Source organism: Rhea pennata, chromosome 9 (genome assembly GCF_028389875.1).
Source record: "Rhea pennata isolate bPtePen1 chromosome 9, bPtePen1.pri, whole genome shotgun sequence".
Taxonomy (NCBI): Eukaryota; Metazoa; Chordata; class Aves; order Rheiformes; family Rheidae; genus Rhea; species Rhea pennata.
This window is the reverse complement of record NC_084671.1, coordinates 14,737,336-14,877,543: the sequence shown is the minus strand read 5'-3', so window position 1 is coordinate 14,877,543 and position 140,208 is coordinate 14,737,336. Positions and strand designations below refer to the sequence as shown.

Here is a 140,208-nt window from a genome sequence, read left to right as displayed (position 1 = left end):
GATATAACCGAGTTCTTTTCTAGGAAAGGTGCAGCCTCTTTTGTTAGGGAAAGATTACTCTAGGGACCTATTCATCTATAAAACAGCATTTTAATAGATTCAAAGACAAAAGTGAGGAGAGTAAAATGGTGAACAAAGTGATACTCTTCAGTCACTATTTGTACTGCTTGCAACTTTTCTTTCAAGACTAAGTAAATAATAAATAATATTGAACTAGAATGTAATCTTGGGGCTATTGCTGAATAGCTACAGAAACAGCCCTTGCAGATCTGTTGGCAAATTCTACCTCTTGTTTAAATGAGTTAGAATCCTTTCAAAGGGGGATGCTCAACAGAACATGCGTATCTTGCACATGATTTTTCTCTCCCAGCAAGGGGTGGGTGGTGTTTCTTAAAGAACCTAAAGTAACTGAGAAACTCCTTTTGCCTTGTGGAACAAACAGTGCTGCTGCCTTGAGTTACACGTTATTAATAAATGCTACTTTCAGGTTTTACTGATTTCATTTGTTAGAGCCATTGCTATTCAGTTATGGAATATCCCCTATCTCTTTCCAGACATACCTAGTCTGTATATCTGCCTCACAGTTCTTGGATTAAAATGTTTTTACAGATTGATTTTTCTTTCTTTCTTTTTATTTTTAAGCAAGACTGAAAGTGTTGTTTTTCTTTTCTTTTTTCCAGAGGAAAAGTAAAGTCAAAATATTGTTATAAAGAGGTCTTTTTAAGTGTGAACTATTTGCAGAGAAAAAAATGTAAAGGGTGTGTCTGAAAACAAGACAACTTGGAAAAATTTTGATGACGTATTTTGACCTGAAAGAAAATACTGTTTCAAGCATTTAGTTTTTCTTTCTTTTCTGTTACTAGGAACACTTGACATTTTTCAAAAAATTTTGATGAGCTCTATTGCTGCTGTTTAGAGTGTTGCTCTGTGCATGCACCTGCTTACAGTTGTGCTTCTGGAGAAAGACACTTCACCATTAAGCTAATAACTGAAGCTAGTGTTGTCTTCAAATTTCACCTGTGAAATATTGTTCACACAGGGACTAGACACTGAAGATGTAGCAGAGGACTCAGGTGATTCTGAGGATGAAAGCTCCAGTCAAGAAGATGACACAACACAGGATAGTGCAGAAAGCACATGCACAGACAATGCTTTCCAAACTGATAATGGAGTTCTGGTCAGTGATGATGACAGTAGTGATGAATATGAAGACTGTGAAGATGATGAAGAGGATGCATGGCAAACCTGTTCTGAAGATGAAGGTGGGGGCAAAGTAAATACTACTGCCCCCAAAAATACGGAAAACGGTACTGATGGTGCTGCAGTGCAGTGCATAGTGCAGGAACAGAACAGGAACATCAGGAACTTCAGTCATCTAGTACAAAGAAATGAACTGCTGGAGATACTCAAAACCATGCACAAGGGACCAAGGGTGAAGGCTGGGGAAGTAAATGTTGGGCTGGTGAGTTGGAGCTTGTGTTTAAAATGGGACTTGCTTTATATGAGTTTTAATTCCATATGTCTTCCATTGGAAGCATTCATCCTGTGGCCTGTTTTCTTTTTCTTCTTTTTTGTAAGGATAAGAAGCTTTCAAGTACAAATCACTGAGGATTTTGTGCATTAGATTAATTCTGCAGGTTGTGGGAACTCAGTATTGCAGCACTGCTTGACTTGGTTGTTAGTAATAAAATATTTGTGTCAGAGCTCTGCCAGCCTTCTGGCATAACCTTGTCTAATATCACTGTTACTGTTCTACTTTGTTAGGTGGGTTACCCCAATGTTGGCAAAAGTTCGACTATCAACACAATCCTTGGAAATAAGAAGGTGTCAGTGTCTGCTACACCAGGCCGTACGAAGCACTTCCAGGTATTGATAACAGAGGGTTTTTTGTTTTTTTTTTTTCTTCTCTGTTTCCTGGTAGAAGAGAACTTGATTGAGATAGTTACTACCACGTGGACTTGCTGAGAACTCTGGCAACCTAAACTCTGCCTGGCAGAGTTGGTTAGGAGAGGGGTGGACTTGATGTATATCATTTGAAGCTTGAATTCTTGCTTTCAAACTGTTTTAGTTTGAAAATGACTCATGAGAGGATGCTTTGCAGTGGGAAATACTCAGTTAAGTATCCTGGGCCTCCTTTTCAACACCACTCTTGAGGAGAGGACCTCTGAAAACTGAGTGCTCCTCTGAAAAGCTAAAGGTTGAGCTTCCAAACTGTCTTTTTCCTTGTCCACTGTTGATACTCTGAACAAGTTCAGGGTTATTGCTGCTGTTGTCACACTGATCAAACTGTTAATTTGAGGTGGCGAATCCAGTACCATTACAAGCATTGGGCATTTTTACTTGTGCAGTCTCCCGTGATTTTCAAAAGGTCCAATGCAATTAAAGGTTTCTGGAGTGTTTATACCTCTGATAGGCAGTGGCCCATCAGACTAAACAGCGGAAGCTCTTGCTGCCCCCATCTGGACACCTTATTTATGAACCTAGAAGTTCTACTGTCTTCCATGTAAGACTTCCTTAATTCACTGGCTTGGGCAAGCAGAGTGGATATCTGTCTTGGTAAAGTTTCTGCTTATTCTCATCTGCACCTTTATTTCGTCTAGACATTTGATCCTTTGTTCCTCTTTCCTCCATGGACACTGACATGCTGTGATGAACTCACCTGTTATGTATTGTGTAGACCCTGTATGTGGAGCCTGGCCTGTGCCTCTGTGATTGCCCTGGTCTGGTGATGCCATCCTTCATCTCTACCAAGGCAGAGATGATTTGTTCTGGAATTCTACCTATAGACCAGATGAGGGACCATGTCCCACCCATTTCTCTAATATCCTTTGCATGAGATTTCTGAGGGGGTCTGAAAGTGTTGGGTATGGAGTATGGAATGCAGCAAGTTCCAGCTCCACAGACGTGTACTAATGCGCTGAAGGCAGTAGGGATGCACACTGCTTAGAACAGGCCTGCTGCGTTGGTCTTACTCTACTTCTTTTCCAAGTTTACCCCATTGTCGGATTTGCATTTTTTTTCCCCTGCTTGGTGACAAGATTCAAAATTTGCTCTTAACATGTACTCTTCAAGTTACTAGGACAAGATTACTTGTGTAGCAGAAAATCACCAGTTGGTTTCCTTCACTAGCTTACGTTTGCCAGCATATCCCACGGAACATTTTGGAAGCAACCTATGGAATAAATATCATAAGACCTAGGGAAGATGAGGATCCAGATAGAAAGCCAACAGCTGAAGAACTGCTGATAGCATATGGATGTGAGTGTTGATCCCTTTAAAACCTCCTATTCCTTACAATATGAATTACTCCAGAACATAGACTTTTTTTTATGTCCAGCCTGACTCAGGTTTGTCATGTATTGAACTTCCTCATTAGGACTTAGAGGCCAGTTCCTGAGGTAGAGGTATTAGCAGCTGATCTCATGTATGTTGTGGTGGTGCTTTTCCAGTTTCATCTAACAGATGTAGTGATTGTGATCAGAATGTTAGTGAAGAGCCCTGCCTGTCTATGTGGTGTGATGCCATGGTCCTGAAGCTACCAGTGGTTCTGTGTTGCTGATATCCTTTTAGATACCTCCTTAGATACCGTGCCTTAAACTGGACTTGGAAGAATGCAGGGAAGGTTTATGTCTCTTGTCTCATGCTCCTTTGGTCTTTTGAATTTTTATTCTGTGATGTAATTAATCTTCCCTGGTCTTAAAAGCTAAAATAAAAAAAAGCTAACAGGTCTGTGAAGGTATTTTGTGGAGATACTAGATCTCATGCCTTCTGGGCTAGGATGTTTCTACAGTCTGCATGGAATTAGCAGTGTTTCCTTTTCTTCTATTCTCCCCCCACTACAAGCACCTCCTGAAGGAGGTTTTGTGAGAAGGTATACACATGTGTATTTAGCCAGTAGAAAAAATGTGTTGATTCTCTTGCTCTAGTGACACACAAACTGTTGGATTTGTCTTCCAGGTATGAGAGGCTTTATGACAGCTCATGGACAGCCAGACCAGCCAAGATCAGCTCGATACGTGTTAAAAGATTATGTCAATGTAAGTTTTTTTTCCTACGTTTGGATTTCCTTTCTTGACATGAGGTGAACTGAAGATTTCTCTAGAGCTTAAAGGAGCAAAATAAAGTGAATTTCATTTCTTTTTATAAGATTGCAGTATATTAAAATATTCTTTAAATTGGGCTATTTTTAAAGTTTAAAAAAATGAGATGTCTGCTGCCCTTTACTCTTAAAGTTAATATGAATTGTACTAAAAAATGTACCAGCTAAATAAATTATTTTATCTCTAAAATAGGCAGGAGATGTCTCCAAAAAATAACCGATTTTGACTAGCTGGGTCAGTATTTGATTGAGGACTGCGGTTCCATCCTGAGTGCTCTAACTCTGCATGCTTCTACAGCACCTTTCAGCAACTTGTTGTTATTCTCCAGCACTCCTGAGAATTTTGTAATGTACTTGTTTTGCAGCTGGATGAAGTGAAACAGTGCTTTCAAGCAGAATAGAATGGTGCTTTAATTTAGAAGTGCAGTCAGTGATCTGACAGTTGATCTGCCAGTGTGAGCCTCTGGACTTTGGGCCCTTTTTACCTTTGAAATTGATCTTTCCTCTCTAGATTTTTCTCAGAGCTTTTTGTGGTGGTAATAACTATCTCATTGCTTTCATAGGGGAAGCTGTTATATTGCCATCCACCTCCTGGTGTTGATCCAAGTGGCTTTCAGCACCAGCATGAAAGATGCCCAGAGGGCATAACTCTGCGGGCCAGCGAAAAGGCGAAGCCTGAGAGGAATACCAAAGCGAAACAAATTGAAAATGTGGTGGATAAAACATTTTTCCACCAGGTAAATTATGGAGGAATTTCTTCAGGAGTTGTTACAGCAGCACTGGCTTATCACTGGAGAGAAATAACTTCTTGCTAGGTTGAGTTAATGTTGGGTACTGTGGGATCTGCACATAATTTCTGCACATAATCCAAGAGCTCTTTTCTTTTTATTATCCCCTAAATCACTGGGAAAGTCCTCACTGACTGAAAAATGTCTAAGGAGGTGCACATACTTGATTTTAGAAGGTCGTCAGGATGATCTGTGTCATTACGGGCCTAACATCAATTGTGGATAAAACAAAAGAATGGCTGGGAAGACAGAAAAGCAAGGAGGGTGATGTGATAGAGCAACCAACAAGGAATGTGGTTTTGGAGTAGCAGGTCCTTCAAACTAACTTCCCTTTTTTGAGAAGCTGTCATAATAAGTTTCTCTAAGACGATTTATTATGACATAATTCTTTTGATTCAGAAATGGAAATCAGATGGAAAGAATAGAACATAAATTGATCTGAAACCCTATTAAAAATTTTGAAAATGCAGTGCAAATTGGGAATTTCTCTCGTAAGGTCCCACAAGACTCCCTTTTTGCCCATACGTTACTAAAAAATTGTTATTAATGTCTTGGAACAAAATGTCAAATCCATAATCCATGGGTCACTGCTAGTATGATCTGTTTTGCTGGATTGCTGGACACGAACAATATTTGCTTCAGCACAGCTAAGGATAGTCACGCATTTAGGAACCAAAAACTCGAGCCCTTTTCCCAAGCAGTGAGCTGTTTCAGAAAACTATGACCTGAAAAGAATTTTTGGTATTACCAGACTCTTCCTCTGGCTGCACAGAGCACCAGCATTGTTGGCTGTGAGCCCCTAGAGTGCCACCCACCATCCAGCCTTGAGCAAGTTATTTTGGTCCCTGGCTTTCACGGATGCCAGATTTGTTTGCAAAGACAATTTGTTGTGTGCAAAGCAGAGATTGAGACTCAGTCCCAGAGCTGTAGCTAATGTCTGTTGAACAGTGTCTCAGTGTCTTGTAAACGCTCTGCCTCTGTTTGTAGTAGTGGACACTGAGGACCTGGTGTAGTGGGGCATGGCTGCAGACAGAGCTGGAAAATACTGGCAGACTGCGACTCAACTGTGCAGCTGCAGCTCTGGAGCTGGGGTCTGAACAGATCTTGTAGGGTTTGAGCTTGCCTGTGTCTGGTTTTACTAGCATACCTGTTCCCTTGGGTTAAATGTCTTTTAATTATTGATGACTGTGTACTCTTCCAGGAGAACGTTCGTGCTCTGATGAAAGGTGTCCGGGCTACAATGGGATACCGGCCTGGCAGTGGCCTTGTGTCTGTGACTGCACCCAAATCTGGCAATGTTGTAGGAAAACCCTGGAAAAAACATGGAAACAGGAACAAGAAGGAAAAGGTTCGCAGGATCACTAAGCACCTGGAGGCCTAGCTGTGGTGCTGTACCTGGTCTTCCCAGGTCAGGGACTGCACTGTCTTGCGTGCATGAATTAAGGAGGAAGAAGTGCACATCACCAGTTCACCTGAAATCTGTGCCATGGACTGGCCCAGGCAGGGGATGAGAGCTCTGATACTTGCAGCTCATCCCATTTGAGACGAAAAGAGACCTGGCCATTTGTGTCTTTGGGAGGTCAGCCAGCCCAGACAGTTGACTGTTGCTGAAAAGCCCTTTCAATGGGAGAAGATAGATAGCGTGTCAGAATGTTTTCCTTTCTGTAAAGGGTGTATTTTATAGCTGCTGGGATCAAACAAAGCCTTGTAAAACTGACTAAAATGTTTAAATAGTTGAATCTTAATGAGTGACATCTGTTATATTTTTGAGACACTATCACTAGTCTCTTTTTTTAAACCTTATTGATTTGAAAGAACACTTCAGTATGTTGAAAAATGAAGTAAAAGGCTCTTTATTCCCCTCTTTCCTCTCTACTAATCCTACTCTGAAATCCTGTTCTGAAACCACACTCTGTCTCTCAGCACAGCACTTAACCGTGATGTGACTATGCCAGTGCAAGGGAAATGCTGCTTTTACGTCCTTCACACCGAGCTGGTATCAGTTGTTTTTCTGTGTGATTTCCTTTTGGTCTTTTAAAACATTAGCCTTCTGTGACTGACAGAAAGCCTGGTGCCAATTTGTCCTAAAACATTTGAGCTCCTATGTGCAGTTGTGCTCTATCTCACTGAACACTTAGGCATGATCTGATTGCAAAAGTGTCATAATACCACATTTTTACGTGTGCATCACTATTTGACACTAAAAAGACTGTAATGACTTGGGGGATGCACAGTCTTCAGAGGTGTAAGTGAGGTTTAAAGCTTGGTTGCCATGTGGAGGAAGATATTTGTGTATTTGATCAGTATTACTTCCTATGCTGGGCTAGGGATGAGTGACAGTACTGGAAAAACTTGTGGAGTTGACTTTTTGCTTTACTTCTAGGTGCTGAAGCAAAGTAACAGATGCAGGCATTCATCTCTGATACAAGGCAGTATTCTCTCTCTCTCTCTCTCTCTCTCTCTCTCTCTCTCTCTCTCTCTCTCTCTCTCTCTCTCTCTCTCTCTCTCTCTTTTTTTTTTTTTTTTTTTTTTTTTTTTTTTTTTTTTTTTTTTAGTACTTCCCAGGCTTTAAGCATGGATGACCAAGATGGTACCAAGGCAGCTACCAAACAGAGCTACAGCAGGCTTGGGGTTCGCAGCAGCAGACAGGCTCGTTTTTGGCTTTGTGACCTTTGTCTGCTTGTCCTGTACAGCTAGTTTAACTGCACTGTGTATGTGAAGGGTCTCCTGACAGCAGAGCTCTCACCTTGGATCCAGTTTCTTGTTGAATCCCTCCTTTGAGATTCTTAATTACAACGTTACAGGGAAGGTATTTCCCTGCCAGCTGTAAAACTAAAGCATTTCATATTAAGGTCCCCTAAAGGAACCTGGATTCTCAAAAGAGCTCAGGTCTTTTGGAAAAGATGATTTTTGCCTTTGTTTCCTGAAAATACTGTGACTTGAACAAATCAATCTTTTTTCAGACTTCCCCCCAATCCTCTTCGTAGTGATGTTTTGTGCTTTTATTCCTGATACTGCTTTAGGGACCTGTTTAGTTAGAAATGTCCTTTTTTGTTTAGTCTTGCCCTGGTTGGGATCCTTCCTGTCAAATTTAAGTTTATTGGGGTATCCTTTATTGAAGTTATTCTAATATTTCTTTTCCATTTCCCTCTTTCAAAGCATTTTGAATTCTTAATTCATGTTGCACGTGAATTTTCTTCTTTTGCATTCTCAACCTTTTCCTCCCAGATGGATAAAGTTAGGTCTCTGTGAGCTTGCTGGTCAGTCTGTGTCCTGGTGTAGTCCCTTCTCAAGTCTTGTGAATAACCAAGATCCCTGGGGCCTGCTGCTTTGGGTGATTCTGCTTGTTGCTCATAGAAACCTTTGGCCACCAGACCTGCCAAACCACTCATCGTGTCTGTGTGCGTGAACGGAGGATAATGTAAATATCACTGAGCAAACAGTATTTGCTCAGCTCTGTTACATGTGAATTACTACTTGGGCTAGAAGACTCCTGCCTCGCTAGGAGGAGGATCATAAGAGTTCTGGACCCAAAGGCTTGTTAATATTTTATGCTGCTATTGAGCAGTGGGCAAACTAGGTAAGTAGGCGAGGGAGGTGGTTAATTTAATGCTTTCCTGTGGTATTTTGGTCTGTTGCTGAACCGCATCTGCTCCGCATTGCCCTGCCCTTGCTGGGGAATGCTGGGCCAGCCGTGTTGACAGCTCAGTGTAACTTCTCCAAGCAGCTGCCAAGCGTGAGGCGATGCAGAGACTCCTCCGTAGTCACGAGGCTGCACAAAGGAGCCGTTGTGCTCTGCTGCAGCCACCTGCTGACTGAGCCTCCTTCTGCTTCTGATACTGCCTTCTGCACAAGTCAAATTTCCATTTTTGAGTGCTGTTCTCTTAAAGTGCCTCGTGCATGCAGAGGGAACGTGCTGGCTGTAACCAGCGCCAGTCTGTTCTCTGGGATGCGCAGCCCTTTCGTCCCTCCCTAGGGGGCTGTCTCTGGGGGCTTTGCCTTTAATGCCAGCAACTTATTTTCCTGGCTGACGTCGTTACGTGTCGCGCTGATACCTGCAGCAGAATCTGGGAGCCAGTTTTGGGAGCTCGGGACAGAGATGGAGAACCTAGGAAAAATGCTAACATTTCAATGGCTGTTTGATCTCTAAAGTAGAATTTTGGTATGGGGAGGGGGCTCTAATGCTGCTTTCCCATCCACACAGAAGCACCCTCTGGTCTTTGAAGGTTTGCTTTCAGCATCCTTAAACTGAACTCTGCTCTTATGAGACGTTGTATTGGCCTGAAAAGCATCATTAACTGCTCTCTCCTCACTGCAGGGCAGGAGCCCGAGCTGTCATTTTTCTTAGGGCCCATCCTTGCTGAGGCTTCCTCTTGTGCCTGGCTTAGGCAGGGGGTCTGCAGCGAGGACAGGAGCCCTCCAGGGAGCCTCAGGAAAACAAGGTCTGACCTCCTCCAAAGCAGAATTTGAATCCAGTCTGCCTATTTTGCCGTGGTTGCCTTTTTAAGCTTTTATCAATTGCAGCTGGCTGGGCACAGAGATGGCTCAGACAGGACATGTAACAGCGGGGCTGAGTAAGAAACAAATGCGATCCCCTCCCGGGAGTGTGCTGGTGTCCGGCTGGGGCAGTGCCGGTGCCTCTGTGCGGTGGCAGCAGGTGAGTTGCTAGGTGGGACTCGCGTGAACAGGGAACCCGGCAGGGATCTGATAACCAGCAGCACTTTGCTCGAAGCACAGTGCTCCACTAGCAAAGGGAAGTGTCTGCTGTGGCGGCTGTCCTCGCTTCATTCTGCCATGTGCCACACAGCTCGGTGCTTTACTGTTGCCCCCAGAAGTAAGTGTCACAGCTCCCTTATCCTACTCCTGCCATTAAAGAACCTCAAAGCACTCTGATTCTGCTGCCTTGCAGTCCAAGACCTGCTACAGGGAAGCCGAAGGACTTTGTGTGAGCTGCCTGGTGCTAAGTTGTTCCAAGTCAGCTTCTCTCAGCTTTCTGGTATTTTGTGTCCCTGGGGCAGATCCCAGAGGCTGGTTCTGATTCTCCAGGTCTCCTCCTGATCATATTCTCAGCCCAGCTCCCTGTGCCCCTGGGAGGTGAGGGCTGGGGAAAGCAGGGTCCTGCACACCGTGTCACTTCTGTTCTTTCAACAGATCATTCAAGTTGCAACAGGGAAGCTCAGCCTGAGGAGGTGACATCCTGAGGTTTGTCACAGCCTGGAGCTGGAGGCTCCCTGGGAGCCCAGGACTCATGGGAGGTGTTGGGGTTGGGATCGCTGTCCGGTCCCAGGGCACTGGCACCTGGGAGCCGTGCTGGCGGTGTGTGGTGGACTCTCCAGCCCCTTCTCTGGAGAGGCTTTGAGAGGCATTCCCAGCTTTGGGACGCTCCAGTTTTTCTTCTTTCCTTTGGGACAACAAGAAGGTGCTGGGCTTTGTCCTGGGGCTGCTCTCTGCCCTCATTGCCTTCTCGGGCAGGATCCCCTCGCCACACAGAGCGGTAAGTGTTTGCCTGGGCATGGCTGCCTTTAGGCCCTGCGCAGCCCTCCGTGTCCCCCCCAGGCCCCCCTGCCTCCCAGCGCTGGGCGCCCCGGCAGGCTGCACGGGGACCCCCCAGCCTTGCCTGGTGACACTGCCCTTGGGTCAGGGCAGGGCTCGCCAGCCCCCGTCCCCAGGGCTTGGTACGGAGTTTGCTGTCGGGCGCAAACCCGCAGCGTGCTCGGGTGGAGGTCAGACCCGGCCGGGTTCGCTCAGGCTCTGGCAGGTTTGTCTGGACCCTCACGTTTGCCAAAGATCCCCAGGTCCTGGCGGCAGGGGTGTTTCTGGGGGCTGCTCCGGTGGAGGCTGTGATGGTGATGCCTGTATCCCATTGCAAAAGCCTTGGCAGGATTTCCCCGGTGACAGGAAGAGGCACAGTGCCCGGCTTGCGTGCGGAGGTGCCGTTGGCCCCCATCACAAGCCCCCGTGGTTGTGCAGTCCCTGGGGGTCACTGCTTGTCCCTGGGGCAGCTGCAGGGGACAGCACAGCCACCTCTCTTCCCAGCGGTGCGGGAGGTCCCTGTGCCAGCCGCTGAGCCGCGCCTGGCGGGGTCCCCGGCCGTGCGGTGGGCCCGGCACCGAGCCGGGCTCTGGGTGACCCAGTGCAGGGCGAAGCCAGGTCTGCAGAGGCAGCTGTGGGCCGCCCTCCGCTCGGCCGTGGCTGGCATCCTGCACGCAGCAGAGACAGGGACCCACGACCAGCAGCCTGCGCGTGTCCTGGGGGCCGTGCCCTGGCTCCTGATCGCCCTGGGCTCAGCTACGTCGAACGTGGCCGCATCCTTCCCCAGGACCTCTCCCTGGACTTCTCAGCTCAGACGCCAAGGGGGCACAGGCACCAGCTCCTCTCTCGGCCGCAGGGCCCGTGGGTCGGCGTGTGCCTGTCTGGCTTTCCCCGTCACGGTGCATCGCTCTGAGCTGTGGGACTGGTGTGGGGAGAGGAGCTGTGCTGTGACCGCAGAAATGCCATCACCTCCTTAACCAGGGGCTCAGGTCCCGTTCATCACCTCTACGGTGAGAAGCTAGAAGGGTTGGCAGCTTGTGTCAGAGATTTCTGATGCCTGGCCGCTCTTGGCTGGAGAGGAAGAGGAAGATGATGAAAGAGCAGAGGAAGAAGAGGTTTTTCTCTATCTCTGTCATTAAAGGGCAGAGTGGAGTGCTGCTCTGCCTGGCAGTGTTACTGCTTTGCCCCTCCAAGGAAGGGTGTTATTGCATTGCACATCCCAAAATGTGGTCAGTTAGACTTAAGCCTGGGGCTTCTGTGATCTTTTCCTAATCTTTCAACAGAAGGATCCGTGAGATGACAGATTTTGCACTAGGGAACCCTGCAGCAAGGTGACTTCTACTGCTTTGCAGTCCTGCTACTGTGGAGCCATGGATTTACAGAAAAGAAGGATGCATCAGTAGGCTGCAGACTCTCAATTCCTCTGCTTATCTGTACTAATGACTTTGTAGATCTGTCTGGCTGGAAAAGACTTTCCTCAGGGGCTGCCATTCAAAGGCTACCCACATATGTGAGCTGGCATCAGGCTGACATCACTGCATAGTCACTGTCACTGCCTGTTCCAAGAATACTTGATTTTTTTTCTCTGAAGGAGGCTGAAATCCTACTTTTCTGCCATTAGGGGACAGCCTTTCCAAGCCTGAGAATAGTTCAGCCCACACAGACAAATAGTCCCCACGACAGTAGTTTCCAATCCTTTTCAAGTTATGGATACCTGCAAAGCTTCTGGCAGAGGTCCAGGTCTCCAGGGACTTTACATGTATCGCTGGAGAGCAGTAGATGAGCTAGTTGTTTCTAGCAAGCTTCTTAGAAACCTCCTCAGACAGTCTTGGAGGAATAGCCCACAAATGGGTGTTGAAAACAACCGTGGTGGGCAGAGCAGCTTTTGCACTGGCCAAGTTAGGAGCTGGGTCCTGGGCCTTGCAGGATGCTTCTTCCAAAGTTTGTGTTTCTTTCCTGATTGTACTGAAACACCATGGCAGAACAGAGCATGTTTCTCTCTCTGCACACCCAGACTTCTGAAGGCCCACATTGTTCTTGTTCTTTCTGTATGCTGTCTTTTTTTTTTTTTTTTTTTTTTTTTTTTAAGAAAGAAGCCCCCTTTTCTTAAGTGTCAGTGAGTAGTAGTGTCCTGCTCTGTGACCCTGCTCTCTGGCATGGCAGCTCTAGTCCAGCTCTCTTCCTGAGATCTCTTTTTCTTCTGCAGCAAAAATATCGGGAAGCCTTAAACTCGAAACAGGTATGGAGAACCACAGATTTGCTTTATGCTGGACTGCTGGAAATGAGGTAGGGATCAGATCTCCAGGGTACATTAGGGTTTAATCTCTCAGTGCTACATGTTTGAGGTGCCCAAGAGAGGCAATAAGAGAGGTTACAGTGAGGACAAGAGGAAAAGAAACTGTTCCTGAGTCAGAGGAACTCTTTGCCACAGTGCTGTTCTTGCTGCAGTTATGGGAAGAGGGCCTGCCTCTTGGGTGGTATCAGTGTGGAAGGGCTCTGCTTGCTGAGTGGAGCAGACTTGGGTTTATATTGCTGGAAAGGGAGCTGGAAATGCCCCCTTGTGATCCCCAACCCTTTGTCGCTTTGGAGTCATAACAGTCAAGACAAAGAGACAGAAACATTTTCACATCCCTAACGGGAAGTTACTATATTCTACTGACTTGTTTGCTGCCTGTAGAGGAGAACAAAGAAGCTGAAAGGCTCTGCAGAGCTGCTTTCTGTTGGCTTGGGTCGGGGTTGGTGAACAAGTGATTTGGAGCTTCGCAGGTCGGTCTCTCTCCCTTTTTAAGCAACAGCGGCTTCTTCCATGAATTGGATGCACTTTTATTGAGCGTGGAGATACGCTTGCCCTGAAAGAAGAAAGTCTTCTAGCTGCTTGCTAGCCAAGGAACTCCCTTGCAGGGCAAGAATCTGCTGTGTAGGGGTGCCCTACAGGGTTGGCTGCTTAGCTCTGTTCCTCCAGTCAGTAGCCAAACCCAAGCAGGGAACGGCTGCTTCTGACCCTCTTGCTACATTTGTTCTTTTGGGCTCACAGGGAGAGTGGCCCTGTCTGCAGCGCAGGGGTGTAAGTGCTGCCAAGATCAGGCCAGATGGGAAGAGCCCTACAATGAGCCACTGCTGATGTGCGATCAGTGTCCCTGGCAGGGAAGGGGGCAGAAGGAAAGGCCATCTCTGCTTGGTGGCTCTCAGAACTGACTGTGCTAGTGGTGGTGCAGGCAGATGCTCAGGAAACTTGGCTGTATGGATCCCCATGTTTCATTCAGCCACCTACTTTCTGTGCTCCTGAGACCTTTCTTCATCTTGGCTGGTGGGGAATATGAGAGAGCATGATAAAAATGGAAACTGAAAGTTGATCTATTTTGAGCTTTGCATGCATTGTGGAGGAGAAAGGGAGAAATGAGTGATTGCTAGTTTCAAATGTGGCCAACGTCTCCTTTCTGGGAAGAGGTGGAGAAGGTCCTGTAATGCCTACGTGCCCACGTGCACCCAAGGAGAGCAGTGATTTCCTTTGGGCTCCCTCATGTGTGGGTGCGTAACTAGGTGATCCTTTCTCTTTGCAGTGGGTCTGCACCACAGGAGCCATACTTACTGGCCAGCATGCATGTAGCCTGCTGCTGGCTGCTGTGATGGCCCAGCTCCTGGCTCAGGTTGCTACCAGTTTAGCTGGAGCTTAACTCTTTGCAGGGAGCTTTATAAGAGCTGTCCCTGAGATGGGTAGTGGCAGGTCCTATGAGGAATACAGCACAGAAAGTCTTTCCTGTAGCCTTGGACTGATGGTGTCTCCCATGGGCTTTTCTGAGGTGCTGGACACTGAGCTGTCCTTCTTTCCCAAAGCCTGCCCTAGCCTTCAGGCTCTGCTCATGCTAAAGAAACTGGAAGAAGCAAAGAAGGGGGGTACAGCCAGAGACTGTAGCATTTCATTGCCATGATTTAATCTCAGCAGCATGTCCTGCCTGGTGCTGCCTTTCCTCCAGGTGAATGGCTGAGCCAGGCTGAGCCCACCACCTTGGGCGGTGGAAAATGCACCCCTTGTTAAAAGGGGGAGCTAGGGTGGCGAGACCCTGCTTGGTTTGCCTGCAACAGCAAAAGGAGACTTTGCAGAGCTTGTGTTGCTGAGAAGCCTCTGCATTCATGTTTCTAATGGCCTGAGCCGCATTGCTGAGTGCTGAGGCTCAGAAATCCAGACGCTAGACAATGGAAAGGCTGGAAATATAAAGGAAAGGAAATTCTTCTGCTGTATTGCCTTTCCTATGGCGATAAGATAACACAAAGTGAAACAAAAGTCTCTGCAGCAGACTGGGGTGGGCACCTCAGCTATTTTCTAAAGCAACAGGAGCATGGCTACACAAGCTGAGATCTCCAAAGCTGTCTGGGGTACGCAGTGTGTGTGGCATTCAGAAAGGTGTGCAATGGTCAACTGAATTTGCAGTGCTTTGCAATTCTCACCACCTCCCTGAATCTCAAAGCAACAAGTAACTTGGAGTCCTCCTGCTCCATCACACAGGCAAGTTGGAGACGAGAATCAATTCTGACCACCTTCCCATCTCTTGTCTGTAGGTTTATATGCTGTCCTGCAAAGCCCTCGAGCAGCCATAGGGACTCTAGGCAGCACTGGCTGGGCTATGTCCTGCTTTCTCTCTGCCAGTTTTAAAGGGAGACAAATTGTTGAGGGCAAATAAAGGATTTGGAGTTATGTAGTTGCTTTGAGCTGCCTTTAGCTTTCTGTGTAGCTATGTCACTGACTTCTTGCCAGCTCCCTCTAAAGCCATCCATGCCCATGACTTACGTACTGACAAGATAAACCAAATCATCATTCACTGAAGAAACTAAGCTGTTGCGGTGTAAGTAGGAAGGAAGGTTGTCTTGCTAATTAATAACTTGTTAAGAGGTAGGAATAAATGCTTAATTCCACAATGGAGTAGAGAGCAGACCTGCTTGATCATCACACCTCAAAGGTTGAAAAGAGCTGAGAAAAGTGAGGTCATAAAATTTGCTATTGATACATGATTATTTGGTGTATTAAATCCCGAAGTTGACAGCACAATGGAAGGATTTTGCATTGCTGAGTGGTTGGGGGATGAAAAGGCACCTTATATTACATGCCAGTACTTGCAAAATAACATGGGTGGGGACGACCTATGTGTCTTTGCAGGCAGAACATGGGAGTGGGGTTGGCTGCTGCCACAGAGGAGGATGGTTATGGGAGCACGGTGAAGGCTGAGGTTGGTGCTGCTCTACGGTTGAAGAGGCTAGATTGTGTCAGGAGCTGCTAGAGAAGGGACTGCAAACGGAACAGGGATCAAGGCTTTGTTGCTTTGCTAACTTGTTTGGTGCTATGGGTTTACAGTTTTGGGCATCCTCCCCAAAGCACACAGAAAGTATGAAGGCCACGAAGAGTGGAGCTAGGATAACAAGGGATGTGAACAGCAAGGAGTAAGAAAAGTGGAGTGAGCCTTCAAATAGTTGTCCTTTTCACAAGAGGGAGATGTGATGGAGTCGATATCATCAGGAGAGTGGGAGAAAGGAAAGGGCGAGTGACTTTGCGGTGTCTCATAGCACAAGAACAGGGAGGTCTCAAACGAAACTGGCCAGAGACAAGTTCAAACCCCAGACTGCATGCTCAGAAAAGGCTCATGTTAACTGCGAAAATCATTGTGTGATATTTTCGGCAGTGAAACTCGAATGAATGATGAGACGAGTTTAAGGAGAAAGGCCAGAGCTGCAACCTTTGTCTCAGGAAGTCACCAGGCTGTGACCGCTGGAAGCAGGAGGGCGTAATGCAGAAGGGTCACTGCGCGTGTGCCCTGTTCTTAAGCTTTGTCCCTAAGGATCCCATTCCAGCCCCTGCCTGGCCCAGGATACTGAACAAGGTGAACCTTTGATCTGACCCAGTGGCTGCTTTTGTGTCCTGTCATAATAAATTAGACTTCAGACAACAGCAAGAAGGCCGCTGTGCCCAGCGGGGCAGGGCCTGTTCCCTTCTCACGGATAGTCCCGGGCCGGGAGCCATGGGACACTGCTGCCTGGTCAGTGCTGGAGGTTCGCAGGAGGGGCTGCAGCGTTGCTGTGCTTGGTCGTACTGTGCCCCACAGCATAAAGGAGGGCAGTGTGCAGAGCTCAGGCAAAAGCAGCGCTGTTTGCTTTCCACTCACTCTACCAGTGTCTCTAAGCATCTTCTCACTGACCTGGGTGCTGGGCAGGCAGGGCGGGAAAGTCCTGTTCCAAGAGCTTGCAATGGAGGTGTCAGGTGGGAGGCACTGGGGAGCATGGTGAGTTGGTGTGTTGGGCAGTGAGTGTAACACATCAGTAATGTGGCCATCACCAGGTTTTCTGTAAGCGATGTGACAAGAGCTGTGAGCGGGAATTCAAAGAGCCCAGTGAGATGTTTGCGTGTGTTTGCTGGGCTCCTTTCCCACAGTGGTCCTTACTGGAAAATGTTACTTGTGGGTGAGGAAGGTGACCATGGGGGCTGGTAGAGAGATTGCTCCCAGCCCTGGGGCTGAGGGAGATGTGGGAGTGCCTCACAGAAATAGGGGGGTACCCTTGGTATGATGGAGAAGGATGAGAGGAAGAGGTGTGGCAGGCCAGTAGAGTGTCTGTGAATGTTGTGAAGAGGCAGGATGGAATTTTGTTAAAGCCCATGGAAAGGATGTTGCAGCCTATAAGAACCTGGATGAAAGGTGGAGCTGTGCAGATGAGCATTAGGGCTCGAGTGCATCATGGGTTCCTGGGGTTGTTTTCTGCTCTCTGCCCTGGGGTGCAGTGGGGGAAAGCAGCAGTCCTCAGCTATTTCAAGTTGGTGGCCCCTGACTCGCATTCGATCCCCTTGGATATTTTCCCTTTGGTTTGTACTAAGGTCCAGCTCTGGCAAGCACTGAGGTGTAGGTGCAGGGAGGCTCATACGAAGAAGGGTGGGAAGAAGGATAGCAACAGCTTTGGCTTGGAGGGTGGTGACATTTGCAGGCTGTGTCCCTTTCAGGACCCAGCAGCAGAGCAAAAATGGGCACAAAGCACCAAAACAGAAGGCAGCTACTGCACATCAGTGCACTGTAATTGATTTGCTGTTGCCTGTGATCCCTTTTGCCCATTCCCTAAGACCCTCAGTGGATTCTTTTCTCCCCAGACCTGCTCTTGCTGGTGTATATGGTGAACTCACAGTGGAGCCAGACCTTCTGATGGGGATCAGACCACCAGAAACTACAGTCATTCCCTGGAGAGGAGAGAAGCTCTCCCTGCTGAACCTGTGCCAGCTCCAGCCAGTTCCCAACACTGCTGCCAGGCCAGATCCGCCTGCAGCCACGTGCTATACAAGTGGTATACAATGAGGTTGTTGGCATGCACCTGGGGCAGCTCTCCTGTTAACCCTCCTGGCCACCCTGGATGATCCTCCACCAGGATGCCACCCTGGGGCGGGTGACCCGAGCGGGCCAGGCAGATGTCCCCATGGGACATTGCTGCAGGTTTGTGCTGGCTGTCCTGTGTGAACTCCAGCATCAAGCACAGATGTCACAGCTGCCTCTTGGGTCTTCTCCTGCCCTGTGAGTTTCAGGCAGAGGTGACCTGAGCACCCACTGCTCCCTGCTCTGCTGGGGATGTGGTTTGTGGGGTATCTAGATCTACTCAAGAGGCTCTTTTAGTTGTAACAGCTCTGCTAAGGATGGGTCCTTGGGTGGCCCTTGCAGCAGCAGTGCTGAGAGTGGAGAGGTGACATGCTGCCTCTCGTTCCACCGTGCTATGGTGGTCTCTGAGGGGAGCCAGGGCAGGATGGGCCCACAGGCTGCTCTTGGGCTTCCCAATGAGAGGACATAAATGCTATAGGAGAGGATCTGGTACAGGGGATAGCATGCATCTTGTTGCAGCTGATATTGCTGGGAGAGGGTGAAGAGGACCCTGCCTGCTCCCAGAGAGCTGGCCCTGGGGTCAGGCCGAGCATCCTGTGACAGCAGCACACGGGCTTGGCGTGGGCAGGGTGGCCTCTAGCCCCTGTTCGGTCCCGCGGGCTGTGGTGGAGGAGAAGGCAGGTGCCTTGCCGTGCCCCAGGGCTGCAGAGGTGGGCACCATGCTGTGCTGCCCCTCTGGGGTCTCCGCGCCGCGCCGTTGCGGGACAGGATCCGTGCAGCCATCCTGCCTGGCTGAACAGCCCCTCCCGGCCGTATCGGAGGCTCCGGCGGCGGCTCTGCTTCCAGCCGCCGTGCAGCCCGTGCCAGAGCCCCCGATAACCATCTCCCATTGCGAAGGAGTTCAAGTCCCTGCTCCCCGGCCGATGAAGTCATCTGACCAGCACGGGAAGGCTGGCGATAGAGGGACCGGTCTGACTCCGGCCGCATCCCTGACGCAGCTCAGCTCGCAGGAGGCAGCGAGCGGCGGCCGGGCTCCGCCTGCTCCCCCGGCCCGGGGAGGGTCGCGGCTCTCCGGGCCCGTGCGGCCGGCGGCACGGCCGGGCCGGGAGCAGCAGCGGCCGCAGCCAGGGGGGCGACTCCCGAAAATCACGTGCTCGCCCGCGCCGTGGCACGGACGATTTGTCAAAGTCCCGGTCTCGTTTCCCTGATAAGATAGGGCTCGCGGAGTACAATAATGCTTTCCCGAGATACGATTGTGGCTCTTCTACCCGGCACATAGAGTCTAATTTTGGCCTCGCTGGGCTGACCGGGAGGGAGATGAGGCCGCGCGTTTGTGCTGCGATCCAGGGCAGCAGCAGAGCTTCCCAGGGACCGGGAGGTCCAGGGCAGCCCGGGTCCCTGAGGGTGAGCCGGGAGCTCACACGGTCCCCACCTCCCAGCCGCGGGGGGGTGGGGAAGGCTTTTGGCAAGTTGTGCCCCTGTGGCTTTGGAAAAGCTTCTCCCTGTCTCTGCGTCTCGTTTTCCTCATCTGCAGAGGTTTAACCGTGTCGACCATCCTGAGCGCTTTGGGCTCCTCTGCGTGTGAAGGGACGCGGATGCCCCCAGCCTCTCCGCCAGCGACATGCCCGCTCCTGAAGGGTGCAATGACTGCACGAGGAGCCGCTGTGACCGGCACAGCTTCGTATGGTGGAGCAGCCAGGATACCCCATGGAGACTAGAGTCTGGGAGACTGCTGGTAGACTGTCCGCGGGATGGATTCAGATCAGCCAGGCTTATCAGCACTCACCCTTATTACCTGAAAAAAAATCCATTTTCCGTACCCAACATCTGTAGCTTTACCCTCATGCCACCTTCCCTCTCGGTGCTTTGGAAGAAGGTGAACATTACCCCACCTTAAGGATGCATGGTGCTGGGTGGCCAGAGGTTCTTGCCCTGGCTAAGGACAGCTTCCCAGCTCCTGCTGTCTGCAGTTTTACTGTCCTGTCAAGCACAGGCCACGACCAGGGCAGGTGTGCAGGAAGGCGTCCAAGCTGCCCCTCTGCCAAGTGCTGGCCGCAGCCCCCTCCACAGGCAGCTCCACTTCCCTGGTGCAATCACAGAGGAGGAAAAAGGTGCTGTTAACAAAATCTGAACCCCCCCCTGATATCACCACACTTCTCCAAGAACAGGACCTTTTCAGTGATGATATAGAGGGATTGTTGTAGGCATTGGACCTTGCATCTCAGGAGGGTAATGTGCAGGCTTGCTGCTGAGACACATTTCCATTTTGGCATGTTGCTTGGGATATGCTTTCTGCACAATTTGAAATGTGAGCATAATACTATCTTCGTGAACCATATCCACTAGACTGATAATGTGACCCGACAAAAGGTCAATGGAAAAGTTAATATAATTTATTGGCTGATTTAAAAAAAATCTAATCATCTGTTTTTCCTTTTTCCTGAGCCCCCCACCCGCACCCAGCGCCCTGCTGACATTTTCCAGCTATTCCCAAAACAATGGCTGGGGTGGGAATGGTCTGAGCAGGCAAAGCCTTAAATAAGGCTTTTTCTGAGAGGCTGCACCTGCATCTTCTTGCTCTCCCCCCCCCTCCAAGACACATGCAAGGGATGCTCTGGGTGAGCGAGGAGCAGATTGAGTCACTGGCCTGGCCAGTGAACAGGGCTGGTACAAGTCTCCCAGACCGAGGCGGGTTTGGGCAGATCAAGCAACAACTGCACATTTGCAGGGTGTCCTCTGCTCCACGAGATGACCTGAATTCAGCTCACCTGCTTTGGGCTTGAAGAGGGAAACCTCAGGCTACACAATCAGAATTTGCATCTGCTAATTGCTTTCAGTCTAATTGCCTTCTGCTAAATTGCTTTTGTTTCTGTTCCTAACGAGAGCCGTGGGTGAGTTGTAGGGGCTGGGTGCTGCGTACCGCTGGTGTGGGCAGGTTTCCTCCCTCCGGGGGCTCTTTCCGGGCAGACCTTCCCATGGGAGGGAGCAGCAGGCTGGCGTAGGACCAGGGCACAGGGAGGCACCGCTGGTGCAGCTGGGGGCTCCTGGCCATCGTGGCAGCACCCTGGTCCAGTGCAACAAGGCACTGGGGAGGTGGTGTGCGCGGTGTCTGCTCGGCCACTGCCGACCTCCCAGCCTGGCCCTGGTTCTCCTTCCCCCACAGCTCTGGTGATCTGGCTGCTGGCAGAGGACTGCTCTGCTTACACCAGCGAGGCCAAGGTGCTGGTCTGCCTGGGCTGCTCAGGTGCCACCTGAACTCGTGTCCCATCGACAAGGTACAGCACCAACAGCTGGTTTCACAGCTAAGGATGGGAGAGAAGGAGAAAGGCTCTAGTCCTGTTGAACAGCAGAGAAGATAGTGTGCTTCGCGGTGTCTGATTTAACTGACCCGGTTTAAGGCTCTCTAGAATATGTATGGGCAGCACCTGCAACAGCTCACCCTGCTCAGAGACCAACCTTGGCTACAACAAGGACTGGAAAGGGTACATAGCCTGAAAGCAGGGCCTGGGGCTGCACCACCTCGCACTTGAGGAGCACAGGTACTCCTGTTTTGGTCTTGGTAAGGACACATCTCCCCTCCTTCCTGGGGCAGGAGCCCTCCCCTTTGGCAAGGCTGCTGATCACAAACCACCAAAAATCAAGCCGGGCCCATGCAAGTGAACAGCTTTGCTTTCACTCGTACAGACCCTTTGGGATGGAAACTCTTGATCTGCGAGTCTTGCTGACCGTTTTTATGAGACATCCACATAAATATTAGAGTATAAAAAGATAGACTTGGTTCAGTAGTGCCTAGTATTGCCTGGGCTCACTTCTGACCAAGGTGCTGTGGGCTGACGGGGTGGGAAGGGCTGTGGGCCAATGTGCCAGGCAAGGTTCAGTGGGTCCCTGAGTCCCATGGAGCAGCTGCTAGAGCAGTGCAACCTGGCCTCAGTAGTGGCCAGATGTTTTTAGATGGAGCCCTCAAGGGCCTAGAGAACATCATCTCTGTGGACATGGCCTTTGAGGTGAGGTCTCCGTCAGCACATTGCTCTGCCTCTTGGGAACACTGTGAGAAGACCCTGTTTAGGTGTGTGAACGTGTGCATGCCTTTGCATGTGTGTGTGTGTGCAGACATGAAACAGTGTTATGCAAGCACAGCTGTTCTTTGCACATTCCTCCCTTTGAGTTTCGCAGCCACCAAAAGCATGCTTCCACTCGCTCAGCCCAATATATGGGGTTGGAAGCAATAGGGAACAGCTGCCTCACCTCATAACTATTTAACAACCATTCGTCCCCTCGTGCCCTGGGGTCTGTATAGTCTGTAGAGTCATAAGAAGTGTCTGGAGCAATCAAGCGGCCAGCTGGTTGTCAGGGCACGACCTGTCCCAAGGATGTAGATGAGCTTGCTTCATGAGGGTATAGCTGCAGAAGTAGTTAGTCATTTCTCACACTGATGCTTTAGAGATGCAAAAGAAAGGACCCCAGAGGGAAAGGGATGGTGGAAAGGATCCAAGAACTTCTTGTTCAGCCTTAGCTATTCCTTAGAAGTGGCAGCTTTGAATTTGCCACCCCACTGAGCAGTGGGAGGGAGGTGACACCAGGGAAGCTGTCTTTTGGCATAGGCTTGAGGAAAGACGAAGTCCAGAGCTGCTTGTTTCTGTACAGCAGGCTGTAGCATGGCTGAGCTCTGTCATAGTGCTGCTATGTGTAGGCTTCTAGAGAAGAACCCTGGCTCCTGTCAGCAAGTGATTGGCATCACTGGTTTCTTAATAGTGGTGTGTCTAGGCCTTGCTGTTGTTGAGAAAAGCCTGAAGCGACTGACTGAACCCGGCCAGCATGGCTCAGAAATCAGGAGGCAAAGAAAAAGCAGGTAACTTTTTAAAAGTTTTTGTATGGATTCAGAAAAGCAAAACAAGCTGCAAATATGATTTCTCTTTGTTTTTTTTTTTTTTTTTTTTTTTTTTTTTTTTTTTTTTTGTCTCTGGTTCATGCATGTCGATGTGTGGGGCTGACCTTAGCTCAGGGATTCCCTGCTACGCATGCTCTTCTTCCCAGCCTGTTTCCACCTTGCACTTTGCTTTGCTGGGGTGCAGCTGCTGCGCAAGCAAGCCCTGCCTCAGAAACATGGGGCAGCCTTGCCTCGGAGGGGGGAACACTCTCTGGCCTGGCTTGGGGATCTCGGGAAGGACAGGAGTTCCTTCCCAGGCTGACTAAGAGGGGTTTCAAGTTCCACTTTTCTCTCCCTATTTTATAGACAGGTAAAATTAAGACACAAGAGGAGAGTTGGAGAAAGAACCCCAGAGCCTGGTTTTTGTGGCCCCTGCTGTACAAGTGGTGATGGATTTCTCCAAGCCTTCCACCAGCAAGAGCCTTTGGATGCTACTGTACCCAACAATGTGGAGATCAGCCTCTCTCTTCAGTTGCTTGTCAGGTGCCTGTGGTCACAGTACCCAAATATACCTGGCCAAGACCAACAGCAGGGACCCTTCTTATGGAGCTGCTTGCATCTTGTTGCTCTGAAGTTACCAGTGTGTGCTGCTTGTATTTCCAAGGCTTTTCACCTGTCCTAGAAACTGACTTTCAGTGTCTTGTGGCTGAACTGATCTTCTTTGGCCCTTGCAGAAGGTGTTCTTTGCCCATCAGCACGTTTAGCTGAAAAACATACAGCTCACCATTCCAGTTGGTGTCAGGCCACAGCTGGGCTGGGCACACTGTTCCCGACAGTAGCTACACTGTATGTGTGCAGGGGGAAAGGAAAGCTGTGGGAGATGATAGAGGGCATTGCGGCAGCTGTGTCTGCTTGCTGGTAGTCAGCAAGTCTCTAAAGGGAGTTCATTTGCTATCAAAGCTGACAGACCAACCTGGAGGTATCTGTGTCCTGGTTAGTCTATACAAAAAATTTGAGATAAAGAAGCTAAGCCAATTGAATTTGAGAGTAGCAGAAATAATGAATCTTGGCCTGTTTGAGTGGTTTGTTCCCTTGTCTTCCTCTCCCACTCCCCACCTTACCCTGTGGCCATACACTAGTGTCCCCCATGTCACCAAACTGTCCCTGTTTTTTATCCTACCACACCACTAGGGACCTGACTCTGGGACGTCACCAGCCCCTGGATGTAGCCAATGGCACTCTGTAGTCACCACCTCCCAGACCTTCTACTGGCCTTTCATGCCCTGCTGCCTGAGCAAAAGATGTTGAATACTTGGAGTTGTCCAAATTTTCCTAGGTGGATTGGCATGCCAGTGCAGGTGTGTTGTTTGCCCATAGTCAACCCAAATACGTGATCTTCTCTGTCTTTCTCTCATCTGGAGGCAGGGACTACCAGCTTGGCTATCTCTAATTCCCTGGAGATGTTAATTATCCTGTAAGTCCTCAGATTTTAATAAATCCGTGAACTTCACCCTGTTAGTCGAAATGAAAAAGAAATTAAGATTAAAAAGTTATTAATGAAGATGACTGACAGTGAGCTAAGTGAACAGAGAGCATGACTATCCAGCCTCCTTTTCCAAAGAAGCACGCCAAGGAGAGTAGGTGTTAGAGCCTTTCATGCAGAGACCTCCTCATGCAGCTAGTTGCAGTAGCACTGAAAGTTGCTGTTGCCCAGCCTTCCTCCTGAACGCAAGGTTTCCCAGCCTTGTGCTTTGTTTTAACAGCAATGACTGTCAGTCTCTAAAGCAGTTTCCCATGAGATGCTGTGAGGACAAGGTTGCATAAGTCATTTCAAATTAGAATGGCCAACGGAGTAGAGAAAGTGCTGGGAAGGCAGACAGGCATGGGCAGGAGCCGGGAAAGGCAGGCTAGCCATGGTGATTCCACAGTCTTCGCACTGCATTAGCTTCGCAACCCTTTCTCCACCCTCTCTTTAATGCAAGTTAATTTAAGGTTGGATAGAGAATTTAGTCTGGATAAAGCCACAAAAATGTTAGCTGCTGGGATCCGTTTGTGTCCTTTTGTGATTTCAGTTTAATTACTGCCAGCGAAAGAACATTGCCTTCTTGCCAAAGGCTTGCTTTCATCCTTACTTAGACACCATGTATTTATTGTCTGGTAAAACTATGGAAACTCCACAAGCACCCCATGGCAGAGAATATCTTGTGCTGCAATTGAAAGGCTGCTGGCTTGATGTGTATTTATATGGTTCAAATCTTTCTCCCGGTTTATGCTTTCAGAAGTGTTTCAGAAGATTTTGGATAATGTCAGGATAGAGAAAAAGAAACCAGTCTGTCTGGCGTGGTTGTCAGGCTTTACAGAAGCTCTTTGCCTTAGAGATGGGGCATTGTCTCATGCTTGTTGAACTCTAGTGCATTCTTTCCAACAAAAGGGTGCAGGATTGCAACTTGTCAAGTTAAAACTGTAATGAAGCCTAGAAAGTGAATAAGGACACCTCCAGGAGTGGGCACTGAATAGTGTATTGTACAGCTGCAGGCAACACCTGAAAAATGAAGCATTTACCTCCCATTTTGTGTGTGTACTTGTGTGTTTGTATACTCACACAGATGAGGACACCCACTTTCTGAGGTAAGCAGGGGAACTTGCATCCAAAGGGGAGTGAGCAGCATTAGCAGCAGAAACTGTATGATTATTAGTAGCTGTGATTATGGAGATCATTTGGAACAATTTCTGGATGCCAACATCCTGTCTGTGTCCACTGTAGCAAACAGCGTGAACCCACAAGAGCAGATACATACACCAGAGGAGCTGTTGCAGTTGCTGTATTTCAGAGCATTTTTATTTTGGTCTAACTCTAGTCGTTTCTGGAGCCTGAATAGCCATTAGCAGTTGGACCACATCAGGTAGGATCTTGGAGAGCAACTTCTGGTTTAATTTCATCCAAAGGGAATCTCATTCTTTTACCTCTTTGACGTAAAGCAAAGCACGGTGATGATAGGGACAGCCAAGAAACTTGCTTCAAAAGCCCACTCCTGGTCCAAACTAACAAACTAATATAGACTAATCTGTTAGGCCACTGTGCTCTGTCAGAAAGATCTCCTGGCTGGTGTCAAAGCTAGGTCACTTGTAGAGCTGGTAGACTCTAAGTCTCTGCCTAAGAGAGGCACAGTTGTTGTGGGTATTGCAGGAACAGCTTCTCCTGCTGTGGCCTGGCCCATGCTGTTGAAATCATGTCCTATGCCTAGCCACAGCAGTGGTTGAGAGTTGTCTTTTAATCTGCAAAAACAGGGATATTTTTGTTTCAGATCTGTGTTAGAATTTTGGAATCCGCAAGTTATGCACTTAAAAGTCGTTGTGCCTTGAGCACCTCAGTGGATTTTCCCCTGTTCTCCCCACCACTTACAGACCCTATTACTGTAGTAGTAAAAGGGAGATTTGTGTTTGGTTCCCTGGTGGAAAGGTAGGCTAATCGTCTCCTCATCATGAGTTTCACTTCACTCAGAGCCTCACTATATGCTTGCCCAAGTCCTGCAGGCATCGCTGCTGGCTGCTATTAGAGACAGGATCGGCACTGAACAGACCTTTGGTCTGAGCCACGATGGTTGCAAGAGTTGCAGATACAACTGATAGAGAAAGTCACAAGGTGTCATGTACGCTGTGTGATGCTTTCCTGAAAAAAATCACTAATTCAATTTTTTTTGATTCAATAGGGAAACTTTTCTGTGATAAATATTGTCATTAACTGCAAACCCAAGCAGCAGTAGTTCAAAGACATTTTTTTCCGCTGCTGTGTATCTAAAGCTGCTCATCACAAAATACCCCTTGTCCTGCTAACGGTAACAAGGATTGCATTCTTGCTTCGTGGTAAGGGTATGAAAGCAAGGCACTAATTTGCAGATCTTGAAGAATGTGTCAGTGGTATTTCAGTAGGTCTAATGCTCTGCAGCCTGTGAAGGCTGCACGGTAACTGAGAGGAAATATCTTTGTCCTTATTCACTTGGCTTTATTCCTAATTCACTCTTTGATGCCATCAGCCTGGGATAATGCATTGTCAGAGATACGCTTGAAATTAAGGAAATGAGTCTGATTAAGTCCTCTAAACATACTTTGGGGGGAGAAAATGTACAACAATAGAGGCATTAAAGGCCCTATTTTCAAGCAGTTTTTGTACAAAAACAAAACATCGTGCTGTCAGACGGTGAGCTCCACGAGTGCTGCGTGTGCCCTCCTCAGCTGGAAGGGGTTTCTCCTCTTCCAGTTCCGAGAGTTGCCAGGCAGCTCGACTCTTTCCCCCACGCCAAATGGCACGGGGGAGGCGAACTGGTCGTCTCACGCTTTCCTTGCAGCCAGGTAACAAATGTCGGAGCACTTCGCTCCTGCCGACCGCCCTGCTAGGCGAAGGGATGGTTCTGCAGGAGGGCTCCGCGCTCTAGGTTCGTCTGCAGCTTTTTGCTAAGTTTATGTTGGCTTGGGCTTCCTAGTTGCTCTGTTTTTCTTAGCTGGCATGGGGTACTTTCCCTGTAGGTAGGTTACCTCGTAAGGCATTTTTGCTGTCTGTGAATGGAGCTGTTTTTTTTAACCCTCTCTTTTATTAGAATACCTCTTTAGTGAAATCCACAGCTATAGATGCACCTGCTGGGTCTCCCTGGCAATGTTTCCACCGCTCTGGGGTTACTGCCGTCGAACTCAACCTTCCTTGCGTAGGAGGAAGCGCTGGCCCGTGTCTGCAGGCTGTGCTTTGTGGCCGCTGCCGCTCATGCTGCTGTGGTGCCGGGGGACATTGGCCACGGCCAGCGGCTGGATGGGACAGGCCCTGTGCAAACCATCAGGAAAAGTGTCCTCGGGGAGAGACTCGACCAACGAGCTTTCCAGCAGTGTATGCTGCAGGTCAGCATAAGAAATAACACGGTGGGGTTGTGCAAGCAGGCAAGGGCACTCAGATCCCACTTTTCTTTAGGCACAGCATGGGTCAGGCAGGGTCTGGCAGTCCCATTAGCTGAAAGACTTCTGATTATAAAAAAAAAAAAAAAAAAAAGAGAGAGAGAAATATCAGCAAAGTCCATGGCATATCAACTAGCTACATGGTAACTCAGCTAAGGCAGCAGGCGTCTTAAGAAGATAGTAACTTCTGGGGAAGGAATATGCTTTGAAGGGCATGAGAAACAGTGTGGAAATGAGACATGACCTCGTTTACTGCTTTTCATAGCAATCATAGGGCTAGCAAAAGCAATGGGAAAGCACAATATTATTTATTCTATCTATAAAAAGTGACTATTCAAGATCTTGTTCTAGTAAATGGAGCAGTGAATTCCCCTTTCACTGTGATTGCTCATGAAGACATGTGACTTATTAGATATGCTGCTGTTGTAATGGAAATAAGTAGCAAGACTATTTTAAACCACGAAGAACCAAATGTCCGTAGAAAGAAGCGGGGGGAAGGATTGGGCAACATGGAAGAAAAGAAAGGCTTCATCTATGGCAATCTTGGGCACTTTGTACAATTTACTTCTAAGCTGTTTCACAAGCTGTTCTGGCAAGGAAGTAATAATAAATTGTTTAACTACTCAGGCTTGCCAATGTACTTTAAGGAGCATTAAAAGGAGATTTTTAAGGACTCGTGTCTTTCACAGCATATGACTCATCTTCTTGAGCAGTAAAACTGTAATTGCACATTACTAACCACCATTTCATGGGACATTCAGCACACCTATCTGTGCACTCACGTGCTCCACCATTTGGTTGAAAAGTCAGGTTTTTCCGCGCAGACTTTGTGTGCGCTCGGACATCTCGGACAACGTCTGACAACCCAGCATGCTTCCCCCACAGCGCGGCGCTGAGTACCGCTGCTGCTGCCGACCTGCTGAAGCTGAAAACCTCAGCTGGCGGAGCGTGCCACGGCCGGCCTTGCGCCGAGCAGCCGGGGCCGGGGCGAGCGGGCAGCGGTAGGAGTGGATGATCCCTCCTCGTCTCCGAGCGGACCGGCTGGCCCCCGGTCTCCTCCGTGGTAAGGCGTGTGTTTGCAGAGTCCCCATCCGGGCTAACCGGGAGCCTGTTCGGTTTGGAGGTGGGTCTGTAGCCTACGCTGAGTTAAGGCACTTGTTTATACAGTTGTACTAGAAAAGACAAGGTGAAACATGCAACACACATTAAAAAGACTGAATAAATAAAGAGTAGGTTTTGATCTGTTCTCCTCTACTGCTTGGATGCCTTAGTTCTGGCAAATGGCAGATTTTGTATCAAACGCGGTCTTCAGCTAGGCTCTTGTGTTTGCTGGTTTAGAAATCCTGCACAGAGCAGGAAAGCCCTGCAAACCTTCTTAAAGCACAACGATTTTGACGCCTTGTAGCGGAGCACGCGGCCCCGTCAGCCAGGTGAGGTGCAACAGGTGACAAAGAGGCGTCTCCTGCCCCGCGGAGTTTACAGCCTCGGAGGGGAGAGAACAGCGCGTGCAGCGGGGGCGAGCCCTGCTTTTACCAGCGGGACCCCGCGCCCGCTGGGTCCGGGTTGCTCGGAGGGCGGGCTCGGGTGGAAAGCAGGCGGCCGCGCAATCCCCGCGGTCGCGGGGAGCCGAGAGGGGAAAGGCGGCCGCGGCCTCGTCCGTCCCCGCACTCCGAGCCGCCGCCTGCTCCCGCGTTACTCGAGGAGCTGCGGCGGCTGTGGACAGCCGGGACCTTTCCAAAAGAAGCGGCAGCATCAGGCGGGGTGGCCTGGCCCGTCTCCTGGCGGTGACGAGTCTGACGGAGGAGAACCGACCTGAGGAGAGCTGGGGCTCTTCCCCCGTAACGGCACCTCGCTTGGTTCTCCCAGGCGCGTTAACAGAACCGAACGCAGCGATTTACGGGTAAGCCACAGCTCCCCGGGCCTTGTGACCTGCCCCTTTCCTCGAAAAGGCCCAGCTAGCAGTGCTGCAACACAGCCAGACTTGCCGGTCTTCTCCAGTGTTACAAAAAGAAAAAAAAAAGATATAATAATAATGCCGCAAGAACTGGAAAGCAGCTGAGAAACAGCTTAAGGAGATGGGTGGAGGGAACATGCCAACCACAAAATTAATCTTTGAGTTAATTAAAGCCTGCATGCTCTGAGGTTTGTGAAGCAATAAACGAGTTCAAATTTGCCAGAGACTGAAAAAGAAAAGCAATTAGGTGTAAGGGAAACTTTCTAGCATGGATAAAGATAATACATTAGAATACGCAACGGGTTGAAAAATACGATGAGAATTTAACCTTTAGCTGAAAATGACTGAGGGAATTCTGATGAAGAACATACAAGCACATATGGATCAAAGCAGTTTTTCTTATTCTTTTTACGAACAGGGAGTAACAGAGAAAGAGCTTCTGTTTAGCAGCAGCAATAACCCCTTAATGTTTTCCCTTTAAGCCAAATGGTAGACTTTTTCCACCAGTCAGTACTTAGCCCCCCCACCCCCCCCACCCCAAACCTCTTTCTTGGCTTTTCCTCATCAAAGCCATGTTTCTGGGGCTGTATGGATTTCTGCTCCTTCCATTTACTCGCTTTTGTTCTGTTTTATCTCTTTCTATCCGTATCTAGGCAGAAAAGTACCCAACTAAATCTCCCTACCTCCGTATGACTTTGTTCTGGGCACTGGCATATACCTGCATCTCATACGGAGGATGCAATGGCTTGCATAAGGAAATATTCATTATACAGACTGGGAACAGAGGACGGCAATTACTCCTCAGCTGCTGTCCGGCTTTACCAAGCCAACGGGAAAAAACCTTTCGGACTTTGTGCTGAGATGCAAGGGGGAGCTGCAAAGTTTTAGGCTAAGTTATAAAGACAATGCAAGCAACTATAAATGTACAGATAAAAAACAGCTTAGGGTAATGCTGTACTAGACTTATCCAGATAGGTGAAGAATTTATCCACGGAAGTAACCACAGTCTGGTCTACTTGCATTGTACAGAGGGAACAGACTTCCATCAGGCAAAATGTGTTTAGGTATTTAGTGCTACAAAAGCACCAGATTTGCAAGGCTGAAAATACTCATGAGCAAAAGAGAGCCTCAGGAAATACTATGACACAATCCAAATGGAAATTGGGGCAGTTCTTTACAAAGCTGTTATTAGATGACTCAAATCCTCACAATTGCAGTGTCACAAAAGGAGACTTTTTTTTTTTTTTTTTTTTTTTTTTTTAAGAAATACCCTCTGCTTAAAAAGCAGCAATAAAGAATTATGTACCGATGAAAATTTGGCAAGCTGATAGCAATGGACAAATCAACAGTTTGAAAACAGAGACAACGAGTTAGTGAAATTCAATGAAAAAAATCTATGGCCAGTATCATTTATCACCACACAGTAGTGTTTCCTTCTGGCACAAAGAAAATCCTAATGATGATTTAGGTGGGATATTAAATGAATATAGTGAAAAAAAAATCAGTGAAAAAGCTGAAATTATTCAGTAAGTATTTCTGTTCAGCATTTGGAAAATGGACCATACTTAATAGAGGTATGTTTCTCTTCCACCTGTGACCAAGGTGAATGATAAACTAATAACCACTGTTAAAACTAAGGCTGGGAAACTTGCACACGGAAGTATTTTAATAATTGTCTGAGATCATCATCAAACCTTTATACTGATTTCTCAGCAAATACTGTATCACTGCAGAATTTCCAGATAATCAGGGAAAACTACTGTTGAGTCAGTATGTAAAAACATTAACTGATTTGTCCCAGGTAAGCAGTAACCGCAGCTTGGCTAATTTGATGCCAGGTTTTTGCAAAAGCACTAAGTAGCTTGATAAAGAATGCAGTTAGTACAGAATTAAACTGCAATGTTACTACAGATGGCACCTTAGCAGAAAACAGATGTTGTCGAAGAAACTTTTTTACATTTTTTCGGTGACCTGAGGAGGGTGACCGCTCAGACTTGACTCAGATCAGCTTCATGTTATGCCTAATCGACGGGCTGCTGCCAGAAGAGGCAGTTTTGTTTCTCTTTTCCTTTTCCTCTCATTCCCTTAAATAGTGGTCGCATGCCTGTCTGGTGAATCAGTTCAACTGCCTGCGCCAACAGAAAACTATTCCTTTTCTATTTTTTATTGGCATAGTTTCCTGTTGGATCACCTTGCTGAACTGACTCATCCTGTGGCAGGGCAATCAGCAGAGCAGCTGCAAAGGACGGGGTGAGAGCGCACCGCTGGGGAATGAGTCGCTCTGTGCGATGGGCTTATCCCAGCCCCTTTCAGAAGCAGCTGTCTTTGCGTGAGATAAGATGCAACGCTGAACATCTGCCTTAATCTGGAATGACTCTTTGAAAAAAAATAATACTAAATGAAAATAAACATAGACCCTGTGAAATGGATTACACTGCTCTTCAAAGGCTGATAAAATCTTAAAAATTAACCCGCCATCCACCTAAGGGCATGTTTACTGAAGTCACACAAGAGTCCCTTTTTTGCCCTACAATGTTTATTACCCTTATATATGACCTAGAAAAATATCAAAATAATTTCTGGTATAGTGTGTGTGTGGAAAATACGTATATTGGTAGGATAGTAAGCAAGAGCGGGACAAGTCAGTCGCATCAACCCAGCTTGTTTACTTGGCTGAGTTCATTTGAGCAATACAAATTTTACTAAACTAAACACCTGGTTCTAGGAACCGAGCCATGGCACACACAGGTTTCAGTAGAGCACGTCATAGAAAGCAGCGACATGACTGCCAAGGAGGAAAAATAATAAGCAATGAGTGCTAAGCATATTGTTTCCTTAGGCACCATTAAATTTCCAGGTAAGTGTATCATTAGGTGACTGCAAATGCTGTTGACATAAACACAGTTAGAGACTGGGTTATTAAAAGCGAGCATGTATTTTACAGTGGGGTGTGGAGCAGGAGAAATTGGCCTTCTGAATTCTTGTTGGGTTGCAACAAATAGGAGCCCGAGCAGTCTGTAAACAACAATATTCTTCTTTTAAACCACTGGGATTTGGTTCTCTCCCAACAGCCGTTTTTTAAATGGTGCCTCTGCTGGAGTTTTCAAATATTCTCAGAAAGGACTGTCATCATCGCTTAACGGGAGATTTTCCACGAGCCACCTCCCCTCTCTCTCACCATTATATAACATCCTTGCGGCAACAGATGCCTTCAAGGAAAAGTATCTGGAAAGTGTTTAGTGCAGTTTTAGATGCTATCAGCTGAATGTAACAGCTGGAAGCAAAAAAAGTGCCAGACTTACAGGACTGGGCAGCTTTCTGCAACCTGCCAGCTGAAGCCTGAAGGAACAGAGTTTGGAGATTACTTTGATTGTGTTTCCTCATTCACCTTATGCAGTGAGTCCTATGAATCAGGTAGTGAGAAGAACAACAGCGTACTCGCCTACTCTTCTGTGCGTCAAACCCACCGCGGTGTGAAGACATGGCCTGGATATGTAGTAAATTCCTCCAAGAGAGGCTTAAAATGCCTCAGTCTAGCACACTGTCAACGTCTGCACTATTTGCCATCTTATAACAAGTGGGGACCCTGGCAGCTAACGCCTGCTCCCAGTACCGCCCTGCCCTATCCCCAAAGCGTTTCTCCAGCCTCAGAGCATCCCAGCGGCCCTAGAGGATTTCAGCCCCATTCCCTGAATGCAATAACCCCAGAAGTCTTATGTTATCTTGTTGGTTCTCCTCTGTCCCGCAGCAACTTCAGTCTAAGCTCCCACACTGCACAGATCTCACCCCAGATCACTAAATTCCTCCAAGTACCGTGCACTGTTCCTCCTCCTCCTCCTCTCCCCCCACAGGTCTCCGCCACAGCTCCCTCCCAGCTGCAGAGACCTCCGACGTTATGTCCCAGGACCATCGGCTCCGCCACCCCTGCCCTCACCCTGCTGCCCCCGTGCCACGGTTACACCCCGAGCCCCCGCGTGGCCCTCCTGTGCGGAGGCCCCCGCGGCAGCCACCCGCTCCCCTTACCGCCGCCCCCCGAGAGGTTCTTGGCACTGTTGCACCCCTCCATCGCGCCCCGGGCACTGGGTCCCCATCCCTGCTGCAACCGTGGCCCCAGAACCACTCCGCTCTGGGCTGGGTCCCATGCCTTCCCCCACTCCTGGTGCCCCTGAGCCCCCCGTAACTAGCCCCCCCCCATAGCTATCCATCACGATGAGACCTCCACAGAGATCCTCACCCACGGCCACCTACCCTCCTGCCCCACAGATCCTCCAACCCCATGGCTACCTCCTGCCCCTGAAACCTCCTCTGTCTCCTGCCCCATACCTTTCTCCTTGCCCCAAGATTCTGCATCCCCATCCTCCCCACAGCTATCTGCCTGCCCCACAGATACCCCACCCTGACCCCACACCTCTCCCTCTGCCCTGAGACCTACCAGCCCCATCCCCATGGCTGTCCCACTGCCCCAAGGATCCCCCCAGCCCCATGGCTCTCCCCTGCCCCCCAGCCCCATCCCCATGGCTGTCCCACTGCCCCAAGGATCCCCCCAGCCCCATGGCTCTCCCCTGCCCCCCAGCCCCATCCCCATGGCTGTCCCCCTGCCCCAAGGATCCCCCCAGCCCCATGGCTCTCCCCTGCCCCCCAGCCCCCCCATCCCCATCCCCATCCCCATCCCCATCCCCATCCCCATCCCCATCCCCATGGCTGTCCCCCAGCCCCAGGCCCCGCCCCTTCCCGGCCGAGGCCCCGCCCCTCGTCGAGCCCCGCCCCGCGGCCCGGGCTGGGGCCGCGCCGCCGCCCGCTCTTCCGGCGCGTGAAGGGGCGTGTCGCGGCGGCGTCACTTCCGCGCCCCCTCCCTGCCCCGCCCAGCGCGGCCGGCGCGTGGAGCCGGTTGGCGGCGGTTCCGGTGGCGCCTCGCGAGGCAGCCGCGGCGCGGGGCGGGCGGGGCGGCCGGGGGAGAGCCGGTCCCGCGCCCGGTCCCGCGCCCACCCCGGCGACATGGGGCTCAGCTGAGGGCGCCGGTGAGTGGGGCCGCGACGCTGCGCGGCCGGGCAGGTGAGAGCGCCGCGGGCTGCGCCGGGCCGGGCCGCGCCGCCGCCCCGCTCCGCCCGCAGCGGCCTCCTCGGCGGCGCCGTGGTACCTGGGCCGGGGCCGCTCCGCGGGGGCCGGCGCGCCGGGGCCGCCCCCGCGGCCTGTGCGGCCGCTGCCGGCGCCCGCCCTCGCCGCCGGCGGCCCCGGGCGCGAAGGCGGCGGCGGCGGCGGGGCGGCCCCGCGGGGCCCCCAGCGCCGCCGCGGCCCCGCCCTGCGCCGGGCGCCGCGCGCGGAGGCGGCGGGTTTCGCGGGGGGCGCCTCGCGGCGGGGCGAGCGGCTGGGCGCGCTTGGCCCGCGCGCGGAGGCGCCGCGTGCTGCACGCGCAGCCTGGCATCGCCCTGCGCCTAGCGCAGCGGCCGGAGCGCTTTGCTGCTGCGGCCCGCCCCGCGCGGGCTCCGTCCGGTGGAGCTGTTCGTGTTTGTGCGGCAGAGAGAAGTCCGAGAAGCGGGCTCGGTGCTTCCCAAATGCTTTGGGGCAGAGGAGTCTGTGCTACGCTGCTGTCGACAAAGGTTATAGAGGGTTTTTCTGTCAGTTGAGCTGTGGAGATGGTGACCTCAGGCTGCAAAAGCCTGCCATCCCTGCTTCATTTAAAAGATAATGCCTCTCCATGCCTGTTAACCGTGAAACACTTGATAGGTGAATTAAACACCGAGAGCTGAAACGGAATTGGTTAGGTGGTTTTTTTAAAAACAACTGCCTTATTCAGACACATCTTCTGTATTTCAGAAAATACTAGGGACATGCCTCGCTGGAGTAAAGGCAGTCAGTAGCTTTACATTCACCTGCCTGTTAAGTGCTTAGCATGGCCTACCGGCCTGTTGTCCCGTTTCTTATTTTTAATAATCGATCAGTGATACTATTGTCCTCTTTAGGCTGCTTTTCTACAGTCATGTTAACAGCTGAAATGCAGTTTTTACCTTTGAAATTCAGACCAATTAAGATTTGGTCTTAATTCTTTAAAGCATGTGCACTTCTGTTTAAATACAGCAGCATTTCATTGCAGTATGTGAGATGGAAAGAAAGAACTTGACTATCTGCAGTGTTGGCCATACAAGCTGATTACTGCCAGTATCGTGCTTGCTTGCTGGCCATTGAGCTGTATCTACCTGCAGCTCTTGTGGCTGGATGACTGCTTTCAATCCTGCTGGAGCAGTTCAGGAAGCTATTGTCTCACTCAACTGATACTGTCTAGCCTGCAGCTATAGAAGATGGTTAATGTCTAAGCTGTTCTAACGTGATCACAGGTAGTTGTTGGGCTGTGCTGCCTCTGTTTTCTCTTAATCTAATTGTTGAGAATTTTGATCTAGTGTTAGAGTTCTTTAAAAAATTTTCTTTGCTGTGTTGATTTGAATTAATTTTTAATTCATACTAGAACTATGTTGTATGTTCTTAGCTAGTGCAATTAAAGTTTTAAGTTTCACTTAGCGTATTCATTGTTCTGACTGTATATTTTTTTTTTTATTGTAGGTGACTCAGCCATTGTATGCATGAGATTTGTCCACACACTGGCTCTTCAGACAGGTTAGGTATATTTTTCTGTGATCAGTTTGATTATATCTGAAAGCTCTGAAACTGAATTTTAAAAGATAACATTATCTACTGCAGAATATTGAATTGCTTGTACCTTTGGAGAAAGATCTGGACATGCTTACTTTCTTCTGGCATTGTTTAAGAATGATATAATATAAATCATTTGTGTCACAACAATAAGGGCTACATACTGCTATTATTTTAAACCGCCTTTCCTTGTTAGCTAGTTAAAAACTTAACTTTACAAAGTCTAATGGAGATGTACCATTTAAACTCTTAACTATATAGTTCAATTTTAAGTTTATTGATGCTGATTTAAATTCCTGGTCCTGACTCTTGGGGAACGTACTGTTAAGATGGCTGGGTGAAGTTAAAAATACGTTGTATATTTTCAGTGTAGTCACCTGTGAGGAAGGACACTAGCTTTTAGCAGCATGGAAGCTTCCGAAGTGAGAGTGTAAGTCAGCTGGTGAAAAACTATGATTAAATCTTTTAAAGTGCTTCAGCAGATGGGTAAGCATTCCAGTTACAGATGGGATGCTGAGGTGAGATGCAGAATGTAAGTGGTTTAGAAGGCTCTCTGTAAAGCATAGAGTAGAATGAAGGGCTTTTCCCAAGCGATTGTTCAAGATGGTCCTGCTGCCGAAAACGGGTCTCTTGCCCTGGCTGCATTTTCTGCCTCCATGCTATGGCACCTTAAGTGTTCTGTGACTGTGCAGTCTAAACACAAGACAGAAGGACTTAGGCTGTCACGGATAACTTGGAGTCTTAAGTTATGTCACCAACATTGATCTTTGTAGAAGCTGTACTTCTAAGATTTTCAGACCAAATAACTGATTTAATGTATGACTGTTTGTCCTGTAGTGAGAGGTGGGTCTGATTTGGTTTGGCTGTGAAATACACGGATTGTGCATTGCACGTAGCCATCATGAATGTTGAGGGGCAATAAATTGTGTGTTTTTTCTGGTCAGTGGCTGAAGTTCCAGCTCCTGCTGTTTGATGCCTCCAGTGAAAATCGGTTTCTAGCTTTCCAGTTACAGTTTTTGTTTTACTTCCATATCTCTAATCTTGATCTCATATTTTCAGTTCTCAGTTAAGCACTTCTGTTTAGTGTGTTACTTCTTATTAAATGTTTTTCCTTTTCAGTACATCTCTCCATTTTGTCTAGTGTACTCTCTGATGAAGTATAATCAGTTTGTAGGCTAGACTGTTCAAACAGAAATGTGTTATTGTAGTTCTGTGCCTTGAATTTTTTGCTAGTTATACCTTCTGACTTCATGTTGCTTGGATTCCTGAAGTCTCTGTTACCATGGTGACTGACTGTCTCAGTCCTTTAGAACAACTCTTCCTAACTTTTGTGTTTATATAGAGTATTTAATTTGAATTGAGCTTGGTGAGCTGTGCTGTTCCCTTTCTAGTCCTGTTTTTTCTCAGCTGTCATCTTCAGAGTTTCTTGCTGGGGTTCTGACTGCACATTTTCCATCATCTCTTTGTTTGTACCCTCCCTATCCAAGGACCCACCAGGCAGTGGGATCTTGTTAACTTCTTTCTGGTTTTGACCAAAGCTGATTGTTCATGCTGGCAGAAGAAAGAAGCTTAATGAAGGGGATTCAAGAACCTTGAGGTTCTCCAGCAGAGCCACTGAACACCATCCATTGACTTCCTGAATACCTTCCAGAAGTAGTAATGCTGATCTAGATGGTCTACTTAATGTCTTCCAGTGCCCTCTAGACTGGACCCAATCATACTCTCATTTTTTTTTAAATGCCATGTCCTAGAATTAGTTTCTGTTTTTCTTTTCCTATATTTCTTTTTTCATTCATTCCTTTTTTTCCTATGGGAAAGGCTCAGTGACTCAGTCAGGCACTAATTCATCTCAAACCTAAAAGGAGAGGGACTAAAGGTCCTAGCTGCCTAGTCAGGCAGCATGCAATGTCTGGCTAGAGGAGGGAAGTGGGGAGGGAAGTTGCGTCATGGTAGCTGAGTATGACTGAGAAACTTAGAGATTCAGCCCTCTCTCTTTAGCATGCCGTCTGAGACGCGTTGTGCGTCCCACAAATTGTTTTACTGCCGGCCTAAGGAATTATTAAAAAAAAAAAAAAGACCTGAGGTCCTCAGAATAATTTTTCTTATTTGCCTCAAGGAAGTGGTGTCTATACTATCTTCTGTGTGGAGGATAAAACGGACAATCAGTGAGACCTGAACTTTCAATGATACAGAGCCAAATTCTGCTTGTTCTGTGGGAATGAATGGCATTTATTGTTGAAGCCAGGTCCAAGTGAGGCATTCAGGTCACAGAGTAAATATGTGTTAGAACTGGGGGGGTTGACACAGAGAAAGGCAGGTTTTCATCAAACATTTTGACCAACGGCCCCTTTTTTGGGAAACTTTCAGGTAATTTTACTAAAATTCTAAGTTTCAGGAACTTAAAAAAGACCTCATTAGCTGTCATTTATTTTGACCATTCCTCAGTGCATACTCCCATTATCCAAGATGAGTGGGTGGAGGTCTTAAAAATGTGTGCTTTTGGGAGCAGGGTTTACCTGTGTCCACAGCACGGTGTCTAGTATGGCCAAGCCTGCTTTGGGCTTATAGGCATATTGTTGTGCAAGTTGGTAGGTTTGTGTTCTTTTAGTGAAAAAAAAAAAAACTATTTTGACTAGAGCATGAATCTGCTTATGTCTAGAATGATAGCATTCACACAAAAACAGTTGAAAAAATCCTAATTTCCTAGTAGTACATTTTTAAAAATATTTTAAAAACCAGTAACACTAAAGTGTTTCCCTCTCACTGTTACACAGAGTGATAAAAATAGTTTTCATTCATAAAAAGCTATTTCCTTTGTTAAGTCATCTACTTAGCAGAGAACAAAAGTTCAGTTTATGGTAAACTGTAGTTGTATTATAGCCTCAACTCTTGACACCTTTGTTCCTGGTTGAAATTAGACTGTAGTCTTTAATCTTTTGTAGCTGAAAGGCAATTTTAAGTAACAGAGGATAGGTGATTCGGTAGTTACTGCTCAGAAGTTATGAACATGACCTAGTACAAAAATCCTATGTACTGTGTGCTGCTGCTCCTTTTTTTTTAAATATGGAACTTAACTTCAGGGTTCACAAGTCTAGCTCCCTGTTCTTAAAAGTGGTGTGGTATCATCCAGTTTGTAATTTTATCAGTTTTGACAGAGCTGTCTGTATTTTGAATGAGTTGTTCTTGCATAGCTCCTGTATTTCTCCTTTAAAAAAGGAATTTAGCCCCTGTTCTGGTTTATTAGAATTGTGGCATTACATTGTTCATCTTAAAGCATCTCTTTTCCAAAGAGGAGCGGGTACTGGCATTTGTACAGGCACAAGCCCGTTGCATTTTTTTACCTAATTGGATTGAAATTTCTGATCTTTTAAGAGCAAAAGACAATCCTTCAAAACCAAAATTCCTAATTCTATTTCCTTTTAGACCTTTATCAAGGTCTAGTAATGTATTGCTGACTTTTTCAGTTAGAAGGTACATACAGCAACAGAAATGGACATTCCTTGAGATTTTATTCTAGCTATTAGGGAGAATCAATGTGGAGGATATCAAAATGAAAGGTGACAAATGATAACGGCTATGAAGTCAGTTTGTGATTCTTATACAGTGTAGGAGACAGAATAGCAAAATAAGAAGGGTTTCAAGAAATGAAGTAATACAACTGTTTTATAAGCTTTTACTGACTGCAGATGCAAAAAAGAACTTACAGAAAGTAGAGAAAAGTCGGATTATAAAAAATGTGCATAAAGAATATGTATAAAAGGACAGTGAGAATCAGTAGGGGCAGAAATTGGAAAGACTGAAGTGCAAACTGAGGTGCAGCTAGCAAGAGACAGCTATGAAGATTCCTAGAGAAGTACATTAATAGAAGGAGGAAGACTAGAAAATGTGGCCTTTTTAGTGGAGTAGGTATGTATCTGCAGAAGATGCTGCACGTTTAAAGTGTTCAATGCCTTTTTTTGTTTGCCTTCTCTCAAAGATAATGTCACACAGGTGATTAATTTTGTTTATACTTCTGATGAGGTAATATTTTGCACTAGAAAGTACTTTGGTTGAACATTTATGCACAGATGGCCTTGATAAGCTTCATTATAAAATTCTTAAAGCAGCTCAAAGTGCCTAGAGGCTATCACTGGACTCAGTGAGACTAGAAGGCTAGTGAAGGGAAATTCAGTGTTACATGAAAGTGATGAGGAAGAGGAGTTGCAGGTTTAACAGCTCTTAAGCTGAACTGCTGGGAGAAGGTGAGATAAATAAGCAAGTATTCTATTTTCCAAGTACTTGGAAGATAACTGAGAGAAAAACGGCAACATGAATTGATTTGTGAAAAGCTAATTGCATTGGATAAGCCTAATGCCTTTCTATTGCAGAGCAGCAGGCGCTGTGGATAGGGCAGAAATGGTAAAATTCTTGCCCCTGTATTTTTAATGAAGCTTTCTGAGGGCTGAGTATAGTTGTCTGTAATGAAAGCATGTCAGTTGGCTGATTTAGTAAGCTTAGTAAATTCTCAGGGAGTCTGTGTTGGAGGACATGATGAGAGTTCAAAATGCCCTGAAAAATGGAATGAAATTCAGTAGGGACAAATGCAGAGTACTGTACCTTGGCAAGAATTATCAGCTGTTCAAATGCAGGATGAGGAATAACTGCTTAGGTACTAGAAAAAAGGACCTGGGGATGTACTGGATCACAAGTTGGACATGAGTCAGTGTCATGCTGTTAGCAGAAAAGGCAAATATCCACTGGGATGTTTAAACAGGAGTATTGTCTGTGAGATGTGATGATTAAATCCTTTGGCTGTATTTACTGTTGGTATACTCTCAAAGTACGAAAAGTATCTGTTTTGGGTGCCAGAATTCAAGAACAAGAACGATTTGGACCACTTGGAAAGAGTTCAGAGAAGAGAAATGGGAATGATCAGCGTTTGAGGAAACATAACTCTGCAGAGATGGAGGAAAATTAGTGTTTGGCAAGAGATGAGAAGGTTGAGGGGAATGTAAGAGACTTCAAGTATTTAAAAGATTTGCAAGAGGGAATGCTGTTTTCCATGACTGTGATGGACAGTTTGAAATAGGGTTAAGTTTCATCAAAGAAAACATAGATTATACCTTAAACACAGACACTTTCTCACAGTAGAAAGTAGTACTTTAAGAAGCCTTTTTATTGGTGGCCATCAAAAATAAGGCAATGCATTTGAGAAAGACAAGTTGATTTAGGTTAGAACAGACTAAGCTCTCTGTTAATACTAATTTTAGTTTGTGTTGGGCCAAGTGGTTAAAAAAAAAAAAGCATAGGATTCTTTTTGTCTATTGCTTGATTGTATCATGTGAGTTTAGACCTTCCATGGTTACCATAGATTAGATTATGCTATGTGTATTAGTTTGGAAAGATACTGTGCTCTGGATATTAATTATCTCTCTCTCATATATATGGGATTTTGCTTCTCATGAATGAAGCATGTTCTCTAGTGCTGTAGGAAGATCCTAAAAAACCTCAAAAAAGGTAGAAATTCTGTAGTATGGGGTAAGTGTGTGTAACTTTAATATAGTAGAGCATTGCTAAATTCCTGGTTAGTTTAGAAGTCTTGGTAGCTTCAGATTTCCACTTTAGACTTGAGCGGTAATCCTGATGCTGCTTATCCATGCTTAGGAAGGTCTACCTTGGGCTTTGAAGATAAGTTTTGAAGGACACATGCGTCAGTGTGTTAACTAGTACAACGAGCCTGGGTGAGGACATCCAGATTTTAAACTGGAAAGTCCAAATGTCAGCATAGCACTGTTATTTCATATATTTTCAGCATTCTTAAAGTTGGTCTTGTGTGATTGTAGTAGATGCATGACAAAAGATTTGCATGGCAAAACAGAGAAGCAAACTATTCTTTCCATTTTGGTGATCGATTTGTAAGAAAATAACTGTAGTAAATGAAAAAATTACTCTAATCCTATTTGTTTTTCTATTATGCTGTGCCTCCAGATCAATGAAGAGGAGTACAGTTGCCCTTGGAACTCTGTCCTTTAGATCTGCCACAATGATTAGTGACAACAACAGCAAGAGCTTATCTTCTGGAGGATACATTTAACGTGGTAGTAGATAGGAGCTGAAAGTTCAGTGATGTTGGTAAGGCTTGGCTCCTAATGCAGAGATTACATGGTATGTTGCAGTTACATTGCATCACCTGCCTGACTTTACCTTCACCCTGTAATAGTATGTATTAAAATATGTATCTTTTGGATACAGATAAATTTCTGGGAGTCCTGTTGTTATTGAATTGTTAGAGAATTTCTTCTTGTGAGCAGAGAAAGTTTTTTTACATCTGTTTCTCGAACAGAAGAAGTGTTTTTAGAAGAGTGGAGGAACCCTAACATACCTACCATTGTTAAAGAAGGCTAGTGAAGTCAAAGGGGTTCTGTTGGCTTCAGCAGGTTTTGTTTGAGGGTGCTACTGTGTGAAACTGGTGCTTCTGTGACCATTCCGATCTGATGAGCTAGCAAAATGTTCTTTTCAGGCCAACTGAATAATACAAACAGCTATATAAAAGGGCTATCAAATAGACAGTCTTGGCAAGTGTGTTCTTTAGATTAACCCTCCCTTCTGGTGGGTTGTTTGCTGAAAACCACAAAAAAGTACTGTTTCTAGAGAGGGTCTTGACATGGCTTTTCTGCATCATAGGCAAATCTAATTCCTAGGGCCTTAATACTGGCAATATTGAAGACTTCTGGTGTGAAAAAGAGTAGTGATTTTTTGGCACCTATTTGAGCAGCCAAGCTTTAAATGCCGATGATGTATGGATGAAATGCAGCTTCTGCCTGTCTGTTGTTCTGTACAATTGTACTACTACAACAATTACCTAGCTGTGTGGGTGAGATCAGCCCATGGATGAAGGATGTGTGGCTGGAGCCGAGACAAATGTATACCTCTGAGCAAATGGAAGTATTCTGAAATTGTTTAGTCTCCTTTGGCTGAAGGCATATTCAGGTCTCTGACTCTGTAAATTTCATTAGTTCATCTGCAAATTTTACTTTAAATTTCCGTTACAAATTATATTTTCTTATGACTGTCTTCTACGGTTCAAGTACTTTTTTAAGGAATGGCCAAAAATGTGCAAATTCATATAATGCTTTACTACACAAATTGTACGCTCTTTGCGAGGAAGATGCGATGAAAAACAACTTATAGTTTTGTCAGCTCTATGGAGTCAGTCTATAGCATGATATTGTAGGTGTCTGCTTAGAGTTCTTCCCTTTCTCATCTCTTACCTAGCTACATAGTGCTTTGGTCAATAGTGAGGCATTTAGCACAGTTGCATTCTGAGGATTAATTATAAAGAATTTTTGGGCCCCAAGCTGGTATGCTAGTAGCATTTGTGGTGCTGATTCTTATATTATAGTCATTTCTCTGGTCATTACCACTACAGCATACACTTTGAAGTGCTGCTGCTTTGTTGGAGGCTACTGGTCCTCATAATTGCATTGGTAGAATGGATCATATGACTACTTTTCTCATGTTTCAGTGCAAAGTAATTTGGATTTGCCTAGTCCCCAGCTTGAATGTGGAACAAATGTGGAGTGCCTCAGTTTATGCTTCTTGCTGTTATTCTGCTATTACTTAAATGGCGAGGAAGCAACAGTATCTTACATGCTGTAATTGTATGTCCAACTGAAGTCACCAGTAACACAGTTGTAAAGTGCTTATTACCAACTGTTGATAGGTATGGTAGGAATGGTAGGAGAAGACCAGTCAAACAGTGATTGTGTTCCTACCAGATTGACTAGCTCCTAACAGGAAAGGCTGTATATATCATGCGGAGAATATGTTGATGTGTACCCTGTGAAAATTCATTCTATTGACTTTTTTAATTGTAGTTCAGCTTTTGTAAATTTCACTTTCCTTGGGGTCTGTCATTCCCGATATTGTGGGCAGTCAGATATACCAAAACAGTTGTTTAAGTTCATGTGGCAGTATTTTGCAGTCTGCTTAGTGTTTGACTCTATCCTCCCGTGTTACCTTTGCTAGATACTTGAAATGTATTTTATATCTGTGCTCTCCTCCATCAGGGAACCTCCTCCTTCCTTGGATGCTAGTTAGTTTTTTTAGCTAGGTTAATGTTTTCTCGTTTTGAAAGTCTGGTATTGTATTCATTAAATATAGGTGTGAAAATAAGCTTGTAGACATCCATAATATTAGCCTGAAGGATAGGAAAAATACACTAACTTGTGTCTGATTCCCCTCTCAATGTTCCATTAAGGTAAGATAATAATGGCTCAGTTTGGGTTTTTACTTTTTGGTTGTTTTACTTTCATTTGGATGAGGTAGTTGATGTGGAGTTGCTCTTCTGAGTGCTTCAGCTAAGGAGAGGCCAGATCACATATTCATACCGTGTGTTACAACGTAATCTAAATTAGGTCTTTGCTGAGTTCTTTAGTTCCACTGTATAAAGTAAGGTATTCTAAAGACTCCTCAAGGAATTTCTAGATTAGGGAGTTTGCAGGCAATGTGTAAATGAAGTTAACATCTGTCAGAAAGCTGTACGTGTGGATTTCTAACTGCATTAATCACAAAGGTTTGCTAGATGCTGTGGATAAAGTTTACTGTACCTGGAATCAGGTTGCTCTTCTATAGTTTCTGTAAGAAGTGTACAAATCTGAGGAACTTGCAGAGCCTCTACAAGGGGTTCAGTTTGTGCTTAAGTGTGATCTGGTTGAAGCTTCAAGGTGAAATGACAGCTTTGAAATAGCTGCCGTGCGGTCACTATTGCATAGACTCAGAGTGTCCTCTCCTGCTCCTTTGTTTGGAAAGCTAGGCTAAGAAGCTGTTGCTTGTTTTGTAGTTCTTTTAAGATGTTCTCAGGTATATAGCATGCTCAGTCCTTGATCCCTTTACTGTGAGGTACTAAGCATCAGACTTAGAATTGTAGCTTCATACTGTAAACCTGAAATCCAAGACCAGATTTATGCTCATCAGAAATGGCAGTGAGGGCAGTCCTGACGTTAATGTCTTTATGTTCAGAGGATATTTGAGAAATCTGGCATTTGACAATGAGGAATTTACTACCTATGAAATTGCCAATTTAATTCCTTGATGATTTATAAAAAGTCATTACATTTTTTTAAGTGATTAGTCTTGCAAGTCATCATTGAGCATTCTTTTACAAAAATCTATTGGATATGTTAAATGGAGCATTTTTTGTAATTTATGTAATGGTATTTAACTCTTACCCTATGCTTTTTTTTTCTTTCTTTAACATCAGCACATAAAGCCAGCAGGTGCTTCTAGGAATGTACAACTTTTCTTCAGTTTGCCTGTAACAGCCGAGTGTGTATGAGAGAAAACAGGCACTTTTGTTTTTTCCAGTGTTGTTTTTAACCAATCTTGATTAGTTATTGGCGTAGTATATTTACTTTGTAATTTATTTATAACATTCATGTGTTATTGGCCATATGCAAATTTTGAGGTATTTTACATCCTTCATGTCATAAAAAACATAGTAAAACTGTAAAAGGTGCCGAAAAGGAGACAAAGATGATCAAAACTGTGGAATGGCCTCTGTAAGACAAGCTATTACACTCATTTCTTTATGATGAAGAGAACAGTTTATAGAAAATCACAGATTGCAAGGAGAGGGTAAATAGCAAATACCTTCTGCCCTTTCAAATATGAAAATTAGGAGGCTTTTGTTGAAACTAGCAGGTGGAGCAAAATAAGCAAAAATTATTCCTATTGAGCTATGGAATTCCTTGCTGCAGGATGCTGGCATATTTAAAATGTCCAGAAAGTAATGAGAAAATTTAAGAAAAATCCATTCAGGAGCATTAAATGAGAAGATGTAGCATCTGGCTCAAGAAGCCCTTGAACTGCAAGTTCACTAATCAGGGAGAGCCTACGGGGAAGTATCATTATACTAGTCTTCCTGTGGGGTTTAATTGACTGCTGCTCCTCTAGATGCTGGAATAAATAGACATTTGATCTGATCTTTCAAGGCTGTTTTTGTGGTGTTCTGTTTGCCCTCAACTGAAGTTTTAATTCTTGGGTTACTTCTATTCAAAGGGTAGAGAATAAAAGCTACTTAGGCATTTCATGTTTGGAGAGAGTCTTGGTAGTTGTTATAGTGCTTTAAAAAGCTGGCCTCTGGCTTGACATGCTGCTTCTGAAAAAGCAAAGCAGATGAGGGAAATCCAAGTCTAGCATCAGGGCTAGAAGTATCTGAAAAGCATTCTGAATATTTGGGTAGATGGTAGTGGTGTTCTAGTTAGTGAGGTCCACACTAGAGGAAAGCGTAGTGCTGCTTGATACATTTAACATGCTAGATTAAAACATTTCAGTCTTGTTTTTAAGAAAACTAACTTTACTCATTGTAGTGGAGGCAGATACCATTCTATCTCACAGTCCTATTATGAGGAAAGTTTCTATGCAGAAGAAGAAAATAACTATAAATAACAAACAGCGTTATTACTCCAAACATGATTATGTTAAAGAGAATTTCTACTTTTGGTAAGTATGCTGGATAAGATTAAATATAAATGGAGTGATAATAGAAAGCTACTGCTTATTGAAAGCAGTAGTTCTGCAGGTGATCTAAGACCTTTACTGACTGTCAGAATCAAGTACTGAGCAGATTGCAGCGGTTAAGGGGAGATCAAGTGTCAGATTGTTGCAGAATCTATTTCCATTTTACAGATCTCTTGCACTGTTGGTGCTATAGAAATAATTCCCAAGAGATATGCAAGCACTGCGAAGTATCATTTAGTCTGCAGTATTTAAAGGTGTTGATGGAATGTATTCTAGTAGGCTGCTGTGAGTTAGTTTCACTGATTGTAGAAGCCCTTCTGTAAGAGATAATAATTAAATAGCTAGAATACGTCTGGATTTGTAGGGCTATTCTGAATGACCTGCATAGAGTAGCTAAATGGACATGGACTGTAGTGTGAATTTACAAATACGAAGGAATTGGGATTAAACACTAGTACCATACTCTATTATTTTCTTGTCTCTGTCCAACCTTTGTTCATGGACATAGAGTGTAATTCCCCCCTCCATTTTTCTCATGGTAGTTTTGAGTATATTAATCATTTTAAGGAGCTAAGCTGTCAGGTCTTATGAATTTTTGTGAATAAGACGTTGGTCAGCTACAGTGGTCTAATCTCCTAAAGAAACTTGTTTTACAGGCTTTTTACGTTATTTAATGACACTTATTTCAGTTATCATTATAATTTAAACAGAACAAACAAGTGGGACTGCTTGACAAACATTTTAAATTTTGTTAAAATCTTTGATACAACCTTTTAACCTTCTTTAAATACTGTATGACAAAGATAAAGGTTTTAATAGTTCCTCCCATTCATGCGTTGCATTTATATTGATCGGGGGGCTGATGTATGAACAAGAGCTCTTTCCATCAAGCATTTCTGATTGAGCTAAAGTGAATGTGGTACATTTTTCAGAGTATGTATTAATTTATGATGCCATATTTTAAAAATTGTAACTTAAATCAGCTATTAAAAAAACAAGTTTAAATGCTGGAATTTAAGTGTATCTGGAAGAAGCAATGTATGCGTGTTTAGTGCTCATACAGCTAAACTTTTAAAGGAATCTTCAAGTTTTATATCACTGCTTTGGATAAACACTGTTTTTATCCTGGTTCAAAAATGCTTAGTTGAAAGCAGAATAAAATAGAATCATAGAACTGGTGAGGTTGGAAGGGACCTCTGGAGATCATCTAGTCCAACCTCTCTGCTCAAGCAGGGTCACCTAGAGCATGTTAGACAGGGTTGCCTCCAGGTGGGCCTTGAATATCTCCAGAGGAGGAGACTCCAGAACCTCCCTGGGCAACCTGTGCCAGTGCTCTGTCACTCACAGTGAAGAAATTTCTTCTCGTATTCAGACAGAACTGCCTGTGGTTCAGTTTTTGCCCTTTGCCTCTTGTCTTGTCACACGGGACAACTGAAAAGAGTTTGGCCCTGTCCCCTTGACACCCTCCCTTCAGGTACTCGTACACATTGATCAGATCCCCCCTCAGTCTTCTCTTCCCCAGGCTGAAGAGGCCCAGCTCTCGCAGCCGTTCCTCACAGGGCAGATGCTCCAGCCCTCTGATCATCCCCATAGCCCTACGCTGGACTCTCTTCAGTAGCTCAGTGTCTCTCTTGTGTAGTTATACTTGTAATGTGAAAGAAATTAAGCAAGCAGTTTTGCACCTTTACAATGAATTTGGTTGGCTGTCTAGAATATGCTGTACTCATATGCAAACTGAATATACTGTTGAAGAGCCAAGGCAGAACTATCTTTTAGAGGAAAGTTTATCTCTTGTGATTAACCTATTTTTGCTTGGTAAACTACTTGTAGACAAACGGAAATTTGATTCAAGTGTTCTTATGTTAACCTTAAAAATATTTTCCAAGAATTTTAGAGGAAGAGAGGAAAAAAAATCCTTGCCTCCCTTTACTGAGCATCCATGCCACAAAAGCAAATATATCCCAGGAAGTAGATACTCTACATCACACAATAAGGCGGCAGCCACACAGGAAAGGTTGGGCTCTTGGCACAGCCCCTGAGGGGAAATGCTTCCTTGAAAGGACACATTGTTGCTGGATCTGGGTCTTCAGACTCCCAATTCTCTGCTGTGGTACTTGCAGTTCTCTTGGTGCTGGGAAGAGGCACCTCTGCCATCTCCATTATCTGCCCATAATAGTCTTGGTTGTTTAATCAGTGTCGAAGGACTGAGTGAAGCTCATGCTCCATGGAAAACAAGGAGCTTCCTCCTCTTTTTGGATACAGTTTCAGTACTCAGCTATTAAAGACTAAAGCTGAGTTTAATGGCGCCATGCCTTACCAGAGATACTTAAAAAAACACTTTAACTTTCTCTTCCAAGATTGAATAAAACGTTTCATTGTCCCTCTTGTCAAAGTCTGAAATCTAACCCAAATGTTTAGTCCAAAATGTCTTCCAAAATAGGAGAGAAGCAATAAGCATGTAAAATAAATGTATGCTTTATTGAGTTCCCAGGCTGTGGAACAGAGACCTCCTCTCCCTTATGACAAACAAGCCTAAAAAAGAAACAAGGAAGCCCAGCATTTCTGCATGCCTGTGAGTGACAGAAAGTATTCACAATTTTCACTTTTGGTGCTTGATTTAGCCATCAAAACTTTTATTAATGTGAATATCTGCTACTTGAAGTAAGATAAATGAGATTCCAAGAAGATTAGGTGCTAAAGTACTTGAATAGTTGTTCTTGAAATGACTGACATATTTTCTAAATTCTCTTCTAGCATATCTTCAACTTGAGCTTACTTGCATTAGTAACAAATTTTAGTGATTTGAAAGTGAAGATCTGAAGACCAGTTAGAAAATGAGTTAGGAAAACATATTGGCTGTTGAACTTAGTTATCATGACAAATTACAATACTGAGTTAGTTGGATGTAGAATTATCTTTCGTTCCTGTAGCATGTATTTTGCTATAAACATTGCAATTGCTATTGCAGCCTGCAAAAAGTATACTTTACAAAGAATACACTTTACAAATGTAAATACAATTTTGGTTTGGTGATTGTTGGATACAATGGTCTTCCTTAAGCCTAAACACAGAAACAAAAGCTTGCATTATAAGAGAAAGCCTAAGATGGGAAGTGATAAAATAGGTATTGAGTGGAGGGCTTTGTTAAATTTTAGCTCGTGTACTTGTAAAATTTCCATGTATTCATTAAACTATTATGTCATTCTTATTGTTAGAGCTTGGTTAGTTGACTGAAGTGTTAAGCTTTGTTTGTAGTACAAATTATAAACTTAACTCTCTTTATAGCAGGAAGATTTTTAGCTCTTCAGTAGTTCTTTCAGCTTGTATGTCCTATTCTAACATTTATTGTACATTATGTGGCTAACTTTGTACTTAAAGGTGCAGCCGCTAGCTACTGGCAAACTCTAAATGGCAAAATACTTTCATTCCTGTAAGGTGCATTTCTCCAATTAAAGGCATCTTTCATGGAGAATCCCTTTGGTGTGTTAACCTGATTTAGGATAATGCATGCATATAAAAATATAAACTGATACACAAAGCTTTGCAGATAATTTAAAATTAATTCATATAAGCTCATGTAGGGTATGTTGAAATAAAATATAATAATCTTTTTATGTTTGAGAGTCCCATTTTCAAATGTGGTGTTTGCAGAATTTCCATTAAGATGTGTGATAGGCACAGTTTGTGATTTCTGTTTTGATTCTGATGAGGTCTTTGAGTGACATGCTTTTGTATTGTATTTCAGGGCAGGCAAAGAGGGGGTCTTGTGCGTGGTACCAGGCATGTCAGATGGTGTGCAGAGTCTGTAGCGCTCTGCCACAGCTCACGGACATTGTCCAGAATGTAATATAATCCCACCTGCTGCAAGCCATGGCTGCTAGTGGTTGCAGAAAATAAGTGGAAGTTGTCACTGTTGGTGGGACATAAGTGGTGCACATGAGTGGTGTGAAAATGCATGGTTTAGGTGCACCTGTGGCAAGTAGAAGTTTTCTGAAGACTCTGAGAAGCTATTAGAAACCTTTGCAAGCTGTTCCCTTTGGGGAGATACCCTGACTAATGAGTGTGAAGGATAGATAAATCCTGATAAAAGACTGTTGAGAGAAAAAATGTGAGAATGTAGATGTCAGCAGGGCACTCATACATCCCTTAAACTCAAGTGCTAGTGTTTGTAATTGCAAGTGAGTTTAAAAATGGCCTCCCCCCCCCCCCCATCAGATGGCTGCAGGTACTGCCAATCTTTGGAAGCAGCCAATGGAAAAAAATTAAGAAATAGTATGTTATTTTTGAGTATAGTGCTGTTGCATCTTTTATGTAAAGAAAAAGGACTGGAAAGTAAATTTGAAAAAGTTCTTCAAGCCTCTATGGGCTCTGAATGTTTGGTCTTAGTTCTTTGAAGTTTGAAACCTTCTACTTAAGGTTGCCTTTTTGGGGTGGTTTATTTTAAAGGTGCAATATATTACGTAATAACAGTTGCAGAAGAGTGTTCTCCTAAACATTTTGTCTGTGTATTGCCCCCATATGTTCCTTACCTTCTTAGCCTTTGTATCCTTCTCTGTATATTTATTGGTATAGTGCATTTAAACTCGGAGCTGCAGATTCTATTCTTTAGGTATATGTGGAACTCATTAGGCTTTTTGCATGGGCAGGAGCTATGAGCTGATAAGACTTTTCTCTTTATTTTTAATGCCCTATTTGTAAGTGTGGTTTTTTTCTAGAGCATGGTCTTTAAAACTATATCTAATATAGTTCTTTCACCTGCTGCTAGAAATTCTGACATTATTAGGTCAAATATTATGTGTATGTTGAAAACAACATAGTGAGATGGCTTAGTCTGCATTAATGTTTAGCAGCATCGGCCACGCAAGGCTGTGCTCACTATCAGGAGAGTGATGGAAGTCTTGCATCAAGAACAAATATATTTCTTTTCTGCTAAGAATTATTTTTGTGGTCAGTCTGGAAAGAGTACTATGTTTTATATGCATAGGACATGTTCAGATTTTGAAATACACTTCAATATTCAGAGGTTTTTTGTGAAGTATTGTCACTTTAAGTTTCCTCAAGTCAAGGACTGTAATTGGTTGATTTTGAAGCATCCTTTGGGGCTGGACCCCCAGGAATTATGCAGAACCTTCTGCCAAAGCACCATCTCCTGGAGCTGCAAGTGCTCTTGTGCAGCACCTGATGCTTCAGCCCTATAGGGTAGTGTCAGAAAGTTGACTTCTCTAAAAGATTGAAAGAATACACTTTTCCTCTGATAATCTCTTGGTAAAATTTTGTATTCTGCTAATATGCACATATAGCCCATGCTGTGTTTTGTTTTTTTCTTCAAAATGTGAATGTATTCTTTCAGAATTTCTCAGATTACATCTTTCTGGCTTGTTACTGCTGTCTCAGTTTAAGTATCTCTTCCTTCTTGAATTTCATAGTTGCTAGTATGGCAGAGATTAAGCATTGATTAGTATTTTGTATATATAAACCAATTACTTGCCTTCTGCAGGTCCATTGCTTGGGACACTGAAAACCCTTACTGTAATGCAGGAAAAAGTGTTCTAAATGGCTGCTGGAACACAGGCTACTGGAAATAAATACTGCCTTTACAGGATCTGTTAGCTTGGTAGGTTGGTTGCTTCTCATGACCAAGGTTTGGAAGTATGGCTCTAAAGTGCAGAAACTTTTAATTTCTCAGAGACTGAAATAACTCTTGGCTTTCTATTCTCAGAACAGAACAGGGGTTTTCTGTTTTTGACAGCTAGTCAAGGTACAGTTAAATAAAATGACTGCTATGCAATAGGCACTAGGCACTACTGACAGTTAAGAATGACTGTTCAAGATATTTTTTAATTTAGAAATCTGAAAGACTTGTGATGGCACCAGGTTACATAGAAACTTAATATTCAGTTCCAAAGCTGTGAATGGTCTCTTAATGGAGAATATTTGTTGCTAATAGTTTGTTGCTAATACAATGAATTTATAGTCTTTGACCTTTTAAAATACACTAGATAACTATCATCTGTTACTGTTCTTCTTTCCCTATCATTTTCCATGTGTTTTGGATTCCAGAGAATATACATTTCAATAACCCTTAAAAATGCTAGTGCCATGATGGATCCCTTTAGACCCAAGAAAGGCAGACTAATCAATTACTGAGACATCAGGTTTCAGGAAAATGGTTCGTGTTTGTGCTATGTCATGGTCTCCTTTTAGACAAATCAGTGTGTTTTTTTCTATAATCTTCTCGCTTTAAAAAGTCAAGGTTCTCTGTATTTAATAGAAGTCATTATGTAGGGAGCTGTGGAAAATTCCTCTGCTTAAGTGTCTAAAACTATATGGTCTTTAAATTTGTACCTTTTCCTGCATATCTCAATATATAGCTTTCTCTTTCATTTGGCCCTTTATATTCTGTCAAAGCAGTGCCAGTTCATTCTTGTATAGTATAGAAAAGTAAGTTCTGTGTATTTTTGTAACATTGAAGTAGTGACCCATGTTTTGCTTTCTAGAACTAGATCTCTGAAAGTCTTCTAATTTGCTGTGTGTGGTCACCTCATTATAGTCTGCGGTGAATTATAAAATGTTTAGTGTGAGAAATGGGTGCATTAGCTGCTACCTTTAATGTTGACTTGAACCTTAAAATGAATTTTGTTGTCTTGTCTCATAAAATTACTGAGTATGATGCTGCTGTAAATAAAAGGAAGAATTTGGTTAGAAGCATATATGCTTTTAGCTGTTTGGGTAATATCAGGACTTGTACATAGACCTGAAATTATGTCTGTAGGATTCTTGTGAGACATTAGTGGTTTGAATAGAATGAGCTGTACCAGCAGTCTGATGCTTGGAAGCATATTCTCTATACTAGTCCAATTACAGTATTGCAATTGTTCATACATGCTTAAAAAAAAAAACAAGCAGTGCCAAATTTTCTTTGATATGTTAATCTTTTGATAACAGTTTGAAAAGCCCTTGGAGACTTTTTTTAGATTTCAGACAAAATAGTTCATTTGTCAGGACTTCCCTTGTAGATAGGGTCTCAGTTATTAAGAACTGCCTCACTACCTCATGATAACAAAAGCAAGTGCAGAGGACGGCTGCTGGACTGCTTGTTGGTAAGAGAAACTTTCAGTTACCTCGGTGTTTTTAGATATCTGAAAACAGTAAAATAGGGGATTTTAAAAGTACAGGTTTGTAAACATAATTATTCCTGTGTTTTAAAAATAATGATGAGAAGCATAAATGGATATATGTAACACCTTGGTAGCTTTTACTTTAAACGTGCATGGATTTTATTAAAGCCTTGAGATGTCAAAATTAAAACACTTTAATCCAAGAAACTTGATATTTAAATTACCCAGTTATTGCAGGACATTTTGGAAGTTTTTTTTCTTTTGTAGCTGTAGTCTTTTCCAAGCCTTAATGTTTTTCTATTATGATTATGAAATTCCAGTTAAACTGAAGAACTGGAAGAATAAACTGGCAACTCTGTATGCTGCAACTGAATTAGTTTTTTAAGAATTACAGACTTGGGACAAATTTTACAGAGAACAGGATGATGTTTTTACTTCCCCACAAATAATACTTGGAATGAAAAATCAAACTGAAATATTTTAATGTCAAATGTTAGAAAACTGATTTCAGATGAGCTGGTAGTACTTTATGATTTGCAGAACTCTTTAGGCATAGTGATTATTTGAGACTCTAGTTCTTCAACAACATTTTCCTAAATAACTATGCCATGAATTTACTTGCATGTCTTTGTTCTACTGATAAATGTTTATTGCCAGTAAATATTTTGGTGAAACTACTGGGCATCTTGGTTGTTTAGTCAGGGTAGATCAAGAAATAAATGTTAATGTAGTAAATCAGAATAAAATGCAACTCTTTCTTCATTACCAGCAGTGCATGCAACTTTATAAGTCTGTGCAATGGCATATTTTTTCCTGTGATCTAATTTGTGATTTACATTAGCTCTAAAGCATGACTGACTGAAACTGCAGGTGCTGTCTCAGCCTCAACTTTTTCATAAGGACTGACGCAAACAGCAAATGCAATTTAAATTGATTTTGACATACTTCTTTAAAGTTGCAGAATTATTCCTTAAGCTTATGATTCAAACTTGTTCTTTTGGAAATATATTAAAATTAGAGACTATTCAGCTGATCTCTATACTGTTTGTTATTTTATACTTTTGCTGTTCTAAAAATGTGAGTGAATTCATTCTTGAACTGCAGTTCACCACTTGGACTTTTTGCACTGACTTTTTGGATACTTCCTACTTTTCTGACACTGGAGTATGCTTAGATAATGCAATAGTAGCTCAGGGAACAAAAATTATGCAAGTGTAAAAGCCGTGGAGGGCACTAACTTTCACTGTATTGGGTTTGGCCCCTTTCTTTAAAAGGGGAAAAATACTGCTGCTATTGCTGTGGTTTGCTAAATGGAGAGTGGAAGAAGGAACTGTGGAGACAGACAAAGACTTGAAGTGAATTTTGAAATCTTTCTTTACCTCTGGAGCTGTGGAAAAAATTGTTGCTCAGCTGCCACTCTGGACCAATGTGGAGTGTGGAGACTGAAACTTGGCTCTCTGCAGGGGTCTGTTTGCCTTAGGTGGTTTCAGGGAGCTGCTCTCTGTAGAAGGCTGATTTCTCCCACACAACTTAGCAGTAACTAGAGCCCTCATCCACAATATGGGGAAACTGGGTTGTTCACTCTGCTTGCCAAATAAATTAAAAAAAAAAAAACCTATTTCTGAAGAGAACACTTACATGGCTATAGATGTGTGGTCTCACACCCTTCTGACTCAAGTAGATTGTAGCTCAGAATATTAAAATTTGTTTTATGAGCCAAGAGATAGAAAAAGGAAAGTAAGATGTAAGGTATTTGCTCTAGGGAATTTATCCCGGAGAGAGGTTATTTGGCAGCCTCTGCATCAGAGGCACTTTCTATTCCAACATGGCTAAGTCCAAATTGCTTTTTGTGTGTCTCAACCCCCCCTCAAGTAACAGTAAGTGGTATTTTGAAAAGTGCCAGGTTTGTATTTAAATACTTACTTAAATATTTATTTAAATCATTAACATCTTTTATTTCTCATCATATTATGGAAAGAAGGAAGTAAAGAATAAACAGATTGCTAGTCTTTCCTGAGCTGCTGAAACTCTGCCACTTCTTCAGTCTGACCCAGCAATCTGAAGTTGCCTGCAATGAAGGCGGCTCTATGGCACCCATGGTATTATTGTTCAACCATAAAACTTTCAACAGAGCGGTGAGAAATAAATCCAAGGCAGTTAGGCGTTTGAATTCTTGATGATGAAGTAGATTGACAATGTGCTGAAAGAGGGAGTTTGAGGAAAAAGTACTGTTCTTTCCTGAATTGCAATTTTCATGGTCCATCAACTAAGGAAAATATCTCTAATGATCTGAGGTTAGAATTTTGGTTTTGAGAGTTTGAGCTTAATATGGAAAACTAAAGCAGAATGTGAAACAGAGGATTGTGTATAGTGGTTGAATGTTATGTAGTAAGTGAATCTATATGAAATAATGCAGATAGAGCTAATAACATGAGTCAGAAATAGTCTCTCCAGTGTTCCTCATGTGCTCCCTGGGTGATTCTGCCCAGCCGTTCAAAGAGCCTGTTAAGTCCTGAGAGTTGTTACTGGTGGTCCAAGCACCGAGGTTCCCCGTTGTGTTGCCTCAGACTGGCAACTGATGCTCCTTCCCAGCTGTGAAACTGCTCCAGATTAAAGCAGCTATGTTTCTTTCCTGTTGCCCTGATGCTCCTTGAGGTGCCTGTTTCAACATGCTGGCTACACCATTGCTAGATGTAACGTTTGTATCAAGTATGGTTGTAGCTAGGGGTACTCCTCAGGAGCTGAGTTCTCTGTGCCCCAACAGATTTTGATGTTGCGGTGCACAACACAAATGGATGTTTGTTGAAGAGCATACTAGTTCACGTATGAAAAATAGAGTAATTCTGATGGAGCTGTGACCTCTGTTAGAACTGTAATTCACTGAGTACCTAAAGCTTTTCCAGTTACAACTTCTAAAAAATGTGACTTGTGCCGTGTGCATAAAAGTTTTTGACTTCCTTAGTTCAAAGATTAGCCTCATGAGCTTTCTTAGCAACCTTGCATAGATTTAGTACACACATTTTAAAGTGGCTTCCATATATATTTTTCCCCTCAGAAAAAAAGCTCTCTAGTAAAGATAAGTGGCAATTTAAACAAAAATTTAAGAACTTACATGATATGTATAATAGTTAAGGTTGTGTCATTGGTGCACATCTTCCAATTCCCAAATTAATCAAAAATGTGGAAGGTATTCATAGTTCAGTATTGGGTAGTAATTAAAAGAAAATCAGTTTAATAATACAATGAGTGAGCTGGTATTTCTATCAAAGGGGACAGTTTTAACAAATTAGCTTTTTGATTCAGAACAAAATAGAAATTGTATTAAGCACTCAATTTATGAAATGCTATTTCACCTGTAACTGAGACCTTTGTGTTTTCATTCAGTTCTTAATTTTGTGAGCATGCATTTTTCCCATTGGAACCTTATTTACTGCTGGGAGTAGATTTCTAAGAAGATTCAGATTTATGTAGCAAAGGAAACCTTTTCTGTTGGATTTCTGCTTCATTTCTCGGCGTATTTAGAAGGAAGGTTATAACTTGCAGAAACCATGCAAAGGGGCAATGATTGTTTAACTGTGGGAGCTGAGAGGAAAGACCTGCTGAATGAATGTAAGTGTACAGAATCAGGGCCTTATTTTCAGAGTGCCTGGCTTGAGATGTGGTGATTTGATTTGTGAATGTGCTGAGGACTTAATGACAGCAAAGTCCTTGGTGACAGTTGTACTTTAATTATAATACTACATAATGCTAAGTATTTTGAATAGTTGCGTTCTAGTCTTCTGGGTAACTTAAGAAGTCATTACATTGATGGCTTTCACTTTAACTTTTTTTGTGACAGCTTCATGCCAGATAAATTACCGTTACTATAGCCTTTTTACTAGTTGTGCTATGAATGTGAATCCTTAATATTTGAGGAACACTTAAATACTATGTTAGTAAGCTCTATCTTCAGAGGTATTTGTGAATGTGCAGTAATAAAAGCAAGGGTTACTCATGTCAATGCAGCAAATGATATTGAATCCTGCTTTGGCAGGTAGCACTAGTTATTCTGTATTTTGACTATGGTAGATGGCCCTCTGGAAATGGGATACAAGTTCATTAATTAAACTATATCTAATTTGTGAAAAGCAACCAAATGAATATCCACATGAAGGTTAGATGAAGCTTTAATTTTAATTTATATTTTAATTCATGTTTTTTTTTTTTCTGAGAGGTGAACTTTGAACAGCAGGACTTTTTTTTTTTTTTTTTTTTTGACTCTTTAGGACACTTGCTGAGGTTACACTAAGGCTAATAAGTTGTCCCTGCATTTTGTTTGTGCACTCACTAAAAAAACACTGTAAGACTTGAATATAAGATCAGTAATACTGCTTCAATTTTTAATTGTTTGTTGTTAAAGGTCTTCCATATCTCAAATTAAGAAGTTCCATATCACACTAAACATGGAGAAAGAAGAAAAGAAGTTTGTCAATAAAGCAGAGGAGGAGGAGATGGTAATTAATTCTATTGTCTGATTTCTTACAGTAAAAAAACATTTTTATTTGTTTTCTTCCTAGAGGTGGCATACTAGCTCAGGTGATGGACTGTCTCGATTTAAAATACCTTAGCAGTTTTATAAAAGTGTGGGGTTTTTTTTTGTTTTTTTTTTTTTTTTTGGTATTATGAAACCTAGTACTGGGAAAGGGAACTTCTTTGCTGGAAGCCTTTGCGTTGGCTGCATTTTTTGAGGTCATCAGTCCCAAAGATATCAGCTGTTGATACCTGATAGCATTATTTAAAGGAAAATAGCAGTGAAACACAGTTTTTCTGCAAATCCTAGACCCTTTTTCTTGTGGTTGAAACCAGGCAAACTCTCTGTAATCTAATTGTATTTGTGCATGCTCTTGGTGAGTTTGTGCAGATAAGATTCCCCATTCCATAATTAAAACTTTACTTCCTGCCACGGCATGCCATCTTTTACTGTTCGGCCTGGAAGTCATAGGAGTTAACTTTGAGAGGAAACCAATGGCATTTGATCTTTAAATTTCTAGTCCATTTTTAGATACAGCAAGGGATATATGGAATGTGTTGGTATTTTTATTTTGAGCAATGGCAAACTCCTGCGAATTGAATTCCTGAATTGCTCTTCTTGCACACGCCTAGGAAAAATTGCTCTTTATTAGACTAGCTATAAGATGGAGACTAGCCTAAGCCTTGCAACAAAAAACAAAACTGAGCTGGTTAGAGTCCCGTCACTAAAATAAATGCTTTTTAAGGAAACTAATTTTGTGTTGCCTGAGAAGAAGCATTAACCTCTCCTACTTTTTAAGAACGAATAAATGCTTTCTCCAGTGCTTTGGGGGTAAAAATGAGAGAATGGGTTTTGTCACCATTTCTGTAGCTTTCTCAGCTGATAAAAACAAGCTTAAAACCTTTTACTAAAGTTATTTAAATGAATTTCTGGTAGCGTTTAATGAAAATTACAAAAGATATTGCAAAAGTCAGTGTTAATATGGTCAATACAGGTGGGACTTAATGGGAAATTGCTGCTGTTTTGGAGCAGGAACTATAATTTAATGATATATTGTGAAATTCAAGAATGTAACAGAGCATCTGGTAAAGCATTGAATTATTTTCTGTTCCTGGCTGTTACCAGTTTAAGTTGATGCTTGCCTTTGACCAAAGTGCACTTGATACTTAAAGGATTTCTTTAATGAGGGAAGAGGATTTTTCCATTTGGGAAGATATATAACCTTTGAGAGTGCTGCCTGGAGTGCCTTTATGTTTCACATTATCATTACTTGTTAAACAGCAGGCAAAATAATCTAGTTCTACTAAAACATTTAAACACACTTATTTAGAAGGTATTATGGCAATCTGTTAGTACTAGTAATTCAAAACTATATATGCTAGCCAATAAATGCTAGTAAGTTAAAATCAACATTTGCAAAGCCAAATATCCTTTTGCTTTTAAATCCTGAGACAGGTTTTGCTGTCTACTGCTCACAGTCATGGAGAAAAAATACTGCTCACCTGCCCTGAGAGTTAGGGCAGGTTACATTACAATCTAAGTCTTTAAGGAGCAGTCCAGAGAAGAAGCAGGTCCTGTAATGAACTATTTTAAATAGGTGTGCATGCTTTGCCTTTGTGAAGGTTTCATTAATCTTTACTTCTGACTAAAAACAGCTGTCTTTCTTTCTTGCACCACCCTTCCCCCACCATCGAGTGATTTTTTTTTTTTTTTACTTTCCTCTTTCTCCCCCCCCCCGCCCCACCAAAAAAAGGAGGATAAAATGACTTTGAAACTTGAATTCTTTTGTCTACCACCGTCTATAAAAAGATAATGTTGACTTCCGAGCCAGAGCAATCAAGAGGATCATTGATACATGTTTCTCTTTCCTTACAGGAGATCTATGGTTATGATCTGTGCCGTTGGAAGCTGGTGCTAGTTACTGTAGGAGTTATCTGTTCTGGAGGCTTTCTTCTCCTCCTCCTCTACTGGATGCCTAAGTGGCGTGTGGAAGCAACATGCAAAAGGACTATGCTCAAAGACTGTGGAGTGGTTCTGCTGAGAACAACTGTAAGTCTATATGTAGGAGAAGGCGCTTTTGCAAGTCCAGAGTAACTTCGTATCCCTCTTGCTGCTTGCTGAAATACACAATTTCTTACCTGCTAGGGAGATTGATTTTACCTTTTATCATTGCCGAATTGTACTCCTCTGTATTGTATGTAGCTTTGCTGCTTATATGGGAAAGCTGACAGCTGTATGCAGAGGACATGATGAAAAGAAAAGGTCTTTGCTTTCAGCTGTTAAGGGTAAAATAAAAGACTTGCGTCATCATGGGTTACAAAATGTATACCTTGTTTGCATTACTTGACGCTTGGTGGTTCTCTGGTTTTTCCCCAGATCCTTCTTGGTCAGCAAACAGAAGCTTAAACTTGCTGAGTTAATGTGAAACTGAATGCAAGTGTGGCTTGATCTCAGATGATATTCTTCCTATGCAGTTGCTGCGTGCAATCACTGGTTGTGATCTTATGTTCAGTCCACAATTATTTGAGGTGGCAGGATAGGTGCAGCTAGCTGAAGGTACTGTAGTACCATAGTTCCTACGAAAGGACTAAGGTTTTCCAAGTTATGTATCAAGGTTCATTGCTTTAAAATCTTCTAGTGCAGAAGGGAAACTTTTGTAATTGTGGAAAGAAATGTATTTTTATGGTAACTAATACTAATTTGGACCTATCATCTATATCTAATATATGAGACTGATAGTCTGTCATTTATTGCTGACACATTACTACAGCAACTGTAGAAAAACACTGTTTAAATGTTGTTTTAACTCCTTTTTTTTTCCTTTTTTAAAGGATGAATTCAAGATATGGTTCTGTGCAAAGGTTCGCGTTATGCCTTCTTTGGGAGCTGTTTCTTTACAGAGTCCTAAACCTATTATACACAAGGTTTCAAATGGCCATGCTGTTCACTTCTGTGAAACTTCTGCAGAAGAGATTAAAAATGATTTGAAAAAATATTTGCCTGTAAGTAGACCTGCAGTATTGCACTCGCTAAGTTTCAAAGCCTTTGCAAGCAGTATCTAGTGTGAGCACACACAGTGCAGTACATGTGATTTAGTTTGACCAAAAAGCTAACTGGTTCTTTGAGTGAAGCACAAATCTCTTGCTTGATAGCTTGTCTTTCAGGAGATTGTGAAATGCTTGAAAGATCATTCTGAAAGTAAGCTATCTAGTTTTCTTGTCATAGTATTTTTTTTTTTCTAAATTGACTTTCTGTCACTGTTCAAAATCTGTTAAGTCAGAAGAAAGATTTTAAGCAGTGCCAGTTTAATATCTGTGTCTGTTTTCCTTGCAGATTCGTTATTTCACACATCATAGTGTGAAATATTTCTGGAGTGATTCAGTTCAAAGTTTTGATGTTGTACGGTAAGGATATTTTTCTTCTTGCATTACACTGCATTTTTGGAAATATAACATGCCTAAAACAATTGTGAAGATGTTAATCTTATTCTGACTAGTCATTTTTGCTCTTTGAATCTTTCTCTAAGTCATTGTGAGAGCAGAAAGATTTAACTTTGTGTAACTTTTAGAAAGATTTTTGGTTAATCTACCTTTACTGAGTGTGACTTTTGTAGAGTGACAGGCTTCATGCCACTATAGGCTTATGTCTGTTGGTATGTTAAATAACATAATCACAGTATTTGATAGCTGGCAGTTGTACTCTTATAAACGGTCAAAAATGTTCTTTTTGATGGAATTATTTATGCCTTTTGCATTGCTGCTGAGCAAGACCCCAAAGGAGTATCCCAGAAGAGGGGAATTCACCAAATAAGTAGTTGCACAAATTTGTATACGTGTGTGCTGCTACATCTAATCCAGCTGAGTAGAAATTGGTGCCTCTTTAGTAACAAAACAGGTAACACAGGAAAAGATGTCTCACCTTGATGGAAAATAGCTTTTAGTGGGCAGTAGTAGTTGTACTCATTGAATGCCAAGAGTTGTATTACTTTTATCCAGCAGTAATGAGGTACCAAGATTGAAGTTCTGTTTTCTGATGTTACTGATAAGTTCTTTCTATAGTACTAAATAAATGCAAAACCAAGCATCTCCATTTTTGACATCTGCTTACTAAAACAGGAAGTTTAGATCAAAGATACAACTTCTCTAAACTTAAATCAGTGTTCGCTGCATTGAACCACCAAATGGAAATGTAAGTCCAAGCATTAATACGGAGCAAAATCAAATGACTAGTGACAGAAGAAAAAATAACCAAAATTCCATTAAAAAGAGTGTAGTCTGCAAATGTTTTTTGCCCTTCAAAAAAAGGACATGCAAACAGTATGAAAAATTCTCAGTAATTTAAAGAAACTAACTGTTCATAATGCAAGCAGTTATAAAACAAAAGCCTTCCTGTGGGAGGGTGGAAAGGCCTTGGATCATCTGTAAATAATTAAAAGCCTTGTATGCATTTTTAATGTTAAGCCTCCCATGAATTAGAGGAGTTCAGGTAGTGATGGTTATCATTTTTCATTACAGGGTCTTGTTGTCTTGCTTATACTGTTGCTAACTCTGTAAACTGTTCAAATGAAGTATTTTCAGCAGAGGAGTTTAAAAAATGTAGAGGAAAAACTACTACTTTTTGTTAAGAAATGGTATAGAGAAAACTCATATGAATTCATATGTTTAATGCTAAAGAACAGCTTTTTTTTCCCCTAAAAACAGTGACTTGAAATTTGGCATTTGTTGGTGTTTGACCGCCTTTTGATGCTTCTGTGATAACTCAGCCGAGTTATAAGCCCTTGAAACATCTCAGATATGCCTGTGAAGTTATGTGAGCATGTAGTCAATTGCATTCCTGCTAAAATGCCAAATTTTCATTTGTTTGTGTTAGCAACCTTTGAGCCTGACCACTTGTTTAGTCAGGTACCGTAGTAGAGCTGAAAGGCAGTATTTAGCAGACAGATAATAAAGAGGAGAAATGGCTATATCTGAGACATTCCTGAGACTGGGACAGTATTAAGTCATTCTTGCACAAAGCTAGAGAAAAGTTTAAAGCTTTTTTATTGTAGGTTTTTTTGTTTATTAATACAGATGGGGTAGACTTTGTAGTAAAATCCACAAGGAAAGAGATACAGCTTTAAACCTACAATATGATTTGCATAACCATACCTCTAATACTACAACCATGTCCAATTCACTTCAAAAGAAAGGGAAAGCTTTAGAGATACAGCTTTAGTTGTGGCATAAGCACAACACTGCATAATAAAGATAATTTCAAAGTTTATTTTGTGCAGTGAATTATGCAAGTATTCAAACAGCAAAATAGTTTGACAGCATAATTGAAGACTTATCACAATACAAGTGGGAAGTAAATTACGTTTTTCTGGGCAACTGATTTGGTTATGATAGCTTGAATTTCATGATCATTGTACTTTTTATAATATTTTAGCATTAAGATCAGTTTCAAACACAGGAAATGTAAGTGTAATTGTTCTTAAATTAAATCTGACTTGCTTATATAGCCAAAAAGGATGCAACTTTGACCCTGTATGTCTCCTTTGTTTTAACTAGCATCAACTGAATCTGAGTGAACTGATGAGTACTTTATGGGTGCACAGGGTGCCCTTGCAGGCAAAAATTAGAGAAGTTCTGAAAAATACTACAATAGAAAGTGACTAGAATAGAACAGAAGGCAGCTCTGGGTCTGTATCAGTCAGTGGAAAGTAGAGGGACAGATAAGGCCTATCTCTATGTTGAGAACTGCAGTTAGGGACTGATGTCTGATACAACACACAGAACTTATCCTGCTAAAAGCATTTCAGTAGCATGAGTATTACACAGGTATGCATATTTGCATGTATAGCACTTAGTTTTAGGAGCTCTCCTTAAACTCACTGTTAGTTTTCTTTTAGGCAGGAAAAAAGAAAATTGAATTGAGATAGAATGGGAGGAAAGGCATTGTATGTTTATTGATATAAAAGTGTAACTTTAAAATTCTTAAACTTGAAATATATTTAGGGAAGCCTTGAATTAAGGGAAGGAAAAAAAAAAAAACATTGTGGCCAGAGCTCAGTTTCTGTTTCATAAAACTTTGCATTCTACTTTTATATACTTATAGCACAATTTGATGGGAAAGTGATCCTAGTCTTTGCAATAGTGAGGCTCTCTAGCTCTTTCCCCATGTTCTAGTGAATGCAAACAGCTTTTACTATGCACAGTAAATGGTTTTTCTTCACTGGGACAGCTCTAAATCATTTTCCGTAGATAACAAATATCCAATGTAAAAAGACTTATATGGAATAGCACTAGTTGTGTCATGTTATCTGTAAAAGCCATCTGTATAAGGAAGATAATGGAGAATTCTTGTGCATCCACATTACTTCAGTCAGCAAATGCCTGGATATTGGGCATATCCAATTTAGTGAGTTTGGTGGTTGAAATGATCCCATATCTGCAGAACAGGATAACATATTTTAAACAGACTCTCTTATCTCTTGATCTTCTAAGTCATAGTATTTTCTTCTGTATCAGTAAGTTATGCAAAGATGATAGCCTTCTAGTGCTGAGAAATTACTTGAAATGCAGACTGTACCTTATCTATTTATGAATCAAGTTTTAATAAAAAGGTGCTACCGAATAGCTTCAATATAGAGCTATTTGATAGATGAATTTTGTAGTGCTTCTGAAATGCTTTCAGTACCTGTTAGAGGCAAAAGAAATAAATAATTTGGAATATGAATCCATATTGATTTCATACAATATGATGTAAATTTGTTCACTTTTTAACCTTGAATGCCAGTTATCCTAGAATTCTTCCTTCCTTCCTGAAATTTATTTGAACTTTCATTGAAATAAAAATAAAAGATGACTATCTTTCAGAGCAAGACATGCCAATGAGAAGATTGCTTTTAATGTCTCCCTGGTATTTACAGTTATATGACAAAAACAATTAGAAAAGCAATAATCAATAGGCTGACTTTGTTCTTTCGTAACATGACACAAAAAAAGTTAGACCTCTGTTGTGAGTTAAGTTATTGAATGCTTCGTTTTACATCTCAGGTTTCATAAATAACTTATTGCTTTCATTTCTTTTAGGGGGCTAGATGAATCTACATTCTGTTCTTCAATTCATAATGAACACAGCACAGGATTGACAAAGGCGATCCATGATTACAGGTAATTTTACAGTATTTGAGGAAAAATTGTTTTCATGATATTATCTGTATTCCTAAGGTTTTACAAAAAGTGGAAGAAAATTAAGGGTAAAAACTTAAGCTGTTATGCTGTTAACCTTTCCTCAGAGAAACCTGTCATTAGGTAGGTCTGCCTTGGAAACTAAACCAAAACTTAAAAGTTATGAAATGCAGAGTTTTTTTTCCTGTACGTCTTGGATAGGAACTAGTCTCTGAAATTGAGCTGGGTTACTTTTCCCATGATAGATCCTACACTGAGCAAGGGAGTGGGAACTGTTGTTTGAAACTAATAATAGAATGTATTTATGACACTTTATTTTACTCTACTTAAAATAAAACTGAAATAAAATCTGTACAAAAATAGTAATAGCAGTTATTTGCTGCTGTCCTCGACATTGGCAGGCATTCAGTGAAACTTGGCAGCAGATATAAAACAAAAGTAGGTGTTTTTCCACATAATGTATCTTTAAGTGGTAGAAACTGTTGCCACAACAAATTATCATTGTTGAAAAGTGCGTATGGATTCAAAGTCAAATAGACTGGTTCATGGTAAAAAAAGTCCATCAAGGACTCTTTAAATGGAAAGATCACATTTGTCTGAAGCTGCAGATAGTTGAAGGGAATGTGGGGAGAGATCACATTCTTGCTTTCTTGCTTTCCTTGGATTCATTGGCTAGTAGCCACTATGACAGGAGGCAGTTTACTAGGTTATAAAGAATATTAGATGCAAGTAAGCAGCAAAACTGGGCTAAACTAATTTTTTATTTTGAGAAGATAAGGCTAAAACTTTCCAACTTGTAGAATTTGAATTTCATTATGGAAGCTTAGTTAGCTGCAGAGGGGTGTTCCATAGCTTGCGTGGATCTGTCTGTGGTTGGTTGGGGCTAAATGTCACTCATGTTTTAAATTCTAGTTGATAAGAAATAATTGATTTTAATTATTAACATACCTTTTTTAACTTTGTGAGCGTTCCTGTTGAGAAACAAAAGTTAAGTATAAAGAAGACTTAAGTCTGAGAAAAATGTTTTACATGTGGCTTTAATGGTGCATAGTGTAGGAGTTTCTTGTTCGTTTGAGCTTAAGTTAATGAGAAATCCATACTGGTTTTTGAGCGAGAAATTTAGTAACACTGGAACTATACACAGTTTATAGGGAAACATTGTGAAAGAACATAAAAACTAAGTTACTTTAAAACTTGGAAATAATTATCTTCCTGTTGGAAATGTGTAGCATCTTACTAGATAGACTTCTAATTTTGATAGATTCCTTTTGAAACAATAAATGTGATAATTAAAAGGGTCACATATTGAATAATGCTTTACACTTTTTTCATATTTATAGAATTATTTCAAAATGATTAAGTTTTATGTGTCTGTTTGGTTTTACTTAATGCAGAAAAATATTCTATGGAGTAAATGAAATTGCTGTGAAAGTGCCTTCCATTTTTAAGCTTCTGATTAAGGAGGTAAGATCTTTAGGTATATCATTAAAAGTTAGTTCGAATACAGGGACTATTGGACTGGTCTATGAATAGTGATAACTGTGTAAAATAAAGAAACATTCCCCTAAAACTCACCACTGTAAATCAAAGTGATGTTGGCCTTTTTCTGATCTCTCCGAATTCAGGAGAATTCTTAGCTAGAAGCTAAGGGTTCACAGCTGCCTGAGAGAGTAGGCACCTGTTTGTGTGTGTGGGGGGGTGTTTTGTTTTTGTTTGCTGTTTATTTCAAACATGCAACCACTGGCTGTGTTCTCTCTCTATTACCAGTCCAGGGGAATATGCCAGAGAACATATTCATTGCATCCAGTGGGTTCTTTCATATACTCTGCTTGACCTGTTCTATTTTCTTTGAATCAGTTACTCAAGTCTATATGTTATAATAGTACATGGTACAACCTTTTGAATTAAGAAACCAACCTGACTTTATGATGTAAAAAATTGAGATGTCAGTGCATTTGTTGATGAGAAGTATAAATGAAATGTCCAAAGTTAAGAATCCTAACTTAAGTTGCATCAAATCTTCCTATAAATTTGTTTTGAGGTTTAGGGGAAAATGTTAGTCTTAAAGGTATGCACTTATGTGCTATTCTAGTGAGAACTGTGCTTTTGGGGAACGTTGAGCAGGTAGTGAAAAAAGAGGGAGCTGTTTGGAAAAAAGTGTTTATGTACGAAGAACTGAACTCCTCCTCCTCCTCCTCCTCCTCCTCCATGAAAGAGAAAGATTCTGACTGAGATTGCGTATTATCTTTTGGTCTAATCCTAATATTCTGTCACTTTTCTAGGTTCTCAATCCTTTTTACGTTTTTCAGTTGTTCAGTGTGATATTGTGGATCACTGATGAATATCACTACTATGCATTAGCAATTGTGATTATGTCTGTAATATCCATTGTTAGCTCACTCTACACCATTAGAAAGGTAAGTTCAAAGAAAACACGTGCATCATCTCAACTCTTCATTTACAGCTTTATTTTGATTTGAAATCGGCTACAAATGTTTAAGAGTTTAAGGTATATATGTAGAATCTTGTTACCTTGTTCTCCCTCTCCCAAGTTGAAAGAATTTGGATCTAGAGTTTTGTTTGGGACCCATCTCTGGTGACTTCTCATGCTCTTGAGTCAGTAGGTTTGCCTGCTTCCTCAGAGAGAAGACACCACCTCACCTAAATAAAACTTGGGGACAGAAATTTAGGTACCAAGTAGTATTGACAGTAGGGATCCCATCTTGCATTATTCACTTCTTTTTGAAAAAATAAAACTGCGTTGAGCACCAGCCACACTTGTAGGTTGTTAAATTGGTGATGCATTTTCTGTCTAGATTTAGAAGCTGTAACTGATGGAAATTAGTGGTATTTCTTAAACTGTAGACCCTGAATTCAAACCAGAAAGAGAAGAAAAAGCTACCTCCAAGTCGTTAACTGTAACTCTCTGAAATTTGTTTTAAAACAACTGTTAAAACTCATATGAATTCATAAACAAAACCTGCAGTATTTGTATGTGAATTAATTAATGAGCAAACATTTTTATAAAAATGTGTGACAGATATATTTGCTTACAGAATGCTATGTAAGAATAGGAACCTGTACAGGTTGACACGCTCAGACTTTATTTGACCATAAAAGTTTCTTAAACTATTTTGAAGAGAGTATTTTCAAATAATATTTTGTTGTAAAAGAATCTTAGTGAAGAATCACACACACACACACACACACACACACACACACACACAGCACATTATATATGTATATTTATAATGTGGTTTGTGTGTGTATGATATAGAATTAGAATATGTGTTTAAAAAATAAGCTGTGCTTTTGAATAATGAACCATTTTCCCTCCTTTGCAGCAATATGTTATGTTACATGACATGGTAGCAGCTCACAGCATTGTCAGAGTTTCTGTCTGCAGAGGAAACCAAGGTAAATTGCACAGGCAGTTTGAAAGGTTAAACTGTTCATTAAGTTCAAATATACAAGTTGGTACACATCCGTTCTTTCTTTGATCAGCTTGACATAACTGCATTTCTTAGCAAATTGGAAAGGAAAATGAGAAGTTGAAGTAGTATTAAGATAGGATAGTAATCTGTTTAGAAATATGCTTCTAGATGGTCTTTTAGCCAGTATCAGGTTTGATCTAGATTTGGTGCTTTTCTGTTCAGATTTCTCATGTATAATACCTTTCCATGTATATCGTCATATGCAATTTTAGGTCAAAAAATTGCAATTCCCCCCCCCTTTTTTTTCCTTCATTACAACTTAATACCCAGCAGGGGACTGCAAGGTGATCCCTGAATACTCCTGTGGTATCATTTGGATACCACAGCAACTGAAGATATTTGAGTTCTGGTGTGTGACAAATTGTTGCGTAAAATGTACCTTTGTGTTGGACGTATGCCTTTATACCAAACTTGAGTTAATTGTTAATACGTTTTTGTATAAATTTGACTCCTTTCATGTGTTATGAGAAACTTAATATGTATGCTTCAGAGAATTTAGTCTGTGATGGAAGTGAGTTACTGTTTATCAGTAGCTCTCTTGTATCTTTTCAACAACTTTTAGAAATACCGCTAATAAAACTGAAAATCATCCTAATTGTCACTACTTGAATCTTAGCTGTGAAGCTGCATATAGGATTCTATAGATGGTGGCTATTTTCAGATAAAGTTGTTTGTATTTTAACACTCAGTAATAGAAGAAATCCTTTCCACTGACCTTGTGCCTGGAGATGTCATGCTGATTCCATCTAATGGGACCATTATGCCCTGTGATGCAGTGCTTCTCAGTGGTACTTGCATTGTAAATGAAAGTATGTTAACAGGTAAGATAAACTTTATAATCTTTGTTTTGTGCATCTAAAAATACTAGTTTATACCTTGTGCTTGCATAATGCTCTAACAGAAGTGGATATGTTTATTTTGTGTGAAATACATCTCTTGTAATTACATATTTCTGCTTATCTGCTATTGCTGCCTAGTACTGCTTGGCAACTCAAAAAAATGAATGTTGTTCCTTGTTGGAAAGCTTTTTTCTTAATAGTTTGTTATATTGCTTTTTGGTGTGATGGTGTTACTGGGATCAGGACTGAATGAGTTACGTAGTATGTTTCTCTGGAAAAAACATTGCCTAATTTTAATTGCTTCCAAGAGTGAGTAGAATGTCCTGTTGTAGTAAAAAAAAAAAAAAAATATAAATAAAAAAAAATAAAAAAAAAATAAAAAAAAAATAAAAAAAAATAAAAAGGAGAGAGAGAGAGAGATTATCTCAAGTTTGTGCCTGCATACCCTGAAACCAAGGACTGGAAGTAGTTGAAGGATAGCTATTGTGCGTAGGATGGTCCTTTTGTTATTCCTTGGAAAACCTGTCCAAACCTGGCAGCATTTAGAAGATCATAGTTCCAATACTCTACTGTGTTTTGTTGATTACATTCTTTGAATATATTGAGCCTCTTGCTGCTGCTAGTAACTGATAAAATTGTTTGCTACCCTAGCCTTCAGTCACTTAAGGATCTAAAAATAATTTCCCTCGGCTTCTAGTTATTCTGAGTGATAGGGTGAAGCATTGCAGCAAGAGAAGGAAGCTTGTCTTAGGTGAACTATATTTTGCACCTATCTGTTATGAGGGTAAAAGGCAGAAAATCTGTATTGGAGAATAATGAAAGAATAGTAATAAGAATTTGGACAAGGAATCTGGTAAGTTGAGGGTAATAGGTCTCTCCTTACAGCTTGTTGGTCTCTGTCTTATAGTTGTTACATAGGGCAGATGACTTCATTAATTCTGCTTCTGTGCTAGTAAAGTGGGTAGTAGCATAGTCGTATGTTGTTCTACTGAAATGTTCCTGAAATTGTGGAGGAAAGTGACTATTCATATTTGATCTCAGAGATTCTTTTTCCATTTAAGGTGAAAGTGTTCCTGTCACAAAGATTAATCTACCAAATCCTTCAGAAGATCCAAAAGCAATGGGAGATGAAATATACAGTCCCGAAGTGCATAAACGGCATACTTTGTTCTGTGGAACCAATGTAATTCAAACACGATTTTATACTGGAGAATTAGTCAAAGCTCTAGTAGTGAGAACAGGTATAGATTTAAAGTTTATCACCCTTTAACATACTATCCAGTTTTGTAGGTGTATTTCAGAGTGTGGTACTGAATGTTGCTAATCTTGAGGAAATGACTATACCCCAAATAATATGGTAAATAATGTCTTTTACAACAGTAAGGGAACTAGATAATGGCCTGGAGAGCATCAGCTGGCAAATGGGAAAGTGAATCAATCTTTAGCCTTGATTTAAAACCTAGCTGGATGCATTTTCAACTCTTAAGATGTGTTTACAATGTTTTGGTTGAACGATGTATGCTGTTATTCAAAGGTTTAGCACACTATTTGATTGCATATACGTGGTGGTGGAGAATGTCTGGTAAATCTCTTATTTACTGGAGTCATTGACAATGCAAGATGTTTTTCTTGGTCTGTGGTTTTTGTGAAAGTAAATACCAGTGTTTGCTTAAAAATTTGATTTATATAGTCCTTTTCACAGCAGTGCTTATACATACTATATTTTAAAGGTTTGGAATTAGATTAATACAAGTGTTCTATTAAAAATAATTGCACAGACTAAAGTAGTTGAGGTACACTGTTTTTCAAAGGCGGTCTTCAGAAAATCACCATAAAATACATGGTAAACTATAATCCACTGCAGGAGAACTGGACTTAATAACTTAGCATTGAATAAACTGTTTTTTAAGCAATTTTCGAGTACTGTCATGGAATTACTTTAAAAAAAAAAAAAAAAAAAGCCATGAAGGGTGAAGGTATTCCAGAATTAAGTTTTTGGAATGCTTTTGGGAGAGCATAACTCCGTATGCTTGTGTGCAAAGATGTCTGATTGCTGATTGAGAGGTGTTATCAAGGAGGTGTTCGTTGAAGTGTAAACATATACAAAATGTTCCACATAAAAATTCGAGCACTGACATTGGCCTCTCAAGGTGTTAAGGTAAAGGTTTAAGGAGGATTCCAGGCTGTCTATTGATCATCTGTCTCCAGGACGCTTAAGTGCCTTGCTCCTAGCTTAGGTGTCATAATGTGATCAAGAGAAGAGAATCCTCCAAAAGACGATTCATAGCACTATTTTTTTCCCCTTGAATCTTTTTTTTTTTTTTTTTTTTTTTTTTTTTTTTCTGGCTGTCAGAGGAATCTATACACATTTACTGTTTAAATGCTTTAAGTTGATCTCTGTTAACAAACTTTGTTTTCGTTTCACAAGGACTGGCACAATTAGGCATCTAATAAATATACCTGCTAGCTCTGCATTATAAGGGGCAGAGCAGAAGCGAAATGCTATACAGCCAATTCTGCCAGCCCAAACCAGTTGAGTATTTACTGCGTCTGTAAAAGAGGAGTTAGTTTGTATTAGCAATGTGTTCTTTCCAAAACACAGAAACACTTAGTGTCATGTACACTTTAATTACAGCACTGCAAAATATCTGTTACCAGATATTGAGAAACTGTCCTAATGAAATAAGTAGCTTAAGGTTTTTGAAGTATTTCAATATTTTTGAATATTTGTATTTGAATACATGAACGTATTGAACATATTTGAATAGTTTTGCTGCTGTTTATACTTACTCCTTTTTATTTATAGGCTTTAGCACTGCTAAAGGACAACTTGTTCGCTCTATACTGTATCCAAAGCCAACTGATTTTAAACTCTATAGAGATGCCTATCTGTTTCTCCTGTCTTTGGTAGTGGTGGCAGGCATTGGCTTTCTGTACACAGTTGTCAATAGCATCTTAAACAAGGTACGTCTTCATTTCACTGTATTCTTGTCCACAACTACTTCATCTTAGAAAAGAGTTGATCTTAATTTTCAACACACGTCTTCAGATGTTGAGAAACAATTATGTGGAAATGCTTTATTTCGAAGTGAAAAATTTGTCTTTTTCAAGAAGGCTTAGCAGAATTGCAGACTATGTTACAGAATTTGACTATACTACAGTGGAATTTGAGTTTGTTGCCTCAATTTCCACTGACCCAATTTCTAGATTCTTTGAGTACCATGTGACTGATATCCAGTTGGAGGCACTTGGACATGTAATGTATAAAATGTGTGTTTTAATGTATATATGAAATTATAAAATTATAATTTACATTATGAAAATGTAAATCATGATGCAGGGGGGGAATACAGAAATCAAACTACTTGACAGCTTCGTAATTCTTTTCTCTCTGAAGAATTATGTATTTTTTAGTCACTCTAAGTAATGTATTTGCAGGAGGAAGAGTGAACACTTAGTTATGGGTTATGGATATTTTAGGAATGGATTGTCATGGCTGCTTATTGGTGAAGGTCATGGTAGTTCCTGGGCCCTCCGGAACCCACTATGCTAGGGAAAGCGATGCATGGATTTTTGCCTTTAACAGTGATGTAATACTTCAGTGAGATAGTGAATCTTTTAAGTAGCAGGTTTTGTTCCTTAACTTTGTTGATCTTTATTGCAGGTTCCAGCTCATATCATCATCATCGAGTCTCTTGACATTATCACTATCACAGTGCCCCCAGCACTCCCTGCTGCCATGACTGCTGGCATTGTTTATGCGCAGAAACGCTTGAAAAAAATTGGCATCTTCTGCATCAGCCCACAAAGGATAAATATTTGTGGCCAGCTGAATCTTGTGTGTTTTGATAAGGTTGGTTGAATTTTGAAACTTTGGTATCTGGAAGGTGGAATAAACAGTAAAAGAAAATCCGAAAAGAGTAGTAACTACAGTGAAATTAATTACCTTGGAGTAAGTTTTGTCAGTTTTATTCCAGGTCTTCAGTGTTTGCCATCAGTTAATTCACTTACTTTATTAGAGTAGACTGTAAAAGTTCTTAAAATATGAAGCTCCTTTCTTATCTTAAGACTCCAAGTTCTAATGTATTAGTGGCGCCTCAAAAATGAAAGAGTAGGGGACTCCCAAGAGTTTTGTTTTGCACACAGACTTCTGGAAAATTTCAGGTTTAAGTCTGAGGTCAGGCTTTCTCATTTTCATTTATTTCAAATGAAAAGTCAAATAAGTTTACTTCAGTCATGTTTCTGCTAAGAAATAATAAAAAACATTAATATCGCTAGCCAGAAACCTTTTCTTTCAGCTAATTCTTGAATCAAGTTTCCTTTCCCTCTTAAAATCTTCATCTAAGATTTTAAGTATCTACATTAAATGTATTATTTCCCTGGTACATATGTTTCAACTGCTGTTTTTAACTGTGTAAGTAATTGGTACTGAAGGGTTTAGGGTCTGCTATCTTTTCAAAGCATGAACCTTTTGGAATGTAAGGTAAAGCACTTTCATAGATTGCACATGTGTGTACACACCCCTGCCCTCAGAGACAGAGGGGGCGAGCTCTCACCTTTGGACTTGCTCTGTCTCCCTTGTCCTGTTCCTGAGCAAGGTCATGATTGTTTTGAATGCTTTTTTTAAAAAAAGAAAAAGGTATTTCACAAAACTGGAACTTAGTTATTAGGAAAAAGCCAAGAAGATATTTTGAGTTTTTTGTTCTAAAATCTTTATTTCTTTAAAGTGAAAATGAAATGTATTGTTAGCTGTAGTTTGGATTATTACCTTTTAATTTTTGCTTTATGTGAGGATAACTTGGTTGTGAAGGTTTTTTCTTCTGCAACTCCCCTTGATATGTTTTTCAGACTGGCACACTTACTGAGGATGGTTTGGATCTTTGGGGAATTCAGCGGGTGGAAAGTGCTCGGTAAGGATAAGTGAGAGTTAATAACAAACAGGATACCTGGTTGTGCTTTAAAAGCTTCTGCTGAATAGAATGGAAGACTCAAGTGAGCTCAAATATTTGCATTTGTAATGGGCTGTAAGAATGCAAGTGAAAGTATGGTTTGGAAGTAATGAAGAGTTAGTAACATTTAGCAGTCTGTGAACCAGAATTTAACTGGTTAAAGTCCCAGACCCCGTTAGATTGATAATGGAGAAGTGACGCTGTTTAAATTTGGCATGTTTCCTTATTTCTACCCTCTAAAGTAATGACTCTTTGGGTGATTAAAATGAAATGGCTTAGCTAATTGAGTCACATGCAAAGTGGTAAGAGGCCTCTGTGCAAGGAAATCTAACCAAAGAGTGAATTAACACAGAACTTTTGAAGAAGCCAACAGAAGTTGTGACTGTATTTCTGAAGATTACAGCCTAGAGTCTTAATCTCTTTTTGGTGATGTGTGAAAATACATGTAAAGAGACTTGTGCAGTCAATTTCTTCTGTTAATCTAAACAAACAGTTTGAATTGGCTCATAATAAATAATTACAGTGCTAAGTATATTATAACTTCATTGTTTTAGTTTCCTTTTGCCGGAAGAGAGGGCTTGCAGTGAGAGCTTGCTGAAGTCTGAGTTTGTTGCTTGCATGGCAACTTGTCATTCCCTTACAAAAATTGAAGGGGTACTTTCTGGGGACCCACTTGATTTGAAGATGTTTGAAGCAATAGGATGGGTAAGTATTTGCTTGTTTCAAGAAAAGTGACATTTGTAAGTTCTGTAATACGAAGTTTTCTACGCTGTCATGTACAAGATGCACCATTATGTGCCTATTCAAGTTGTAACTTTAAAATGGTAAACTTGTGGCAATACTTAAGTGTCAAAGGAAATCTTAATATGAAAGTGTTTCTAAAATGTATTTGATGCTATAGTTCATAAAAATGTAAAGAATTTGAACATCTAATTTACTACTTTCTGATGCTGAAGTATGTGTGGCAAAGTTTTAGTGTATGTAATTCAAATTCAAAATTTTTATGAAGATCTTATGTGAACTGCTAAAAATCTTGTTTAGGAAGATCATTGCATCTTGGGTTGACCTCCAGGGTTATTATTCTGACAACTACATTATGAGAAAACCTAAGTTAATGAATGTGTTGATTTAGTTGATTATACTTTTTTTAACACAGATTTTAGAAGAAGCAACTGAAGAAGAAACAGCACTTCATAATCGTATTATGCCAACGGTGGTTCGCCCTTCAAAACAGCCTTTTCCAGAATCCAAGCAGGCAACGAATCAAGAAATGGTATAAAAATTCAAGCAATTCTTTGAATTAAACAAAGCTGAGTTTAACAAACAGGTGCATTTTACCATATGCTGTGGTTCTGGCTGGTATAATGCAAACAGGATCAGAACTGTTTTTTTCGAAAGACAAGTATAAAAAAGTTAAACTGTTCAACTGTTGTTCAAGGTAGTGATTCAGTAGATGTCACTTTCAAGACAACCAGATTGATTGCCATGGTTGTTACCATTGCAGATTGTTTGTCAAGTACTATAATGCGTTTAGAGCTTGGGCATTTTAAAGTTAGTGTCATTACCAAATTGTTACTGTGCTGCTGAAGTGTTTCAGTCTGCTCACCCTGCAGTTTCTGTTACGTAGATTATCACAAAGAAAGGCAGCAGGAGGATGTAGCAGGTTGGTTCCTGTGTGTTCTATTCCTCCACAGTGGATAGAAGCTTCTCTTCTGTTCAGAACTTGATGTGGTTGTATGCATAACAGTAATTACTGTGAAGGAGATTACACATTATAAGTACTCTGGGGACTTAATACAGGATTTGTTTTTGGCTGTGATGCAGTAATCATGGCTTCGTTCTGAAACAATTTGTTACTGTCATTTACATAGGCTAAACTGACACAGAAATTAGACTGAGAAAAGTCCTGCAGATACTGTAACAGAAATCAGTACGCTATTTATCTTTGTTCATGTTTTTCTAGTATTAAATATCAGGTTCTAATGTCTTAAGTAAAAGATGCTAAATGTATGATATATCATTTGCAAATGCAGTGTGACTTTAGACTGAGAACGCTGTGTAGATTTATTTGCAAATACTTTGGTATCTGAAAATATTAAACCAAAATGAAGATTTTCAACAAATGTCTTTTTTTTTTTTTTTTTTTTTTTTTTTTTTTTTTTTTTTTAGGAATTATTTGAGCTTTCAGTAAGTATGATTTTTTTTTCACATAAACATCCACCTCTCTTTAAGCATTAATGGGGATGTCCACCTCTAAGCGTTTTGGGGGATGTAACCTCTTTCCTCTTCTGTCTTACATTTTACAGACCAGCTATGAGATTGGAATTGTGCGCCAGTTTCCATTTTCTTCAGTTTTACAACGTATGTGTGTAATAACCAGAGTTCTGGGGGAGAAGAGAATGGATGCTTACATGAAAGGTGCCCCTGAGGTGATTGCCAGTTTGTGTAAGCAGGAAACAGGTAAAGGAAAAAACTGACACCTCCACCCCACCCTTGTAGCTAAACTGTAATAGGAACAATTCTAGTAACTCTGAACTTGATGTTTGATGGTTTTTTTTTTCGTCTTTTGTTCTTTATTTCTTTCTTTTAAAGTTCCTGTTGACTTTGAGAGTGTCCTGGAAGAATACACTAAGCAGGGCTTCCGAGTTATTGCTCTTGCTCACAGAAAATTGGAGTCTAAGCTTACATGGCACAAAGTCCAGACTATTAATAGGTAGGAGTGACTTTACTTTTTTAATAAGTAACAGACTTTAAAAGCTGCATGGTTTGGATTGTGATGTTTACTTTGGTTTAAATCAGTTACAACTCCTGTTCATCCTTTTTCTCTCTTGATGTACATGGTCCTGTGCATTCTTTATTTGTACTTTGGACAATACATGAGAAATTTAAGACAAGCAAGTTGTTCTGTAAGAAAGTGAATTCTGAGGAACAGCCCTGAGCTTGAAATGTACTGTAATAATAGTTTATGGTGTTTACTTTTTGTTAACATGGCATAGAATCTCATCTTATTTTTCTGCAACTTGTGTGTGTATCAACTCTGTTTTTAAAAGATGATGGCATCTCGTGGAAACCCTCTTGTGCATGTTTGATTTAGTTTTATCATCTGTTGTGGGCAGGGTGACCATTTTCTCCTTAGAAAACCTATTGGTAGAAGAGCTTTTCTTTTTCTTGTAAGAGTAGAATTTTCTGTTAATTATTTTTCATATGATCCTAGTTTTTTGGCAAATGCATTTTATCCATAGAGTTTGAGTTGCAGCATTATGAAAATGACTCTGTGGTTTTGTCAGTTCTGTATCAAGATAAATTTTTACCAAAACAGTGCAAAGTAGAGAAACAGATTTCCAGTGTCAGGTGTGAAAATCTGTAGAAGTACAATATCAAAGCCCATGGATACTGACTTAATTAATTAATTTCTAAACTCTTTAGCTTTGGGAATAAAAATTGGTAGACTATATGTTAAGGTTCAGCTAATTTGGAAAAGAAATCCCAGCTGTGCATTCTAAATAAAATAAAAAATGGCTGCAGTCAATTTTGGAGCATTTTTTCAGGAGTTACCTTTCTTTTTGAGAATACAATTAGTTATAGAAAGAGTTCTGGGGAAGAAACCATAGTTGAATAGTTGTACTTGAGAGGAAACAACATTTTTGTCATACTGGTTCATGTTTTTATTTTAAACTTAAACAAAGGAAATAAGCATAAATGAATGGGGATGATAATATCTCTTGGGGTCATCTTTTATAAAGCTTCTTCACACTTTTCATAGTTAAAAATAAACATTTCTCTTTACTTTGATAACCAGAAAAAACAGACTCTTTAAGCTGCAGCTAGTATTTGCAATTCTTCTGAAGTTTTCTGTTGCTGCTTTTTCTACAGAGACGCTATTGAAAGCAGCATGGATTTTATGGGGTTAATTATAATGCAAAACAAGCTGAAGCAAGAAACCCCTGCTGTACTTGAAGATTTGCATAAAGCCAACATTCGCACTGTCATGGTTACAGGTTAGCATGTAAACACATTTGTATTAAAGACATAAAATCTTATCTTTTTTGGTCTGACATATATAAGTAAAGTATTAAGTAAAATTTTAGTGTCAATAGACTGGATTTTACTGGATTTAGAGCAAGAAGCATAGCGTTTACGTCAGATTATAGAATAGCATTCAGGTTAGTATAGATTTATAGCATAAAAAATATGAAACTGTTCAGACATCAATCTATTTCATTTCGGGTAAAAGATGTTCTGGCTAGGCAGAGGTCTGAAATCAGTGTTGGGATTATTCTACTTTGTAGGTTGGTCTCCCCAGCGCTATTCATAAGTTACCTTGCATTGGATTTGTAGGATGGAAAACCTTTTGAGTTTTTCAAGATCAGACAGAAAAATGTCCTGGCCTGATCTCAGTTGACCCTGCTTTGAGCAGTAGATTGGACTAGGTGTGAGCTCCTAGGGGTGCCTACCAGCCTGAGTTATCTTATGGCAAGTCACTTTAAATTTTTTGTGAGAATGACTGCATATGTCCGCATAAGCAGGACAGTATTAGTATGTAAGTTTTCTCAGTGCTTTCCATACAGTGTGTTTGCTTTTTAATCACAGGTGTAACTCTGGAAGAATGTTTTGATTAGTTGGTAATAGAACTTGATGTTGGTCCTGCATGGTCTATGACAGTGTTTTTTTTTAAAAAAAAGTGTATTTTAAATAATCACATGCTTTCTGCCTGATTTTAAATATATGTTAAGATTTGATCACAGGAAATTTTTGTAACTGAAGGAAACAAACTTTCTAGTGATGTTAGTGCAGTAGGAGGGGTTTACAGGGCTAAACTTTGACTGCTGTAGACTTGCATTGTGCTGAAGGTGTCACTTTAATTTAAGCAGTTCTCCTGCCTTAAAACTGGCATAGTTAGCATGTCTCTTCTGTTGCATGTCAGTGCATGCTACTTATCCTTTTTTTAATTGAAACTTTTTTAAATGCAATTATTTAACAGGGGATAATATGTTAACTGCTATCTCTGTGGCCAGAGACTGTGGAATGATTCTACCTCAGGATAAGGTCATTATTGCTGAAGCACTACCTCCAAAGGATGGGCAGGCTGCCAGGATCAACTGGCATTATGCAGATACCCTCGCAAAATGCACTAGTTCATCACCAGCCATAAACTCAGAGGTAACTTGAGTATTTTTTTCTCTAGAGTGTTATTAGTTAGATTTGCTGTTAAGTTTATTTCTTTTTCAAATTATTTCATTAAGCACCTTTGCAAATCAAAGTGGAGGTATTAGTTAACTTTCAGATAGTAAAACAAAGAATGGTAGAATAGCTTGGAGTTGCTTTTTCAACTTTGATCTATGGCATGTGAGATTTGGCATTTTAGCTGTGCAGGAGACGTTTTTGCTGTATTTAAGTCTTAAGACTGCTCTCGCTCTGTGTAACTGAAACATGATAAGCTGATGTTCTTGTTATGCAGTAGATGTTTTCATTATATGAGGTTTTCTTTCAGTTGAAACTTTCCCAAGCCTCCACTAGTGTGTTATCTGCAGAAATACCACTTTGAGTGTTAGTTTGAAATTACACAGTACCTATGTAAATATATTACATCTTGACAATTAAAATACTTTTGATGATAGGATATTCCAGTTAAATTGGTCCATGAAAGCCTTGAGGATCTCCAGATGACCAAATACCATTTTGCAATGAATGGAAAGTCATTTGCAGTGATTCTGGAGCATTTCCAGGATCTGGTACCCAAGGTAAGTACTTTACTTGACTATGGGCCCTTTTGGTGATGGACAGACTTTGTCTGGTGAAGAACAGTAAGAAATTTCCTGTTTTCCAGCTTGTGTTACATGGCACTGTGTTTGCTCGCATGGCACCTGATCAGAAAACTCAGCTGGTGGAAGCTTTACAAAATGTAGAGTAAGTATTTGCTTAATTGTATAAAGGGCAAGTAAGGGCTGACAGGGTGTTCAATGTGTTAGGAAAAAGCCTCCCTATGTATGCTGTAAGCTATTGCATCAAATTGCAAAAAAAAAAAAATCTTTTGAGTTGGTAAATCAGATCTTTAGCCAAACTGGAATGAGAACAGTACCATCTGCTGGTCAGTTGTGAATATCTTAAATTATGAAAGTTTACTCTAAGTGATTAGTAGCTAAACTGACTAGCATATTTCTAAATCTGGTTAATTGGCTTAGTAAACAAATGTATTGGATGTCTTCTGTTTGTTAAAGAAGTGTTAAAGTGATTTCTGGTCATTTATCATATCCTGTGTGTTGGTGCTAGGCTCAAACTATTGAGTTTGAGATTGTTACTCACGTGACTACATTTTTTTTTCCTTGTTTTTTTCTGAAGTTAGACCATCCTGATGCTTTTAGGATTATCTTTTTATAAACTCTGTTGCAATACCAAATGCTACAAAAGTCTGCCCTCCCCCTAGAGCATATATGCTTTAGACCTTGGAATGACAGAAGGATGGTAACCGTTATTGGTTTGATTTACCTGGATGAGTCATGTTAGTTTTCTGTCTACTCCCTTATGTGTATAATGGGAATAGTAATTACTTTCTTTATCAAGGATTGCTTTTGTCTGTTCATGTCCTGAATATGTCATGTAATATAAAAGTATTTCATGAAATAAATTAAATGGACTGTGATTAGGAAATGTGTGGAATGTTGACATATGTTTGATTTTTATAGTTACTATGTGGGCATGTGTGGAGATGGTGCAAATGATTGTGGAGTAAGTATATTTTTATTTTACATACAGAATATTTGGTTAAATTATTTGGTTAAATTTTACAGCTGAAGGAGTGCTTCAAAATGATCTTTCTTTTGATACTAACTGGCAGGCACTAAAGAGGGCACATGGTGGTATATCTTTGTCTGAACTTGAGGCTTCTGTGGCATCACCGTTCACTTCCAGGACACCTAGTATTTCCTGTGTGCCAAAGCTGATCAGGTAGTACCACTTACTGTGCCCTTAACGAATACTTTTCTGCATATAAATGCAATTAACAGTGTTCAAAATAGTGTTTTATAGACTAGTGGTAAGCTAGCTGAAGCAGCATATGTAGTAGCTATGTAACTCATTCTGCATACTCTTAGTGCATGTTTGACATTATAGGAAGCCCATTTGAATTAAAGCACAAGTGATAAGTTTAGTAGTTTGTGCTTCTTTGCTAAAGGTACTCTTAGTAAGGACTTGCTGTGGCAGAGTTCAGTGTTTTGATTTATTTACCTTTTGTCCACATAAACTGCACTTTTTTGTGTGACACCTTCTAAACGTTAATGTGTAATTTAGTGTCTTACGGATTACTTGCCTTTCCGTGAAGGCAGTGTGTAGTTATGAGGGATAAAGTTCTTTGGATAACTTCAGTCCTCAGCACTATCATGGATAGAAACTGAATTTCCTAAATAAATAAATAAGTTTTGACAAATTTTCAATTCTAGAATTGGAAGTTAGATAAGTTTTCCATGAAGGTCAGTCAGAGAAGAATCTAGTTTCATTTATGTGGAACTAATGAAAGTACTGGGTAATCAGAAACATCTTTGAAGGCAGCAGCTGACTGACTGCATGCTCATTCGATCTGTGTAGTGAACTTGTGTGGGATACATGCTTTTTCAAGCAGAAATGCATTTAAACATGTTATCGGAGAACGACCTAAAGTCAAAGAATGCTGAAGTAAGCTGATGGCTCTGTCCATGCTTCCAGCTGTGATACACTTGGAAGTGTACCATTCTTACCCCTTCTTTTCCTTCATGTGTCTCAGCTCTGTCTTCAGTGTAACATGTCTCAAAGGGTTTATGTTTAATCTTAGCTAACATTTTGTTAAGCAGAGTATAACTGCTTGCATAAAAAGCTTTCTGGTTACTTGAATATGTTTGTTTTGACAGGGAAGGCCGTGCTGCTTTAATAACTTCCTTTTGTGTATTTAAGTTCATGGCATTATACAGCATTATCCAGTACATCAGTGTTACTCTGCTGTATTCTGTAAGTATTTAAATGTTGTGCTTAAGCAATAGTACTATAATTCAGAGATTTAAAAGTTGGTAAATATTTCTACTAAATTGTTGCAAGTCTCTTTAAGTACACACAAATAACAAACATGTTCTAAAAATTGTGAATTAAACGTAGTGCTAGCTATAGTATTTTGGAGGTGTTTTTTACACTGGTTGTATGAAAATCATGGTAGTGCACGTTTAAAAGACATTAATCCCTGCAGTTAGAAGGTCCGTACAGTGGGAAGTCAAGTAAGTATAGAAAGAGAATAAAAATACAGTTTTCCATTATTTAAAACTGTCAGCATTTAAAACATCCTAGCTTAGTTTAAAGGCAGTACGTTCCCTTTATGTAAGGGTTGAAATAGAGCAGCTACAAGTTGAGTTAGGACGGGGGAAAAACAAGTGGAGTATTTTCTGTTAATATGACTGGACTCACTGTGGTGGTGTGTGGTGGAGATTCTGTACTTTAATTTGCATATGTAACTTAACCAAAATGCAAAGTACTAAAGGAACTTTGAGATGGAAATTCTGACAACTGTATGAGTGGGACTGTGGTGTTTAGAGAGCTGTGGGCCTAAACTTTTATTTAATGGGTTTGTAAGATTCCCTGCTAAAAGTTTTGATTAAGAACAACTTCCAGTGAACAGCTTGTGTTTTGAGCCTGGAACAAATTCTTTTAAACTATTCTGTTTCAAGATTTGATCTCTGAACTGTAGGGTACACAAGACTTTACCAGACTTAAGGCAGTCTCTTGCCAAACTGACTCTCTCCTTTATAGAGTAAAGCTTGAAGAATTAACGCAGTAGAATTGTTACTGTGAGATGTGTGTTGGTGTGAAGAAATTACCAATGTTTCAGTTGTGATTTCTGTCTAGATCCTGAGCAATCTGGGAGATTTCCAGTTTCTCTTCATTGATTTGGCAATCATTTTGGTGGTTGTCTTCACTAGTAAGTATTGTGCTGAATTATCACTGCTGACTTCTGTACCATTCAACTATCTTACAACTCTGAACAATGAAGCAGTTCTTACATGGTCAGATTTTCTTTAACATCTTGTTACGTGCTGTTGGCTGGTGTGAACACCAAGTCATATAGTTAAGATGCTGCAATTATTACAGTATATGAATTAACAACTCTGTACTGAATCAGAATTGGCTCAGGTTTGTGAGAAGTCTTCATATAAAACCAGGTCATGGGTATGATCTTATGAATATAATTCTTCACTGAACAGAGAGGCAAGAATTTGTCTTGGAATGAGGAAGCTACTGTTGGAATCAAAACCCTACTTGTTCCAACATCATATTTCTCAAATGTCTTTTGTTTCTTGCATTTTTAGTTAAACTTATGTCTGCAAAAGATTACATTTGTTTGCAACCTCCTGTCTAGTGTAGTATTTAATTCCACACATGAAAATAGCGTTCAGTGTACAGGCGAACAGTAGAATTCCATTTTCCGAGATTTAAAGAAATGAGTTTTTCAAAGCCATGGGAGACCAGAATTGAAGCGCAGATTTGTAAGTGCTTATGCTAGAAAAATGGGAAGCTCAGCTTAGTCTTAAGAGCCATGTCTGGAGTTTTGTGAAACACACTACTAATTGCTTTAGCCTCTTTATGCTATTATTGTCCTCTCTTCATCCTGTGCCGCCAGAGGTAACCAGCCTATAGGAGGCACTGTGACAATCTGGGGAGGTGTAGTCTTTCAGGTAGTTTCACAATGGTGGTTCTGAACCATGCAGGCAAATCTGTAAAGGGTAAAGCTCGAGAGGTCATGAGCGGGCTATTCTAATTCCATAGAATGTGAAGAGGGTAGCTTTTGAGAGCCATAATGATACAATGTGCAACTTAGTTTTCTTTCTCTTTGCAGTGAGTTTGAACCCTGCTTGGAAGGAACTTGTTGCGCAAAGGCCTCCATCAGGTCTTATCTCAGGTCCACTTTTGTGTTCCGTTTTGTCTCAGATCATCATCTGCTTTGCTTTCCAAATCCTTGGGTTTTTTTGGGTCAAGCAACAGTCCTGGTATGAGCATTGGACAATAGAATCTGAGTAAGTGTTTCAGCGGCTCCATACTGGATACGCTAATGACTGAAAGGGAATAGTCAATAATTGCTCTTTTCTTTATCCACCCTCTGTGGGAACTAAAGCTTCTGTATGGCAGCTTGTTAGTATGCTGAACTAGGCTAATGGCCATTGCTCACTAGAGGAATTGAACTTCTGGCAGCAGTCCTGGGAGAGACTTTTGTCTAGTGAATATGAACTTTTGCTCCCAGATTTCTTCAGAGAACTTACTGTTTTTTTCTTTCTCTCTGTTGCCCATAGCATGAGTAGGTGGAAATCAGTAGGTAAATGAGCTGCTCCATTTGTAATATACAGGGAAAAATTTCAATGGGAAAGGGGGTACTGTTAAGTGAGGTAGGAATATGAAGTGCTGATGGTTCTTATGGAAAACCAGAGTCTGACACTTGATTTGGGGAAAGGAGAATCTGAGGAAAATGTATAATACAAATAGAAATTATGATTAGGCAGCAAGAACAGTAGGTATTTTCTTTGTCTGCATGTAGGCATTCTCCAAAAAGATGGAGATAATCTACTGGGAAAATTTTCACAGGTTTGATTTCCAGGTGGAGAGAAGGACAAGAAGAAACAAATAATGACTGATTATGGGATAATATTTTGTTAAATGCCTATTGATACATAGGTGTTATTTAATGGCTAAAATGAAAATGAGTCAGAGCCAGACTACAGGATGTGAATATTTTTCAGCTCTCGGACAATTGAGATCCAAATCTGATATTCATTGTTCAGACCTATTTTAGTTCTTAGAATACAAAGTTGTGTAGTCCTACTGTAGTTCCAAAAAATAAAATTGGAATATCTGAGAATAGAGCTGTTTGTATCTTTTCTTAGTTTGCAGTATTTTCTTATCTTTTCATCAAAGTGCATCTATAATGGTAATTCATAAACAGTTCATGTAGGGAACTTACAGACTGGACACGTGCAAGAACTTGAAGCTCAGAATTCATAAAACTTGTTACCTTCTTACTCCAGTTTGGAGTTACTATTTGTATTATGTTCTCAAGGATATGCTTATTTTAATTACTGTATCAATTTATGGTCATCAGTTTTTTTAACAATAGGTTTTAGCCTGATTTGCATTTTTCCTTAACTCAATTTTATGTTTTTGTGTTGTAGTGCGTGTCATGTATTGAATGCCACAAACACCAGCTCTGCCCACTATGAGAACGAAACTCTTCATGATGAACATAACATTAAAAATTATGAAAACACGACTTTGTTTTTTATCTCCAGCTTTCAGTACCTCATAGTGGCGATTGTCTTTTCTAAAGGAAAGCCCTTTAGACAACCATGCTACAAAAATTGTAAGTCCTTTCTTTCTATATACAGTTCCAAGTAAAACTCCAAATTACTTACCACATGCTTATCCATGGTTTGCTTGCAATCCCATTGTGCTCCTTTAGGAGTAGTAGCATTGCTATGGGAACATGGGATGATTATCCTCTGATAATCATAGAAATAAGGAAGAACTAAATAATGTGCATGGGGGAATCTGTTAATTGCTTCTTTCTTTGTAGAAGATGAGACTATATTTCTTCAAAGTAAACAATGAAAAATACTTCTAATGTGATTTTATTTTTTTCTTTTTCCTTTGGAAAAACCTGTGAGTGCAATCACAGACTCGGCAGTATATGAAGTTTTCTTGTAGAATCATGGGGTTTCTGGGGGTGTGATAAAACTGAACTCCTTGCTGTTTTATAATAACCTAATCTTAAATCAGTTGTCATGTATATTTGCTGTATTTACTTGCTAATATTTTTAAATGTGTTAGAAAACATTGTATATTATAATAGATAATTATTTGAATAATTCCGAACATTGAGGTCTTGGTCATAAACTCAACTGTAACAAATTGTGAAAAACTGCTCGATGGAAAGTTGTGTGCTTAGCTGTGCACTACTAAGCAGACTTTTTCTCTAGATTGGGTTTAGAGGGCAAAATGAGTATTTCCAGGGAAAAATGAACCTGTGATACATGCAAAACCTATCTAAATTCTTTGACTGGGAGATGGTCTGATTATTTATTTTATTTTTTTTTCAGTTCTGTTTGTTATTTCCGTGATAGTTCTTTATGTCTTCATATTTTTCATCATGTTGCATCCAGTTGAATCTATTGACGCATTTCTTGAGGTAAGATTCCACAAATATGCACAGACTTTTGTACTTTCTTAGCTAACTGGTTAGCTTCCTTTTGGGCATACTTGACACTTAGAGCTGTGGCTTCTCATCTGTGTGGGGGGAGGAGCAGGGGAACTTGAACAAAATGGGTGTGTACTTGCAGAGAGACAACTGAAATGCTTAACTTAGTTATAGTCCGCCTTTTTTGCCAAAACACTTTGCACTGAATTTATGACTGGACCATTGATCAAAGCCCTTAAGTGTTAATAAGCTCTATTGCTTTTAGGTTTCTATGCGTATAGACTTGTGTATTTATAGTGTGTGTGTGAGTTTGTAATTATCAGTCTGTTTTTAATGTTTGTGTCATTTTACCTTGTGTGCATGTTGTTAACCTCTGGCAACTTTTTCTCACAGCTCGTGTGTGTGCCATATGAGTGGCGTCTAAGAATTCTCATCATTGTTATTGTCAATGCAATTGTATCCGTGTTGGTGGAGGTAAGAAATTCAAATGGAAAAAGTACTTGTCTATTTAGTGTTTTTCAGGGTACAGGTTTGTCTTGTGTTTAGAAGGTCTCTGTTGAGAGCACATCTGTTGAAAGGGAGCACTGTTTTACTTCTAAGTTTGTACTTCTATAAATGTACTTCTAGGCTAAATTTAAGGTATCAAGGTTTTCTGTGTTGAAGGCGTAACTTTAAAAGTCTTTTTTTCTTGAAAGAGGAGGGAGTGGAAAATTGAAAGTCTTAAATGTATTGTCCAAAGAAATAGTTGAAATTTTTATCTGCTGTAATAATTCAGTTCAGATTAACATACCATAGAAAAGAACTAAATGTTGCAGAATGCTTATATAAAATTCTTAGGGAAGCCCATCTTTATTCTGTTGAATCACATATATAGCTTATTCTTTAGAATACTGCAAGTCTATATAATTTGCTCATCTTATCTGATTTGAACAGTTTGTTCAAGTCCAGAAGTAGAAATGTTTGCATGTATCTGCTTTTTCTGGCCCTGAGCTTGTCCACATGCAGTCAATTTAGATACTGACCTTCTCTGCTGTGATTCCTGATCTAGTGTGGGCAGAAACACACTCTAACTTTTGTCCAGATACCCCTATGTTATCTTCAAGAGCAGAGATGCATCTTCTGTAAGGAGTCAGAATTCAAAGGGAGTCATTTATTCCTGTGGTTGTTTCTCCTTGTTAAAATGATGATTTATTTCCAGCCTAAATATATTGGCTTTTGGCTGCGGTCATTAGCTACTATTTTTCTTCTACAAGGTGAAAAAGCTTTTTAACTTATGCAGTACGATCATCCTTTTTCCACTGTATAACATTTTCTGCAGCTTTTAGGTAGTATTTCAATTACTATGTGAGGGATTTATATCAAGGTAACCAGCATAATGCTTGTTTGCATCATACCATTCTGGCCTTTGAATGCTGCTGCAGCATTAAGATTCTTTCCAGTTGACTAGGTTCTCTCTTTTATTCATAACTTAAAAACATTGGTTGCTTATGTTATTTTTAGTTAGAATACTTTAGTTGAAGTTACAAATGCTTTGAATTCAAAATGTTGTTCCAGATTAATTTGGAACAACATTCTATTACATTCTTCCCTTTTGGAACATATTTCAGAATTTTCACATGTGAGAATCTGTATTTTTCAGAAACAGAGTAGATAATAAATTCTTGGGCCTTTGTCTTGTTTAACAAATTTATCCCCTCCTAAAGATTTTGTGCCTTGCTAAGATTGTTCTATATTTTTTAACCTGCTTGTTGTGGAACTCTTGCTTTTGCCTTCCTTTCATATTTTTGTATTACTAAATTCTTATTTTTTGACTACCTTTCTGTTTGTTAAAAGCTAAATTTTATGTATTTTGCTTTTTTTTTTTTTTCACTGACCCAGAATGGTTGTTCTGAGACTGCAGGATTTTTTTTTTTTTTTTAATAAAATAATTTAATGTGAAACTCCTGGATTTAAAATATTTTTCCTGTTTGCCTTTTCTGTTCAGTAAGTTTTGATACTTTTATTGCAACAATCTATGGAAATCAAGCTTTTCTGAAGCACTAAGAAATTACTATTTGGGACTGACCTTTGTGTAGCTATATTGATCATAAAAAGGTGGTGATTACAGTTCTCAGTCCACTGATAAACTCTGAGAGAAATAACTTTTAAACCTTCTGTTGGAAAAATTACATTGTTATTCAGGTAATGGTCTTCCTAACTTCTAGGCACTTTGGTAATGTCTCAGTACTAGAACTGGTAAAGATTCTGGCAGAAAGCCTGCTCGAGCAGTGTGTCAGTCCGCGTATCAGCACGTGTCTTGGACAAAACTTTGTCTTAGATTTGGGATTTTTAAGGTTCTACTTCTGGGCCTTGGTTGCCACATCAACCAAACTTCTAAGTTTTCAGTAAGCATAATCTAAATGACAGTTGCTGCAAAGTGTTTGCCTTCACCCTGTATTTCAGTCCCACATCCCTTCTTCCTATATAGAGCATAATTAGTACCTTTTAACACTTCAGTCACTTGCCATTACCAGAACTGGTGGGATGACTTGTCACATTCCTTTTAGATAGATTTTCTTATTTGTCTTGTTGCTCGCACTTTTGTAGTGGAATAGAAGTAATTACAGAATTAAGTTTTCTTGATGTGTACAGGTTGGGACATACTGCATTTGACTTCAGACTAGTTCTTCTGCTTTCACTGTAGAATGATGTGCTTTATTTAGACAGAGATAAATTGTCCTACTACACAGTGGGTTTCCAGTAGAAGCATTGCCCCAGTGTTCCTCAGATCCAAACCTTGTTTTACAATGCGTATTTTCACCTTGCATTTTGACCTTCTTTTGTCCCACCTTTTGAACTGTATTTGTCCAAGTCCAGTAGTACTGTTCCAGGATTCCTGAAGTTTTTGCGTGCAGTGCCAACTCCATAGTTCCAATGTATTATGGAGGAATCACAAGCTATTTCATTCATTTGCTTCCAATGCAGATTTTCAGTAAGCAACACTTTCAGTAAGCATCACCCTTCTGTCCTGTGTACCTCATTGGATACTCTTCTCAGGCTTTTCACTACACAGTTACTAAAAACAGCAGTTCACATTCTTAACACTTTGGAAAAGCTGCTGGTGGCATCTACCTATTTCTTCCAAGAAGGCATTCTTGTAGGTATATAATCTGTAGTTTGTTTGTTTTGGTGAGACAAATTGTTATGTATTGCCTCTAAGTTCTCATAATGATATGACAAGCGGAGAGGTTGGATCATTCTTAATTTGTCACACTTGTCAGTTTGACACTTAATGTCCCCACTACCATCTAATTTCTTAATTGTTTACACAACAGGATTGAGTTCTGAGTGTGTTTGTCCAAAATGTGTTTTCTGAAATTCTGTAAAGCTTTTGCTCCATCCATGGAGGTGTCAGACTAGATTTGTAAATCCACATGTATTCTTTCTTCTAGATGTTAGAGCATAACAAAGGCAAACCTTAGCAGTTGTTTCTCCTCATTTCAAATGCTTGATGTAGACATATATTTGAACCAGAAGGAAACAGACCAGCTTCAAAAATGAGCTTTTAACAAACTGAGAGATTGCTTGGCAGATGCTTTTATAAGAGTCTGTTTGATCAGCTCCCCTTTTCAATGGTGGAGAATAGTCAGGTGTTAAATGCTGAATCTGTTCAAAGATCAGAGGGTCATAGGCTTAAGGCCTTGGGAGATACAGGTTCACATCTGTTCTGCCTGACTTGTTCAAGGCTCTCTAGTCCACCCACGCAGCCTGATAAGAATAACCAGATGTACAAAGTGTAGTGCATAACATCTGTCCTCTTTCCAAAATCAGGAACAGCACCTAAGGCCTTCAGAATTTCTTTTGGTGGCTCAGATTTGCCACTCCATACAAAGCTTTTCTGTGAATGTCTCTATTTTAAAAAATAAATAACTACATTATGAAGTACCATACAATGTTAAAAATGGTTTCAGAAAATGTTGCTTTAAGCACTAATGTATGCAGTGCTTCAGCTTTTTTAAAAGTGTGGAAACACATTAAGTATGTATATTTATAACTTCTATCTATACTGGTGAATGTAGTTTTAGTCATATTGCAGTTGATTTAAAGTACATGTTCATATTCTTAAATCTCATGTGGGCACTTAAGAAGTGAAAATGTTTATCGCTAACTGACAAATAACGTAAGCTCTCTGTTTTGTCTGGCACAGAATTAGTTATGCCTAACACACTATTTCAAAATTTTTTTGTAATGTGCACACTAACAACAAATGATCATTAGTTTCTTTAATTCTTCCCACTCACTGCACTGTCTCACAGAATGTCCTCCTTGATATGATCCTTTGGAAGGTTGTGTTCAATCGAGACAAACAAGGAGAATATCGCCTCAACATACCCCAGCCGCCTCAGGTTGGAGACTAGTATTTTGCTGTCATCATTTGAGTGCATGCAAATTAATCAGTTTTGTGGTTTTTTACTATCTAAAAAAAATGTCTTTTGTCTTAATGTTTAAATTGGATTTCTGTAACTTGAATATTAAAAGGAGTGGCTTTTGGTTTTGTATTTCTCTCCTTGTTGACACCTGTATGCTGAAGAGCTTCTCTCTGTATACAAGACGTGAGAGACAAACCCAGCAGATTGCTTTTGAGTTTTCTCACTTTATCTGCCATTTGCATATTAGCAAATTGCATTTGCATTGTAGCAGCAAATTAGCATAATAGGAATGTCTTGATTTACTTGAAAGCAGAATTGCTGACTCTGGGTCTAATCCAGTCCTTGATTAAATGGAATTTGAGTTAGGATTTTAGAGAGCAGTAATTTATAGCACACACAAATGAAATAAAAGGAAATGGCAAGTAAAGGCACATTATTACTAATTTAGGTGGTTTAAGAGACTCTGAACTTTAGCTTCTTCTCTTCAAGTGACCATGAATCTTTGTCTGGTCTGCCCTTCTGACATTAATACATGAAAGAATTTTCTATGAATCCCATAGAAAATAGACTTTTCTAAGCCTTTTGGCTTACCACTTTTAGCTGTTCGTATACTTCTTCTAAAAATTAGTGCTTTATTTTTCGATAATAAATTTTAAATGTATTCACTTCAGAGTTGCATTTGCCATTTTGAGGATGTTCAAGAACAAATTGCTGTGCATTCACAGAAGAATGGGAGTTTTGGTTAAGGCTCATGTTGGGTTCTGTTCACCCATACATAGGTTTGTTCATACTCTGAATTTCTATGTAGTATGCATCTGCATCAGAATGTCAGCCATACAAAATACAGGTGCTCTCTGAGAAATGAGAGGAATCCAACACTCTGAGACTGGGGGAGTGGTATTTTTCTTCTCCAACTAGTTAAGTTGCATGTATTTAGGCCTGGGAGAAGAGAAATAAAACAGAACGTTTTAGTTCAATGCTTTGTGTGTTCTAGTAACTGTTTATCCTGCCTGGCCATAGCACTTGCTTCCTATGATGGAATGAAATTAGGGGTCTCAGGATGGTTAAATTCTGCCACTTGTGGTTGGTTGGATGCATTCAGCTAAACAATTCATTGTGAAAGATTTTGTTCATTCATTGAAAATCTCTGGGAATTTGGGAATATCGCTGCCTTTTTTTTAAAGACCAAGACTCTTCAATAGCAGCAACATTTAATGGTGCCTGTTACACTTCTACTTAGTAAAACTGTTAAAATATACATGAAATTTGTTGGTGATCTTTTGTGTTACTATAATGCAGAATACTTGTGGTTTTAGTGGTTTTTTTTAATATCATTGCTACCTTAGTATAGAAGAGATGACCTTACCAAAAAGCTTCTGTGCTGTGCTTTCTAGATCTAATATGACAATGACACAGTAAATTAAAAACTAGAATACTATTTTTTGTAATGATTTACTGTGTGGTTTGTTAATTAATTCTGCTTTCAATAATCAAATTTTTAAATCTGTTTACTACTTCTGCAGGAGGCTGTGGATCACTGGGGAGCTTGTTTCCTTTCTTCACTGTTTGGCTGTAGAGAGAAGACACCAAAAGCCAAGTATATGCATCTAGCTCAGGAACTGCTGGTTGATCCAGAATGGCCACCAAAACCCAGAACAACAACAGAAGCTAAAGTACCTTCTCAAGAAAATGGTTCATATCAAATCATCACTTTAACATAACAACGGATCTTGGTGGCATGTGTCTTTAGTAGAATTTAGAAGAATGTAATTTTCAGGCTTCATTTGAAATTACATTATACTAAATGTCAAATTCTGAGCAGATACTTCCAACTGTTTTTGTTTGTCTGAATACATAATTCAGAGCCAGACTCTCATAGCTATACATTTTAAAAATGTAGGTTACCTTAGGCAGAACAAAACTGGTCATCTTTTCTTCCACCTTCTTCTAACTTAAAAATACAGTTATTCCAAAATGAGATATATTTGGAGATTTAAACTGCAGGGCAGTTAAACAGGTTCGCTTTATTTGCCTGGGATATCTTAATCATTGTTCTAACTTGTTTACCAGGGCACCTGTTAATGTAAGCTCTATGATGTAAGGCTTTTGTGGTAGTACTAGAGACACGTAATGACCTTTTTGGCTGTTTTCTTTTGGTTTCTCTCTCTCTCTCTCTCTCTCTCTCTCTCTCTCTTTTTTTTTTTTTTTTTTTTTTTCCAATTTTCCCTGTTGAAAAGCTTTGTGCCTCAGAATGGTTCTGAAGTTTTGGTGAATGTAGCCCTAAGTTTGTCCCTACTAGCAAGGAGTGTTTCCAGGTGAAAAAGTTTGTGTTTAAGTTTAGTTTCTTTGTCTGCCACAGCAGGAATTGGGAGCACTATAGAAACAATACATTCTGTCCCTAAGCAGAAATTACGTTGTTCTCAAGTGTGTTCTTAGCTTCTCTTCTAGCTAACCCTGAAAAGCTGAAGACAGACTCCAGTAAAGGAGGCGTTAGGCTATACCTTAACCTGTTTGGAGAAGGAGGGCTGGAGAACCTAACATTTTTTTTTTCCATCTCACCTTTTATTACTTTTAACTATATCTCCACAGACCTTACTTTTTACAACAGAAAGATAAGGTTTTATTTTTAAATCTTAAGAAAATTTTATTATATGCCTTGAAGTAGTAAGGCCAAAGTTACTGCTGCAAGGAGAGAGTGGGGGGAGATATTTTCACAAGCCCACACTTGGGACTTCTGCATGTTAAGAACATATGCATTTCAAAGAATCTGCCAGTGTCTTAAGCACTATATGTAGCTGTATGAAGCAAAACTTAAAAAAAAAAAAAAAAAAAAAAAAAAAAAAAAAAAAAAAAAAAAAAAAAAAAAAAAGAGCTAAAATCTTGTCTTGCTGTAGAACTAAGGCTTATCTGGATCTGGATTTTATTTTTTTAAACTTGCATCACCAGTAATGCTGCTTTAAGTACTTGGATCAGCAATGCACGATTTTGCCGCTAGGTGGTGTCAAAGAAAACCCAAGATCTCTAGAGAAATAGATCAGCAAAGATGTAGGGGTAGGCGTTGTCTTCACAAGCAGAGCTTAAACAAAAGTGTGTGTTAAGAATTCTTGTGTGTTTTGGGGGGGGTTTTGTTTTGTTTAACGTCCATGAGAAAGAACTACAAGCTACTTACCTTCAAACCATCGTTGGATTGCTGCACTTAAATTGTTGTGTCTTTGGGAAGATAGCAAAAATGTTGGCTATTGATCTGCCTTTTTTTAACCAAGTGGAACTGACTGATTCAGATGCCCCTGAACTTGAAGGGGGGCATCTAAGATCCGGAGCTGCCCTTTAGAGAGAACTCATGTAGGGATTAGAGGGAGGGCCCCAGACTGGCTGGGACTTCTGTGTGTGTATTTTGATGACAGAGTTTGGGATGGTAGGGTCTTTGTTTACTTTTCAAATTCCTATGGGGATTATTCTATTCCAAAATTGTTTTAGTAAGTGGAATTTTTCCAGGTCAGGCTTATTTCCTTGTGCTTTTCTGTAAGGCAGTCTGTGGCAGTGTCCTCTACTGTTCATTTTAGGATTTTTGCAGTGTTGAACATGCTGTGCCAATAGTGAACTTAAGTGGTGCTAAATGGTTTGGAAGATGTTTTTCTAGAACTTGAAGGTTAGTAGAAAATAACACTTGCTCCTCAGAAATAGTATGCTTATAGTATACTATCCTCCAGTCCAGCTGTCAGTTCTTTTCCTGATTTTTTTTTTTTTTTTTTTTTTTTTTTTTTTTTTTTTTTTTTTTGGTGGAGAGGAGGTGGAGCAGAGGAAAGAACAAAGTTGTTTTATTAGCAGTCGTTCAGCAGAGCAGTGTAAAAGTCTAATCTGCCTTCTTTTGGTCATGAACATCAGATGAAACTGGTAGCTTTTAAAGGGTCTGAAATTGTGGACTAAGATGAATTTCTTAATCATGAGCTTGAATCAGTTGGCTAATTTCTGCCAATGTTGATTTCATACAGTCTTTGTAGCATGGAATAACTGATGAAGAATAATTCTTAGATGAGTAAGTACTATTCCAAAATCTAAAGAAAAAGGTGGTGAAGCTATGCATCTTGGACCTAGGAGCTGTGACTTACCCTTAAACAAATAAGCTTTGTTTTCCATTTCATTGATCACTTTAGCTTGGTTGTTCCATCAGAAGTGAAAGGAAAAAAAAAAAGCATTTTTCTAGTACGTACTTTTGCTTAATATTTTCTCTAAACTGCTTATTTCTCTCAGCTTCCTTGGATTCTGAATCATACTATTCTAGCGTGTTAGACTTTTCTAGAAAGAGAGGAGGAGACTGCTTACTAAGGTGGGCTTTTCTTCAGAGAATGTTTTGTGGAATTTTTCTCATGAAAACGGAAATAGCCCAGTGTCTCCATTTGTTGAAACTGGTTATTAAAGGGGCTAATTATTAGTTAGGGTCATGAGCGACTTGAAAATTTTGCCAGTATGTTTTTCAGGTGGGAGCTAGCTTGATATGCATTCAGAATTAGTAAGTGTTTCTGAAATTGCATGCCTGAGCTCTGACCTATTTACTTTTGACATATAGTTAAGAATAATAAGTCAACCTTTCTGAGAGAGAATATTTCTTTTTTTGTTCAGCCACAAAATAAGCATTTCCATCTCCTGCAATTATTGGGAATTATGCCTTTCTGCTGAAGAGCTGGGTTTGGCCACCTATAGTTTTTCTAATTTTGAGCAATTTTGTTTTTCAGGCTTTCAGAAATACAACAAACCAGATCTGAACTAGCATATTCAGTTTGTGCTTTGAAGTAAGATGAAATTCAGTTTGTAGTAAAAAATCTGTTTAATGTTCATCTTGGATGTCTAAGTTCAGGTGAACAGACCAATTTAGTGAGTTCCACTAGATAGCTGGTAGACACTTTCTTCCTGCTGTATATTTTGGCCTTACATTGAGAAGTTTGATTTAATATTAAATTATTTGTGTATGCAGACTTTAAATTTAATCTGTACGTATTTTACTTTGATGTATTAGGATTTGTAAATATTACTGATTTTTAAATTTTATTTATGCACATACTTAAAGGACTGGTCTACCCAGAAAAAGCAATTGCTAAATAATAAATGTTACTTTTTAAAAATAAATGGCGAGATCATTAAATTGTATATCCCTCAGGGTTATTTTAGAAGTTTTTTCTTCCCTTCAAATTTAATTAGCAGCAACTCTTGTTTCATGTGCTGTGAATCTACTGTTAAAGAAGTTTGAGCAGAAGTAATTAAAACATCCACAAAACTGCAAAACTCTCCGTGTTTATTGTAACTTTAAATTAGAAACTTCTGCTGTTGCACTTTAAAGGAAAAAAAAAAGAAAAGTTGGCTTTTTAATTCTATTTATTTTTCTTCATGAAGGTTGTGCTGAACAGTCATCCTAAATTGGGTAAATGATTCTGTGCTGTATAGGTATATACAGTATGATACTGAGCAAATGTGGAGTCCTTTTTTTATGCTGCAAGTTTTTAATGCTTGTGTTGGTCATCAGAAAATGCAAGAGTTAAAGTTCTGTAGGATTTCTCCCATGAAATTCCGGATTGTAAACTTAGGCTTTTGTATGTTTAAGGGAAAGCTGTGGGATTTTGACAATTTTTAGAGTCTTGAATATGTTGATTTTATACAGTAAAGCTTCAGGTTTTTACAGCTATTTTCAACAAACTGCAGCTTGTTTGATAATGATGTGAACCAGAAACTACTCACTTTGTGAATTCCTCAATCCTAACAGATTAAAAGGCATTACAGTATAATCTAGAAGCTCAGCTTCCTTTTTATTTTTAAATCCAAAATGATAATACATCTTTGTATTTAAAACATGCATTGCTGCTCTAAAATGGTACCCTGTTGTCAAAAGGCATACGTAAATAACTGTAAAATAGAATTGTAAATAGTCTTGTAAATCATTTTTGTGACTGAAGCTCTTTGAAATAAAATTAAAATGAACAGATTCTATTTTAACTCTTCTCATTAGTTTCATGAAATTGTTTTTAATTACTGTTCGTACAGCTAAGTCTGATTCAAAGCTTGTTGAAGAATATGAACTCGCTCTGGCTGATGCCATGGATATCTTATTCAGTCCTTGTATGTGAAGGTGGGAGCAGAAAAGCAGTGTGTGTTTGCAACGCATATGTAGCACTGCTGTTCTGGAGTAGAGTAATAGTGACCTTACTTTCACCTGATGGTGCATGAAAGCCATTTTAAAGCCACACCTTTTATCTCGAATAGAGAGTTTTTTCCAGCTTCTGTTATCCAGATGCTCCTTTTCTGTGGGAAGCAGTTTTGAAGTGACTCTCCTGAGGGAATGCTCCTGGTTTTTAGTGCCACTGTTGTCACTGTCATCTTTAGAAAAATCATACAGGAATAAAGACAGCTTTTCCATCTTGCAGTTCAGCTTTGTTTTGTGTGTGTGTGTGGTTTTTTTTTTTTTTTTTTTTTTTTTTTTTTTTTTTTTTGTTAGATAATGTTTTAAACCTGAAGACAGGGTGTTTGAAATGCCCAGTAAACAACTTGATTACAAAAACTTGGAGCCTTGTAATTTCAAGCTAATGTTTTGACAAAGTTTCTCCCTTCAGGATCTTCTGGACTTTAGGTTTTGTTGCTCTGTGATTACAGAAGACTTGGAGGAAGAGCAGGGAGCCAAATGCGTGAAGTCTGGATTCCTTAGCCAAAGCATTAAGTGGAAAACTGTTCATTCCATAATCAAGTTGCATTGACTCTAATCCTGCATGAAAGGTAAGGTCAGAGCAGCCTTGAGAAGACACATATCACTCAAGTGTTGAAAATTGATGTGTCCATTCACATAAAATCTAATGCTTTCGTGTATCAGACTACTATATAGCTGAGTGTCTTAATAACGAATTTGAAACTTCTCTTTCAAATCCTAATTTGTGCTGAAAGACCAAATTTTTGGCTCTAATCAACGAGATTTGTATTGGGCTGGTTGGTGCCCGTACTGCAGTGTCACTGTCAGAAGCCGCAAGCTTGTTTTGTGCCATTGCGTGTATGACTTGAATTTTTCTCCTGTTTTGTGTGTGGTCTCAAATTCTACTGTAGATAGTGTTACATCCAACTTGCAGAAACCGGTTGCTTCTACAACTAAAAAGTAGGCAAAATTTGCTACAAAGTTTAGCATTTTCTTCCGCCTTTGAAAGTAGCTATGTAAATAGGAGTAAAGTAGTGTTATCTAGAGGATGCGTTTTGCTGTTTTTCTTCCCATTTAAAGTGCAGAGTCATGGTGAAGCCTGATTGCCTGCTGTGTTTCTAATAAGTTCCTCTAAAAAGCAGATAAGCTTCTAAGGTGTCAGTTTGCACAATATGAAAGAGAGGGGTGGAAAAGCAGATAAATGCTTGTTACTGCCTTTTTGTGGGCTAGCCCAGATCTGGTACTGTAGTTGCTGTTGCTACTGGGATACTTGAACAAGCCAAGGTTTGGACCTCCTGAGCTACACAGGAATAGTTCACATTTTCTTGGTTTGTGACTCTGATACTTTCATGTCATCTGTGAATTCCTAGATTCTCTGGTGGATTCTTTGTATAACACGGAAAAGCCCTTTGGGAGTGTCAAGCCTCAAGGTGGTGGTGGTGGATGACGTATTTTCTCATTCAAAGAATTCTAAGCCCAATTTGGGATTCAAAGGCCATGTGAGAGCTTGCTCTAGAGCATCTGTGTTGCCACTTGTTACTGCTAATCCTTTAATTACCAAGGAAGGGATGCTGATTTTACCAGTTTTCAATTCTCTGAACCTAACCTAGAATTGTCTGTGGATTTTTGTTTGTTTGTTTAATACTGGCTTCTACTTTTTTGGCACAGCTACTGTTTTCGATCTGTGGTGCTATGCTCTTGCCAGCAGTTCAGGCATTTGAGAAATTAGGCTGTTCTACCTGTGTCTGACTTGGTCCTTTTTAAAAGATCAGTTTTGTATCTGTATCTCTGTCACGTTGATTTGGGAGAATTTCATCCTTGCTAATGGAAAGAGGTATGTTGGGATGAGTCTTCCCTTTTTCCTAGTGTTCTCAGTACTGAAGCCTGAAACAGGCAATTTTACCTATTCCAGTTACGTCTACACCAGTCTAGGTTGCTGCTTCTCCTACTGGTCAGCCATTTCCTTGACTTTCAGGGTTCTGGTTTCTGATATACGTGGTCTTTTTGATTTCACTAAGGACGGATTCCTAATCTGTGGAAAGATTTGTTTGATGTGGTCTTTTCAGTGTTGACTTTATAGCTACAATAGTTTAATGGTTGCTTTCCTGTTCCTTTTCTGTTTCAGAATATCTGCAACTCTTGGACCAAGTGGTACATTTCTTGCAGATCTAAGGATTTAATGTCCTGTATTGGTACAGCTTGCTAGCTAACATTACAGCGTCTTATTCTCCTCATTTCATAATATTTTTAATACCTCTGACAATTTATTATTGTGTTAAGCTGTTGAAACAAGACATTGTTTGTTATCAGAGGCTCACTACTGCCCTTTGCTGCTCTTGTGTGTTATTTCAGGCTCCATCAAAAATAGCCTGTTTCTTTTTGTGTGTTCTTGAGCTATTCCAAGAAGCGATCACTTGCAAATACTGAGAAATGGTTTAACAGAACTGTGCTGGATTTTATGCAACCACTTAAAATATTACAGGAGTTTTAGGACACTTTCTTTTACCTCATTACCAATTTTTTGCATGTTACTACTTTTATCCCCTACTAGTTAAGCTTTTCCCCCATGCTGTAACTTCTATCAAAACAGTAAGAGCAATGCTCTAAAACTGTATGTCTAAAATTCTAAATTTTAGAGAAACCACAATAAAAGAATACTGTGGCAGAGTGATTTTATTTTCAGGTATATGCCTTATGTCTATTTAGTTGTGGTTTTGTGACTTGTATATGCTTTTGTTATAGTTGACTAGTACAAATGTAAACAAGTAGTACTTGAATTATAAAAGAGCCTTATCTGTACTTCTCAGTGCAAACTGAGAACCTCAGAAATGCATTCAGTAGTAAGAGATTTTGAAGTTTGCTTTCAAGCCAAATTTCTTACATATTTAGTTTCTTTGATACATTCACAAAATTTTGTCTGCTTCTGCTAAGTTATTAAATGCCTCTAATCAAACCCTGACTCTCTTATCTCTTGTAACAGCTAATATTTCTGGTGTTTCGACAAGGATGTTGGTGTTTCTTTTGTCAGTGATGATCAAGCTTTTCCTCCAGCTGGATGCATCTGTTTGTCCTGAGAAATGTGACTGCTCTTTGAAAAATGGAATTCGTTGCTCTGGTCCCCATATAAAAGACCTGGAATCATTAAATCTGCCTTGCAACATGACAGAAATTCACATAACGAACACTAATGTAACCTACTTGCAGGATGCTTTTTCTAGGATGTTGGAGCTGCAGCATCTCATCTTAACTTCAAACAACATCTCTTTGATCTCACCAATGGCTTTTAAAGGCTTGAGTAGGCTAAAAGCCCTCAAACTGCTAGATAACAAGCTGGTTGAGCTTCCTGCAGAAGTGTTTGAAGACATGCAATGCCTTCAGCAGCTGATCCTTGAAAATAACAGGTTGAAATGCATAGAAGAGAATCTCTTTGACAGACTGGTGAGTTTGGAGGAGCTTTTTTTGAACAAAAACCAACTAACAGCGCTTCCTAGCGGCGTGCTAAAGAAACTTGCCAAACTCAAAGTACTGAACTTGTCGAGGAACTCTCTGGCAACGCTGCCTAGAACTATATTTAGTGCATTGACCAGACTTCGGAAGCTGATGCTGTATTTTAACCAGCTCTCTTCAATAGAGTCTGGTTTGTTTGATAGCCAGAAGGAGCTGCTAGAACTCTTCCTGCACTCCAATAACATCCAGTCCATTGCCCCTGGTGCGTTTCACTGTCTTCGTAAACTAAGAATCCTAACGCTCTCCAGAAACAAGCTTGAGCTTTTGCCTCCTGGGCTTTTTCTGCACTTGCATAACCTGTCTAAATTGACCTTGTACAGAAATCCACTGAAGTCTCTTCCGGAACTATTATTTGGAGAAATGAAGAGTCTTGGTAGCCTGTGGTTGTATCAGACAAAGCTCTCAACTCTACCAGATTTTGTGTTCAGTAACTTGACAAATTTAGAGCTGCTTGTACTGAGTTTTAATCCAGAACTTAGTGTTCTTCCGAAGAACGTGTTCAGTGGCCTGAACAAACTGCAAGGCCTGTCTCTGCATACAACTAATATTTCCAGTCTGCCAGAGGGCATCTTCCTTAGCCTTCCAAAGCTGCAGAATATTTCCATTTTTGATTCGAGGCTTGAGTTTCTTCCTAGTAACCTCTTTCATAATCTCAAGCACCTTCAGAAAGTTTACCTCAATAGTACTAAGTTGCGGTCTCTTCCCGGAGAATTTTTTACTGCTTTACCTAAGCTGCAAGAAGTCTTCCTTGACAACAACCCTTGGAAATGTGATTGCCAAATTCTTGGCTTCCAGGAATGGCTCCAAAAGAGCATTGATATAGTAAGAAAAGCACATTCTCTAATGTGTGACAGCCCACTGGCACTGAAGAACATCTCTCTTGTGGCTCTAACTTATCACGTGAACTGCCAGCCAACCACAGCCACTATATACCAGACACTCAGGAGCTCAGCTCATTCCCAAATTTCAACTTCCCTGGTGACAGAACAACGGAAATCAACTTTGGCAACCACCGTAACAACAGTGCCTAGCACAGATACTTATGCACCCACATCAACGCCTCTTGCAACTCTAGGTTTTACTTATTCACATGTTCAGGGTGTTGGACAGTCTCATTTCTCAGATACTCCAACACAAAATTCTCCCAGCATCATAGTAGAAACCGGCAGTGTAAGAGGAACAGATTTAACTGCTTTTGCCTGGTGGGAGGAGCTGCCAGCCCGCATGAGTACTGAGCCATATTTTAATACTAGAGTTGCTTATTGTCAGTTCTTCTTGTGTCTTCATAGTTTGATTTTAGCAGTCCAAATTGCAACCGTTGTGACCACTCTGTATGTGATGTGTAAAACTAGGCAATTCTTACACTGTAAAGATACTCCTGCTCAGCCTGTTGTTCTGATAAAAATTATTAAAAAGTAGAGAATATCAGCCAAGAAAGGGATTGTAAACACTGTTTTGGATGCAGTTCTTGCATTTGGGTGGTTCCTACTTGATTCAGATGTGGATTACAAATCTTACATAGCTAGAACCATAAATCCCTTGTCTTAAAAGCACATTTTCAATATGCTGTAATGTAACTTACAGTGTTTGCCAAAAGTGATTGTAATCACTGTATATTGTTGCGATACCCCGTGCAAGGGAGAGGGAGAGCTGGAAGGAAATCTGTGGTCACCTCTCCGCACAGTTCGGAGTTGCGTTCCTGGTGAGTGCCGTATATAAAGCGCTGCTTCCTGTTGTGCTCAGGCTGCTGAAAGAGAGAGGGCACTTCTGAATTACCTGCGTGCTCTACTGGGCGCTCTTTGGGAGCAAAAATGGCAGCTAAGTAGGGAAGCAGAGGCAGGAAACACTGATGGATTTCAACCATTATTTAAAGGTTGCCTATAGTGCTCTACGTGCTTTCCAGGGCATGGGAGGAAGAAGATGGTATTTACCATATCCAAAGGAAAACTGTTTAAACTTAACAGCAGCTTCCTCCAGTTTAACCAGAGATAGCTACACTTTTAATCTCAGCTTCTTATCTAATCTTAATGTATTTTCTTTCTAGTTTTTCCCTGAAGCTTTGTAACATTACTACAAATGTGAATTTCAAGTAAATATTCTTTCATCTTTAGATTTTTGAATAGCGGTCTGCCAAGCACGGTGTCTCGCAGTGCATGTTGCAGTGAGTCACGAAACTGGAGTGCTGGGCACGCACCCAGGCCTGGAGCTCAGCCCGCAGGAAGGGGCGCGGGGCGCAGCGGGGCGCTCCTTGGCGGGCGGCGCTGGTGGCTGGGGGGTTCGTATCGAGAGGGCTGGGGGAGGAAGGGCTGGTTTCTTCTGGGCATGGCTAGGCAAAGCTCAGCAAAAAAGCTAGCAAAGCTAGCAAAGCTCAAACGGCAGGGAGCCTGCCTGACCTGAGGGCCCTGAAGTGTCACCCCGATTCTTAAGTTGGTGAGGGAACATGGATAGCTCGGTTTCAGATTTTGGTTTGCAGTAGCTGTGGGTTTGGCTTTATGGAAAGGCAGAGCGGACCTATGCTTAGAGTTACCCAAAGCACAGGAAGGAGAAGGGCATATTAGTTGCTTTCTGCCTCGGTAGTTTTTACGTTGTCCTGTTGCGTGGTGTAATCCCTGACTTCCAGCCCCTCGAATTGTTAATGTGCAAAGGCAGTTTTAGAGGGCAATACTGAGGGATTTGGTCATCTTATTGAAATGCTATGAATATATTGAATGATATGAATATTTTAGTGTGAAAGTAGATGGGGAGGCTGTCAGACTGTCTATACTCTTGATAGCTTTGGAGTTTAATTATTAGTTTTTAATGTGACCTGTTTTGTACTTACAAGCTCTGCTCCTGTGCTCAGAAGATAGGGCTGGATTAAGGAGCTCCTGGATGTAGTTTCCTAGGATGTGGCTGCTAGGGCATGAAAGCCTACACTCTAGGAGCCAAGATGGTCCTTCTGAGTGAGGCTGTCCTACTGGCTTCTAACTGCAGAGAGATCTTTCCTGGATCTTGAAATGGCACTTTACAAGCCTGAGATGAAAGAAGTTGCATTTACTGCGAGTTTGTAGCAATAGCTGTGTCTCCCTGTTGTTTGCTGCTCTAGGCAATGAGAAAAAATTACTGACTGCTTTGCCTCACAGTACTCTGCTGCTGGATCTGAATTTCTTTTCTAGCCTACAGAAAGAGGCAATGTGCTTCTGTTATGTTAAATAACCATCATCTTGCTTGTGAATTTTACCAAAGTTTAGCAAGTCTGGTAATAGAACCATCTCTAAAGCAGAACTGGGGCTTACTACGTCTAGTGAGAAGCAAACTGGGACTGGGTTCACAAGCAAGCACCAGAATGTTTGTTGTAATCCATTTAAATGAGAGAAAAACAAAGATAACATGTAGCTTTCCTGGTGTTTTTATTTTTTTCTCTAGGCTGTTGCATGCAAGCACTTAAAAATAGGTAATTGGTATAAATTTAGGTTCTTGGACAAACGTAATGCCCATATGGTGTTCTGCCAACTCTAGTTTTGGTCATATCAGCACCACATATGCTTGCCTACAGCAGGCAGGAAATCAGCATAATCCAGACTCATGCGGAAATCGTTTTACAAACTCTGTGCTGGTTACTGTTTTGCTTAGTGAGGTACTGGAGAATGCTCTTGCATCCAAAGGGACTTGGACACAAACTGACAGATTTCTTTTTTTAAAAAAAGCAAAAGCTATCCCTGTATCCATATATAACAGATACTCTGCGTGACTGACCTATGCAAGAGGTGTCCCCAGCTGGCACCAAGAACAGCAGATGAGCAGAAGCTGCTCTCTTCCTGCAGCTCTGTTTGGCTGCCCTGGCCCTGCAGGCAGGCCAGCTCCCTCTCGGCACTTCTCTGGCTCATTTGCTGCACTCACCGGACTTTGGCAGGTGGGGGCTTTGGCATACGGCTGTGTACAGTCAAGTGCGAAGAGGAGGATGATTAGTCTTTACATGCTGTCATCGGGCTTTCCCAGCTCCTGAGCCAGACAGAGGAAGTGAAGTCAGGGGAGAACAAAAGGCTGGAGCAACAAGGGCTTGAGGTGTTTTACTAACTCTTCCTCTCCCCATGACTGGGATGTCATGTTTCGTTTCGGCTGACTCATTACTTGTTGCCTGGCATAGCTGAGCCCTTCTTGGAAAACTCCTCTGGCTTGAGAAATCCAGGAATATACCTGTATCCCATTCCCACTCAGCCCGGAGAAGAGACTGTCTTCTGGGTCAACGTGACAGCTCACGAGCAGGACAGGAGGCAGCAGCGAGTGCTGCTCGAGTAAGCGCAATTGCGTCTTGGATTCTTTCTCAGAGGGAAGCATTGCTTTGCTTGTCAAATTTGCCTTTCTCAGATGAACGTGTGCAAGGTCAAAAGTGGAGTCCCAAGGGCTGAGCCTTGCTGGCTTTTTCAAGGTGTGGTTTTCCTGCAGTTGGCTCCCCTCTGTTGCCTTGGCAAGGTTTTCCCTGGACCGGGCTACCCGTGCCTCTATGAGCTAAGTCCATCCTGGGCCACTAGGCCCAGAACTTGGAGTGACCTGCAGGCTGGGAAAGGTTGGAGATATCCAATCCCTGGCCCATGGGGAAAGCCCTGCTGCTGAGCTTCTCGCAGGCTGGGAAAGGGTGGATGCAAAACATCTCTGCTCTGTGTCTCGGAGATCTTAGCTCCACACCCTTGGCTGCTGTACAGACCCAAGACATAGAACCTTGTTTAACAGAAGTGCATGTTAATCAGACTTCAGAGTTCAGGAAATGCCTCTGGGATGGTGTCCTTGTCAGGAGTGCTTGCAGCAGCATCTCTAACATAGCTTATCCAAGGGTCTTCTCTGAGTCCGTTTCCAAAAACACATGTTTCTGTGGCAGACGCTCCTGCTCTCTGCTTTAAGAAATCCTGGAGCTGAGGGAGCTCTGACCTGTTGTGCTGAGGCAGCAGGACTTCGCAGCATGCTTGTAGCACGATGTCATTGCAGGTGCTGATCTCCTTTGCTTGTCAGTACTGAGTGCGCTAAGTTCCTTCCAACAGCCTGCAGCAGCAGTGGGCGGATTAACTCTTGCCTTTGCTCTCCTGGCTGTGCCAACAGTTGTCTGCCCCTTCTCCTGGCTGCTGTAGCACATGGTTGTGCTCCTTTCCAAGCCAGCAGCACAGACGTGCTTTGATTGTGTCTCCTGGCATTTCTGCTCTTCCCATCTCACATCTGCTGTGGGAGATCAGTAGCCATTTGGGGTCCTTGATCCTTTGCCTCTGCTTGCAGAGGTGAGCTAGTGCATTTGTCCTTCTGCTATTGCATTCCTTGTTTGGAGGTGGCAATATGGACCACTTGTGGGTACGGACTGATACCTTTGTGTGTCCTGAAGTGCTTGTCTATAATACAGCCAGGCCTAGTTTGACTTCTATCCAGCCCTCCAGCTCGCAGCAGTAAGGCTGGAGTCTGTATCTCAGCTCCTGCTCTTCCCTGCCACAGTGATGAGTGAAGAGAAGCTGGGTAGTTTGTGCCACTGCCACTGCAGTTATGCTTGAGTCATCAGCTAAGAAGACACCCAGCAAAAGCTCCACGTTTCAGGAGTGTGTGCAAAAGCTGACAGTGAGGCAGGAGCTCTGCGGTTCTCTGACTGACATTACTGAGAATTGGCCTTGCTTCTGCTCTGGGTCTTGGACCAGAACATCTTGCCTGGGGAAGCTGATTCAGCAGCAGTGATATTGGAGCATGGTATTTCCTAGGGATTACGGAATAGCTGAGGAGGAGGTGCTGCCAAAGGCTTGTATCCATAGGGCAGGGCTGGTGTGTATAAACTGAAGCTGATGATCAAGAAGTCTGAAACTTCTGCTTTTCCCTTCCTCCGTCCCACCAGAGTTGAGGCAAGCTGTGGAGGTGAGCTAAGCCTCCATTTTCTTAGCTGAAGTATGGGTTCAAATCCCCTTCTCTCCCAGGTTTTCACAAGCAGATGAACCTTTGCAGAGCTTCTTGACTGAGTTGTGCTGTGTGAGAGCTGTGTGCTGCTGCAGTCCTGGTAATACTGTTTTATTGGGGGTGGGGGTGGGTGCTGCTGCTCTGGTTGTATCCAGCACCATCTCACCACCAGGCTTGGCCCCTCTTCTGCAGACTTGACTGTCATGTTTCTCTGAGTGCCAGATCTCCAGCTGGGCCTTTGTTTTTCTCTAGATGAAAAAAGCCCAGGGCAAGGAGCCAGTGATTGCTGGCAATGGCTCAACGCTTGGCCCCGGCTTGCTGTGCAGCCTCCTACCTTCTTCCCTGGGTGGTGGGGAGAAGTGGGGTATGTTCTTACATGGTGTGTTGGGTGCCTGGAGCACTCCCTGACCCCTTGTGGCAGGGATAAGTGACACTAATGGCTGTTTTACAAGCCCTGCTTGGGAGAATGGGGAGAAGCTGATCTGGAATGGCTCCCCAGGCTCTCAATCATCCAGCAAACATCTCCATTCTCCTTGCATGAGCAGCATAGGCCCCCACCATCACCTCCTGCTCCAACCAATCCTTCCCTTCTTCCCCACCCTCTCACAGCAGCCACGCCGCCATCGGACAAGTTCTTTCCGCTTTGGATTATCTCTCCGGAGGACTTGGCCGGAAGTCCTACATTCCTTCCACGCTAGCGCTGCCCTGGGCCCTCGCCAAGCCCCTGCCTTGCCACCGCTATCGCGTGGGGCTCAGGGCCAGGACTCTGCTGCTGTCCTGCTTGCCGTGTGAACACCAGGGCCCTGCTGCTGCTAACATTCCTAAATGCTGTTTAGGCAGCGGTTTGTTGATGGCTCTCGCCCTGATGCTTGGATGGAGAACAGGCTGACGATGAAGTGTTAGTCTGAGCAGTGGTTGCAGCATGGCTCTGCTTCTTCACTGCTGTCCCTCCTGCAGAACCCACAAATGCTTCTCCATTCCCAAAGCTCCTAGCTGGTGTTCTCTGGAGCAGTTTTGTTGAATTCTCATCTTTTGCCACGTGACCTGTGGAGAGTGCCATGGCTCTGGTGTGGGTTCCTAAGAAGGTTGTGAGTGAGTGTGCGTTGGGAAAGGGACATCTGATGCATCTGTCACATGGAGATGGATCATGGGGAAGGTCTCAGCACCAATTTGCAGGGCACCTCTCATGCATCTATTAACTTTACCCCACAACACTGATGTGAGTCTTTCCTGCACCATACTGCTGTGCAGCTCAAGCATGGAGATGTCCTGCAGGACACTGGCTATGGACTGGAGCACCAAGGGGACCCTCTCTTCTGTCACTGGCTTATTGCCCAGCACCAAGTCCTCCTCCTCACTCTGGAGGAGATCAAAGTTTGGCCTGATGCCTGGGGCCAGCTGGTCTCTGCAAGCACTTGAGGGAGGAAGGGGCTTTCTTGTAACAGGCAATTTGCAAGAGTGCCAAACCACTGGGGTGTCCCAGTCCTGCAATGCAGAGAGTAATGGGGCCTGTAATGGAAATGTCTTCCCCCAGCCTGCATGCCCTGGCCTTCCAGAGGTGTGAATCTATCCTGGGAGCTGGAGATGTGCTGGAGAGCAGAGGGCAATGATGAAAGAAACAGCTGAGCTGTTTTCACTGCAGCTCCTGTACCCTTTATTTGCTCCCTGGGACCAAGAGCAGCTAGAGGAGGTGCTCTTGTCCCTGCTGGTGCATGAGGTGCTCAGGTGGGCAAAATTTCACACTGGTGTCCAGTTTTCTTCTAAAGTGCCTCACTCAACACATGGCTGACCACAGTCCCAAGCAGAGTGCTCTGCCCGGCTTTCAGGGAGGCTGGCTGGGCCAGGACTTGTCTGAACTCCTGCTCTGCGTTCATCTCCAGGAAGACAGGTAAGAAACTGCGCATGGGGTTTGGAGCAGGGGTGGGAGGCTTGTCTGGCTCCTCGGGCTGGTTTGCAGGGAGCCCCTTGGAAAGCATCGCTGTGTCCCTCTGCTCCACAGCCTGACATGCTCATCTGCAGCAGCCTGGCCCAGTTGTCACAGAGTTCCTCAAAGCCGCGGATAAGGGTGTCCATGCTGTGTGCCTTAGGGCCGCTGTTCCTCTTCTACCTGTGTGCAAGGCGCAAGGCATCACTGGGGACCCTGAGCTGTCCTCGGGGAACCAAGGAAAAGCCTGCTGAGTGTGGGACAAGCTGTGGGCAGGCCGTGCTGCTCCTGGGGCATGCGTTGCCCATTGGAGCAGCAGCAAGTGCTTGGGGCTGTGGAGGCTGTTGTGGTCCCTGGCTCCCCAATGGGGTGCAGTGGCAACTTGTGCTCACCAGCCTGGCCCCGGGGTTGGTGGACCTGACTGCTGCCCCTGTGCAGCAGCGCTGTACGGGTGAGCGCTCTTGGCTGTTTGGCAGATGAGTAATGGTCTCTTCAGGCCAAGCCCACAAGCTGCTAATTTTAGCGATTACTTGGATTTTTCCAAACAGTTGTGAGTCTCTTGGTGATTCAGAGCAGTCCTGCTTGGCCATGCTCACAGCGCCGGCTGTCTGAATGTGCTGGAAACCTGCCAGCGTGGATGGACGTGGGGACTGTTCTCCCACCTGGGAGCGAGACAGACCTCCCCAGAGGAGGGTGATTCTCCACTGCTGGGGCTCAGAGGGCAGAGGGTACCTGGAGCAGTGGACATCTTGGGCTGCCAGACTGCTTAGGGTGTCGTCTGGGGTGAGCCCCATTGCATCTGCTTAAGTGGACGGTCCCTAATTGTGCTGAAACCCTGCTGCTGTGGGAGGAGATGGGTCTGGGACCTTGCAGAGCAGTGGTGTTTCAGGGTGAGCACCAGGGCTTGTGCAACAGGTCCCAGGATAGAAAGAAGCCTCACTGGGGCTGGGATCCCAGGTTGCACTAAAACCATGTGGTCTGGTGAGCACGGGTGAGGGTTGCCTGCTTGCTGGCCTTCACAGGGGTCAAGGGCCCCAGGCAGGGTGATGTGAGGCAGCTTCAAAGCCCAAGGGACCAAGTTAGTTGTGGACCACTTGCCATGGGACCCCAACTGGTATTGCCTCACGTGGGCTCAGCGACACCCAGCAGCAGAAACCCCCGGGGGCTCCCAGGGCAATGACACCTACCCCGGCCAGAGCTGGGCTTGCCGGCAGCAAGGCTGTCGCGGGAAGCGTCGTGTCCTGCTGCCTTCGGCACTAGCCAGGACGTCCACAACCCTCCCTGGGAGGCGGCAGGTTACTCTGGCGGAGCGAAACCTGGGTTTTGCGGTGACTCTGAGCTCAGCATCTGCACAGCAGGGAGCGGCCAGGAAGAATTGGCACCCGCCAGCCCTGCACCGGTGCTCTGTAACCTGCTTCCCCGGGTGCTGTTATGTCCGTGCCTGGCGCTGCCTCCGAGGCCCGGGATGTGCCGCAGCCCGGCCGGGCTGGCAGCGCGGGGACGCACGGCCGTGACCGGAGGCTTTGCCGCTCCAGGGCGCCTCTATCGGAGCGGACCCTGGCGCGGCGGAGGGGGCTCCGCCGTCCCCTCCCGGCGAGGGTGCAGGGGGCTCAGCCCCGAGGGCCCGCTGGAGGAGCGGGAGTCGGAGCCGCAGGGCAAACCCGGGGGGAGCCCCTAAAGGCGAGCTCCGGGAAGCCTCCTTGGGTAGCTCTGGGGCCGGTGGCCGCCCCTGGGCTCGCGGGGCTGTGCGGGGCAGCGCCGCAGCAGGGCGCCGGGATCGCCTGGCACCTGCGGCGTTTGGAGGGGAAGCGGGTAACCTGGGCATCGCCCGGGGGCTGTGCTCGTGGGGGCTCAGCGCTGCTCCTGGGGCAGTGCTGCTCGGCAGAAGCCGAGTCCGACGTTCCTCCGTCGGCTGGGTTTCGGGTGGCGGTTTCTAAGGAGCGCCGGGTTTTGACTTCTGCGGCGCCGCGCTGGAAAGCTGTGTGCGCTTCTGGGATGAGTCAGAGCCGCCCGGGAGCCCAGCAGCGCCGCGCTCGCCGCGGGCAGACGCGGCCGGCAGATAAGGGCGCGACGAGGCAGGGCTGGGGCTGCGGGGAGCCCGGCAGCTCCCGAGCCCCCGGCCTGACCCCAGCCGCAGCGCCGCCGGGGAAGCGGGGAGGTTATTTTGGGAACAGTGGCTTGGGAAAAATCTCTCCCGTGAGCTAAAGGACTGGTGGGCGGCATCGGCAAAGTGCCACTTCTCGGAGCCCGAGGCCCCCGGCGTTGCTCCGGGAGCCGGTGCGTCCGGACGGGCCGGCACGGCAGGGCGCTCCAGTCCCCACGCTCCCTCGCTGGCTCGGGAAGGGGGTCCTGGCCATGCGGAGGGGCGTGCGCGGACCCTGCGCCGCGGTGGCCTTGTCTCCGGCAGCTCGGGACCTGGACCTGGGCCGCGGCCACTGCAGGCATCGGAAACACGAATGGGCTGAACTGGGAGTAGATGCGTGGAGCAAGTCCAGCAGCTAGCGCAGCGCTGGCGGCTCGGGAAAGGCCGGGCAGGGCCCCGGCACCCCGGCTTTCCCACACTACCTCCCCAGGCAGCTGCTCCCGGCTGCAGCGGGGCTGCCCGCGCCCCGGCCCTGCCTGCACACGGCTCCGAGTGCCCCATCCTGGCTCCCCGGCTCCTCCGCCCTCGCGGGAAAGCAGCGGCTTTCTGGAGGGCTCTCCGAGGCGGGAGGCTCCACCAGCCACGCCAGGGCTGCAGCCCCGTGCCCGCCTCCTCGTGGGGCACGCAGGCTCGGCGTGGCGCAGGGCCTGGGCTCCCCGCCTGCACCGCTGCCCGTAAGAGCCCCGGGGCGCTTCTGCAGCCCTGCTGCCTTCTGCCCGCTGCCCCCCAGGTTTCCAGTCCAGCGCCGTCCCCTGCCGCCAGCCGCACGGAGAGCCGTGCCGGCGCGCCGGGGAAGGAAGCAGGAAGGGCTCGGTGCTGAGCTTCACTGCTGCCCACGGACGCTCAGCCGGGCCCGGGACTGCCCCAGGAACGGGATGTCGGAGCCCCAGTTTTCCCAGCCATCGTCGGCCTTGGGCAGCGCTCTCCGCAGCCTGGGTTTCCCCTCCTGCTCGCTGTGCCTAGCAAGCAGGGTCGGGCGCGATGTGTCGGATGCCGCGGGAAGCCCAGCAGCTCCCGGCCGGAGCCGGGGGGCCGGCCGCGGGCGCGAGCCGGCGCCTCTCTAGGCTGGCGGCAGCGGCAACCTCACCCCAGGGCTGCGGCGTGCAAAGCGAGCAGCCCGCGGCGCGCGGCGGCGAAGGGCGCGATCGCGCCCGCGGGGCACGGCCAGGGCGGCGGGGCGCGCGGCCGCGTCCCGCCGGCGGCGCCGGGAGCCCTCCGCGCCCAGCGCGGTGGTTCTCTCCCCAAAACCGAGGCGCTGGGCTTCGCGAGGGCCGAACGGAAAGCGCCGTCTTTGAGACAACCGCTCTGTTTGCTGAGGAAACACGAGTTGGAAGCAGCTCTGCTGCCGTGATTTCCGTAACCCCGACGCTGCCCCCGTGCTGATTCATTGATTTGGACGGGTTATATACTGGGAGGGGAAGTGCGAACCGCACTCGGCTCACTCGCCAGAGCAGAGCGCCGCTCGCTGCGAGCTCTCGGCCGCGGGACGCGCCGGCGGGTAAGTCTCCGCTCCGCTCCGGGCTCCGCGGACGGCCCCAGCTCGGAGGGGTCGCAGCCGGGCTGCGGGACGTTGCGTGCTCGGTGTCCCTGCTGCCGTGATCGGAGGGAGGCGTTTGGCTTGTGGAGGCTTGTTTGGCTTCCCTCCCCAAAAAAGTCTTTTGGGGCTTTGTGGCAGCTGAAATATTTGCATAGGTGAAGTACTGTAAAAAATACCCCGCTCCTTAGATTTTGCTTTTTCCTCCTATGTTTTCCTTATGAGTTAAGCTTAGGAACAGTTGGATGCTGAGATGTATGAGTTGAATGGTAGAGAATATTCAGCCTCTCTGTAAGTTTTTGCCCCTAGAAGAAGAAAAAAAAAAAAAGAAAAGAAAAAGAAAAGATAAATTGTTTTCAGCTGCCTTTCCTGAGCTGCGCTCCAGCTTGGATGCTCTCTAAGCTCACTTAACAGGGAGTGACATGAGCAGGGCTTTTGATGTGCAAGGCATTCAGTGCAATTTATAAATTGCTTGCTATAAACAGAACTGTTCTCGGATGCAGATTGTTTCCATATGTAAAACAAACTCTGCTGGCTTTAGGAGGGCTGTCCCTTTCCTCTAGGAAGCCAGGATTTTCCCTAGCAGGAGCTTGGGGCTCGCAGGAGGGGGCCGTGCCCTTGCAGCCCCCTGCACCCTCCCCCCGCAGGGCTGCTGTGCCCGGGTATCTCGTGCTCCCAGACTTGCCCGTCCTTGGTGCCTGGAGAGCAGCAGGTTTTTGCCCTCCCTTGTGCCCCACGAAGTTGCCACCCCGGCATGAGGCTGTTGCTATGATCTGCAGAGAGGGGGAAGCTCCCAGATCAGAGGAGGGAGGGGACCACCCCCTGAGGAGCCGAAATAGGTGATGCCCGTGGCTGTGGGTGATGGAGGACTTCTATGTAAAGCCCTTGCCCGCCACAGGGCTGTGGCCAGTCCCCAGGGAGCCGGGGAAAGGCACCAAAATTGGATCCTCCCTGCCCTGGCGGATGAGGTGGCAGCAGTCGTGGCAGGGGGGGCTGTCTTGGCCCCAGCTGATTTTGGCCACACAAGCAGGATGCCCCTCTTGGCACTCGCCTGTAGCCTGGCCCCAGGGCGACAGCGCCTGTGACGGGCACCCAGGCCGGCGCCGGTGGCAGCCACGGGCGTGCAGGGCGGTGGCTGGTGCTGCGGGTGCCGCTCGCCCCCTGGCCCGCAAGACCCTGGCCACGTCTCACGGGCGGTACCGGTGGCCCCTGCCTGCACTGGCCTCACCGCCCCGGCCGCATGCTGCTGCCCCACGGGCGCCTTCTCGATGGGGTGCCCGCTGGCCGGCCGGCCACCCCGAGCCCCGTCTCGACCTGGGGGTAGTGGCTGAGAAACGCTTCTGCAATGCTGCGGTGAAAACACGTCCAGGGAGTGGCTGCCAGCGCTGCTCTTGGCTCCAGGACAGGAGTGCGGAGCGGTTCACCGCCGTGCCTGGAAGGTGCCTTACGGCAGCTTCCTGCCCCCCCCCCCCGGCCCCCCGGGACCCGCTCGGCTTTCACGCCCCGGGTTGACTCTGGTAGGCGCTGGTTTGAAGTTTTCCAGCTTTCCTCCTGGGCGACGCAGGGAGGTGAGCCCCGGTCGTTACAGCAAACGATGCTGCGCTGCAAAACAGGAAACCGCACTGCCGGCCGCAGTGGGCTCCGGCGGAGCGAAGGGAGTCGCAGCCCTGCTCGGAGATGCCAAAGATGCCGCTAATAGCTGCGGCGTGGCAGCGAGGCGCCGAGAGCCCCGGCGCTCTCCCGCTCCGCGCTCCTGCCCTGCACGGGCTGGGAAGCGCCTTCCCCGAGCCTTGCGTGCCCTCCTGGGCTGCAATGCCGGAGGGGGGGAGTGCAGCAGCTCCCGTGGCCTCCGTGGCTCTTTTCAGGGAGAAGAGCAGACCCTGTCCCTGACAGCAGTCTTTGGGCAGTGGGATGAGCCTCAGCATTTAGCACGAGCTGCTGTGCACAAATGCTCATCCCTGAACCCAACAAGTCTTGTCCTGAGCGTGTCCCACACCTCGCCCCCCTCCCGTGGGACCAGGTACAGCTGCGTGTGCAGTGGGGCTGGGGTGCACCTCAGTTCTCCTCCTGAAAGTAAGGCCATGCCTCTTCCCACACCTTTCTCCTTCGGCCCTTCTTGGCAAAGCTCAAAGGGGCTGGCTGAACCCATCAGTTTGGAAGATGTTGTAGGGTGACTGATGGCGCAGGAGGCTGCAATGCCCTGGGAGAGGCCAGTGCTGAGCTCCCCTTTGCTTTCCCTACAGGAAATATGGAGAAGAGTGGCTGGGTCCTGCTGCTCATGGGCTTACATGTGGCCTGTGTCGCCCGTGCCCAGTGCCCAGAGCAGTGCCAGTGTGTCCGCACCGCCCAAGTGGAGTGCTCTGGTGCCAACATTGCCACTGTTCCCAGCCCCATCCCCGAAAACACCATGACCCTGCAGATCATCAACACACACATCACAGAGCTGGGTGCCGCGTCCTTCGGCAACGCTTCCATGCTGATTGGGCTGCGCATTGAGAAGAACGACCTGTCGCGCATCAGCCCTAGAGCCTTCCAGTACTTGCCCTCTCTGCGCTACCTCAGCCTGGCCAGCAACAAGCTGCAGGAGCTGCCCGTGGAAGTGTTCGAGCCTTTGGGCCAACTGGAGTCACTGCTCCTGTCCAGCAATCAGCTCTTCCATGTTGAGCCCTCCCACTTTGCCCAGCTGAGCAACCTCAAAGAGCTGCAGCTGCATGGCAACAACCTGCATGAGCTAACGGAGGGGGTCTTTGACCCACTCACCAGCCTCACCAAACTGAACCTGGCCAGGAACAACATTGAGCATCTACCGCCCCAGGCCTTTGAGAGGCTGACGCGGCTCCAGGTGCTGCGGCTCTATGAGAACCGGCTCCGGCAGATCCCTGCAGGTGCCTTTGATGGGCTGCCGGAGCTGGAGGAGTTGGGGCTGCACCAGAATCAGCTGCAGACACTGTCACCAGAGCTCTTCGTGCACAACGAGCGCCTCCAGAAGCTGTATCTCTCCAACAACCTCATCACTGCTCTGCCCAGTGGTGTCTTCCTGCCCTTACGTGCTCTCTCCAAGATCACCCTACATGTCAACCGGTTGCAGGAAATTGCACCTGGTGCCTTTGGGCCCATGCCTAACCTGAAGGAACTGTGGCTGTATGACAATGAGCTCACTGGCCTCCCTGAGGGTGTCTTCAGCAACCTCACCCAGCTGCAGCTCCTGGTACTGAGCAAGAACCAGCTGCGCTCGGTCTCGGCTGGCTCTTTCCAAGGCCTCGGCGAGCTGCTGGAGCTGTCACTGCACTCCAATGCACTGCAGCGCCTGGATGCTGAGGCTTTCCGTGGGCTTACCAAACTGCAGAACATCTCGCTGCACAACAACCGGCTGCGGGTGCTGCCACAGGGTCTCTTTGGAGCCACTCCAGTGCTGAGGAAGGTGCAGCTGCAGGGCAACGTCCTTGAGTACCTGCCAGCGGGTGTCTTCGCCCCACTGTCCACCCTGCAGGAGGTTAGGCTGCACAACAACTCCTGGCACTGCGACGAGAAGATCCTCTCTCTCAAGACCTGGCTCGAGGCCAACCAGCAGAAGGTGGGCGAGATCCCCCCCGTGTGCGCCCTGCCGCTGCTCCTGCGGGGCGCTCCCATTGTGGGACTGCGGCGCGACCAGCTGCTCTCCAACGGGCTGCCCGCAACAGCCGAGCCAGAGCACTTCACGGCCACCTCACGTCCCAGCACCTCGCTCTCTGCACATCCCTCCGAGCTGGCCCCTGGGGCCACAGCGATGGGGCACCCCACGGGGCTGCCGACTGCCCCTGGTCTCACAGAGGAGGAGGAGAAGGGGCAGTGGGGCCTGACACGGGCACAGAGTGGGGTGGTGGTGGCAGTCATTGTGCTGGTGTGCGTAGCCCTGCTCTGTGCCCTCGTAGCGCTGGTGGCCTACAGCTGTAGGAAGAAGAGCCACGTCGTGCTCATGAGGATGAAGGCCCCCAATGAAGCCTGAGTGTAGCGGCCAGCAAACCCTTGGGGGAGTGGTCTTGGTGATAAAGCCCCTTGGTGCAGCCCCTGCCCAGGGCTGGGACACCTGACAGTGACATTGTCAGCTGCAGTGGACAAGTTGGATGGGCCAGCATCACTCCGCGTCCCCTGCGCTGCTCTGCTTTGCCTTGTGCAGGCCCTCTTCTGCAGGGAGGTGAAACCCCATGGTCACCTTTGCTCCTTTCCAGCCCCTTGCCTCCAGCATGTCCTTTGTGCACATTCCCCTGCACCCCAGGGTATTCCTGGGGCCCATCATGTGCTGTGTGGTGCCTCAGCTGCACAGGTCAGGGACTGCCTAGGGCTCAGCAGGTAGCTGTAGCCTGACCAGAGTGGTGCTTTCCAGAGCAAGGGAGGAGGCGTGATCTTGCCTGTCCTTTGCCTGGTGTTGCCCTTTGAGTAATGCCTGCTGCTTGCCCTGGCACTGCCTGCTACCCTGCCTCACCTCCTGGTGCCTTGCACCTTTGCTCCTCTCCCACCTCATGTCTGGGGATGCAGGGTGCTAAACTGTTGTGCAGTGCTGGGAAGTGCAACACGGGCCTTTGCCCCAAGCAAAGCTGTGTGTCCTTGTGCTGGTTTGCAGTTTATGGGCATCCGGGGGAAATCCCCTGGGACAGGGCTGTCTGTGCCTTGTCCCCTTGCCTGGACTGGGCTCCTGGCCCTGAGATGCTCCTTGGTGCTACTGCAGCCTGCACAGAGTAATCTGGATGTGCCCTCCCTGCCTCTAGGCAGTGCAGGGTTGAGAAGAGCAGCATCTTCCCCCAGTCCCATCTCAAGAAATGTCCTGAACTCAATGCACTCGTGCTCCTCCTGACAGGAGGCTCTTGTCCTGGAGGTCTGCATGGCCTGGGCATAGCAGCAACCTCCCTGGCCAAGCTACAAACCAAGGCCTAAGCCCTGTGGTAGGCAGATGCCAGCCTCTCTGAGGCCATGTTGCTGCCTTCAGGCTCACAGCATGCTGGGGGTGGGGGACAGCATGCTGGGGGTGGGGGCTGCAAGGAGGCTGCTGCTGCAGGGAAAGTGCTAGTGATTGGGAGATCAGCACAAAATACACATGGAGCTGGACCAAGCATCTGGCCATGCCAGCTGGCCCTCACCCAAGGAAGCATTTTGCAAAACCCCTTCCCCCACATAGGCCCCTCTCCCTGGGGCTGGGAGAGACTCCCTGTACTTGTGTCCTGGTAAAGGAGGCTGCTGGGGCATCCCAGGGCTGCAGCCTATTGCGAGCTGGTCTAGCTTATTTCTGCATTTGACCCTGCAGTGCTGTGATGGTGCTGGGCCACGCTAGGGAACGTCGCTGTGGCTGTCCGAGCGGTGGGCTAGGGGAGCTCCCCTGTACCTGCTGGTCTCCCTGCTGCCGTGTGCCCACCTTGGTGCGAGCAGGCCCCACGCTCACCCGCCGGTGCATTCCTCCTGACTCGCACCTGCAGAATAGCCTGGAAACATGTGAATGTGTCTGTGCTGTTCAGTACCTGCTCTGTGACCTCTCTGATTAAAGTGCAATTGTCCATCTCCAGTTCCGAGAATTGTTTATTTATTCCTATGTGTCACCTGTACCCTTGGAATAACCCAGCTGAGACAGGAGCTTTGCATTATTTCCTCTCCTAAATCATATTTTTCTGTTTTGAGGAAAAGCCCACAGAGGCTGGCTGGTGCGAGACAGAGTTAGCAGCCCATGGTCCTGGAGCCTGGGCTTGCCCAGGGTCCAGATTAGGAGAAGAAACCTGGTAGCTTCAAGGCTGCGGGAGGTCCCAGCCACTGAAAGCAGGAAGGTAGCTTTCAGAGAGAGAGCTGAGACCTCTATCAGCTTCTCCATAGAGATGCTTCTTGCACAGTCCTCTCCTGATAGATGCATTCAGCAGGTTTATCAGGCTTGGCCCTGAGGTGGCGGAGCTTACTTGGCGCTCTCCTTAGAGCCAGCTGCTGATGGCCAGGGCAGCCTGTGCTTCTTACAGAGCTGAGTTTCTTCATACCAGAGCAACCTGGCTCCACCAATCCAGCCAAATCCATGTGAGGCTCCATAAGTATGCTGGGAGAAGCACCAGCTCTGCCAGGTAGGTGGCAAGCTCTTGGGATTCTGGCTGGTCCATCAACTCTGCCTGGCCAGCCCACTGCTGGCTGGGCTCACATCGATATCCCCATCTGGAAAGCATTTGATGCAAGCAAGGTTGGTGGCTCTGCCCTCTGAGCTGCACAGTGATGGTCGCAGAGCCTTGCTGGGCATGCTGCCCCTGCCTCACCATGGCTTGGGTTTGCCTTGCTAAGCCTTGTCTGAGCTCCTTGCTTGTGTAAGGGCACTTGTTAGTCCTGTTCTTTAGTGACATTTATTAGAGTCCAGGAAATCTGCTGGAGGGCAGCTGCGAGCAAATGTGCTGACCCTTGGTGTGGGATGGGTGTCATTAGTGCCAGCAATGCCCTGCTGCTGCCCTGCGGCTGGGGCACCTTCTGGGATGCAATGCTGCTTCTCTGCCAGGATGCTAGCTCGCTTCTGGTTTTATTCTGCTCCCTGAGAGCATTCACCTCAGTCCCCGCTGGGGCCGGGTTATTTCTGAAGCGCTTCAAGGACATGGGTTGCTGTTGCTGATAAGCAGAAATGGGCAGCTCCGCCCCAGTAGGGGCATTTCGTCAGCTGGCTTCAACACTCGCCCCAGAAAACATCTTCCTTTCTGAAGAAGTTTTGCTTCTGCAAATTTGCTATGGACCCAGTCGCAGGACCTGTGATGCTATTCTTGGTAAGTGGAAGCTGCTTGGTTCGGGTAGTTGGGGGGCGCGGGTCTGCTAAGGGGCCTGGGCATGCTAGGAACTGCTTTTGGCTTTGTGTGAAAACAAACACTGGTGTAAATCCAAAGCACCCGTCACTTGAATGGGATTTCTCCTGCTTGCTGCCACTGTGGAGGACAGCAATATTCAGCTTCTGGCAGTTTGCACACTTCTAGCTTTCTGGCAGTGCCAATGCGTGTCCTGAGCCACAGGCTGTGGCCTGGAGGCCACTGGTCTGCTCAGGCAGTCTGACAGCACCTCTCCAGCCCCATCTGGACTGGGAACAGGCACATGGTGAATTAAATATCTTGCCGGCTTAGGTGCTGCTGCTCTGGTCGGTGCCCCAGGAGTTCAGGCAGCCCCAGTCAAGAGCTGTGCCAACTGCTCTGCTGAGTGGTGCTGGGCTGGAAGTGTTGGCTGGGTCTGCATAGGACACCAGTTCAAGCAGCCCTTGTGCTTCCCGAGCACCACCTGGGGGACTGTCCTGCCCATGTGCACATGCCCTGCAAGCGTGCAACCCCCCTCCAGCATTTTGATTTTTGGCCTTAGCATAACCCTTTCCATGCACACCCACGCTCTCATGCAAGGTCTGGGTCAGTAATTTTAATGGCAAATAGAAGTACGTAGCAGGGTACATTCGGCTAGTGGAGCCCACTTAGTTTGTGACTAAGCACTCATTTTGCCCGATCTGCTTTGCAGTACTCTCCCTGCCACCCAGTGTGGGCAGCACCCTGCCCACACTGGCTAGAGAGATATAGACTGGCTCCTCCATGGCCTCGGTGAGACCATGTAGGCATGACTGTGGCCAAGGCTCTGCACTATGTGGGCAGTGCAGCACTGGTTGTCTCAGGAGAAGAGCAGGGCTGGGGCGTAGGTGGAAGAGCATGGATGCACTGCATGGGAAGGATTTGTAACAAAGTCCTCCTTTCCCGTGAAGGCTGAGCAAGGGCAGTGCTGGGGTGGTCTGCAGGATGCGGCCGAGAGGATGCCCTCGTGGGCTGTGCAGCCTGGGTCCGCCTGCGCTGCCATGGCCAAAACGGGCTGGGGGCCCACTGTATTTCTCAGCACAAAAGGCACGTCCCCTTGCAGTGGCTGTCCACGAGAGGCTGCCACTTGTGGCACTTTTGTCCCACTGAAGCAGTGCAGGGGGCAGGGCTGGCCCCAGCCGTGGTGCAGGGATGAGCCTCGTGTCCTTCTCTAGCACAGGATGATGGTCTACATGATGCTGGGACTGGGATCCCTGCTGGTGGAGGCACTCCCCCAGCCCTGCCCTCCATCCTGCCAATGCTACGACGTCTCCAAAGTCTTCTGCTCAGAGGAGAGGATGCAGGAGATCCCCGCAGGCCTGCCGGGGAATGCCACCCAGCTCTTCTTCGTGGAGACAGCCCTAAGCGGCCTCCACAACGGGGCCCTGGGCTCCAGCACCACCCTCACCAAGCTGGTTTTCCTCAACAACAACATCCAGGTGCTGGAGCCTGGCACGTTTCAAGGGCTGCCCAACCTCACAGAGCTGGAGGTGTCGGGCAACCCGCTGGCAGCCGTCAGCCCCGGGCTCTTGGCCGGCCTGCCCAGTCTCAGCAAGCTCTCCCTGGGCTCCAACGCCATCCGCTCCCTGGAGCCAGGGCTCTTTGGCGCTGTGAGTTCCCTTCAGGACCTGCGTTTGCAGAGGAACAAGATTGAGGTGCTGCCCCCCGAGATCTTCCACCCGCTCCGGCTCCTCCAGACCCTGGACCTCTCCCAGAACGTGGTGGCCGAGCTGCCGCCGGGGCTCTTCGCCCCACTTGCCTCCCTCCGCGTCCTGAAGCTGAGCGACAACCTGCTGGCCCAGGTGCCACCTGGCATCTTTGGCGGCCTGGGGCGCCTCCGTGAGCTCCACCTGGACGGCAACCGGCTGGCGGAGCTGCCACGCGGTGCCTTCGCCGGCCTCGGGGCGCTGCGGCGGCTGCAGCTGCAGCACAACGCCTTGGGCAGCCTGCACCCCGCCGTCTTCTCCTGCCTCCCCAACCTCACCTCCCTCAGCCTGGAGGGCAACCGCCTCGCCGCCCTGCCCGCCGCCCTCTTCCAGGGCACCCCGCGGCTCCTCGACCTCTCGGTGGCCCGTAACCGCCTGGAGACGGTGCCCGAGGGAGTCTTCACCAACCTCTCGGAGGTGCAGAGCCTGGCGCTCTCGCACAACGGCCTGGCGCGCCTCCCTGCCGGGGCTTTCCGGGGCCTCTCCAGCCTCGCGGCGCTGCGGCTGAGCCACAACAACCTCTCCAGCCTGGCGCCCGGCCTCTTCGCCGAGCTGGCCAACCTGGCGGCGCTGGCGCTGGAGCACAACCGCCTGCCGCGGCTGCCCCCAGGGCTCTTCGATGCCAACGAGGGGCTGGTGCGCCTGGGGCTGGCGGGCAACCCCTGGGTGTGCGACTGCCGCCTCGCCTACCTGCTGCGCTGGCTGCAGGCCTCCGCCGACCCGCCGGCCCACGCGCCGGCCTCCTGCGCCCGGCCGGCGCCCCTCCGCGGACGCTCCCTCCTGGAGGCCGCGGGGCGGCCGCTGCCCTGCCGGCGCGCCGAGGAGGAGGAGGAGGAGCGGGGCGACGAGGAGGAGGATGAAGCAGAGGACGAGGAGGAGGACGAGGAGGAGGTGGCGCCGGGGCGGTGCGCCTACCGTGACGCCGAGGGCAGCGTGCGGGCGGCCTGCGACGCGGCGGGCTGCCGGCGGCTCAGCCTGCGCCTGCCCGGCCGCCCGGGGCCGGGGCTGCCGTACCGGGGCGCCTGGGTGCTGCGGTCCCGCTGCGGCGCCCTGCGCGTCAGCGTCAGCGTGGCGCCCGCCGGCCCCGGCGCGCCCTGACGCCCGCGCGGGGCTGCCGGCGCCCGTTCCCGCCGCCGCCGGGCCTCCCCTGCGCGCCTCGAGGCTCGTTAAAGGGCGCGCGGGCACGCCTGGGTGGCCGGCTCCGGCGGCGGAGGGAACGGGGCACGGGGGGCACGCGACGCGCCAAGCCTGGCCGCGGTCCCCGGGGGACCGGCCGCCCGCCGCAGCGAGGCCGCCCCCGGCCTGCGGGGGAGCTGGCGCCCGCTGCGCGGGCAGCCCCCCAGTGCCAAATCCCGCCCGCTGCCCCCTGCTCTGCCGGCGTTAATCCCTCGGCTCGCGTGTGGTGCCGGGTGGGCTCACCGGCCGCCCGCCCGCGGCCTGCCCCGGCCCGTGCCCGCGGGCTCGGCCCTGGTACGGCCCGCTCTGCCCTGGAGGAGGGAGGCCGCGCGCTCACCCCGCAGGCTCCACCGGCTGCTGCCCTGCAGGCCCCGCACGGCCTCTCTGCCCGTGCCCCCCGGGCAAGGGCTCTGCTGCGCAGTGTTGCTGCACCATCTGGTGGCCGATGGGACACGGGCCTTTCCTGAGCCAGAGACAGCTGCGGTGGCCCAGAAGAGGCCGGGCCACCTCTCTGAGCTGCCTCGTGCCTCCTGGCCCTGCCCGCACTTAGAGGAACTCGCAGTTTTCTCTTGAAGATTTGCCGGGTTTGCTCTTCGTGGGGCAGGTGTCCCAGGGCCCAGGTGCTCCGGGACCACCCCAGCCCAGCCGGAGCAGCGAGGCACCACGGGGGCCCAGCGTGGTCATGCCCACCTCTGCACGGGGCTGCTCGGCTCCAGCACACTAGTACCCCTGAAAACACACGGCTCCTGTCTCCCACAAAACCTCATGTGCTCCTGGTGGATGTGCCTGCACGAGAGGCTAAGGAGGTCCAGGTTTGTGTGCAACCCCCCTTGGGCCATGCTGAGGACAACAGTCTTAACCAGTTGCATCAGTGAGCTTAGTTGGCTTGGCTGGAAACCAGCCCTGTTAGCACTGGTGGGGGCTGCAGCCTGACAGCACCAGCCTCCTTCCAGCATGTCAAGTTATAGCATGGGCAGCAACAGGAGCCTTCTCCTCCCACATGCACATTTCTTGCTGCAGAGGAGGTCTAATTAGCACCATTGGTGGTGCCAAGGCGATTACCCTGGCCTGCCACTCCCCTCCCCCCATCCCCAGCTCACTGGGAAGGTGAGGTCCACAGTGCTTAGCCATTACTTGCAGGGGTCTGTGTTTGCCCCTTGCATCCCTTTCCTCTTGCCTGCAGTGCACAGCCTGAAACCGCTGCTCTGTTGCAATGTAGAAGGCCTGGGGTTTCCAAGATGATAGATGGGCTTTCTGCAAGGAGAGCTGGTTGTTTGCCCCTTGCATCCCTTTCCTCTTGCCTGCAGTGCACAGCCTGAAACCGCTGCTCTGTTGCAATGTAGAAGGCCTGGGGTTTCCAAGATGATAGATGGGCTTTCTGCAAGGAGAGCTGGTGTGTTTTGTGTTAAAGACAATGTGCATACGAGGTTTATGCTGGAGAGGAGTAAGGCTGCTGAATATGTGCAGTAATTTGGAATGCTTTCTAATTTGCCAAGAAAAACAGTGAAGCCAGGAAAGCGTGAGATAAGGTGAAAACTGAAGAAGAAATGTTTTAAGTGCAATTATCCAGTGGAATGTGATAAGCTCCCTGTCATTTTAAGTCTTTGAATCAGACAGGGTGTTTCATCCCACAAGGGATTGCACCTGCTGGGAGCCCTGGGTGCCCCCCAGGGGGCCCTTGGCTTGCGTTATGGTGGAGATGAGCCCAGGGCATAACCGCAGGTCTGTCGTTCGGTAGCCTGAGACCTCAAGGGGAGCAGCAGCCATGCATGCCAAGCCATAGCCAGATGTCAGGGGATCTGTCCGGCAGAGTCACAGACATCATCACTGTTGTAGGCTTAACAAAATAGCTTCAGAGCGATGCCTTTTAGCTAACTTAGGAAGAAGGAAACATTTGGAAATTTTTACTGAGAAAAGCCTCAGTAATAAGAACCTCCTTTCTGCTATATTGACAAGGGTGGTGGCTGTGAGGTCGATGATGGGTTACACTGCCAGAGATATGAGACTGTGGAGACCATCAGCTATTGAACGGGCTGGACTGGAGATCTTCAGCTTCCCCTGGATGCAGCTGGTCAAGTGGTGCCAGAAGATAACACCTAGGGCCTACGTGCCTCCTCTCATCTTGAAGGAGTTTCAGAAACTGCTCCCCTAGGGCAGCCTAGTGTGCTGCACCAAGGCACGCAGTCTGCGTGCTGCTCCTTATCTCCCTATGCAGCCGACATCACGCAAAAACAAACCCTGCGCCTGCTTTGAGGATAAATAACTCAGCCTCAGCCTCAGCCTGGTCAGGTGGAGGGACACCCTCGCTTGGAGGCCTCGCTCCCCGTTTGGCTCAACTCACCTCTGGAGTGGCTGGAGTAGGAGCCTCTGCTGGATCGGAAGTGCTTGGCCAAGTAAGTGGTGCAAAACACTTTTTTACTTTTTAAAAACAGGAATAATGTGCTAGGAAGGGCAGTTCTGGGGAGACTGTCATTCCTCCTCAGCAAGGGTGCAAGACTCTAATTGTGTGTCTTTTCCTGCAGCCTGTCCCCCTTAGACCCTGCTCTGTGGGAGAGAAAGAGGCAGGCCATGCTGAAGCTGCCCAGCCAGCTGGGATGAGGGAGTTTCAAAAACCCTTTGCAGTTCAGAACTGTTTATTTTCATCCTCATGCACGCAGCCCAGCCTGTCCTGTCTGTGCATGAAATCCAGGCCATCTGCTCTGCGCCTGCAGCTGCAGTGAAACATGCACTTTTATCATCCTGGCCTTCTACTCCTTCACCTGAGTTACCATTGGAAAGAGGGTGGACAGGGATTAGCAATGGCTTTAGGCTCTGGGAAACCCTGTGGGGAAGTAAGCAAGTACCTCATCTCTCATATGTCTCTGTTGAAACCCAATATTTTAGTCTTCTGAATTTGCTGACCTCAACATTTTTCAGAGAGTCTGTAGGTCTTTTCATAGGAAACATCACCTTCCAGTGTGAGGTTTCTCCATAGTTAGCTTTGGATGCCCAAGAAGCAGTCCACATCCCTTCCTCCTACTCTTACCCACAGCTGTGAATCACAAACTGAAAACTACTGCTAGAGTATTATACTCACTAATGTTAAACCAGAGCAAATGTGTTAGCTGGCTGTTTCAGAACAACTAGGAAGAAGCGTGGGACATTACACAGCTCCTCATACAGCTGTGGCTGTGGCTTCCACATCATGGCCCTGAATGTGCAGCATCAAATTTGTGGGATATTCATGGACCTAGTCCTAAGTATAAAGCTCAGCCACAGATCAGCCATTTCTATCTGAAAAGGCTGCATAAGAAAGGCCAATCTGTGATGTGATTAGCAGGAATCTTGAAAAAGAGCTATTTAGAAGCAATGCTTTAAATAATCCTCCTGAACTAGAAGAAGTGCCAATAATAGCAAGTCTATCCAGCACAGTGTGCTCTGCAGAGGTGTCTGACTGTCCAGAGCAAACCCAAGGATGGGCACAGAAACCTAAGGAAGGACAGCTAGAAGAGAAAGGAAAAGGGATGCACCAGGCATCATTGCTTCAGCGTATCTGCTTCTGGTAACCCTTGGTGACGCTGGGCAGCCCCCAGCAGCTGCACTGAGAGGCTGGTGTGGCACCACTGCAGACCACCATGAATGACCTAGGAAAACATGTCCTTCCTAGTGAAGGGCATCTGGTGCTGTTGGACTTGTGCTAGGTGTCTCAGTGTCACTTGAGTTGTGAGTTGACTCTCTCTCTCCATTTCTCACCATCCCTTAGTATCAACAGAAGTGTGTTCTTGTAAATGCAGTGTACTTTGGCTTGTACAATCTCTCTCTTTCATAAAATGAAATGATATGTGAGTGGAGGAGTGCGGAGAGCTGAACGATAGTGTTATACCATAATTCATGAGCTGTAGACACAGATTTTATTTTTCTTCATGCCTGATATCTGAAAATTTCTTTTCAGGACAATGTACCAGCATTTCCTTTTCCTTTTCTTCCTTTCCTTCCATCCCCATAAATGCCAAGAGCAAATCTTGAATGAAGATGAGTATGAAACCCCCAAGGATTACCAGCAAGTCTACAGAGGAACCAAAAATGATATCAAAGAGATCCCAAAGATTGTAAAGCCTTTCATTTCTGAGATGATCTTTGTACAGACCAGCATCACTGCTATAAGGAAAGGTGCCTTCAGCTACATGCCCAGCCTGATCAAAATTCTGTTTATTGGCAACAAAATCAAGACAGTTGAACCAGGAGCCTTTGATGGTTTGGAGAAACTGAGGGATTTGGAGATCTCTGGTGCCTCATTAGAAGAACTAGCTGTGGGTACTTTCCAAAACCTCCCAAGCTTGCAGAGACTGGAGCTAAGAGACAGCCACATCAGGCAGATCCCCAAAGGACTGTTTGATGGGCTGGAGAATTTGGGAGAACTCTCCCTACACATCAATGCAATCCCTTCTCTCCCAGAAGGCATCTTTGATTCTCTTGCCAATCTAATGTTTTTGGACTTGGCTAGAAATAGGATCAGGGCTCTTCCTCGGGACATCTTTAGCAAACTTCCCCAGCTGCAAGTCCTCCGGCTGTATGAGAATGAGCTACAGGACCTCCCAGAGGGGTTGCTGGATGGTCAGCAGGGGCTGCTGGAGCTCAGCCTCCAGAGGAATAGACTCAGAGTGCTGCCATCCACCCTCCTGAAGAACCTGCCCCACCTGGAGAAACTCCTTTTGGACAACAACCTCCTCAGGATTCTACCACTTAAGGGCTTTTTTGGTTTAAACAAACTGAAGCTGCTGACGCTGGGTTCAAATCACATTGTGGAGCTTCCTAGCTGCCTTTTTGATGTTATGCCGCAGCTCCAGGAGCTGGACCTGGGCAGGAACTGTTTGGCCACACTTCCAGATGGCATCTTTAGAAACCTCACATCTCTCAACAAACTCATGTTGTCCCAGAACCGGCTAACAGCCCTACCAAGAGGAGCCTTCACTGGGCTCAGCAAGCTCACAGACCTCCAGCTGGATACAAATCAGCTCTCTGCTTTGGACAGCGAGGTCTTTGCTTCTCTCATAAATCTGAAAACCCTCAACCTTCGAAAGAACCAGCTGGAGAGTGTTCCCCATGGGCTCTTAGACCCCTTGGGGAGGCTCAACTCACTGTTTCTCAGTGGGAACCCATGGAGATGTGACTGCAACCTTTGCTACCTGCACAGCTGGATCCAGGGCAACACTGAGAAAGTTAAATTGCCCACTCAGGTGGCATGCAAGAGTCCACCCCACCTGGCAGGGCATGCAGTAATGTCACTAAGTGATAAACAGTTAATTTGCCCAAGTACTCTGTCTCCTTCAGCTTCTTTCACTCCTCCTCTGCCACTCACTTCCTTATCATCACAAGGGATGTCAACTATGGTGTCACCCAGAGCCTTCCGAATGGCGATGCTGACCACACTGTCACTGGGGGCCTTCCCAGTCTTGGCACTGCCAACAACACCATTGCCTATGGCCATTCCAACCATGTTGCCAACTGTGCCACCAGAGGCATCCATCGATGCTCCATCATCAACCATATCCCTGGAGGCCCTCATCACCAAATCATCAAGAGCCGTGCTACCAGAGGCCTCCATCACCACCTCATCTCTGATCGTGCCATCAGAGGCCTCCATCAGCACCCTTTCTCCGACCATGCCACCAGAGGTCTCCATCATCATCCCATCTTCGACCATGCCACCAGACATCTCCATCAGCACCCCATCTCCAACCATGCCGCCAGAGGCCTCCATCACCACCTCATCTCTGACCATGCCATCAGAGGTCTCCATCAGCACCCCATCTCCAACCATGCCATCAGAGGCCTCCATCACCACCCCGTCTCCGACCATGCCATCAGAGGTCTCCATCAGCACCCCATCTCCAACCATGCCATCAGAGGCCTCCATCACCACCCCGTCTCCGACCATGCCATCAGAGGTCTCCATCAGCACCCCATCTCCAACCATGCTGCCAGAGATCTCCATCAGCACCACATCTCCGACCATGCCACCAGAGGCCTCCATCACCACCTCACCTCTGACTGTGCCGCCAGAGGCCTCCATCAGCACCACATCTCTGACCATGCTGCCAAAGGCCTCCGTCACCACCCCATCTCTGACTGTGCTGCCAGAGGCCTCCATCACCACCGCATCTCCAACTGTGAAGCTGGAGACCTTCAGCTTCAGTCCAACACCAGTCGTCATAAGCCTACAGCCTCTTGGAGTCACCACCATGGAGCCTGCGCCACCTACAGCAGCTCCTACTGCCAGACTAGTGTCAGCCATCACACTGGCAGCCACTGCTGGACAAATGTCACCTGTTTCTCCAGTGCCCACAGAGAGGCCAGGAGCCATCCTTTTGGGAAATCCAAGCACCTCTCTTGCCTCAGGCTCCCTGTCAGCACTCTTGCCACCCCACAGGGCTGCCATGCCGGGCATGGCCACATTGGCACCACACCCAAAATCTGACCAAGCCTCTAAGCCAAGTGGTGAGTGGGACCAGACCATGGTGCGGGGCTCGTCCACCACTGGCACTCAGCCCTCAGCCACAGCCTCCCAGCACATTCCTGCCTCCCAGCACCCTCTCAGCCCCCTCACAACGTCTCCTGCCTCCTCTGTCCTCACCATCACTGCCACATGGGGCCAGGCAGGCTCCCAGCCAGCCTCCCTGCCTTCGTCCCCTTACTGGCTTCCTGCTTGGGGCTGCACCTTGCAGCCTTGCAGCCGCTGGTACTGCCAGGTGTCCCTCGCCCTGTGCTTGTGTATACTTGTGCTGGAAATTGGTTGCACATTCCTGGGAGTGAATCTAGCCCTTCTCCTCTACAAAGCCACCCGCCACAGAGACAGACCTGTGGCATTGGTGAGGCTGGTGAGCATCCAGCCCCTGGTAGCCGCATGCCCACACTGGAACGTCCACCGGGCCCTGGGATGCAGGGCTGCCCAAGGGCCCCCTGAGGACGTGCTTGCACCACTTTGAGCTTCACTGCTCCTGCAACCAGCATGCTTAGTGCAGCAGATGCATTCCTGCTTTGTGTTTTAGCGTTCTTATATCTGCTGGAGTAAGGGAGAGTGATTTCCCCATAAATCTTGGCTGCAGCCTGTAGCTGCGCTAGTGGCACAGGGCTCCGTGCGCTCGCAGCGCGGTGGTGCTGCTTTGTCTCGCGGTCCTGCCCCATGCATGCCATGTGGGACCTCAGTGCAGGCAGGAGTGAGGGCATCAGCATAGCTCTGTGTGCAGTGCTGGGGGACCAGGGGCCTTGGCATGGCTCTCTCAGCACTGTTTTTCCACTTTGCCTTGCTCCCTTGGTCCTGTCACTCACTACCAGAGGTGGGCCCCAGGAGCAGGGTGTCCCAGGACCTCTCTGTGCTGGGGATGATTTTGGGGTGCACTAGCTCTGCCCTGGAGAGGCTGTGAACCCGCGGGGCCAGGCCTGCCCCATCCCTGGTGACACTGCCTCATGGGCCCTTCTGCTAGGTGACACTAGATGGCATCCCTGCACCGGTGGAGACTGTCACCACCTATCCCACTGCCACTCATGGCCACAGAGGGTGACTGTGGTCCCAAGGACCTGCTCAGAGATCCTGCTGCCAGCCCTCCCTGGTCGCACTACAGGACAGGTCCACACCAGTATGTCCATCAAGCAACTCTGAACTCTTCCTCTCTCTGTCTCAATTTCCACCTTACTGATTTTAAAATCTGCTGTGTGATGTTTAGCATGTCTCTGCCATGCACTAAAGGGCTGATGAGAGGCGTGGAGCCTATGCCAGGCTCTTTCTCAGCGTAGTCTTCTACATTTCCCAGTGCTGGCTGGGGCTCTGAGATCCTGAACTGGAGCAAGCTGTCGGAGAACTACGCTGGACCAGGGCTGCAGCCTCTCCTGTTGATCTCATGGACACAGGCAGTGACAGAGTGCGAAAACCGATACTCTTTTTTTTCCCCCTTGTCTTAAATCTTGTAGCCTCAAAAGCTCTATAAGATGTCCTGGTTTCTCTGGTAGAGTAACATTTGAATATGGCCAATTGCTTTATTTGCATACAATAATTTAATCTGGGCCTTTACCCAAAATCCCGGCTAAGTGCCAATTCCTTTGAAGTTCAGGAAGAGGTGGGTAACTTTCCTCATAAATGAAGTTTTGATGTGTGTGTTCACCTCTGCACTTCTGGGCTGCAGCCAGGGCCAAGAAAGGAAAGTGCCAAACTTAAACAAAAGCAGCTGTTTCTGTGGCTTTTCTGGCATCGCAGGAAGTGGTGAAACTTTCACTAGAAAGCTTTATCCTAGGAGATTTTGAGCTTGATTTCGATAGCTACTATGGCACTACTAAGACTTCAGTTCGGCAGCTTCAGATTCCTACAGGCTGGGAGATTTGCAGAGACGACATTGCACTTGCTGCAAGGCAGGAGATGTTGCTGAGCCCTTACTCCGAGGTCTCTCGGTGGTGCTTGCTCACAGCCTCTTCCCATAGCTAGAATTTCCCTCTGCGGCACAGTCTGGAAGCTGAACACCAGCTCCCATTTGGCACAGAATTAACTTTCCTGCCATCATGATCAGGAAAAGCCTGAGGATGTGAACCCTGATAGCTGCAAGGCAGTAGGCAGCCAGGAGGGGCAGCTATTTATGGCACTGGAGAGGGGGCAGCTCATTTGTCAGGTACCTGCCCTCTATGTTATTTAGATGTGTTCTCTGCTGGTCTGGCAGTTTAAGCATAAAAGTTGCTGTAACCATTTGCACACTGTGTGGGAAAATGACGGCAATAAAGCCAGGCGCTGCCATGGGGTCTGAGCGAATGCTGGACGTGTTGGGTTTCTCGCCTTGGCAGCCCACATGCAGGTTGCTGAGCAAGGGTGAAAAGCTGCCATAGCGCTTGGTGGCCCCATGTCTGCGTGGCGATAGCTTGAGAGGTGCAGAGCAGGATGGCCAGGCTTTCACAGGAGCTGAGGTGGAGGGGACAGGTGAATGATCCTCATGTGTAGCTGTAGATGCTGCTAGATGCAGGCTGAAGAAGTTTCCCCAGGAGAGAAATGAAGCAGGTTCTGTTTCTTGTTACAGGTCTTAGGGCACTTACTTTGATCAAGTCTCCGAGCAATGGTGACTTAGCCCTGTGCCACCTGGGCTGCCCCCACGTTTAACCACCCTAGTTACTACACGGTTGAGTGTCCTTCCCGGGTGCAGTGTGTAGGTGCTGCCAGTTTGGGTCTGTGGGGAAGACAACACATGTAAATCGATAGTCAGGCCATGTGTTGGACGAGGAGGATCCAGCGAGAGCAGCCGCTTGTGTCTGCAAACCTCACTGCGTCTTGTGCCAGAACACGGCTCGAGCCCAAAGCGCTGCCAGGCCTAGTGCTGTATGGTGGCTATATTTATCCCGAGCCCGGATCTGCTGGTAACTGTGTGGTTTGCACCTCAGGTGAATCAAAACTCCATCTCTAGGACCCCAAGAGCTCAGGGGGCCCTGGGCTCAAGCCCAGCCTTGCAGCCAAGGCGTAGCCACATCGGGAAAGAGCTGCAGGTGCCTGCACCTTCCTGATCTGCTCCTGGACCTGAGTGCTTGGGTGCTGCAGTGCCAAAGAGCAGAGGAGGCAGCTGTAGGATGAGTCTGTCTCGGACACCTTCCCGTCTCCATTTACACCTCCAGGACCAGGCTCTGTGAACCTCTCGGCAGGACTGTGCACGGGAGCTCACTGCCTCGTGTGGGACCGAGGGCACTGGGAAGGTGCTTGGTGTCAGGGTCTATGCCTATGGCCATGTGTTAGGGACCCTGGGTATATGTTTTTGTTAAGAGCCTGTGCAGTGTTGCAGGTCGTTCAGCTGCTCCTTGAAGCCCTGATGACGACTGTGAAATACCGTAGGCGAGAGCGGGGCAGCACATCTGCGCGGGACAGAGCAAACGGCTCCGAAGCTGGGCCTGGCACTGCGGGTAATGAGACACAGATGAGGGGAAGGGAGTGTTTTTCCTGGCAGTCCATACAGGCTCAACTTAATACATGATTTAGAGGGTTTGAAAGCGGGGCCTGGCTGCCGGGGAACAGAGCCCTGAACGCTTCCCCAGGCGGCAAAGGGGGGGGTCTCCGTTTGCTTCTCAGATATTTAATGGCCCAGTGCAGTCTAAATAGGGAAGTACTTGGGGGTGAGATTAGCACAACATAATCACGTCTTAAAAGGTCTTCAGAGACACAAAGCACGTCCGCTTTCCTATTAATTGCTTGTTGTTAATAAAGCTGGGTCGTGGCCAGAGGTGTTCACTCCAGAGCGCGCCGATGCCAATGCCGTCTTTGCAGCGGCGCGTTCTCCCGTTGGACACATGTCTGAAATCAGTGCAAAGCCCTGCCCGCGCCGCTGTAACCATCGCCTCCATGCGCACCACGTGCTCTAGAAGCTAAATGGCCAGCATTCCTACAGCAGTCTTTAAAACTAATTTGCCCTATAATACCCCAAAAGGGCCATGGCTTTCCAAGTGCCCAGAACACCTCTGAGTGCTATAAAATAATAATAGCCAGGGCGTTCTCAGCATGGGAATTTCCTGCTATGATTGATTTCCAATTTACAATGAAAATACAGCCTTCTGTGTGTCTGGGGAATGGGCTAGAGCAGCTGGCTCGTGGTTAGGCTTTAGCTTCCTCCATGGCTTAGGGGCAGACCCCCAGAAGGCTAAAGCTGTGTGGATCTGGTTGGAATTAGCAGCGGTTCCCATTCAGCCAGCCCTCGCTCCGGTGCTGCCGGGAGGGAATGAGCACGCTGTCTGCCCTGGGCTGCTCCATCGGTGACTCTGGGATCCCTGGTGAACCGGTGGGCCTGTGCCCAAGGCAGCGAGGTACCTGCAAGAGGAGACCTAACTGAACATGAAATCTCCGCGTGCAGAACTGAGGACCATGCATACCTCCACTGCAGCAGGCTCCTGTTCCCAGCACACCTGGGTGGCTGGATTTGGGTCCTTGTGTCGCCTTGTGGGGATTCGAGAGTTCGGGGTGGCTGTGCGTGGACCACGGCAATGCACCAGCATGGCTGAGACCCACAGAGCTATAGGTGGCCCCTCGCTTTCTAAAACATGGGGCCTTGCAGACAGCTGGATGGGTGAGTGAGAGCGTAGGGCCAGCTCTTGCCCTGGTTAAGATGGTTTGAAATCATGTCTGCTTTGTCCTAGGCATGCACCAAGGGCTGATGCTCTTTGCCTTTGGCTGAACCAGGACCACTGTGCAGGAATAAGAGATTAACGGGACCACAGAGGAGCACAAGAGGAGCTCGGCCCCTAGCAGGTGCATGTAGCATGTCCTGGGGGATAGTGACACGCCTGGGCAGCCTGTGGGGGATATATACTCGGACTTCCTGATGGACAAGCAAGAGTGGCCAGGGAGCAATGAAGAAGAGGCAGCACCTCTGATGGTCAAGCAGCAGCAGAGACGGGTTGGAGAGCCGCTGTGCCAAGGAGCCAGCGTGTGGGGTGCTCAGATCCCTGGTACAACTGTGTCCTGCTGAAGCCCAGGTGTTGCTGACGTGACTTGCACTGGACTTAGTCGCTGCGGGTGGCAGTGGCCTGCCCCAGGCCCTCGCGGCCTGCCTGAGGTTCTGCACCCCGCACCTGGGTCTCGGCAGCCTGCCTGCGGGAGCTGCGCCTGCTGCAGCCCCGTGCTGCCGCTGGAGATGTGAGCAGCCTTTGGACGTGTCTGTTCGAGGGTGGGTGGCTGCAGCCACGTTTCCAGAGCTGCTCTGTACGTGCGGGTCAGGGCGGCTGTAACCCAACACCCCAACAGGCAGGCGCCCGCCAGCACTCTGCTGTCAGCTGAAAGTCGGGTGCTTAATGCATCAAGATAGGCGGCACGCTTCCCAGAGCCGTCAGCGCCAGAGGGCCGGCGGGCTGTGACAAAACCGGCAGCCGACTGCTGAAGCTGGATCGGGACTGTCCCTGCTCAAACTGTGCCGGGGGTACGTGCCAAGCAGCGTGGGAGCCTGGGGAGCATGTGGCGGGCGCGGAGCGACGCTCCCCAGCGTGTACCCCGCTCTGCTGCGGCTGCCCGCGCGCCCGAGCAGCAAGGCATGATTCTTTGAACAGCTCTTCGCGCCTGTTTCATCGGCGCGTGTCCCTGGTTTGCTTTCTGAATGCAGGGAGGTTTGGGCACCAGCAGCACCCTGCAGCAAGGAGGCCCATGACCACCCCCACGCCGTGCACGGCAGCACCCACGGTGCTCCTGTCCTGCTGCTGCTCCTTGCACACGATGCCCCCAGCGCCTGTGCTGGAAAAGAGGTGAGCAGTCGATCTCTGAACAGCGTCTCCCAGCTGCTTGTGAATCCACAAGCCTCTTCCATAGCCTCCCCCGGCTGCCGTGACTGCCTGAGGTCCTTGCTGCCAACCTCCGGAGGTGACCAGTTCGGAGCAGGGGCTGGAGGCAGCCTCGCATGACCACGGCTGCGCAGGTGCTGCGGCAGGAGCAGCGGACCTCGGCGGCGGCGGCGGCACGCGGGGGACCGGACCGCCGTTCTCCTGCCTCGGCCGTCGCGCTGCCGCTGGCTGCAGCGCCCTGCCGCTTCTCTCCGGGATTTTGGGAGAGCAGGGGCTGGGAAAACCCGCCAGCATGTCCTCCCTTTGGGAAACGGGAGAGCCTGGTGGGGCGGAAGTTGCCTATTTGTTTAAGGTGCAAGGAAGTTATGTTAATCTGCCGCCTGTTTGTATTTCTTTAGAGGATCCGTGCGCGCGGGGAGCGGAGATGGAGCCTCCCCTTTGTGCGGGGGCAGTGTCAGGCTGTTTGAAGTGGAGGTGAGAAAACACAGTGGGGCAGATGGAACCTGCTTTTGGAGTGAAGGATTTTTTTCGGCTATTTATGATAATTAGTGGGAAACGTTCCTCAAGCGTTTCAGATGATTCTGTAATGAAGTTGGGCAGAATGTTGCCGCTTTGTTCCCGGGGAACCATTAAAAATCCCCCTTCTTTGGCTGCCTTAATGCAATGCTGAAAAGGCACAATGGAATGAAAGTCGCTCGGGGCAGGCCGGAACGCCTCCTTCCCCCGCTCCGTAGAGAGCCCTTTATAGCTGAGATTTTGTGGGTTATAAACGCCGGTGCTCGCAACGCTCACGCGACCGCTGCGGATCCTGCTACCAGGGCTCCTTTGCAACGCCAACGCCTTCCCGTGCGTGCGAGCGCTGGCGGGCCCGCGCCGCCCAGCTCGCAGCCTGGCTCGGAGGAGCACAGAGAGCTGTGCAAACAAACAAAAATGAGCAAGAGCAGATGCCACGGGAGATGCCGTCCCTCAGCCCCCTTAGAGAAGCTGCTTTCTGCACGTGCTTGTGGCCGGGCAGATGTTGCTGGGGCTTTGCCAAGGTGAAACGCCTCAGCTGAAAGGCGTGCGGGGATTTGAAACGTGTGCAGAGGGAAGGGTGGAGTCCAGCTCCCAGGAAAGCCGTGCTGGACCACTGCTTGTCCTGGGCCAGACCCTGTCCTGCTTGCTCATGCCAGACGTTCCCCTGGCTGTGGCGCAGAGCGAGGCACCGCAGTGAGGCGTGTGAAATCCAGCAGCCTGTAACCCCCTGCGTGGTCACTGCAAGGGACCGAGAGTTCCCACCTTGCTTTTAGCAGGGGAAGGCTCCTCCGCCAGAGGCCACCAGAAGAGATGTCACCTGCCTGACACCATGCGTCTAGCAGCACTGTTTCCCCAAGGGTGTAAAGACAGTGCAGGCTGACCTGCTAAAGTGATGATAAAAAGGGAAACCGCCAGGAGCTTTCAGCATAATGGTCAGGCTGGGTGTGATTGGGAGGGTTTTCGTGTCCCCCACCCATATTCCCATCTCCTTCATGCTGCTCTGGCTCTGGCAGATGAGAGGCCTGTCCTGGGCTGGAGGACAGGGGCTGTGCCTTCTCCCGAGCCCGGAGGAGAGATGTTAGCGGGGAAACTTGGACACGTGCAGGCCTTGAGCCATCATCCCCAGCTGGGGGCCCCGGGTCTGAACGGCTCCGGTTCCTGGAGCTGGCCCCCGGGATCGACCCTGGCCTGGTGTGAGCAGACCATCCACATGTGTCCCACCTGTCCAGAGCTGCTTCCCTGCAGCGTGGGAGCCCGATTCCTCCGGCCCCTTAAGCCCACTATGTCTCTCCCAGGGATTTGTCCAGGTATCCTAATGCTCTGCCATGGCTCTGAGCACTTGCTAACATACTGGAAAGCCCTCGGGTGCCTCAGGGAGCGCCTCAGGGCTGGGGGCACCAGCTGGGTGCTGAGCAGCAGCTCCAGCTGCTGTGGGTGCCCAGGTTCCCCTGGATGGCACGGCCTTGAGCAGTGGGGCCGGGGCAGCACTGAGCTGCTCTCTGGGGCCTGAGCTGGCTGCTGGGAGACCACTGAAGCTCCTAGCACAGCTTTGCAGTCGTCATCTTCCATTTGAGGACACCAAGCAGTTTATCTGGACCTCGCTGAGCTGCTTGAGGACAAGCTGCTCGGCTGCAGCCAGATGCCGGCTCTGGCGCAGCGCAGTGGGGGGAGGCACCGGGGCTGCAGCCCGGGTGCTGCCGAGCGCCGCTGCGGGGCCGTGCGTGCTCGGGAGCTGAGGCGGTGCAGAGCAGGGCGCTGCGCCTCGCCGTGGGGAGCTGCTGCCCCCTCCCCTTCCCTTTGCGGGGCCAAGGCAGCTCGGCAAAGCTTTGGAAGCTCTGCTGGCATCCGGCATATCTGCCCGGCCAGCGAGCAAAACCCAACCGAGCCCGCAGAGGTGAAACAGGATCTGCCGGGGGAGGCAGAGCGGGGGCTATCCCATCCTGCCCGCCAGCCACGGACTGTCTTCCTCATCTCACAGACTGATGGAGATCACTTTGCCCCAAAACCCGCTCCAAACCCTGCCGCGGGCACCAGACCTGAGCAAGGAAGCGGCTGCTCCGCGCTGGCGGGCAGCTCCTTCGCGCTGCTCCCCCCGACCCCGCGCCGTGTCCCGCGGGCGCTTTCCAAGTTCTCTCCGCGAGCGCCGGCCGGCGGTGGGAGAGGACAGGCCGGGCACGGAGCGGCGGCGGGCCGCGGACCCTCGGTGCCAAGGCGCCGCGGCGGCGACCTGCCCGGCCGCCGCTACCTGCTGCTCGCCACAAAGGCCCCGCGGCCCCCGGCCGCCTGCCGCCGGGATGAAAAAGCGCCCGGGATAATGAGGAGCCTGACGACCACTGCTCTCTGCAGAGAACCGGGTCGGCTCCTTGGGAAGAAAGAGCGAGGGAAAAAAGAAAAAAACCCCTCTGGGATAATAAAGAAGTAACAAATGAAGAATGAAGCCCTATAGAAGGCGTCTTAACCCAGCGAAGAAAAAAAATGTCAACATCTGTGGAGCTGGCTGCAAAAACAGACCGAACCCCTCATGAATACCCTCTAGAAAAGGCATTCACTCGAGGAAAGGCAAAAGGCTACATTTTTCTATGGAGGTATAAAGATTTTGATGAATCTGCCCTTTCCCTTTCCAGTGCAGTTGAACCAGGCGCTAATGTTCATCTTCAGCTGTATTAGAGGGTCCAGAGGGGGGTGGAGGGGGAAGAGTCTTGATCTGAAAGCTTATGAGGAGGGTGGATTTAGGGAGCCCGGATAGATGTCTGAGCACTAAGGCAAGGAAGAAAAGCAACAGGCATTAGAGAAAATACTGTTTAACAAGAGTTTCTTTAGTCAGCCCATTTGAGCAGGGCTTGGTGCGCCATAAGCGTAATCCTCTTAGCGCTGACTTAAACGTGTTTGTACAAAACAGGGAAATATAATATGAATGTAATAGTCACGTTCGCTAAAACGCTTAATAAAAACACAAAAGTTCTTTATTTTGATCTTCAACTCCGGTGCGGTGGTCGGGCACAGCAGATGTTTTCTCCGAAGGCTGCTTGGAAAAAACAAAACAAAACAAAACCTGAACGTTGGGCTGTCGCGGTCGTGGCGGGCTCTGCCGCGCGGGACGCGGCTCCTGGCCGCGCAGCAGCCCCACGCAGCCGGGCTCCCCGGCGCAGGGCGAGCCGCAGAGGGGTTGAGCCTGTAAAGGCTTTGGGAGCGACCGTGAGTAAACAAGCCGCGTTTCTCGGGAAGGGAGGCCCAGGCGATTTATTGTCTCCCGAGGCTTCGCTGCGGTGCAAGAGTCAGTATTAAATAATATTCCCAAGCTGGAAATGTTACCCCTCCGCCCAAGTGATTCAGAGCTTTAAGCACCGGGCTGCAAACCTCAAACTGCCCCGGAGGTGGCATGGAGGGACGGTAATGCTGTCACGGGGCGTTTCCTGCCCTGTGCTGCGGGCAGACCAGTAAAACCGACAAGCAGTCATTGCTATAACCACTGCCCTAAAATGTGTGCTAATCATAAACTAATTTTAAAGGCAGCAGACTCATAAATGAGTGAAATTTTGCAGCTCTTTCATGAATCTGGAAACGCCCGCATTTTGCTTCACAGCCGCTCTTTCAACTCCAAGCAAAGTCTGTCGCGCTCTCGTCTGGCACTGGTGCGTATCCGTATCACCCAGCTGGGCTCGTGCTGTTTGAAGGTTCCTTCCACGGGCGCTTCCTACTGCAAATGCAATCTCAGAAATAATTCGGTTAGGAAAATGTATTTCAGATGTCTTCTGATAAGGTTGTTGGTTGGAGGTGCAATGGGAAATTGTTGTTAGGGCTTCCCGGAAATTTTCCAGTGGTACAGTTCTCCACTGGAAATTGTTGCTCCACTAAAAGCCAAGAATTCAAGGTAAAAAGTTCGTTTCAACAGCATATTCACTGGAAAGTGAAAAATTGAAAGAGTGTTTGATTTTTGACTTAGCTTTCTAAACTTTTAATTAGTGCTAATATTACCTAGTTATACGGGCTAACGTTACATAACACTACAATGTTTATCAAGCATACTGTTAATTTTTCACATTATGAAACTTCAGCACTGTGAGAATAAAATATGATGATGAAATCAGCTCAGTTTTCCAGATCTAACATTGCAAAAAATTTCGATTCCACAGCATGTTGACCTTCCTAACCTTTCTTCTGATTTGAGACAGAAAGTAACGCTGAAATATTGGACGTCTCCCACGGTATGGTGAGAAAGGGCGTTTCCATACCTGTGTTTGGGTGAACCAGACCCAGGCCCTAATACCAGAAGAGCAGCAGGCGTGTTTCATTTCTCACTGTTGTTTTATTGCACTAGGGAGCCATTTATGGGACTAAAATAATGTCTTTTACAGAGTGTTTCTCAAACAGATACTATCTCGCAGCAAGAAGGCAGTGGGTCACGTTTTCCCCCAGCGGGCGGCTGTGGCATTACGGTGGTGCAAGCTCCCTGCGAGCGAGGTGAGCATCCCTGCAGACGTCTCCTGGTGGACACCTGGCCCTGCAAGCTGCTTCCCATGGTGGTCCCTCCTCCAAAAGGTCAATAAAAACATTTTTTGCGTTAAGAAAAACTTTTTCAGTTAAGAACAGACAAAAAGCTTTGAAAGGAAGTGTTTTCTCTGGGGAGCGCCGGGAGCGAGCCTCATGCGTGCAAGGCGTGTGTCCGGCCCGGCAGCATCGTTAGTGCCGCGCGGGAACGACACCGTTTGCAGCCCAGCAACCCCCCTGTCCTACCATGCAGGCAGCCCCCCCGCCTCCCCGCCATGCTAATGCTTGCAAGGTGTGTGGCAGTGTGCCAGAGCGTGGGCTCGCGCGGCCCGACCCTCACCCTGGCATCCCGCCTGCGTGTGCCGCTGGTGGGCGAACCCCCCGCTGGAGACAGCCGCGGTTTTGGGGGCCGTGGCGGGGGGCAGCACGGCCTCGTCTCGCAGCGGCGCGGGGATCACGCGCTCTGTCTAACGTGATTTACATCCCCTGCTCGACCTCCGGGGACTTCAAAGGCCGGGGGGTCAGGTGGAGCGACGGGGCGGGAAGAGCCCAGGGGCGCTCGGCTCACCTTTGAGCTCCCCTTGCTCCCTCCCCGCCGGACCTGGATGATTTTTTTCCGTCATGCTCGCCGGGATGCAAACGCAGCACCCTTGTTGATATTGGTTTTGAAGACGACCTTTTACTTTTCTCCCATGCCTGGAGTTTTTCTGCCCGCATCCCCCTCTGT

General features: G+C 45.3%; 6 protein-coding genes across 13 annotated transcripts in view; all 6 read left to right on the top strand.

Annotated features, from left to right (window-relative positions):
- Nucleotides 1-6,632, top strand: part of LSG1 (large 60S subunit nuclear export GTPase 1) — an 11,812-nt gene extending 5,180 nt beyond the window's left edge. For both annotated transcript variants that reach the window (XM_062582481.1, XM_062582482.1), the window contains 7 exons: nucleotides 1,040-1,462; nucleotides 1,765-1,866; nucleotides 2,678-2,821; nucleotides 3,135-3,258; nucleotides 3,958-4,037; nucleotides 4,663-4,836; nucleotides 6,089-6,632. In XM_062582481.1, the coding sequence (XP_062438465.1) occupies nucleotides 1,040-1,462; nucleotides 1,765-1,866; nucleotides 2,678-2,821; nucleotides 3,135-3,258; nucleotides 3,958-4,037; nucleotides 4,663-4,836; nucleotides 6,089-6,268 (1,227 nt within the window). In that variant the 3' untranslated portion in view covers nucleotides 6,269-6,632. The remainder of the gene's footprint in view (nucleotides 1-1,039; nucleotides 1,463-1,764; nucleotides 1,867-2,677; nucleotides 2,822-3,134; nucleotides 3,259-3,957; nucleotides 4,038-4,662; nucleotides 4,837-6,088) is intronic.
- A 27,849-nt stretch (nucleotides 6,633-34,481) lies between these two features.
- On the top strand, nucleotides 34,482-95,079 carry ATP13A3 (ATPase 13A3). Of its 6 annotated transcripts, none has more exons than XM_062583260.1 (34): nucleotides 34,482-34,573; nucleotides 36,077-36,130; nucleotides 58,184-58,277; nucleotides 60,170-60,343; nucleotides 61,126-61,296; nucleotides 61,628-61,698; nucleotides 65,368-65,448; nucleotides 66,861-66,930; nucleotides 67,749-67,883; nucleotides 68,811-68,883; nucleotides 69,650-69,769; nucleotides 70,861-71,040; nucleotides 72,606-72,763; nucleotides 73,464-73,652; nucleotides 74,648-74,709; nucleotides 75,303-75,453; nucleotides 75,905-76,021; nucleotides 76,918-76,935; nucleotides 77,055-77,208; nucleotides 77,341-77,461; nucleotides 78,622-78,746; nucleotides 79,730-79,908; nucleotides 80,367-80,489; nucleotides 80,576-80,655; nucleotides 81,432-81,474; nucleotides 81,584-81,693; nucleotides 82,629-82,725; nucleotides 83,611-83,683; nucleotides 84,599-84,776; nucleotides 85,923-86,110; nucleotides 86,847-86,935; nucleotides 87,338-87,418; nucleotides 91,240-91,329; nucleotides 92,877-95,079. In XM_062583260.1, exons 2-34 carry the CDS (start codon nucleotides 36,093-36,095, stop codon nucleotides 93,072-93,074), a joined length of 3,831 nt encoding a protein of 1,276 aa, XP_062439244.1. In that variant the 5' UTR covers nucleotides 34,482-34,573; nucleotides 36,077-36,092; the 3' UTR covers nucleotides 93,075-95,079. The 6 variants fall into 6 exon arrangements, with proteins under 6 accessions (XP_062439244.1, XP_062439242.1, XP_062439246.1 ...); XM_062583258.1 differs by having other exon boundaries at nucleotides 69,650-69,781; XM_062583259.1 differs by lacking the exon at nucleotides 34,482-34,573 and adding an exon at nucleotides 35,808-35,853 and having other exon boundaries at nucleotides 69,650-69,781.
- Nucleotides 95,080-100,510: 5,431 nt separating this feature from the next.
- On the top strand, nucleotides 100,511-102,837 carry GP5 (glycoprotein V platelet). Its single transcript, XM_062582874.1, has one exon. The coding sequence runs from the start codon at nucleotides 100,529-100,531 to the stop codon at nucleotides 102,446-102,448; it is 1,920 nt and encodes a 639-aa protein (XP_062438858.1). The 5' UTR covers nucleotides 100,511-100,528; the 3' UTR covers nucleotides 102,449-102,837.
- Nucleotides 102,838-112,319: 9,482 nt separating this feature from the next.
- Nucleotides 112,320-118,064, top strand: LOC134144339 (leucine-rich repeat-containing protein 15-like). Its single transcript, XM_062583151.1, has 2 exons — nucleotides 112,320-112,495; nucleotides 114,775-118,064. Exon 2 carries the CDS (start codon nucleotides 114,780-114,782, stop codon nucleotides 116,514-116,516), a length of 1,737 nt encoding a protein of 578 aa, XP_062439135.1. The 5' UTR covers nucleotides 112,320-112,495; nucleotides 114,775-114,779; the 3' UTR covers nucleotides 116,517-118,064.
- Nucleotides 118,065-119,233: 1,169 nt separating this feature from the next.
- On the top strand, nucleotides 119,234-124,244 carry LOC134144265 (carboxypeptidase N subunit 2-like). Its single transcript, XM_062583050.1, has 3 exons — nucleotides 119,234-119,280; nucleotides 120,510-122,102; nucleotides 124,173-124,244. The coding sequence occupies exons 1-3, from the start codon at nucleotides 119,245-119,247 to the stop codon at nucleotides 124,242-124,244; spliced, it is 1,701 nt and encodes a 566-aa protein (XP_062439034.1). The 5' UTR covers nucleotides 119,234-119,244.
- Nucleotides 124,245-124,418: 174 nt separating this feature from the next.
- LOC134144007 (platelet glycoprotein Ib alpha chain-like) lies at nucleotides 124,419-132,638 on the top strand. Of its 2 annotated transcripts, XM_062582558.1 has the most exons (3): nucleotides 124,419-124,609; nucleotides 126,148-128,693; nucleotides 131,983-132,638. In XM_062582558.1, the coding sequence occupies exons 2-3, from the start codon at nucleotides 126,152-126,154 to the stop codon at nucleotides 132,027-132,029; spliced, it is 2,589 nt and encodes an 862-aa protein (XP_062438542.1). In that variant the 5' UTR covers nucleotides 124,419-124,609; nucleotides 126,148-126,151; the 3' UTR covers nucleotides 132,030-132,638. The 2 variants fall into 2 exon arrangements, with proteins under 2 accessions (XP_062438542.1, XP_062438541.1); XM_062582557.1 differs by lacking the exon at nucleotides 131,983-132,638 and having other exon boundaries at nucleotides 126,148-131,101.
- The last annotated feature ends 7,570 nt before the right edge of the window (nucleotides 132,639-140,208 follow it).

Bases quoted from the DNA above. Each gene is read 5' to 3' on its own strand.
- LOC134144339 (XM_062583151.1), top strand. From the start codon at position 114,780: ATGGAGAAGAGTGGCTGGGTCCTGCTGCTCATGGGCTTACATGTGGCC.
- ATP13A3 (XM_062583258.1), top strand. From the start codon at position 36,093: ATGCATGAGATTTGTCCACACACTGGCTCTTCAGACAG. The intron at 78,747-79,729 runs GTTAGCATGTAA...ATTATTTAACAG, and splicing joins TCGCACTGTCATGGTTACAG to GGGATAATATGTTAACTGCT. The intron at 79,909-80,366 runs GTAACTTGAGTA...TTTTGATGATAG, and splicing joins CACCAGCCATAAACTCAGAG to GATATTCCAGTTAAATTGGT.
- LOC134144265 (XM_062583050.1), top strand. From the start codon at position 119,245: ATGGACCCAGTCGCAGGACCTGTGATGCTATTCTTG. The intron at 119,281-120,509 runs GTAAGTGGAAGC...GTCCTTCTCTAG, and splicing joins GACCTGTGATGCTATTCTTG to CACAGGATGATGGTCTACAT. The intron at 122,103-124,172 runs GTCAGCGTGGCG...TATATTGACAAG, and splicing joins GCGGCGCCCTGCGCGTCAGC to GGTGGTGGCTGTGAGGTCGA.
- LOC134144007 (XM_062582557.1), top strand. From the start codon at position 126,152: ATGTACCAGCATTTCCTTTTCCTTTTCTTCCTTTCCTTCCATCCCCAT.
- GP5 (XM_062582874.1), top strand. From the start codon at position 100,529: ATGTTGGTGTTTCTTTTGTCAGTGATGATCAAGCTTTTCCTCCAGCTG.